Source organism: Malaclemys terrapin, chromosome 21, assembly GCF_027887155.1.
Source record: "Malaclemys terrapin pileata isolate rMalTer1 chromosome 21, rMalTer1.hap1, whole genome shotgun sequence".
NCBI classification, from domain to species: domain Eukaryota; kingdom Metazoa; phylum Chordata; order Testudines; family Emydidae; genus Malaclemys; species Malaclemys terrapin.
The window spans coordinates 3234122-3374386 of NC_071525.1; the positions used below are offsets into that span (position 1 = coordinate 3234122).

At 56.4% G+C, this 140265-nt stretch overlaps 2 protein-coding genes across 2 annotated transcripts in view; both read left to right on the forward strand.

The window, feature by feature from the left end:
* Positions 1–32549: 32549 nt before the first annotated feature.
* Positions 32550–117667, forward strand: KIRREL1 (kirre like nephrin family adhesion molecule 1). The gene is made up of 15 exons (XM_054010725.1): positions 32550–32619; positions 89881–90030; positions 92973–93122; positions 97738–97895; positions 99422–99572; positions 101232–101337; positions 101625–101773; positions 103227–103354; positions 103480–103606; positions 104269–104369; positions 108521–108719; positions 109495–109602; positions 110207–110346; positions 110833–110910; positions 111331–117667. Exons 1-15 carry the CDS (start codon positions 32559–32561, stop codon positions 111799–111801), a joined length of 2277 nt encoding a protein of 758 aa, XP_053866700.1. The 5' UTR covers positions 32550–32558; the 3' UTR covers positions 111802–117667.
* Positions 117668–137928: 20261 nt separating this feature from the next.
* The window catches only part of LOC128827047 (SLAM family member 8-like), a 3871-nt gene continuing 1534 nt past the window's right edge, over positions 137929–140265 (forward strand). The window contains exons 1-2 of the mRNA XM_054010745.1: positions 137929–138300; positions 139119–139460. Coding sequence (XP_053866720.1) covers positions 138237–138300; positions 139119–139460 — 406 coding nt within the window. The 5' untranslated portion in view covers positions 137929–138236. The remainder of the gene's footprint in view (positions 138301–139118; positions 139461–140265) is intronic.

The following is a 140265-nucleotide window of genomic DNA, read 5'->3' on the forward strand; positions in this document are numbered from 1 at the left end:
CTACGGTTTATTTATTTCCGAGGGAACCTTGGTGATATAAATGGGAACCGACGTGCCCAATGTGGAAAACTGATTTTGTTTTATCCACGGGCCGATGCCGGCATCTAAAAATACACAGGCCATAAATATCCCGGCCTCACGCTGTGCTGTCTCGGGCTGTGACCGAGGCCTGTCCGGAGCCTGGCTGGGGTTCAAACCCCCAGCTGCTGAAGGAAGTGGGGCTGATGATTCAGATTTCCTTACCCCAGCAAGAGGCTGGATGGGCTGGGGAGGGGCGTTTGCTCTCTTCATAACCCGCCGGAGGCCCCTGTGGAACCTGGCATGACTGGCAGCATCTTCACAGAGGACAAGAGGATCCCAAAAGCAGAGAAGAAGGAGCCGAGGCAGGCCCAGGGACAATCAGAGAAGGGGCTGTAGGTGGGCACTGAGGGGCACTGGCAGAGCTGGGGGGGGAGCCCGGGGCTGGAATAGCTGGGGGCGCTGCAGGTGGGGCACTGGCGGAGCTGGGGGGGAGCCCGGGGCTGGAATAGCTGGGGGAGCTGCAGGTGGGGCACTGGCGAAGCTGGGTGTCTCTCTCAGAGCAGCGGGAAGTTAATACACTTGACATCTGAGGCACGAGGCGGCGAAATGTTCCCACAGCCCGTCCTGCTCTGCCTGGCACAAGAAAACTCCCTTCCTCCAGCCCTCCCGTCCGGCCAGGCTCTCAGATGAGCCCAGCACCTTGGGGAAATCCGGCCCAGTGGGAGCTGCTGGGCTCTGAGCGCTGCTGGACAACCGCCGTAAATATTTAAGTCCAGCCCCCATTGTGGGCACCAAGTGCTTGGAACTGGGGCCTGGATCTCTTTGGTAAACTGAGGTCAAGATGCCCGATTTTCAGGGGCACCGAACAACTGCACCTGCCATAGGCTTCATCGCGGGCTCGGGGCGCTCAGTCCCCCTGAACGTGAGGCCCAGCAGATGTTAACTGAGCCGTGCGCAACGCGTCCCTAAGTGCAGCATACCGGAGCGGCTCTGCGCTCTGACCAGCAGCCGCTCCTCTCCTGCCCAGCTGGGGACTGGAACCGCCCTCACACCCTGCGTTCCCCTGCCACTGCCCGATGCAATCCCTCACTGTGCCAAGGCCTCTCGGAGTGAGGAATGCTTCGAATACCAGAGGCAATGGAGCGGTGCCAGGAATGCCCTGCCTGGATCTCATTTTTCATGGCTTCAATTCTTTCCTTTTATTCTCTGCCGAGTCTCTTTGCCCGACACATCTTAGTCAGGGGGAAAGAGCCTGTCAGTTTCCTGCCTGGCACTTTGTTAGACGAATGGTGTCGTGCATGACGGTGCAAACTTTGCATTTTCTCTCTTTTGGGGGAGACCGGGGCATCAGAGGGGCTGCATGCTTGGCTGGGGCAGCCCCATAACAGGCATTACTGACTAATCATGCCCAGATCCCAAAGGGCTTTGCAAAGGCCTGTGGTGTTTGCAGGCCAAATGTTGCAGTATCCTTCTAGGCGGCGGTTCTCAATCTTTTGTACTGGATTAGAGAAGGACTCCGCTGGGGTGCTCAGATTCACACCAGCAGAGGATCTGGCCCGTTACGTTGATCTTTGCATTAGAACATCGTCGCTGGCTCCACAGGGCGGTGTCAGGGCATCTGTTGATCCACCGCTGTGGTCAGTCAGGAATTTCGCCCATCGGTTGTCTAGAGTCATGTAATGCAAGACCAGAGAAAGAAGCTGTGAATATTGTGAAGGGATTAATCCTGCTCTGGCCGGGCAGGGAGGGTCAGAGCAGCAAAGATCAGCGGCCTCTTCCCTCTCGAATTTCTGCCCCCTCTGATTCCCAGCCATCGATCGGCAAGCGTTCCGGGGCGGCTGGGCAGGGAGCAGACATGCGGCTCGGCCTCTGTCCTGCCCTGCGGGTCCTGGGGGAGCCAGTTCTTGGAGTAAACATACGGGACAACCCTCAATGGCTCCATGGCACTAGCAGGAGCGTCTGAAAGTTTCATCGACTAGACGTGATTAAAGGCACTTGTCGGATATCAAGTGGGCATCAGTGGCTTGGGATCAGGCCTGGGTCAGCATCGCATTTAGACCCATGTAAAAGCACCACTGGAGTCGCTGGCCCTGGTTCTTAAGGCTCCTTCCCACCCCTCTAGGAATATTCGTCCCCCCTCGCTTGCAGGCCCCTTCACGCCGTCGCAGCCTCAACCACGAATTGGGCCGGGCGGGGCTAACGCAAACCGTTCGAGTTCCGCCTGCAGAACTGGGGCAGCGGGGCTCCGGCAAAGCCCTGGCAGCGCCCTCGGTATTAAAGCGCAGTCGTGGGGTCCATAGTTACGGTCCCGAACCGGGCGCGAGAGAATAACTCACCGTATCATGAAGCATTCCAGAGTTTATCATAAGTGAATTATTTACCGGTGACCCTGGCGAAATGCTGCGCGTATAAATTATTGAATGGCCGATCTGTCAAAAAGTTCTCATAAATAAGTAATTTGGTGCTGTCTTAATGTTCCCAATAAATTACTCATTCAATCTCCCGTCTAAATGCTCTCCTGGGGAAATTACTCACGCCTGCTGATTTATGAATTAGGACTGGGCAAATACGGCAGATTACAAATTCTAGTCCATTAGGAGGCCCACAGCGTTGCTTATTCATGACGTCTCGCTCGACACGTGCAGCCTTGTGTGGCGGTCGTGGGATGTGCTAAGCCACTCATGGACACAGGGTGGAGCCTACATACACCCCAGCTCTGTTTATTGGCTCGACACGCCGCCATTGATATTTGTTTTGCAGTAGCACCTAGAGGCCTCAAGGAGATATGGGTCCTATTGCATTGGGTGCTGCCCAGACACCTAGTAAGAGAGAGTCCCTTCCCCAAAGAAGCTTCCAACCTAAATAGACAAAGGGCTGCAGAGGAAACTGAGGCACGGAGATGCAGTGACTTGTCCAAGATTACCCGGTAATTCCAGCGGAGCCAGGAATACAACCAAGTTCTGAGTCCCAAGGCAGCACTCTAACCATTGGACCATGCTGTCCTTGCAATTCTGGTTAGGGTAAGCATCATAGAGCTGTTCTGTGGATTAAAAATAATGTGATCTATAATAGAGATCTACTAATAAATTATAATGGGTTATATGATGGAATATTGAATGGGCCCGGGGAAAATTTTCCTCAAACTAGGCTTGTTTGGTAGATCACACACTAAGATTTAAAAATCAAGCCAAGTTTAAGGACTATGGCCCGACTGCCAGTTAAAGCTGAGGCCTTTTTACACCATCCTGGCACTCTTAAAGCAGATGGAAACAGGCCCCAGAGGGAACTATTGAAATTAAACTTTTCAATGAGGTCATTTCGGTGTCTCGGAAATGAACTGTTCCAGAATTCCCATTCCATGGTAAATGTCAGAATGTTAACTTTTCATGCCTGCACTAGGGTGGCTGCCTGCAGAGCCCCCCTCACCCTCCCCCCCCCCATGTCCTGGGACAGTGGCCCTGCCTCAGTTGCTCTTCAGTGACATGCTGCCGTGATTCCACCCACCGGCTAAATCCTTAACCAACACCCACCCCTTCTGGGGAGACAGAGTTCCTTAGCCCAGGTCCAAAGCAAACCCAACACAAAGTCTTTGCCCCAGTCTCAAGCCAGGTCCAGATCCACCTTCCCAACAGGTCTGTCCTCTCCCCAGTAAGTCTTCTGCCCACCCTCTGGGCTCAGCTTTCACCCTGTCTCCCAAGCCTCTTAATAGGTCTATTCCATTTACAATTGCTTTGATATCATGGAAGACATAAACAAACATTGCAACAAAGAGGCTAGTACATGTGAGCATGTGTCTCTGTGTGACCACCCTCTGCTGGATGCAACCAGAACTGCTCCTCTGTGGCTCATAAGCACTATACTGTTTGCAGCTCATGGGGATTTTCCTTTAGCTTCACTGTTTTGGGAAGGGGAGGGTTTGAGTTCTCTCCCCACTGCCACCTGAGAAGTCCCAAGTGGCCATGATGTGAGGCACACTGACAGCCACAAAGCACTAGGGGGCCACAAGTTTGTGACAATATTTTGTACACCATCATATATTACACACTGTGCTTGCTGTAGGTTTTAGCGGCTATATAACGGTCACCCTCCACGTTGGCATGTCCGTCTGCCCTCCATAGCGGAATCCTTACTGCCAAGTGCCTTTGCGTGCCGTGTTTCCATCGTGTGCAGATGGAATTTTCCCGGCTCTCATCACAATTAAACAGCGTGATCCGAGCGCTGTAGTAAATGACGGCCCTGATACCAAGGCAAAGTTACGCTCCCTTCGTACATTAACTCCTAAAGCCCACTGGCCCGCTCAGGAGGAAACTATTTTTGATTTTATATCCTCCCACATTTCACCTGCAAATCTCCACCCGGGAAAGGCAGCCAGCGCAACACGAGGCAGATGAATCTCCATTTTAAACAGGAAAGGTTGCCTGCATCCTCTGTGCTCTCGGAGCTGTCTCGCCTAGGAGAAGGGCGGCGTTCTTATCTTGTGTGGGCGCACACACTCCTTCCTAGGTTACAATGGGACCAACTAGCGTATGGTTGTGCTGAAAGGTGCTAGATCTGCTAGTTAAGCACATGGATCCATAAACAACTGCAGATCCCATTAAAGACGATGGGAGCCAAGCACCCTCTTTCACGCTCAGCAGAAGGAACAACCAAGCGCCTTTGGGCACTAAAACCAGCTGCAAACAACAGAGGGGCTGCCCAAGGCACTAGGCCAGCTGAACCAGTTGCAATAAATGCAGGGGGTAGGGGGCAGGCTGCAGCCTGCTTGTGTTGGAAGCCGGAGGAGGAGGAGGAGTTAGTTGTGAGCATGATGCTAAGAGGAAGAAGAGAGACGGAGCTCCTTGAGTACAGAACTCATTGGAGGAGCAGACCAGGGATTTCTGAAGAAGGAAGCTGCTTGCCGTTGTTTGCTTCTACATGTGTTCAAGGAAACAGGACTTTGTGGGCATTTATTTGTAAAGAAACGAGATTACCCCAAGACTCGACCTGTCTCCTCTCGCTAATTTCTCATCCTTATGGAAGCGACCCTGCAAGGCCCCCAACGTGGTCCAAGGGGCATCAAGACTGTTACACTTTGTCTGCTCAAGGTGCTGTTATGAGAGAGGTCCAGAGAAAAGCAGGATCTGTGGATCACGGGAGGGTTCTTTGTGATTGCATCGGTAAGGTCAAGTTCTGGTTTAGTCTCATGGCTTGTCTGCACAGGGACGCGGCGGAGCATTAATCTGAATTAACAAAAGGTGTTTCATTTTGCTGGGCTTCCCTCCAAGACCTTTTCCCTTGGCTTATATCCAGAGCACCTCGTGCAGGACACTTCAGCCAGCTGTCTGGGCTCCAGAAACTCAGTTTGACTCCAGCACCTCACTCCAGTCACGTGATTGGGCACGTAACAGCTCTATGCCCCCAGTGACTGGGCCCAGCCGCAGGGAGTTTAGGCACAAGGAGATGCCATAATTCCAAATCATGTCACGCTACACCATTCATCTACATTTTTCATAGCTACTAACACCTCTATTTCTGGAATCTAATTGGTCTGGGCATCGTATGGAGTGCGTAAGGACCAATCGCTTTGCAGATTGTGTAAGGACCAATTGCTTATGTCCTCAGCTTCCCCGTTCAGGGTGTTTCCACTCATCTCACCTCGCCCGAAAACATTGTCTCCAGCACACAGCCCGTCACACCCTTGTTTACAGGGTAACTTTGTACTCAAAGCAAGCCATATGCAGGTTTGTTCATGCCCAGCAGCAAGCGCGAGACCTACACATTGAAAGTGGATTGTTTAACCCCCGGTGTGGCTGTCTCTAATTGTTGGGGTGATGTAGGCTACAGCCGGACTCAGATCAACAGTGGAGATGGGGCCATTGGGGTAGATCGATCACTCCCCACCTCTCCCCTACAGCACATTTGCATGCGACAATTCTATTGGTTGTAATGACTCAGTGGCATCAGAGGTCTCAAGAGTTCTCATTGGTGAATAATCCCGCCCAGCTGTCCCTCCTCTTTAAGCGTTTCATGGCAGTGCTTGAAAGGGAAACTGAGGAAGCATACTCTCTTCGCTCCCTCACGTCCATTAGCAAGCGGGTTCGGTTACAAATCTTGGCTCTTCTCCGCAGTGGAAGCCCATTTCCAAAAAAGCTGCCACCCTGGAGAGACGGACCCAGGCCAGAACCTCCGAGAACCACAACGATCTGTGGCTCTGACATCTATGGCTTTAATCCGGGCTTCCACTTTAAAAAGGGCTGCTGGACCCAACCCAGACCCCGGGGTTCTCCCGCTACCAATCTGTGCTACCTAGTTTTCCCACTAGGGGTCTCCTGATGTCCTGGCCTGGATAGCGCAATGAGAAGCATTCTGGTGTCAGTGTCATGGTAGCCTCAGACCTCCGGAAACAGCTCCCTCTAGAGGTCGCCCTAAGCAGAGTCCGGCGGGAATCCAGGAAACTGCCGGAAACCTAGTTATCTGCTCAGGGCTCTGAGCAGCCTGCAGTGTCGTGGAGTTTAATAGCCACAAATGGCGGGTGGTTGGCTACGGAGCAGGGGCTTCCATAGCTGAGGCTTTAACTTTCAATCCTCCTGTTTCGTTGCTGATTTAGTTTTATTTCCCGAAGCACCTCGGCCAGGGGACGTGCCGAGCAAATTCCTGAGTACGTACCTCTGAGCCTCTGCTGTTCATCAGACACTCCCCAGAGCACTAGGAAATATCCTGCTTTGGCTTTGGCTGGAGGTTAAGAGCCGACGCAGACGTGGCCAATAGGTTTCACTAGCTCTGGTGGGTCCGGCTCAGAGGCAGGCGTGTGGGGCAATTGCTTTCAAACAGCTGGGGAATGACGCGGGTCCAGCGGAGGGGAAATCGTCCAAAATACGAAACCTAGTGGAACTTGTCTGTATTTGCAGCAAGAAAAGCTGGTTTTGTGGTTAAGGCACCGGCTTGGGCGTTAAAAGTAACAACTCCTAGTGCTTCTCTAGGGCTTTGCACCAGGAGATCTCCAAGCACAGAACAAAGGAGGTCGGTATCATTACCTTCATTTTACCATGAGGGAAACTGAGGCAAATAGGAGGTCAAACTAGATGATCACAAAGGTCCATGCTGACTATGAATCTATAAATAATAACAAGAAACAGGTGGATTGGCCCCAGAAGGGCCGGGAAGTTGAAAGCATCCCGCCTGTGTGAGAATCAGCCTGCTGAGTTAGACCAAAATAGAGGCCATTTACCAGAAAGCTGCAGGGAAGGGGGACTCATCGATTGACTCATTGGGGTGTGGGAGACTGGCAGGCACCCCCTGCAACTGAGGTCAAAGGAGCTGCAGGTTCTCATCACCCGGGGTCTCAAATTGAGATACCCAAGGCCTGATCCTCAGTCACACGCAGGCAGCATAAGGAGGCTTTAAAGCGGTGAGAGGGTGTTGGAAATATTGCCCCCTCCACACAGACGCCTCCCCAGCTGGTAGGAGGGCTCTGCACAGCCAGCCCTGCTCCCAGCCCTTGGCACAGAGGGCACGGCTGATGTGCACCATGCCATGACTATGCTCTGCATGCCAGAAGGAGCAGGAGCGTCAGTTAGAACAGCCCTGAGACTACGGGGCCCAATCAACAGGTCACGGGGCCCAATTTGTGCCCCAGCATCCCTTGCACACGCAGCTGTTCCAAGCGGAGCAGTGTTCTGCCCGCCCCTTTTCAATGAATCTCTGTCTGTCTCTCCCTTTCCCTGGAGCAGAGCTGATTAAAATAATACATTCACCGTGCCACAAACGCGTGTAACAGTATCAGCTGAAAAAGAGCGTTCCTGCAATGAGACGTGGACGGCGAAGGAGGCAATTCAATCACTCCTGGAGGAGGGCAGGCTGGGAAAAGACCTAAATGAGACGACGGCTGCAGGTTTAACAGGAGGAGATCAGGGCGGCTTCGCCGACGTTAAAACAGAGTTATCCTCGGCTCGGCTGGCACGAGAAATTGTCAGGAGGGGTCCTAGCCGCTTGGCCGCCCTGGGCAAAAAACGGTTTCGGTGCCCACACGGCTGCCAACCAGCGCCAAGCTAACGTAACTGGCCAATCAGAGCGGAGCCCAAAAAGGTCCCACCCACACAGCGGGGTGGCAGTGCCCCCTGGATGCTGGTGTCCCAACCAGGCGCCCTGCTCGCCTGCCCCTAGTACCAGCCCTGCTCCTGGCGATCACAGAAAGGCCTTTGGACTGGTGCTGGAGGGGATATCAGGCAGGCTGTCTTCCTGGGACCCCCGGGCTTGCAGGGGGGTGCCAGGGGCAGACATGTCAGGGTGGGGCTGCAGTATCCAACACTGTCACCCAGTGGGCAGCCCGGGGAGGCAGCTGTAACTCAGGCTAAGCCAGCACGTCAATCGCTGCAGTCGCGTTGACACTCGCTGTGATTAATCCACCTCCCCGAGAGGCGATAGCGGGGCTCTGTCGACCCAGCGCTGTCTACACCAGGGCTAGGGGGGTTTAACTACAGCGAGGGATTTTTCACACCCCTGCGAGCCGTAGCTCCGCCGCTGTCACTTTTCACTCTCGAGCGTCCTTTGGACGGGGACCCAGGGCTGCAGGTGGGGGCAGCAACCATCTGCCGAAAAACACCTGGCATTGTTGCAATCAGCTCTAGGGATGCGCTAGCATAAGATCAGTGCCCTTGAGAGCAGGATTGGGCCCTTCGGAGGTTTGCAGGCCATCGCTCCAGGTCTTTGTGCAGCCTGGCTATTGTTTTTCCCCTTTGGGCCCACAGCCGAGGTGCCGGAGGGACGAGGTAGCAGCATTTGATCTGTGACAGCTGCTGGGTGTAATCTCGTGTGCCCTCCGCAAAAGGCCCACGATACACGGTCCGGAATCAAGTTTTCTCCGCAGTGCTGCCAGCCGGGTTGAAACAAAGATGGGAACCTCAACCCGTATGGCACGCAGCTGCTTTTCTCCAGCCCGGGAGACGGCAGCACATCCAGGTCAGTACGACAGCCCCAGGGAACTGACTCCCTAACATCACTTCTTACAGCACCTTGGGGGGTGCTGCAGGTCTCTCTGCCTCGCTCCAGGACGTCTGATGAGAGAACAACCCATGGTGGTAAAGCCTGGTGGACCTGCCCCACGTTCCCCGGGAGAGACTCCGAATGAACAAAAGTGGGGAGGGAGTTTCTTGCGGGATAAAGGACTTTGATTTCCCTTTTGCCTTGTCTTGGGGATGCTGCTCAGGCTCTTCTGCGAGGTGTGTCTGTCTGACTGGCCTGCAGACAGAAAGTTAACCAGGTGGCTTAAAACACTTACTCAGGTCCTAAATGAAAATGATCTTTCCATCTCTTTCTCATTATCCTGTCATTTCTAGTCAGTCTCTCCTAATCCAAGAACAAAGGGACTTTCAATTAATTGGAAAGGCAGCATATTTAAAACCAGTCCAAAGTAAAACTCCCCCCTCACCCACAATGCCTGGTTTAACCTGTGGAACTCATTGCCACATGATATCCCCACGGGCGAGAGCTTAGCAGGGTTTATAGGAAAGGGACTGGATGTTGTGATGGGGGGCGTGCCCCTTCGTTAATTATATCCTAGGCAGCGCAAGTAGCAGACCTTCCTCGTCTAATGATTCTCCTGCTGCATGCAAAGCAAAGGGCAGCGGGGGTGGGGTGGATATGACCCCATCAAACAGATCCTGGTGCAGAAGAAGAAACTACCTTCCCAGATGGAGGACGAACCCCACAAGGTTGATGAACGTGGCCGCTAACAAACAACGGTCCAGCCACTGAGACGCTAGCCCCAGCATCCTTTGGGACATTACCTTTGATGGCTTAGAGCCCAGAACTCCCGGGACGGATTGTTTTGGGGGCTGGGGGTGGCCGATTAGCTAGCAGGATCTCTCCAGAGACAAAGGCGGCATTGGGCAATGACTTCATAGCTTCTCAGCTGGGGTAACCAGAGGTCTGTGCTACCTAATGGAGACCCAGATCCAGACCCAAGCTCTTTGCCAGCTCGATCACATAAGAACTTAACACGTGGCCCATCTTCTCCTGTGGCTAAAGCGGCAATGACCTGTCCCGGTTTACTGGTAGTACCGTGCAAAATCTAGATGAGATAGGAAAAGGGCTAATTTTTAACATCTCCCCTCCCCCTTTTCTGTTTTCAAAGAAATCCACTGCCTGGAAACATTCTCCTCACTCTCCCTTCTCTTAGGAGAGAAGCTGCAGGTCACCTTGCACGCAGGGCGCTGCTGGGTAAACAGGCCTGGGAGCCTACCCTTGTCACTGTTTAGTGGGCAGGAGGCAAGGGCGAGCTCCCCTAGACTGAGAGTTGTAGAAGGCGAACGTAGGTAACTCACGAGGGGAGATGCAGAGAGGCAAAGGAGGGGTGAGAGGTACAGGTGATCCGGAGTTCAGACATTTTTGTCAATAACAAGAACATCCGGAATAGTAAGGGTTCAAAATAAACAGGGTTCAGAAGCAAACACGGGTCACAAAAAGCCAACCCCCCTGGCTGGCAGCCTGAGCAAAGAGGCCCAAGACTGCATGGGTTACGAGAACAGAACTTAGCGTTGGTCTGCGTCTCTCACGTTGGCTTAGCTGTGTGTTGGGAGGTTTGCCTTGCTGTTGCTCACCTCCGAGAGGCAAGTAAACATTGCAGTGAACTGGCTTGTGAGAGTGAGTCACCACCGCCCTCTGTGGGATGGAATCACAACGGCCCAACTCAATGTCATAGGCCCTATACTGCCAGCAGCTAGTGGGGATTCTCCGTTGACTCTGGGGATTGGGGCCTGTGCTGACAGAACTCTGAATTCTACCCCTGCAACTGCCCAGAAGTTCCAAATAGCCACAGTGCAGCAGGGCGATACCCATGAAATTCCCAGCTCATCACATCTTTGATGCATGTAAAAAAAACACCGTGACAGTGTTTCCCGATTCCAAGCAGAAGTGCCAGAATGCAGCAAGCCCTGTTCGCCCAAGTCTTTCAGCTCAGCGATCTGGGCTGGGGAGGTGTTGGTAACATGGAGATCCTGAGCCAAGAGGAGACTTCGAACCCAAGGCCGTGACCTCAGGATTCCCAAAGGCTGAAAGAAAGTCGTGTAGCCGCTGGGAAAAAGAAACCCAGAAGTCCTCCTGCAGCTTCATCGCCGGAACAAGAGGATTAGACCAGTGTTTTGTTTAATAATTGAATGCAAGTTTGGGGACAATTATTTATTTAAAGAAAACAGCGTGTTAACACGAACATGATCTAATCCCACATGACGGCCCGTCTGCTTTATTAGCACCTCTGTCCGAGAGCCGAGCCCGCCAGGCAAACAAGCAAACAAACGCCAAATAAAAGCAGCGATAGACGATGTAAGCGCCTTCCAGAAGTTCGCACGTGAAAGCCAATAGCACATGGCGCCTGAGCAAATGGCACTAGCCCATGGGGCTGCAAGCATTTGTCATAGAATTGGAGTGCACTAGCAAAACACCCCTTCGTCTGCGCCACGCAGAGGATAACAGCCTACTACTGCTGCCAATTAACAGAGTTACTCCTTCAGCTCAAGTAGTAGAGGCCTGTATTTTAGTGCTGAAATTTCCAGGTTCAAATCTCCCTGGTAGGGAGGGGTCAATCTATAAACACAGCTCTTTTACCTCAGGGCAGACCTCCGATGTTGCGAGCTAAGTAGGGTTGAGCCTGGTAACTACCATGGAAGGGAGACTTTTCAGGGTATGGTACAGGGGGATGGTGCTGTAATTCCATAGGTGGCACTTCTCCCACTGAATGCATCCTGCAGCAATGCCCTGGCACAACACTGGAGGGGCCATCTTCCGAGTAAAATATCCTGCCGTTAGTGTCTGGACTCGTACCCCCATGCCAATCCGGCCTGGCTCTCCGTCTCCCTCTAGTGGAAAGATAATGAGTCTCTTATTGCCTCTGAGTTCACAGAGCTGGTTGGGGGTCAGGGTTTTTAGGTCCCAGAGCCAATCCCCGCTAAACAAGACCCCCCCAGAACTGTAGTATTTGTCAGGGTACCACACAACTGTCAATGCATCTATCCTGACAACACCCCTTGAGGCAGGGCATTGCTATCGTCCCCATAGTAGAGAAGGGGAACTGAGGCACGCAGGATGTGTCTACACTGCATTGTAAACCCGGATCTGTGGGCCCCGGGCTTGTGGACTTGGTGTTCCCAAGCCTGCGTTGAGCGTCCTCACTGCATTGTAAACGTGGGTTTCCAGCTGCTGGGCCCGGGTCTCACAGGCGGGCTAAGGCGTCCAAATCCTGTCGTTTTGCAGGGCGGACGCAGCTCAAGCCACAAACCCGAGTCAGAAGTTCGGCGCACTGCAGTGTGGATGCATTAGCCCGGGCGTGAGACCTGGCTCCAGCAGTGGGAAACTCAGGTTTACATCGAGTCCACAAGCCCGTGTCCCACAGACCTGGGCTTAGCATGTAGTGTAGACGTACCCATAGGGGGTAGGGGTTGCACTGCCTTTCACAATCTGGGCCTGCCCAAAGCCTGCAGTCGATCGGTGTCCCAAACCTTAGCCCAGTGTCTGAACCTCCTCCGACGCGGCCAGCCACCCCATGGCTTTGGATCCCGCGGGGCTCAGATCTCACCCAAGAGGCTAAGAACCAGGCCTGTGGTACCTCCGGAGGGGAGCAGATGCTCCTTCACGGCAGGTTAGCCATTCTTCCTGCCGCTTTCCCAAATCCCACAGCTCAACGGAGGTGGCGTTCCCCAGGTGCCGTCAATCTCCTCGGCCTTCCCTGGCGCTAATTAGGAGAAAAGCAGGTAATGAGGGAAGAAGAAAAGCTCCCCCACTCAGAGGGAGCGCCCGTCACCAGGGGATCTTCGCTCCCCTCTCAAAGCGCTGCCCGACGGGCTCAGATCCAGCGCACCGGCCTCCCCGCATGGCAGCACATCCCCGCTGCGGGAGGAGGGGATTCCCCTCGGGCGGGTTGTTATGGAAATGGATTGGATTGGATTTTCTTATTTTTTTGCCATGCAAATGAGGAGCCTGCGCTTGTGAGGGGAGGCAGACGCCTTGACAGGAACACGGAGCGCCCGGGGCCTTTCCTTTCATGGTGGCACAATTCCGTGATGAGCCCTTTTGTGGGGGAAACTTTGATAATCCCCGTCACGGTGACGGATCGATCGGCTGATGACAGGCCCCGTTTCCCTGTGCCGCTGAGCGGGGGGACTGGGGGATTCAGGAGACATCGGAGACCCGTTAAAGGGACAGGTAGCTTCGCAAGCAACACGGGATCGGACACGAGAACAAGACATGGGCCCCCGACCGTCCCCTTGCCAGGATAATTCAGGGATGACCCCCTTTGTGTCATGAGAGGTAGTCTGGCCCAGTGATTAGAGCGCTAGCCTGGCATTCTAGAGACTAGGGTTCAGATCCTCGCCCCATTGATTTCTAGGGGAGTTAGGACCCTAAATACCTTGGAGGATACAGACTTTTGGCTCTTTCTGCCTCGGTTCTCCACCCGCCCTACTTCCTAGCAGTGTCGCGAGGATAAACGGGAGATTGTCAGGTGCCCAGAGACTTCAGTAATGGGGCCAGGTGCGTATAATAGCGGGGTTAGCGATACAGTAGCAGTTAGATCCAAGCCCCACGGCGCTAGGTGCTGTACGAATACACAGGAGGACACAGTCCCTGCCCCCCAAGAGTTTACAATCAAAGACATGGGGGGAAGTTTGCTCCCAGCGAAACCCAGGAGAGTTTTGGTCACCCACCTCCAGGGGCCCAGAACCAGCCCTTAGACGAAGGCGCAGTCCATCTTACGGACATAGGGCCAGATCCTCAGTGGGTTTTAGGTGTGGCGTAGTGCCTCTCGCCTCCTGGCGCCCCCACGGCTCTGCTCACAGCACTGCACAGGGGGCCTGTTCCTGGCGCCCCTACTGGGCTCTCCTGGGTTGGCCCCTCACAATCGCCTGTCTCAGCTGGCGTCTTCCCCCTGGTCCCACTCCGGAAAGTCTAAACCTGCCCCAGGGCCACATAAACACATGCCTGGGAAAGTCCAAACAAGGCTTCAAACTGCGCCTAGCCCTTCTGCCCACCCCAGGCTCCCCCAGATCTCCCTTCCCGGCCCTGCCTCGGGGCTTCCCACGCAGGACTCTAACCTTCTCCTGGCGAGTTCTTCCTCCCTTGCTCCCTGTTCGAGTTTCTCTCCACCAAAGACCATCTCCCCTACAACCTTCCAGCCAGCCGAGCTCCCTCAGACTAATTACACCACCAGGCTCCGCCTCTTCTGGCCGGGGGCAATTCGTTAATCAGCCCCAGGTGCACAGCATGTCTAACCGGGTTCTTAACTTCTTCCCCTGGCCTGCAGATGAGCGGGGGTAGCTCCTATCACAAGGCGCTGAACTGCCATTGAAATCAACCGGACTTAGGTGCCAACATACCTGGGGCGCTGGGCAGTCAGGCCTGCTTCACTTGTACACGGAATCCCCTTTGCACCATTCGGGCAGCATCCGGGGTGTGGGCTCCGGGAGGGAGTTTGGCTGCGGGAGGGGACTCCGGGCTGGGGCAGGAGGTTGGGGTGCGGGAGGGATTTGGGGGTGCAGGGTCCCGGCGGTGCTTACCGTGGCTCCCATGCGGCCGCCAGGTCCTTGCGGCCCCTAGGCGCATGGGTAGCCAGGGACGCTCCACGCACTGCCCTCGCACCCACAGGCGCCGCCCCTGCAGCTCCCATTGGTCGTGGTTCCCGGACAATGGGAGCTGCGGAGCCAGCACTAGGGGCGGGGGCAGCGCGTGGCGCCTCCCTTGCCACACATGTGCCTAGAGATTGCAAGGACCTGGTGGCTGCTTCCAGAAGCCGCGTGGAGTTGAGGCAGGCAGGGAGCCTGCCTTAGCCCTGGGCCCCCCCGCTGAGCCACCAACCGGACTTTTAACGGCCCAGTCGGCGGTGCCGAACGGAGCCGCCAGGTTCCCTTTCCGACTGGGCGTTCCAGTCGAAAACCAGACACCTGGCAACCCTAATCCGGGGCTCTGCCGGTCGCTGAGTGCCCACCCGGTGCAGCCAGAGTGGGGTAAAGGGGCCTTGGCGTAACAGAGAATCTGGCTGTGAGGTTCCCACCAGGAATTTTCCTTCTGGAGCCAAAGGCATGCAGAGTTTGGGAGGGTTTGGCTCTGCTGGTCCAGGGCAGGACGAGCTTTGTCCCCTGGGCTTTAGCTACCCAAATGCCTGCTGGTCACTAGGCAAAACGCCAGGGAGGAGGGTAGCCACAGGAGCTGGGGGATAAGGTCCCCCGTGCTCCGAACAATGGCTCCCTGGAGAAAGGCAGGGCTGTTATTTTCCCACTCGGGAGAGGGACAGCAACACAGCAGGTAACAGGGACTGACACGCTGATAAACACACTTCAGGGGGCAGCCGCGCTGCTAATGCATCTCAGAGCGGGGCTCGGCACACAGCGCCACGTCCCTCTCAGACGTATTCATAGCTCGCCCCAGAGAACCGCCCTGGGGTCGCTCACCCAGCGCAAGCGACCGAGTCCCAGCCCCCGAGCAGTGCGGGGCCAATCGGGCCCTTTTAGTGTCATACCTGAATCTGACTAGGGATGGGACCGGGGAATCCACCCACAGCACTGAAATGCAGCCACCTCTGGGGGGACACGCAGCAGCCGCTTACATGCCGCAGACCAGTCTAGGAGAGGAAGGGGTGGAGGATGCTGTGCGTCCTTTCATTGCAGGGGAGATGGAGGGAGGTAGAACTGGGTCAGGGCACCGGGCTCAAGGACTGCCTCGCCAACCGTGCCGTGGGGTGCAGCCTGGCCCGGGAACGCTCTGAGCATTGATCACGTCTAACCCCACCGGAGACCCTGTGGTGAGTCAGCGCCGCCCTTGGCAGGCAGATGAACGCCAGCCCCTTCCCCTGTGTCGCTCAAAGCCCCCCATGCTGAGCTGAGCGAGCGCACCCCGTCCTGGCTCCCCCACGCCTCTCCCTGCAGCACACACCGAGCTGGGGTCACTCCTAATTCTAGCAGAGCTCCCGGAGCTGCAGGGGCTCCATGGTGAGTGTCGCTCACAGGGAGTGTGTCGCTTTACCGACCGCAGCTCTCTGAGGGTCTCCCACCCATGCCCTGACCCAGCCCAGCTTAGAAGATCTGACACCCGCACAGGCCAAGGGAGGAGGGCTGCAAGTTACCCACCCTCTACTCTCTCTCCTCCTGGAGCGCCCGCCAGCACTGGGCCGCAAGAACATCTCCCTTGGCTGCCTCTGTCCGTCACACGCACCCCAGGAGGTTCGGCTCTTGGAGAAATGAGCCAGGCGGCTGGGCAGGGGTTCGCCAGGCTCGCAAAGGCGCCAATACCCCTGTGGCGGGAGTTCCTGCCAGCTCACGTCTGCCACGGCCACGGGCAATTGGCTAACGTCGCCCCGCTGCGCTCGGCGTCGGCCTGTTCCTCTGCACGCCAGCACGGGGAGGGTGGGAGGCTACAGGGAACATCTTTCTGTGCACGCCTTGGCTTCTAGGGGCCCCCCACTCCTTTCCCTTGCCTGGGATCCCCAGGCAGATTAGCCCCCAGGGGCCTGGCGCTTGGCATGGATCCCAAGCAAACAAGGCAGATTCCCCCCCACCACCACCATGCTCTGGAAGGAGAGTGCAACTGGCCCCCGAGAGGGATGCTCCCCTTGGAACAGAGCCCAGGGTTTGAACCCTGCACAGTCAGGGCTGGCGCTCAGGAGAGCAAGGCTTCAGTCCCAGCGCTGCCTCAGCTTCCCTGTCCCAGCTTTGTGCCTCAGTTTCCCTGTCTATAGAGTGGAGTTAAAACCTCTTCCCCCACTAGGTGGTGGGGTGCTCAGGTCCCACGGTGATGGGATGCTACGGAGCCAAGCCCAAGCTCTTCCTGATCCCACAAGAAGGCAGTGTCCTCCCCCCACACACACCTTTTCCCTCTCTGCTCCCCTTCGCTCACACATTTCCCTCGGCCCCTTTCCCGCCCTCCTGATCCCTTTCTCTATCTTTCTTCCTCCTTCCTTCCATGCTTCCCTTCCACAGATTTTTCTTTCCTTCTTTCCATGTCTCTTTCTTTCTCTTCCCCTCTGTAGCTCGCTTGCTTTCTTTTTCTTTCTTTCTTCCTTTCTCCAACCTTCAGCACCTACCCAACGTGCTGCTTCTCCTTCATTTGCAGCTGGCTTTCACTCCCCACTCAGGCCCTCTCCTCTTTCCCTGTCCCCGCAAGGCCTTCTGCAACTCGGATCCACTCCCCCTGCCCGGCCCCTCTATCCGTCCCAGCCTGGTTACCGCCAGCCCGTGACATCAGTCCTGGTGGAAGAAGGGGGAAATTCCCTGGGCTGCCTCTGAGGATGGTCATGGTTGAGTCACCGATGGGTGCGGCGCCGCTTGGCTCATGGGCCCTGGTGGCGTCTCACCGGCTCCCCCTCTGTTTGGCTTCCGTTTAGAAAACGCCTGCTGGAACACCACCGGGGTGCCAGCACTCGGAGGCACTGTGGGTCTGGCCTAGCCTCAGCCATGCTGCAAGGGAGCTGCCGAGTGTCTACAGCACCAAACACCAAACGTGGGGGAATACAAATCAATCATCGCTCCTGTGTCTAGAAGGGTGGATACTAGGGACAGGGGCAGCGAGGGGGCATCAGGACTCCTGGGTTCTATTCCTGGCTCTGGGAGGGGCGTGGGGTCTAGTGGTTAGAGCAAGGGGTGCTGGGAGCCTGGACTCCTGGGTTCTATCTCCAGCACTGGAAGGGGCGTGGGGTCTAGTGGTTAGAGCAAGGGGTGCTGGGAGCCTGGACTCCTGGGTTCTATCTCCAGCACTGGAAGGGGAGTGGAGTCTAGCGGTTAGAGCAGGGGGGTTTGGGAGCCAGGACTCCTGGGTTCTATTCCTGGCTCTGGGAGGGGTGTGGGGTTTAGAGCTTGGGGACTGGAAATGAGAACGTCTAGTCCCAGTTCTGGGACATTTGGCCCTGATATAAATGACTGCACAAGGTGCACAACAAAGGAAAATCAAGCGCAAGTGAGTCGTCCTGGGATTACAGCTGGGAAGAGGGAAGTCAGGATGCTTGGGTCCTTTTCCCAACTCAGCCACTATGTGACCTTTGGTGAGTCACCTCCCCCTCTGTGCCTCAGTTTCCCCATGGGGAATAATGACCCTGATCCCCTTTGAGATCCTCAGGCAAAATCCCAAGTAGCAAACGTTATAACTGCTGCTGCTAATAAATCCATTCCCCTCTGCCTGGCCCCGAATCGCTCATCGGCAGGCCCTCAATTAATTCCCTCTGTCCATGGGTCTGAATCCATAGCCCAAAAAAGCCAATGACTTGCGATTCTTAGCAAACCGCCCTCCGCAAAGCAGGCAGGGTCTGGGCCAGCGGTGCTGAGCGCCTCTCCTCCTGGCTCGCAGTCAATTACCAGGGAATAGAGGTCACTCCGGCAGGAGCGGAGCAAAGGCGCTTCCCAGTAATTGCTTACCAAGAAATGTTAATAATCCAGAGCCCTGCCGTGGCGCTGAAGTGCTGGGGTGGAACCCTCCAGCCTGCCCCGTTATTAATCAGGGAAGGAGGGCCCTGGCCAGGTATTTTTCATAAACTTGCAAGTTATTTTTCTGCTCCCTGGTGTCCCTCCGCAGCAAGTGGAAAGTGAATTCCTTTCCCCTCATCACTTCCCACCGGCCGGTTTGCTGCAGCAGGGCTGCGTGAGTGGGGGAACACATGCTGGGTGGTTATTAGAGGGCTCCCCGGGAACGGAAGGAGGCAAGGGCCTTAGGTGCGTGTTTAAGAGACCTGCGGGCACACCTCTGCTCTGCTACGAATCCACTGTGGGCGCCTGAGGTACGTCTACACCGCCCGGGCAAACCTGGGGGTTGAGTCTCAGAGCTCGGATCAGCGGAGAGGGGCTCGGGCTGCGGGGCTCACAATAGCGTAGACGTTCGGGCTGGGGCCCCGAGTCTCAAAACCCAGCAAGGGGGGGGTGGGGCTCGGAGCTCAGGTGCGTCTACATTGCTATTTTTAGCCCCACGAGCCCGAGCTCTGAGACTCAGCACCAGGGGTGGTCTTTGCAGTGTAGACGCGCCGTCAGTCTCTGTGTAGCCCCCGCACCCTGCCATCTGTCTCAGGCACTTCTATACCCCAGGCACCAATGCCCACGACAAATGCCTTGCCGGTCTAGCGGCCCCAGCAGAACCCCCTAGTGCAGACAGCGGATGCGACAGGAGGACCTTTCCTGCCCGTTCAGCTCTGTCCCCTCCCCTCACGACAGGCGACACAGCTGCGGCCACACCGGGGGCAGGAGGGGGGGTTGCTGGCAGAGTTACCTCACGGGGGGGGGGTTCACACCCCCACCCGACAGCTGGCTGACTGAACATTGGCGCTCAGGGATTTGCCACGTTGGTGGACTCTGAGCCCTCTCCTCCCTAAGATAGCGGCTCACTGGCCCAGGGCTTCCTATATGAGAACCGAGCTCTGGTTTAGCGAAAGGGGGGATTTGCATTGCAACCCATTCAGTTCTGCTCAACTCACCGCGTTTGGCCCGGCTTAGCTCTGCCGGTCAGGGGCTGTGATTTTTTACCAACATACTTGCACCCGTCCAGCCCCTAGTGTGGACGCAGTTTCACTAGGATAAAGGTGCCTTCGAGCAGTATCGCTTAGTCCCCACCCCTGTCCCAGGGCTCGACTCCGCTCGCTGGACCCACGCTGTGAAAAAGCCACATCCCTGCCTGACATCGTTAAGCCGACCTAGTCCCTGGGGCAGACGGAGCCCTGGATTAGCTACAGCCAGGGCAGGACCCCTCCCGTCGGGACCGTTTGCCCTGACGCGCGGCTGCTGTGTCGCTGATGCGTTTTAAGTGTAGACGTCCCACTGCAGCTGCACTCGCGCTAGAGTTATGCCTCCTGAACGCTCCCGGAATAACTCGAGTGGTGCCACTTTCTAGAACAGCAAATCGATTGGGCCCAGGTGTGAGCAAGACCAAAATGAGAATCCACGCCTGGGTTTGCATTAGTGCAAAGAACCTCATCTAAAGACACTTCCCCTGGAGCTCCGGTGCCAGCCGTCTGGGCGGAGAGCAGGAGGACGTGAGCTCGGCCGCCGCTGTGGTGCCGTTCCAAGAGGCGACACAGGGCTGCAGGTTCATTATGCGATTAATCAATTGCAATTTATTATACAATAACATGCCCCTTAAATGTATTTGGGCTCCAACCTGCAATTATTGCTGTTGGATGAATTATCGACCAGTGGGAATAACAAAATGTCTTATATTTATAGAGCCACTTGCAGCCTAAAGGGCTTTATAAACTTGACATGGATTGGAATGGGTCCCCCCCCCCAGCATTGGAATCCCTTCTGGGCTTCCCCCGCTGCTGAAATGCAGTCTCCTCTGGGGTGTAGCGGAGCAACTGCTTAACAGCCACACAGCACAGTGCACAGGGGTCACTCCACGCTAAAATGCAGCCATTTCTGGGGTGGAGCAGGAAGTAAACATTAGGGGCAGGAGAGGAGAGAACCCCTGGTGGAACCTGCTCGAACCCTGTGGCTCACTTCCTCACTGTGACCAAAAGAGTGGTGGGGATCTTCAGTGACCACCAGCGGGCAGGTTTGTACATCCCATGGCCCCTCCGGCAGCACAGACACCTCTAGAGCCCTCCTGGGGCACTGGCGTCAGCACAGAGGCAGAGGGGAGAGCGCCCCCTCCTGAGCCACCCACCCCACTCCTTGCAGCTCAGCGCCTCCTACTGCCATCGAGGGGAATCTGTTCAGAGACGAGCCCCACAGCTGTATCATCACGATTGAGACTAAAATGCCTCTCTCTGGGTGTCCCTAGCCAGAAGCTGGAACTGGACGACAGGGGATGGAGCAGCCGATAATTGCCCTGTTCTGTTCATTTCCTCTGAAGTCTCTGGCACTGGTCACTGTCGGCAGACAGGCTACAGGGCTAGATGGACCTTTGGCCTGAGCCGGTCGGGCCGTTCTTATGCCCACGGGCGATCCTGGCTCCGTACACACTGCGCCCACCTCGGCCCGAAGAGGCAGCACCCGCACCGCAGCCGGCTAATGAGCGGCTTCGTTAGTGATTCCATTTCAGCAGCTGCGCGCCCGACGCTGCCTCTAAATGGCTTCTGGAGGGCGCTCGCAAATGTCGGGCTCTGTACAAATATCATTAGGTTGGTTATTATTATTATTGGCGCAGATGGGCTTTCACGGAACGCCGTGCACCGCACGAGTCCCTCTCACGCCTGCGGCACTCAGGCAGTGGGAGAAAACGAACCGCTGACGCCAGCCCAGATTCAGCTCCGGAAAGGAGATCGGAGGGGTTGGTGGTTGCTTATTTTCCGTTTTCTTGCTAACGCCTTCTCCTCTGATCCACAACGTGCTGGGCTGGACAAGTCAGAGACCACGGTGATGGGCGCGGGGTGAGATGCGGGGGAGGCGTTAGTGCTTAAGACACTGCCTTGGGGATATAAAGGCTTGTGCTTTGAGGCATAACCACTGAAGCGAAGTGTTGAGGGAGGTGGTGGAATCTCAGTCCCTTGATGGCTTCAGATCCTGGCTGCCTTTCTGCAGCCTGTGGGCCCTAGTGAAAAAGAATAATTAGGAACGCAGCCCGAAGGGCAGGTTTGTTCCCGGACTGTCCTGTTAGCGGCAGCAGCTGGTGCTGGCCTGGAGGCAGGATACCCGGATCGATGGGTCCCTGGTCTGTTGCAGTCAGGGAATTCCCCATGCCTCTCTGTTATTGTAGGGTTGAAGCGCTGTCCTGTGCGCCTTGGGTTGTTATTGTGGGGTTGCTGATGGGCCGGGGGTGGGGATTTTCCGGGTCGGGTTGCAATAGCTTTGGGCTGCCCCGCTGCTGCGTTATCGTAGGAGCTCTCGGGGCGAAGCGGCCCCGCTACTGGATGGCTTCTCAGGAGCGTCCCGGATGCTCATGCTGCGTGGTTACTGCAGGGTCCCTCACCAGCGCCGGCCATCCCAGCTGCCTTGGCTGTTCGTCTCACCGTGCCCCAGGCGGGCCGGAAGCTGCCATCTCCATCACTATTTCCCTTCCTCCCTCCGTCAGGGCCTGCTCCCCTCGCTCCTGTCTGGCCAGGCCGAGAACTGCCGGTGAATTCCTGTCCGGCATCTCCTCCCCGACCTCCTGCTCCCGTCCTTTGTGCTCGGAAAACGCCTTCGTGTTCATCTCCTCTCCTGACTGATTTCTTAGGGGATCTTGTGCCGCAGAGACGGGGGCTGGACTGACACCCCAGCGAGACCAAGAGATTTCCACAGATTCCCCAGATTGGGTACAGCAAGTGCTTGGCTTCCCGCCTACACACTGCCCTGCAAAGGGGCAGCCGGAGGACCCCCTCCACAGCAGGAAGGAGATGCAGTGCGGCCCAGTGGGTAGGGCACCAGCCTAGGAATCAGGAGATCTGGCATCCAGTCTCCCAACTCTGCTGCGTGCCCTTGGGCAAATCACTGCCCTTGTCATTCTAGAGTGTAAGTTTGTGCAGCACCTAGCGCACTGGGGCGCTGATCTCATTTGGGGCTTGGGGGCGCCTCTCAGATCAAGCACCACCCGGCCTGATCCTCCAGATGGTCTGGCTGCGTGTTCAGTCTCTGTTTGTCAGTGGCCATCTTACTGCAGCACCAAAGCTCCTGGTGCCCGCGTGATCACCAGCTGTGTTTAAGTGGGTTACACTGGTGTGTCTGTCCTGGCCATCCCCTTGTGGGCAGAATCAGTCTGGGTGTGATCAGCCCTACATTGCTAACAGCACCGCCTTGGAAATTCCCAGCAGCAGCGGGGCTAGAACTCAGATCCAAACGCACAAGTCCCTCTCCCCTGCGTTAAGAGAGCAGCTCCCTCTCTCCCAACAGCAGTGGTAGGGCTGTTACCTGCCGATAGCCACTCGAGGGTCTCTCCCACACGCTGCCCTTGTGCTGTTACATTACAAATCCATCCCCCGAGGAGAGACAACGTTATTGCTTTTAATAAAACAGACTTGATATTCAGCTCTTTTTATTGCTATCATTAGTCTTCTCTGTAGCGTATCCTGGTGCTTCGGTGACAGAGGCCCCTGCTGCTCCAACAGGCCTGTCTGCAGTCAAAATCACCGGTGGCTCATTTGGCTTTGAGCCGGGAGAGGACAACCTAGGACCGGCTCATGCTCCCGTAGACTGGACCAGAACTCAGGTTCCCCTGAGCCCCCGCAGTGGATTTAGCTACAGCACTGTTAACTGTGCCTGAACAGCCCATGGGGGTCTCTAAAGACGCTGCCGTCTACGGAGATAGGCAGGTGTTGCGTGCGGAGTTCTGTGCAGACTGTTAGAAGAGACCCACCCTGTGTGCTCTCCTCGAGACTTTACCTTCGCTCTTCTTCTTGATCCAAGTGATTGCTTGTATTGCCGTAGCATCTAGCAGCCTCGGCCGTGGACCAGGACCCCTGGTGCTTGGCGCTGTACAAAGCCACCCCGGACAGACAGCCCCTGCCCCAAAGATCTAAAGCAAAGGGCCCTTCACACGGAGGATGCTGGTGCGCTCTTGTGGGTGGTGAGCACATGCTAAATGGTGTCAATGCTGCTTCCCCAGGTCTGGCGATTTCACCCTGCCGGGGATCACCCCTCCCGCTGACAGCGGCTCTTCTACGGATTTCAGCCCCTCCCAGGCCAGAAAGGGGAGGGGGGAAGATTTGCTCCCCCGAGAACCTCCAGTAAGAAAAATCCTTTGGCTTGTGTCTCTGGAGGCTGCCTCCCCCTCATCCCTCCTCTGCTTCCCTCACACCGCTCGTCCAGTGAACTCCAGGGGCCTGAGCAGCTTCCCCCACCCCCGCTGGAGGATACAACCAGCCCTGCAGCTGAGTGGCAACGACTCAGGATCCTGTGGGAAACGGGTCCCAGGACTCCTCCGACGCCATCAGAAACCGGTTTCCCCTCGCGCTTTCCACTGCCACCAGCAGGCCGGTCAATGCAGCGGCCTCTCCGCAAACCCTGCTGGAAAGGGGCTTGGTTACACTCTCCATGCAGCCTGGCCCTGGAACGGCCTGCATGCATCCTATCTCTGCCTCTCTCCCCAAGCCTTCCTTCTCCAGCCTCCGCCTTCTTCCCTCTCCCACTCCACTCCCCCAGCCCGCTGTGTCTTCCCCATCTGGGGTCAGCCGTACCCTGCCTTTCTAAGGCCAGGGCTTTATGGCCATTAGGGGCAGGGTCTCCTAGATGGTCCCTTGTCCCTTGTGGCCTGAACATCTAGCCTTTCCTGGAGCAGAACCCGTGGCCCAAAGAGACCCCCCCAGGCTCTCACCAGCTGGGGGCGCTGTGCCTCTGAGTTCCGCTTCTCACCTGGCAGCGAGTCAAAGCCTTTGAGTGTCTCCTAATGCCTCACTTGGATTGGCTGAGCAGAGCACAGGACACCTGGGTCCTATCCCCAGCTCTGCCACTGGCTTACTGTGCGGCCCCTGGGCAAATTCCTTCCCCTCTCCAAAAAGGGGAATGAGGCGGGTGAGTCAGCGTGGGGAATTTCCAGGTGCAAATCCGAAGCGAGGGGAGTTGCTCACTGTTGCTGCTTTCATGTTAGACAACAGAAGGAGCTGTTTGAGTACAGGGCTGGGAGCCAGGACTCCTGGCTTCGCTTCCTGTCTCTGCCACTAACTGATCCAGGGCAAGCCAACAAGTTGCCTCAGTTTCCCCATCAGTAGAAAGGGGATAAGAAAGTTAGCCTCTCTTACGGTGTGGGCAGTTGGGAGACATAGTTACTGTCTGTAAAGAGCATTGTAACAACACCTGCCCAAATGAATCCTGAGCTGGGTTTGAACCCAGAATCTGCCCGAGAGGCGTCTAATACTTGAGCTCCAGGAGTAGCTCCATTAGCTGGCAGCAGTAATAGGCTGTTATCCTCTAGGGTGGATCAGTCACTAGAAGAAGATGCAGCACACACTTCACAAGTGGGTTAGATTTGAATCCAGGGGCTTGTGAAGATAGATACTTTAACGACGGGGCGGCACCCGACGCTGTGGTGACAGGGGCCATTCTAAAGCACTTTAGATGGAAGTCCATTATAACCCTCTCCGTGGGGTGGATCCGTGCATCTCTGGGGAGTGCCTGGCGCGATTCTTTGACATCCGCAGACGGGGCCCAGTGAATTGCAGCATCTTAGGTATTAAAAGGCAGAAGGGAGAGGAGGAGAAGCCAAGAATCTGTCGGGGGTGGAGGGAGGTAGCCGTGAGGGGAAGGGACAGCTTGAACGGCTGCATCCGTGTGGGGATGCAGGGATGTGATGTGGCACTGACATTATGGAGCTGCCGCTCCAGGAGGGGAAAAAAAGAAGACAAGCAAATGGGTTTGTTATTCTTCTTCTTGGGAATAGCCAGCACAGCATGTCCCCTCCATCTGCCGCTCACGTGAGCAGCCAGGGCCGCTGTGGAAAGAGGGGGTGGCCCCACCACCGCTGAGGTCTGTCGCACTGACATGTTGTCTTTGTGATCTACAGATCAGAGCATTTCCCCCACCGCTGAGACCCAGCCACCTTTAGATGGTGGCAGCTAACAGCACACGACGATACCTCAGCTCACTCAGCACTGGAAGGCAACTGCCTCTGGGATGCAAGGTGGCAGCTGTTTAACTGGGTGCACAAGAATTGGAATGCAGCCACTTCTGGGGTGGCACACAGCAGCTGTTTAACAGCCACGCTGCACAACAGTCGGGGTCAGGAACCAAGGAGACTCTTGTACCTTACTGGCACAGCAAGGTGGAACGCTGGAGGCAGACTGGAGTGACCCATGTTAGAATTTGCCCCAAACCCCAGTACTGATACCTCGGCGTAGGCAAAAGGTGCAGCGTGGCCTTTAATACCCCAGCACCTCCTAATGCCCTGGTGTGCCAAAAGGATTTCTCAAATATCTCTCCCCTCACGTCCCAGCAGCCCTACCTGCACCATGCAAAAAACCCCACTGCTAGCAAGAGAGCCCAGTTGTTCTGTTGCTGTGGGCGGGGCGGGGCATTCTGGGCGGAGCTAGACCTCATCGCATTCCCCTATAAAAGTGGGACTCGCGGTCACGTCTACAGTGCACAGCAAGCCTGGGCTTTGACTCAGGTTTGAGCCCCCAGCCCCCTTTCTGTGCACACACGAATCAGTCTGATTCACATCAGCAAGCGCTCAGGACCTGGGTCCTAGAGCCCTGGTGGGGGAGTGGGTCAGAGCCCGCGGTCCAAGCCCTGCAGTGTGGACTCAGCTCAAGTCACAGACCTGGTCTGCACCATGCAGTATGGACGTGTTAGCACGGTTGTGGGACCCGGGTTTGCAATGCAGCGCGGACGCTCCAACACCGAGTGCACACGCCCAGCTCCCACGCAGACCCGGGTTTGCAATGCAGCGCGGACAGGGCTAGGCCCAGACCTCCAGCATTCCCAAGCCCAGCAAACTCAAACGGTAACAGCAGCTCCTCAAATCGATAGACACTGTCCCTGCCACATAGGAGGGGATACACCCTTCAGTGGCCTAATGGATCAGGCTTTGCTCTGTCACTGATCTGATGTGCGAATCACGGAGCCTCTGTTTCCTCTCCCTCTTTGGACTGTAAGCTCTGTGGAACAGGGACCGTCTCCCTGTGCACAACAACGTGCTGATCTCAGCTGGGACACACACTGCTACAGCACAAACAATTGTAAGCCGGGTGCATATTGAGCCCCGGGAGATAAAGCGTCCTCACAGATTGCTGCAAGGGGGTGAGGTTTCATTGCGGTGCAAGGATACAATAGAAATAATCATAGGAAGGTTGCATCACGCTTTCTCTTGCCGTAATGCTCTGAGGACCCTGATGTACCAACTGCAGGATGAACACGAGCCCCCTGCCCTAGAGAGCTTTCTCCCACATTGCAGCAGGAGTTCATGCCCGCAGCGTATAAATGCAGCGGGGGCGGGGGGTGGCTGGGGCCTTGCACTGAACTAGAGCTGGGTGGGGAAGCGTTTTCCTGTCCTCCAAGAATTTGAAATTTTCTCTATCCTGAATCAGATGGAAAAGTTGACTTCGCAAAGTTAGGAACCAAAAATGCAACGGGGTCAACCAAAAGGTTTGGAGAGGGACGGAGGGGGCCAGCAGGGACCCCCCCCACACACACACACCCCTTAGCCCTGGAAACAAAAAGTCATTTTGCCCTACAAAAGTGCAACTTTTTTCATTTCAAAACTGTGTGAAATGGGACATTGACAATTTGGAAAGGTTCTCCCCCCCACACACCCCATTTTTATGAAATGAGAAATTCCTCCAAACTGACCCTTTCCCTCCAAACACTTTTGGCTTTGACAAGTCGGGGTTTTCCGACGGAGAAACATTTCACCGAAGGATTCCTGCCCAGCTCTGTGCTGAGCCCCGCGTGGCTCCTCACGGCACAGTGCCACGTTTCTGACAGTGGAGGGCAGCAAGAAGCCACCCAAAATCCACACGCCAAGACTCCAGCCTGCTAGAGTGAAACTGCGGCGGTACACTGGGGCTCAGGGCAGGCTGGATAGGACCCTGGAGATAGCTGCTCTGGGCCCCTGGCTCCGTCCCAGCCCCGAACGCTGGCTGTTGTAAAGGCTGTTTATTATGGGCATCAGACCCATCCCGCAAGTGGGAGCTCGTCCCAGGCCGGGTCTTTCCAAAGGGGGAGAGAGGCCAACCCTCCCCCTTCCGCCCTGGGCCGCGGGATTCAGGGGGGTGGGAGAGCAGGCTCCCTCCAAACCAGTGAGAGCCGCAGCCAGATGCACACCACTGGCGGGGGCACCAAGCCATCAGCACTGAGCCCCCCCCAACGGACACGACCTGGTGCATGGGGGTGCAGAGCCGCTCAGGTGTGGCCCCCAATCCCTGCCCTCCAGACCCACATGGTGCTGTGACCGCCCATGCACCAGGTCGCAAGGCCATTTGGGTTTGGCCCCGGACCCCCCTCCAGTCATGACAGGGGCCACGGGGCCAAACCTGAACAGGCCATGGGGAGCCAGCGCTGCTCCTCCTTGCCACTGCCATGGGGCCAGCTCCTGCATTGGGGCTGCCTCCCTCCCCGCCCCTTCCAGCAGCCCTTGTGCCCTCTGCTCTGCCCACAAGCCTGGCTTAGCCACCACCTCACGAGCTGCAGAGTGCTACACGGGGGAGCTGGCCAGGAGCCCGGGGCAGCACCATGTGAAAAATCTCTGGGGTCATCCCTGGATCAAAGAGCCACAAACTTTGAGCCGTGCACCCCGATCAGACCTTCAGAGCTCGGCCTGAGGGCAAAGCACCAGTCCCCACAGCCCACGGGGTAGGGATGGATCCAGACACTGCAGCCGGAGCCCATCTTAGCTGCTTCTCACCTCCTCCCCTCCTTCGCCCCCATGCCCATCCCCAGCTTTAGGCCAGGTTCTTGGGGGATCTGCTCAGGCCTGCCCCTAAAGCCCCCCTCCCGCCTCTATCGCGCACACACCCACCACTCAGCACTGGGACCCCCAAGTCCCATGGAGGTTCCAAACTCGCCATGTCCGGCCACTCTCCCTGCTGGGCCCAGCGCTCTCGTGGGTTGGCGGCGGGAAGGGGGTTGGAGACTGGGGGCTCCCAGGGAAGGGGATGGAGAGCGGAGCCTGTGAGGAGACGCGTGGGAGGCACAGAAAGGTGCTGCTAACCGCTGATGAGTCAGCCAGGTCCCAGAAAGCTTCTGAACCCAGAGGCCCCGTCTGCCCTTCTGCAGCTGCTCCTGGGGTCAGCTCTTGATCACGTGCTGAGCATAGTTCCTCTCTGCAGGAGATGCCGCAGCCTCAGATCCCTCCCTGTCTAGGCACAGAGGTAGCTTGTGTTAGTCTGTCTAGTGGCTGCTGTTCTAGGGGGACTCTGTTTCTCCTCCCTCTGCCTTGTCTATTTAGCTTGGGAGTTCTTGAGAGAGCCGCTGTGCGTACACATAGTAAGCGACAGTCCCTGCCCCAAAGCCCTTACAATCTAAATAGCCAAAGAGAGGACAGGGAAGCAAAGGCCCAGAAAGGGGATGTAGGAATAGAACCCAGGCATCCGAGTCCCTCTCCATTGGGCAACACTGCCTCCCAAAGTGCTGGCTTGATGGCTGTAGAGGGAATGATCCCAGTGTAACCGAGAAGGCTGCTGGGAAAAACGTTACTAGAACTTTGTTGTTTTAAGCCTTCTATTTTATTAGGCAAGTGAAAGACGATCCCCAGCAACATTCCCGACCATATAAACCCACACCCGTCTGCAGCATAAAAGAGAGAACACAATCCAGCTTGTATGTCACTGACAGCTTCAAAGCACCAGCAGGTGAGCTCTGATCTGGCGCACCTGAGTGGAATTACGCAGGCTACCAATCTAAACAAACACAAACAGCTAGATCAGCAGCTCTCTGATGAACCCAAATGAGAGGAGGGCCCTGATATGTCAGTTTCACTGCTCTGTTACTGGTATTATGGGGGCAGCTTTAGGTCCCAAATTAGGTCAGGACCCCTTCATGCTAGGCACTGTACGCACATAATGAGAGTTTCCTCGGGCCTTGAAGAGCCCAGTCCATCTAAGTAGCCAAGACCAACCAAGGGAGTAACAGGATCCCCATTTTATAGATGGAGAAACTGAGGCACGGAAAGATGCCGCTTCCCCAAGGCCACCAGGAAAACCACAGAAGAGCCAAGAAACCAGTCCAGAGCTGCATTCCAGTAACCACAAAAATTCACTCCCCTTCTTTTGTAGGCTCCCCACCCGCATGGCCCCTGGAGGGGATGTGCGGCAAAGCAAATTGTCCTCATCTGGCACCCCCTGCTGGGAGATGCTCAGGCCCTGCAGGGCTTCATTTTTCTCAGCCCTCCGGCCAGGTCACTTACAGCCCCCCCCAGGGTAAAAGAGAGTCCCATAAACAAGAGTCCAGTGGCCTTACATCAGGTCTCCAGCACCTGGGTCTGGGCTCTGTGGTTTTTACATCCTGTTGTCCCAGGGCTTTCAAGGGTCCTTAGACCCTTATGCCAGGGGGCTTTGCACCCCCTTCGCTGGGTTCCAGCCCAGGGAAACTGTAGCAAGCAGGTAAGGTGCAACCAGATCTCCAGCTTCTCCTCACTCTCTCACACCCATCATATTCTCATAACAACTGTGAAACTCACCAGAGTCTGGTCTATTTCCCTTGCCACAGGGGTGGGAAGCTGCCTGCCTGCAGACTCAGGCAAATGAGGCTCCACCAGGGCACATTCGGAAAGTTTTCTTTACAACCGTAAGGGGTAGATGCACAATTTTTTTAAAAAGGCAAAAGCTGAGATTCTGCCCAAATAAAGGGGCCTCTCTAATCCCTGTGGAAAACTTCCCACTCCCCAGGATCTTACAGGCGAAACAATTTTTCAAGCCCCTGATATTCAGCACCTTTAGTTTGGGCTTCTGTAGTTTCTGGGGCGGGGGGCGGGGTAGGAGAGAAGAGGGTAAAAAAAAAAAGCTAGAAGGAAAAGTGAACAGAACTGTCTGGACAATCAGCAAAGCCTGGGCTTCGGTTTGGGAAGCCTGGGAGTGCTTTGAGTTTGATCAGACTGGTTAGTTCAGCAGTGGAGGAATCGCATGAGTGTCCCCAGGCAGGATGGGAATGGCGGTTCCCATTAATGATATAGCCCCCCGCCATGGAAGAGTTGTTGGGGGGTTATGGGGAAGTATCTGAGGACAGACACAGACTTAACTCCTGTCTCCATGTGTCTCTGCAGAGGTGTTAATGGGCCACTCTACCCTTATGCTAAACACCTTGCATGATGCTGTGAGGGGGGAGGACACCTTTCCCAGCCTGAAGAAGAGCTCTGTGTGGCTGAAAAACTTCTCTCTCTTCCCACCAGAAGTAGGTCTAATAAAAGACAGATATTAGCTCCCCCCTCCCCTTGTCTGTGTGTGTCCTGGGCACTCCCAGCCAAAGTGAAATGAGGGCAAAGGGGTATCCTGTCCCTTTAAAAACACAGAGCCAAGGCCTTCCTCCCCCTGCCCCCCCAAAGGATGCTGGGGTGGGGGTTCATACCCCATGGGCCTTAGGGAGGAAGCACTGGGCTGGAGCGGCTGGGAGAGGGGGCCTGTTTTCATGTGCAAGAAAATGGGGGTTCAGGGGACTTCCATTGCTCTGCAGGGAACAGGGTGAATGGGGGAGCGGTGCAGAGCGGGGGAGGGGCTGATGGCGCCAAGATGAAAGTCTGACACCCCCCCATCTCCTCTTCCCACCCCTCAGTGCAGAATTCCCTAGCCTCCATGTCCAGGATTCCCCCCCCACACACACACATTTCCCTTCAGTCAAGAATCCCCCCAACACACATCCAGGATCCCCTCCCCCACCCCATCAAAGTCTCCCCCCCATCAAGGATTCCTCCCCGCTGATTCGAAGATTTCCCCCCCACCCCCGTCCAGGATCCCCCACCTCCAGAATTCACCCCTCCTCTCAAAGATCCCACCTCTGCATCAGGGATCCCACTCCCTGCCCAAGTTCTGCCCACCCCATCCCTCTAGGATCCCCCCCAATCCAGGATCTTCCCTCCCCCTGCAACATCTTCTGTCTCTGTTCAGACTCTGCCCCGTGTTCAAAAAACTCCCCCCGCCACCCCCACATCTCTATGATCCCCTCCCCCATGACAAGATTTCCCTCCCACACCAAGATTCCCCCTGCCCCCCCAAAAGTCAATTATCCTCTGTCCCCGTCCAGAATCTGACCCCCATGTCAAAAATCTGCCCCCCCAACAGCTCTATGATCCCCTCTCCCATGTCAAGAATTTGCTCCCCATAGCCTGAATTTCTCCCCCCAATCAATCACCCTCTGTGCCTCTGCCCCCCCCGTAAAAAATACCCCCCACCTCTATGATCCCCTCCCCATGTCCTGGATTTCCTCCCCAAGTCAATGACCCTCTGTGCCTCTGCCCCCCCTGTAAAAAATACCCCCCACCTCTATGATCCCCTCCCCATGTCCTGGATTGCCCCCCAAGTCAATCACCCCCTGTGCCTCTGCCCCCCCTGTAAAAAATACCCCCCACCTCTATGATCCCCTCCCCATGTCCTGGATTGCCCCCCAAGTCAATCACCCTCTGTGCCTCTGCCCCCCTGTAAAAAATACCCCCCACCTCTATGATCCCCTCCCCATGTCCTGGATTGCCCCCCAAGTCAATTACCCTCTGTGCCTCTGCCCAGAATCTGCTCCCCATGTCAAAAACTCCCTGTCCATGTCCAGGACAACCCCCCCCCAGTCAATCATCCTCTGCCGAGAATCTGCCCCCCCATGTCAAAAATACCCCCCCCCCATGATTCCCTCCCCCATGTCCAGGATCTCCCCCCCGTCCATCACCCTCTGCCTCTGTCCACATCCCACCCCCCCCCTTTGGCCCAAGTTACTGGTGGGTTGTTCTGAGAGCCCCCCCCCGGCCCGGCCAGCTCCTCGGCCCCCCTCCCCCGCTCGCTCCCAGTGGTTCCCTCCCCGCCTCGCTCCATCCCCTCGCTCCATCCAGCGCCACCACTCCGGAGCGCCAGGCAGAGCGAGCCCGGAGCGAGCCAGCCGGAGGGCCCCTTGCGCCGGAGCCGTGGAAATGGTTTGGCGGCGGCGCTGAAGCCGGGCAGGGCGCGGAGAAGGCGAGAGACCCCCCACCCCCGCCGCCCCCCAGCTCCGCGCACCGGACCCCCTGATCCCCCCCTGCCCCCCACACCCCCCCCCCCCCCCAGCTCCCGGGCCAAAGGCGGGAGCATGCGGAATTTGCGGCTCTTTCTGGTCTGGGTTGTGACTCTGACTGACACGCAGTGCCAAGGTAAGGGGGGGCCCCGCGCCCCCACCTCTTTTGTGTCCCCGCGCGCGGGGGGGGGCGAGTTTGCAAGTTGTTCGTGGGAGGATGGGCGAGGGCCGAAGGAGCGCGGGAGGGGGGCCGAGATGGAAAGATCCCCCCCCCCCCGAACCCCACTCACCCCCCCCCAATTCCTTCTGCAAACGTAGCAGCCGGGCCTGATCCTGGTGTAACTTCAGTGGCTTCGCTGGAACGGCTCCTGATTCGGGGGGGGGGGGTCGGTAGCCCTCCCCCCAACCCCACTTCTTTCATGGGAAATCGGGGGGGAGGGGGAATTGCATCTTCTTGGATCTAAAGCTGGGGGGGGAGTTAAGGGGGAGCCGCTTCCAGTCCCCCCCCCCTCCCGGTGTAACACTGGTGGGTAGCCTTGGTTGTTGCCCTTTTATTGGTGTATTTGTGTTGCTCAGAGAAAAGTTTTGTGGCAAAAAGAGCGGGGAGGGGGGGCCCGGAAGGCTGAAGGGGGAAAGTGAAGGAAGAGAGGGAGGAATGGCAGAGAGGAGAGTCACACGGATGCCAAGGAAGGGGAGGAGAGAGCGGGATGGGGAATGTGGGGGGAAGGGCAGGGGAGAGGCTGCGATTTCAAGTTATAAAGGGGGGGGGGTCCGAACCGTGTTTGTACAAGTTCTGCGGGGTTAGCCCCTCGCGGGGTGCATGGGGGGGCTGCTTTCCCGGGAATCCTCCCCCCCACACACACACACACACGCTGGGGAGCGGCTCCCAGGCCAAACCGCTGGCTGGAGAACAGCTGGGGCTCTCCTGGTGGAAGGACCATTCCAGGAAAGGGGAGCCCCTGTCTGGGAAGCCTGGGAGTTGGCATTAAACCTTGCTCTGTGCCCACTTGCGGGAAGCCGGGGGTGGGGTGGGGGGCTAGCTGGACTGGAGTCCCGGGTGCCCCCTCCTCGATCCGGGTGGGGACCCTTCCTGGGATGCCTTGTGCTGATGTCGCAGCAAAGGGGAAAAAAGGGGAATTTGTGTTTGCAGCAGGGGCGTCTTGTCTGTGACTCCAAGCGAGATGTGTGGGGCAGGGGAGCTGGGGTGTGTGTGGTGGGATCTCTCCCCAGGGGCAGGGTTGTGTGTGGGGCGAGGGAGCTGGGGTGTGTGTGGTGGGATCTCTCTCCAGGGGCAGGGTTGTGTGTGGGGTAGGGGAGCTGGGGTGTGTGTGGTGGGATCTCTCTCCAGGGGCAGGGTTGTGTGTGGGGTAGGGGAGCTGGGGTGTGTGTGGTGGGATCTCTCCCCAGGGGCAGGGTTGTGTGTGGGGCAGGGGAGCTGGGGTGTGTGGTGGGATCTCTCCCCAGGGGCAGGGTTGTGTGTGGGGCAGGGGAGCTGGGGTGTGTGGTAGGATCTCTCCCCAGGGGCAGAGTTGTGTGTGGGGCAGGGGAGCTGGGGTGTGTGTGGTGGGATCTCTCCCCAGGGGCAGGGTTGTGTGTGGGGCAGGGGAGCTGGGGGTGTGCGGTGGGATCTCTCTCCAGGGGCAGGGTTGTGTGTGGGGCAGGGGAGCTGGGGGTGTGTGGTGGGATCTCTCCCCAGGGGCAGGGTTGTGTGTGGGGCGAGGGAGCTGGGGTGTGTGGTGGGATCTCTCCCCAGGGGCAGGGTTGTGTGTGGGGTAGGGGAGCTGGGGTGTGTGTGGTGAGATCTCTCTCCAGGGGCAGGGTTGTGTGTGGGGCAGGGGAGCTGGGGTGTGTGTGGTGGGATCTCTCTCCAGGGGCAGGGTTGTGTGTAGGGCAGGGGAGCTGGGGGTGTGTGGTGGGATCTCTCCCCAGGGGCAGGGTTGTGTGTGGGGCGAGGGAGCTGGGGTGTGTGGTGGGATCTCTCCCCAGGGGCAGGGTTGTGTGTGGGGCGGGGGAGCTGGGGTGTGTGGTGGGATCTCTCCCCAGGGGCAGGGTTGTGTGTGGGGTAGGGGAGCTGGGGTGTGTGTGGTGGGATCTCTCCCCAGGGGCAGGGTTGTGTGTGGGGTAGGGGAGCTGGGGTGTGTGTGGTGGGATCTCTCCCCAGGGGCAGGGTTGTGTGTGGGGTAGGGGAGCTGGGGTGTGTGTGGTGGGATCTCTCCCCAGGGGCAGGGTTGTGTGTGGGGCGAGGGAGCTGGGGTGTGTGTGGTGGGATCTCTCCCCAGGGGCAGGGTTGTGTGTGGGGTAGGGGAGCCGGGGTGTGTCTGGTGGGATCTCTCCCCAGGGGCAGAGTTGTGTGTGGGGCAGGGGAGCCGGGGTGTGTGTGGTGGGATCTCTCCCCAGGGGCAGGGTTGTGTGTGGGGTAGGGGAGCTGGGGTGTGTGTGGTGGGATCTCTCCCCAGGGGCAGGGTTGTGTGTGGGGCAGGGGAATTGGGGTGTGTGTGGTGGGATCTCTCCCCAGGGGCAGGGTTGTGTGTGGGGCAGGGGAGCCGGGGTGTGTGTGGTGGGATCTCTCCCCAGGGGCAGGGTTGTGTGTGGGGTAGGGGAGCTGGGGTGTGTGTGGTGGGATCTCTCCCCAGGGGCAGGGTTGTGTGTGGGGCGGGGGAGCTGGGGTGTGTGGTGGGATCGCTCCCCAGGGGCAGGGTTGTGTGTGGGGCGAGGGAGCTGGGGTGTGTGTGGTAGAGGCGGAAAGGGAAAGATTCCCCCGGCTAAAGGAGCAACTCAGCCTCCTTCTGCAGATGTCTCAGCTCCCCCAGGAATGCCTGAGCCTGGAGATTTCTGGCAGATAAGGCTGCTGGGGGTTGTTTATCTAGCTGGTCGCAGGGACCTGTAGAGCTAGAAGATTCAGGTCTGGTCCTTCCTTGCAGACAGAGAGCTGAGCTGCGTCTCAGAGAAATGGAGGGGCCCTGGGCTCCCACTGGAAAGTAAGAAATCCAAGCCCTGCCAGGGTGGGTGGGGGGAACACGTCCCCTCTTCTGATCTTGCCCAGAAGGTGTTATTGCTGTTTGTCGTGCGGTCCCACTCAGTGGGCCGGTTGTGCCAGGCACTGCGCAGAGGCAGGAGAGACGGTCCCTGCCCCACGCTCACAGTCCAAATAGGACAAGACCCTTAGGCCCATTTTACAGAGGGGGCAAACTGAGGCCTAGAGAGACTTGCCCAAGTTCCAGGCTAGTGCCAGGCTGCCTCCTTCCCAACTGCTGGCTGCTTGGCGGGCACATGAGTTGGCTGGTTCTGGGGGTCTGTGTTGCGGGACCACCACCTCCTCTTGGGGCGAAATAGCCTCCACCAAAGGCGGGGCTGGAGGGGGATGAAACACCTGTGGGGGCCAGTTGGCAAAGGGCTCTGGCCCTGCCAGCGTCCCCGTGCTCTGGATACAGAGGCCTCCAATGCCTGCAGGTCCCTCCTGCTACAACATTCATTTAAAAAGGGGTGGGGGGGGGAGCGTTGCTAAGATGCTGGGAAGAAAATGAGACAAACAGGGGTTTAAAGGGGGGGGGAAAAGCCTCTTACACTGAAAGATCAGGCCGGGGGGTGGGGTGGGGGGTCAGGGCAGGATAAATACGTCTCATCCTCCACCCCCAGCCCCGTTGCAAGACTCCGGGAACCACCATGGGTCTTTACTTCAATGGAAGGAACAAAAGCTACAGTTTCCCCCCCCAAACTGTGACATGTGGATTTAATTGGAGGGAAGGTGGTGGGGGTGGGGTGGGGGGAGACGGTTGCAGGAGAGAGCAGAAATATTTCCCTTTTTATAAATATAACTCTTGGAAAGCAGCGTGAGGGGGGCAAATGGGCTGAGTCTGATTTACTCCTGGGGAGGATTTGATCCAGAGGGTGGCAGGGAAGCATACCCCTTGGGGAGGCGAATGGCTAAGCAGGGCTGGCGATTTAGGAAGCAGGATTCTGGAAAGAGGAGGCTTGGGGATCTGTTTTGATTCCCTTTCGAATTAACACCCCTCCGCCCCCCGTTTTTCTCCCTGCTCCCCACGGCTCTGCATGACACCAGGGGAGCCACTTGGGTTATTTTTCCAGGGTTTGCGGGGTGTGCATGGGGATTCTTGTAAGTTTCTTTCTCTTGCCTACTACCTCCTCCTTCGGAAGCTGTTTGGATGGGTTGGTCTGGGGCAGGAGGGGGTTTCCTTCAGGGTTGTTATCGGGGAGAAACGGAGCAGGGATTGGGGGTTGCAGAGTGATTGGGAAAACTGTAATCCCCCCCCCCCCCCCCAGGAGATTTATATAAATGAGCTTGATAGATGGAGAAAGGGGGGGGAAGTGCTGGAGTATTGGGGGGGGGGAGAAAGGACGGGGGGGGAATCTGTGCCATTCATGTGGTTTGAGCTCACGCACACACACACACACAGACACACACACACACACACACAAAGATGTTGAATGGGTTTCATCATTCTTCATTTCTCACTAAATAATTTTCTGTATCTTATCTAAATGAAACCCATTATTCTTCCCCCCATTTCAATCACTCGCTGTGATTGTGCCTCAAATTGAAATATTTATTCATTTTCCGGGTGATTCTTTATCCCTTTCTCTCTGTGTGGGTCCCCCCCCCCCTTCCCTTCCTTTCAGGGAAGAACAGCAAAATTGCAATAGCAAAGACTACAGCTAATCAGGAGAAGTGTGTGTGCTTCGGGAGGTGGGGGGTGTCAACCCATGGGGGTGGGAAGTGGCTAGGGCAGAGTTTTGGCTAGGGGAGGTAGAGAGGAGGAGTGTGCTTCATATTGCTTGGAAATATTGGGGGGGGGAACGTGCTTCCCAAATCCCTCCCCCTACCAGAAACACATGCATAAAATGCTTTGATCTTGCACCCCAGATGGCAGCTAGACAGAAGGAAGAGGGAGTGCTGCCATGCAACAGGGCGAGCTATGGTAAACTGGTCACAGATCCTTTGTCATGTGTCACCGCCCGGGCACTTCACATCCTGCAAGGGGGAGGAGGAATTGGGAGTCCAGGACTCCTGGGTTCTATCCCCAGCTCTGGGAAGGGAGTGGAGTCTAGTGGGTAGTGCAGGGTGGTCTACATGTCAGGACTCTTGGGTCCCTTTTCTGGTTTGCTATGTGTCTGTCTGGCCTGCTTTCCTTGCATTTATAGGGCGGCCTCTGGGCTGTCTGTGAAATAGTGATAAACTCACCTCCGGGGGGGCTGTGAGGTCTTAGTCAAGGTTTGTGATCCCCTGCCACAGATACCCGAGAAGGGAAAGGTTACAAAGAGCTCACACTCCCATTCAGCGTGGGGTTTGCCTTCTCCTCCAGTCCCAATGAACAAACGTGTTCCTGTGCCTTTAATCCCCATCCCATCCTTCATGACCCCAGACCTGGCTTCCCAGAGCAGGGACCAGGGCGCCATCCCTGGCCTCAATTAGGACAGAATCGCTAGGACTGGAACATACCAGGGTAGATCCTTGGCCACCGAGAGTGAGAAAGAAAGAAAGAGGTGGATAAATTCTATTGATCTTGTTGTTTATTCAGGTAACTGTTTTCATCAGCTAGTGAGTACATTACTGGTGAATAATATTTTCATTATTCAGTCCGGTTAGATAGATAGATAGATAGATAGATAGATAGATAGATAGATAGAGGGGGTGTATGGGATAGATAGATAGATGGGTGGATGGGGATAGATAGATACACATGTGGGGGGGTGGATGGCTGGCTGGTTAGAAGAGGGGTATCTATGGGGTAGTGTGTATTGTGATGGATGGAGCGGGATGGCTGGCTGGTTAGATGGAGGGGTGTTCCTAGGAATGGATAATTAAAGGGGTATATATAGGGATGGATCAGATATTACAGAGCTGAGGGCAGTATAAGAATCTATATATGTTGTTAGATAGAGGGGTATTTATGGGGATGGATAGACAGTTGGACAGAGGGGTGGGAGTGCAGATGGATGGACGGATGGACAGAGGGGCGGCGGTGCAGATGGATGGACGGATGGACAGAGGGGTGGCGGTGCAGATGGATGGACGGATGGACAGAGGAGTGGGGGTGAGGATGGATGGACGGACAGAGGTGTGGGGGGACGTATGGAGGATGGATGGACAGAGGGGTGGGGGTGCGGAGGGACGGACGGACGGACAGAGGGGTGGGGGGACGTATGGGGGATGGATGGACAGAGGGGTGGGGGTGTGGAGGGACAGACGGACAGAGGGGTGGGGGTGCGGAGGGATGGACGGACGGGCAGAGGGGTGGGGGTGCGGATGGATGGATGGATGGACAGAGGGGTGGGGGTGAGGATGGATGGACGGACAGAGGGGTGGGGGGACGTATGGAGGATGGATGGACAGAGGGGTGGGGGTGCGGAGGGACGGAGGGACGGACGGACAGAGGGGTGGGAGTGTGGATGGACAGAGGGGTGGGAGTGCGGAGGGACGGATGGACAGAGGGGTGGGGGTACGGAGGGACGGACGGACGGACAGAGGGGTGGGAGTGCGGAGGGACAGAGGGGTGGGGGTGCGGAGGGACGGAGGGACGGACGGACAGAGGGGTGGGAGTGCGGAGGGACGGAGGGATGGACGGACAGAGGGGTGGGGGTACGGAGGGACGGAGGGATGGACGGACAGAGGGGTGGGAGTGCGGAGGGACAGAGGGGTGGGAGTGCGGAGGGACGGACGGACGGACGGACAGAGGGGTGGGAGTGCGGAGGGACAGAGGGGTGGGGGTGCGGAGGGATGGAGGGACGGACAGACAGAGGGGTGGGAGTGCGGAGGGACGGATGGACAGAGGGGTGGGGGTACGGAGGGACGGACGGACGGACGGACAGAGGGGTGGGAGTGCGGAGGGACAGAGGGGTGGGAGTGCGGAGGGACGGGTGGACAGAGGGGTGGGGTGTGGATGGATGGATGAATGGACGGGGTGGAGGTGCAGACAGACAGACAGCGGGCAGAAGTGCGGATAGATAGTCTCCCCCCCGGGGAAGCAAGCAAGGAGCTGGCAGGACGTGGTTTCAGACCTGAGTAGACTCCGTGCCTGCGGAGAGCTCGGCCCCCCGTGTGCGTGGCTGCTGTGTCGCCGGCTCCCTTCCCCCCTCCGTGCCAGCCGCCCCCCGGCGAGCGGCAGGTAAATATTGTCAGCGCTGCGCGGGCGGTAATAGCAGTTTGACTGCAGATTGATTAGTGCTGTGTAAAAACTCGGCGCCCGGCAGCCCCCCTCACTCGCCCACGCATGCCGGCTGCTGCCTGTGCCACTTCCCTGCCAGCCGCCCTGACCTCCAGGGGCCCCCTAAAGCCCGGCCTGCCGGCTCCACGGGGCAGTTGGGGGAGCAGCTGGCATCGGGGTGGGGGTGGCTATCGGGTAAACACTGTGCTGGGGCAAATGGCTTCTCTTACCCAGCGTGGGGGCCAGCACGGGGTTGAGGAGGGAGAGGCCCCCCCCGGATGGTTGAAGTCTTTAGGGACTGGAGGAATACAATGCGGGGTGGAGGGGTGGCCCTGTGCGTGTCCGTCTGTCTGCTCGCTCTCGCCATATCCCCCGTCGTCCTAGCCTGCTCTCAACCTGCTGGCGGTGTGAGGGTTAAAGGGGCATCTTGTCATGCCCAGAGTCAATTTCCTGGTGTGTGTAGAGGGAAAGCGATGCCCCACAGCCCAGCCCCTCTCCCTGGGGTGGCCCTCTTATGGGGCACGCAGGCTGCAAACGTTCCCATCTCTCCGTCTCCTGGCGGCTTGGCAGGGGCTGGCCAGGCTGCTCCTCGGCCCCCCTGCCACCAGGATGTCGCTGTTCAGCTCCACATCTCCCCTTTCCCCCATCCCTCTGCCCAACGCAGCAGAGAAAGAGCAGGAGGATGAAGGGTTTGGTCCCCTTGTCTTGTCCTCTATGTGTGAGCGGCCCCAGGGCTGGTTTATAGCTTCCTGCTGTCCTGTCCAGCCCCAATAACCTGAACTGACTCCTGGCCGGGGACTCCAGCCCGGTTCCGCTGGGTGCTCTGGAACGTAACCCCCGTGTCTCTGACTCCCACCCCCGGCAGCCTCTTCTCCTCCCCCTCTGTGGCTGACCCACGGCAGGCCTTTCTCCCCCCGCCCCCGCGCAAATGTGACACGCCACCCAGCTGGAACCATGGGCCCGTCTGCCTTTCCAGATCAATTCCCTCCACTGCAGGCAGTCGTTGCCATGCCCGGGCTCTGAAAGCAGCAGGAGGGAAATGGGGGGGCTGCAGGAGAGCTGGATTCCCTGGGGAGGATGTGCCGGCCCCGGGCATAGCTGGGAATAACCTAGGTTTTCTGGGAGCCAGATGAACACCTGTCCATTAGGCTGTGCTACCTTTGCAGAGGTGGCAAAGCCCAGATCCCTAGACCCTTGTGTGGGGGACGGTACAGGCAGTTGGGGGTCACGTGGGCGTGGCTGTGAAAGGGGAAGCCCCTCCAGAAACCGGGCACAAGCCGGACTCCAGGCAGGCTGGGCACCAGCAAAGCAAAGCAGGGTTAGTGGAGCCGAGGGGAGGGGAGGGGAGATCAGAGGCAGGGCTGGCCAGACAAGCACTTCTGGGAGGATCCCTCTGCCTGGGGAAATGAGTGATGGGGCCCAGCTCCCTCCGCCCTGTTCCACTCCAGTGGCTCAGGCCCATGGCTCACTGCAAATGCAAACTGTCCCTGGGGATCAATGGGCATCGGACCCATCCATGATAATATCAGTTCCTTGGACTGGGGGATCTCCCTGCACACCGCAGCTGATCAATCCTCACCTCCAGCCACGTAGGGCAGGGGCTGATACGATCAGCTGCACTTTCCAGGTGGGGAAAGTGAGGCATGCAGTCGGGGAGTGATTTGCTCCAGGTCACACGGCAGGCCAGTGGTGGAGCGAGAAATGGAACCCAGGAGTCCTGGCTCCCAGGCCCTTGCTCCGACTACTTCCCCACAGAGAGCTCAGCGGAGTGGCTGGTCCCTGAGAACCCATTGCTAGCCCTGTCTTTCGCACACTCCACCGGCCTGCCGCCGTCCGGCCGGGCCCAGCATCCTGGTTGCAAGTGACTCTTGGTTAGGAAAGCCAGCAGCTGATGGTAACAAAATCCACTTGCTGTAGAGACAGTTCTCCCCGACTCCTGGGAGGACAGGGTTAGAGCCCTCAGCCTCACAGTCCAAAAACACAGGGCTTGCCCATTTGAGTTAAGGGTGCGCTCCCTCAGCTAGCAGCGGTAGCAGGCCTCTTATCCTGTCCGTGGACAGCCACTAGAGGGCGACCTCCAAGTAGCCCCCGCTGCCTGCTGCCACCCTCTCCCCACACTCCCTCGAGCTGTGCTCCGTTCGGCTCCCCGAAGGATCGTGCTTTGCGTTTCAACAAGCCGAGTGAAAAAACCCAACCTCCTCCAAGCAAAACTGGGCTGAAAGGGGCGAGATTCCCCCTGCTCTGGGGCTGAAGACACCCGCCCATGGAACCTCTGAGCACCGCAGGGTTTCCACCCTGAAGCTGTCGCCTGCCCCCCTGCCGACAACACCCCCTTCCCCAGCTCTCTCTCCATGGGATGCTTCCCTCCCACTCCACCCCAAGCTCCAGGGCTTCTATAGATCCTATAGTTCCTTTTATAGTTCCCAGATCCTGCTGCAGATGTCTAGTCAGGACTCCCTGGGATCAGCCCTGCTCCAGCTGGTGTTAGCCCCCTGTCTTGTTCCTCAGGGCATTGGGGCCTTCAGCCCGACAGCTCTCGGCCAGCCCCAACCCTTGGGCTTTCGCACTGGCCCTCTGAACAAGCCAAGTCCAGTTAACGGGTTCTTTGGATTCCAGCAGATGTAGCCTCGTCTGATCCTCTTGCACAGTCCTATGCAGGTGGGAAACGCTGCCCCCCAGCACGTTAGGGTTTTGCATCATCTTTGCACTGTTGCAAATGAGCGATGTTGCGCCGTTAAAGCTAATGCAGATTATGCCGTTGATTTCAACGGGAGCAGGATTGAACCATTCAAAGGGTCCTCCACCCTCGCGTGTGAAGGCACAAGTTGATTGTTCGCCCTCCACCATTCTTGCGTGGCTGTGAAATCGCTGCTGCGCTCCACACCAGAGGTGGCTGCCTTTCAGCGGTGGGAGAGCAATCCCCAGGCAGCATGGCTTCATGCTTTTAAATAGCTGCTGCTCTCCACCCCAGAGGTGGCTGTCTTTCAGGGCTGGGTGATTGATCCTTGGACAGCGTTGCTTTGTGCTGTTAACCAGCTGCTGCATCTTACCCCAGAGGTGGCTGCCTTCCGGAGGTGGGGGAAGCAATCCCAGCATGCAGCGCGTACTTTGCAAAGCATGTTGGGGTCGTGAGATTGCCCTTACTCCATAGGGCACAGGAGGCTGGATACCAGCTGCAATGGCCCCCTTCTGCTACAGCAACCCTTTCGCCGGGGAACGGACTGGTGGCTTGGAAGTGGCAGGAGGGGATGGGGGGACTCGGAGCAGCCGGGATGGCTCAGTGCTGACCCTGTTCTGGAAGGGAGGATTAGAGCTAATGGACAGCGTGTCACCATGGCTGTGTGGGGGCTGACCCAGCAAATTCCATCCCCTGCCTTGAGTCCGAGATTTCTTGCTCTCCTGCCCATTTTAATATCCCAGGGAGCCTCCTTTCCCACCCACATCTCCAGCACTCAGCCCCTCCCAGCCCCTCCACTCAAAGCCACTTAGGAAATTGGGACCCTGAGTGAGACCAGCCGGGGCACGCTGGGATTAAAGGGCTTAAATCCCGGCGGGGGGGTTGGAGCCAGCCAGCACTCCGGGGTGAGGCCACTGTAGTTCCCGGCAGCAAGGGTACGCTCGGGGGCTCCGGACCTCGCTCACTCCCCTGGCCCAGTGCTCCTGCTCGCTCGCTTCCCTGGCAGGGTCCTGTCACTCGACCTCTTGTTCCCCCAGCTCTTCCTCCCTTGCACTCGCCTCCCTGGGCTGGCGCGTGTGTTTGCCTGGGCTTGCCCTCTAGCTCGCTCTCCTAGGCTATCGCTGCGGGCATTGGCTCGCTTGGGGCGCTCTTGCTCTCTCTGTCGTTAGGCCCCGTTGTCAGTCCAGTGGGTGGCTTTGCAGCCTCTCCTGCAGGGCTGTGATCTCCGCCTACGATTCCTTTTGGCTGAGAGGGCAGGGAAAGAAACGAAGTCGCCTTGGAGACCCAGTTTCATCAGTAGAAAGGGGACCGATTGTGGCGAAGTGTGTGTGTGTTGGGCGTGTGCGTGTGCCACCCTCTATTGGAAGGAATCTGAAATGTCCCCCTATGTGTCATAAGCCCTATAGTGCTACCAGCTAGGGGAGATTCCCTGCTAGCTCCAGTGCTACACCTCTTTTCAGCGTAGACTTGCTGATACCATTTCAGGGGAGTCCTTGCTAAGCAAAGGTGGGAATTGCTATAACAGCCCGCCAGGCGAAGAGCTCCAACCTCCTAAGAGACCCAGAGTCCTTGCCCCGATTCTGCAGCGAACGCAGGGGGTGGTTGCCGTTATAGCCGGCCGGAGCCCCAGAGCCGTTTGTGAGGGAAGGTCAGAACAAATGCTGGCATCTCGGGAGTTCCAGGGGCCTTGGCCGCGCAGCGGACAGGACTGGGCTGTGGTGAATACAAAGGGGATTCTTTGCTGAGGCTGCTGGAGGCAGACCGCCCCTGTGATCCTCTTTGGCTCTAGATCCCAGCCTGCAGTGCCTGTTGTCACCCAAATGGGGCCGCTAACTGCACTTTGGGTCCCGCCCCGCCTAGGATAATGGGCATCAGCAGAGGAGCCCGGATTCCTGGGTTCTGTCGCATCTCCCTTGTTCTGGAGGCTGAATCCCAACACGGAGGTGGGGGATGCAGCGAACAGAGAGCAGTGGAGTTAGCAGCTTTGGGGTCCCTTCCCTGTTCCCTCCAAATCAAGCCCTCTGTTGCTCCCTGGTTGTCCCAGCCTATTCCCTGGGTTGTGCCCGGGGAGATCAAGATTGGCGGGCAGCAAAAAGCCACCGCCGGCTCCCATGCGCCGTGCAGCCCGGCGGGGAAGGAGCTAGCAAGCCGTGGGCATCTGCAGGCCTGCTGTGCAAGGCACGGGGGCGGTGGGAAGCAGGGAGAGTAGAAGTGCCGGGCCCAGAGGCTCCTGTCGGGTTGTGAGCGGCGCTAGCAGGTTCCCCCCGGGCCGAGGCCTGGGGAAACGTGACTTTCCCAGAGTAGAAATCCATGTAGCATCAAATATCGTTATCCCCGGGCACGTCAAGGGAGGGAGCGCGGGCGAACGAGGAGGCCAGCGCAGAACGACACGCGTCGTGGGCGTGGCTGATCAGCCGGGTGCGAGGAGGTGCCACGGGAGCTAGCAGCTTGCAATCCACTTCCCCAGCTTGTGGCGAGATTCCCTGGGCTCCCCCTCCCGCCCCCCGCACATACAGCTGTGCCACACAGCACAGGAACAGGCAGAAAGCCGGCGGGGTGGATTTCTAATGCCGTTAAATATTAATAATGCTTTGCCCTTCTCTGGCGCCTGCCAGCTGGGGAGATCAAAGCCCTTTGCAACCATTAGTGAATTTACCCAGGAGCTGGGTAAATATTTACAGTTGGGGAAACTGAGGCACGGGGAGGGGAAGTGTCTTGCCCAAGGTCACCCAGGGACTCAGTGGCAGAACCAGTACTAGAACCCAGAAACCTTGCCGCTTCCTCCGGCACCCGCATGCTGTAACCACCAGCCCACATTGCCGCCTGCAGCAGGGAGTAAGACCCAGGAGCACAAGCTGGCTGGGAAACGGTTTTCCCATCCTATGAAAATGCTGGAGATTTTGAAGAATTTCCCGGGACCTTTTGGAATCGTTCATGAAAAGCCAGAGGGAGAAAAAGACCCACCCCAGGGCAGCCAAGCGCCTGGTGGTTGGATGCTGGGTGGGACCCAGGTTCAAGTTCTGCTCTTCTTGACTCAGAGGATGGACTGGAACCCAGGTGTCCTGTGTCCCACATGGGTACACAGATGCCCCCACGGGACACGCCCACCTAGGAACACACACTCGTTTGTGCCCCCTTGCACATGGATACGCACCGCTTCATGCCGTGACTGCATCCCCGTAGGAGGCGATGTCTGTCCGGCACACGGCCCCCCCACTCCCCCACTGGCTGGCGTTTGGTGCTGGTAACTCAGGGATTATAGCTAACTCTCCATAAAGATTCCCCTAATTGCTTGCCTTACCTCAGGTTTTATCATCAAAGCATCCGTTATTCCCTCTCTAGCCTCCTTTTCTTTTTATTATCTCTTAATTAATCACTCTGGCTTTCACACTTAGCAGATAATTACAGTCTCCTGGGCACACGGCTCATTTTCATAACCTCCTGCTCTGAGTGGAGAGTGGGCGGGAGAACAGAGGGAAGGCGAGAAGAAGGGATGGAGGAGAGGAAAGTGGGGGGGAAAGGGGTGAGGTGTAATAGATCGGCCTTCTCTGCTATCCTGTCTCCCTCTACAGGCTGCAGCTCACAGAAGATAAGGGCTCTACTACTGCTGCTGTAGCTAACAGGGATCCCAATCCACACACTTGATCCAAAGCCTCCCTGAAATCAGCAGATTGCCATTAGTTTGATGGGCCCTGGGCCGGGCCCTGCAGCCAGAGGCCCCTCACGTTCTAGCCTGGGTGTGTGGAGGGTGGGATGGGGGGGAAAGAGAAACGTGAGCCAAGGGAAGATGTGGGAAGGGTTGCTGGACCAGCACAGGCCAGGCAGAACTTGTTACCCAGCTGCCTAGACAAACATGTGGGTGAGCGGGAAAGAAAAAGGGGGAGAGGCCGCCTTGAGAAAGCAGCCCCCCACCTTAGCTTTGTCCCGCCACTATTCAGAGGGTCCAGTCCTCCCTGCTTCCCGAGAAGGGCAGGCAACTGCCCAGGAAAGTTCTCAGCAAGGCCAGGGTTAGAGGCAGCATGGCCTAGTGAGTAGCGACTGTCACGACCTGCTCCCGAAACTGCATTTTCTGTCAGCGTCAGCATCCCAGACACCAGACCTGGTTGGGAATTTATTTTTATTTTTAATTTTGGGCCAGAAAATGCAGATTTGTCTAAACCAAAACTTTTCACGGGAAAGGGGAGGGCCCGACACACACAGCTTGGAAGTTAGCAGAACAGTTTCAAAATGAAAAATCCGGGTTTTCCCCGTTCGAAATGGCGGTCCGCTTTGAAATGTCAGCTCCTTCCCGTCTGGTTTTTTAAATTCAAAACAGAAAATGGTTGAAAAACCCGAAACAAACATTTCAAAATGAGCTGAATGCCTTTTCAGAGCATGAACATTTTTGCGATTTCAACTTTTCGTCCCACTTCAGGATGGGAACATTTTTTGCAGGTTGGGAAAACCATCTCCCCTCCCTCCCCCCCCCCTCTCCGCCAGCTCGGCCAACTCTAACAATGCAGAACTGGTGTGTGTGGGTCAGACAGATACAACCTAGTTCTTTCAGCCTCAGACCCGGGATCTCCTACCCTCCGGCCTGCTCTGGACTAGTTCTTGCAAAGCTCGCCTTTTGTCAGGGTGTACAGCCATGCTTCATTTTGTCTCCTACGAACATAACCCTCCACTTTTCCCAGCATAGGGAATGTAAGCTCCTTGCTCAGATAACTTCTACCAGTACAGCAGCAGGGCAGATCAGAAGAAGGAGCAGTTTGCATTGACTCTACGCTGGTGTAAACGGCTAATGGGCAAGGGAGAATCCAACCCAGACTCCCCAAGCCACGTTAAGCCCCCTTTTCCTGTCTCCGGCTGAGTAAAGAGGCCTTAACGCGAGTGTGACTGTTTAAGCCCCCTTGACGCAGCCAGAGGCCTAGGTGTCAATTAGAATTCAGGCCACTGCGCCGCGCCGAATTCCGTGGTTTCGTCACCGCTGTCCACCTCCAAAGCGAACCGCCGAGCGAGAGCGGGCTGTTCTTTGTCTGTCGTCCGGCTGTCCGCCCTTCCCGGCCTGAGTCTCATTGACCACGAGGCCCCTTTGCAAGGGTAAAGGGGCCCCAAAGCGGGAAGGGGGCCGTTCTCATTCATGCCTGCTTGGTGGCAAAGAGGAGTGTCCATGGGACGCGAGCCCCTCCACGTGTATCGCGCTGGCCGGCTGTATTTGGGAAAACAAACCAACACTTTACAAAGAAAAAGCGGGGGACCCCCGTCCTTTTCTTCCACAGGCTGGAATGTAACAGGTTGCCAATGCTACCATAGCAACGGGGGGGTGGGGGGATTATAATCCAAATGGAAATCAAAATAAGGGGGGAAAGAGGGAGAGGGCGAGACAGGCTAGTAAAGGGGAAGGGGGGGGGAGAAAAAACTTTTATTTCAAATCAGAGAGCAGTTGTATGCCTTGGAGGGGTTTCCATAGAAACAGCACAGAAAAGGAGATAGGCAAAGTGTGTGTGTGTGTATGGCAGGCAGCAACCCAATCGGAGTAAATGTTTAAAGGCATGAGCAAACCCATTCAGAGATAATTAAGTAACAGACAGCAGGTTCTCTTGGCTCTGCCATTGTTAAGGGCTCCAGACCCTTTTTTTTCTCCACCCTCCCCATCCACAGCCGCCCTCCCCAAAGTAATAAAGTCCTTGAATGAGTGGAGGCTCTGTCCTCCCTCCTTTCCCCGCCCGCCCCTTGCTCCCAGCCCCCCTGGGGTATGTCAGGCAGGGGTGCTGAATGAGGAGCATGTAGACTTGGGGAGAGGGGATTAGAATCCGTGTTCTTCATGTCTGCAAAGACAGGCTCTGCCCACTTGAGCTAAAGGAGGACTCCCCCAGCAAGCTGCAGATTGCAGTAGTAGGTCTTTTATCTTTTCCAGGGACTGGACACTAGAGGACGATACAAAAGTCAGGGCCTAATCCATAGCTCCTTGAAATCAATGGAAATACGCCACACGCCATTCCTCCGATCTCCGCCCCAAAGGGAGTTCAAAGCATCTGAACCAGCAGGGGCTATTTTTCCTCCCTCTGGGAAGTCTGTGGCTGGGTGTTTTGGCATCAGAACCTCCTGGGTCGGGGTCCCCAGGTTTGCAGACTCAATGGGGTTGGCTGCTTTGAGTCCCATTGACAGACCTGGTGGGGACGGTGTCTCTGCAGGGAGATGAAATACCCTGTGACTTATCAGATTGGGGGGGATGAAACTTCCAAAGTCACAGTTAGTCAGAAGATTCCCAAGAACAAAGCAGGGCTGGTTTCCATGCCCCAGGGGAATGCATTTTCCTAACTTCCTAGCGATGAGCAACTCTGAACTCTGAACTCCCCCGCTCTGATCCTCATTAACCTTTTGAGGTGGGGAGCAGAGTTCTTCTCTCTGTTTTATTTACTTGCAAGTGAATTTCAAATGAACAGTAAAAAAAAGCTTCCAACAGCGGAAAGGGGATTTCCCAGGGGGCTGGGTGAAATTTGCCGGTCTTCAATCTCGTAAGCAGTCCCACTCGTGCGTTTCAGATCAGCTAGTCCCCTTTTTAAATGCAAATCAAATCGATGCCATTTCGGCATCTCTGGTCGAACCAGCCCCATGGAGATGGTCCCGTCCCGTGGAGCTCTGTTCCTGCTCTGGCCGTGGGTGGGGGACAGACCGAATCGGCGTGGGAGAAGCAAGCATGGCTTTTCTGGCCGAGTATAGAATGGGTGGCGTCAGGACTCTGCCACCGAGTTGCTGCATGAGCCCGGGCAAGTTGCTGCATCTCTTTGTGCCTCAGGCCTGGCCTACGCTTAAAATTTAGGTCGACGTAGCTCCAGCGCTCGCACGTGGCCGTGCAAAATCCACAGCCCGGAGCTCCGCCAACCGAACGCTCAGAAGGCTTCTGTCGAAACTCACTCCTGTCGCTCGGGGAGGCGGTTTTCCAAAACCTGGTCCGTCAGCGTAGGCTGCGTCTGCACGATATGGTTGTGCCAGCGTAGCTATGGCACCGGGGCTCTGCCACGCTAGCCCCTGTAGTGTGGACAAGCCCTCGCTTTCTCTCCCCCGCTGTGCAATAAGGGTCATTCTGTGCAGGTGAGATCGGACAGTGAGTTCAGGCAGCAGCAGGAATCGCCTGCCATCCCCCGCACCGTCCCCGTGGGTTGTGGCAGGAGATTGCTCAGGGGCCCGATCCCTGCCACCAGCTGCCAGTGCATCCAGGAGCAGAAATGCCCGGTCCACCGGCTGCCCTGGACATTCGGTGTTGCGAGCATTTGGGGAGGCAGGTTTGTTCCGGGTCCATCTCTTGATTATCTAACGTGGGTGCGGATTCAAGAGGTGGCTTGGGGCCCCTCTGTCTGGGAGACCCTGCGTCTGCCCTTACCTTGGGAGGGAGGAGAGAGAGCGCTGGTTTAGATCTTGCTTTCCCTCCCCTTTCTCTTTCAGGATCCCCAGCCCCCACTCTGTCTCCCCAGGGTCTGTCTCTAACCTCTTTCCCCCCCCACCCCGGATTTCTCCCCCATTGCCCCCCAGACACCTCACTCCTCTCCCTGTAAAGATAAAGGAGAAGCTGGGGGAGGCCCTAAACCCAGTTGGTGGGGGATGCAGCTTTGTCTAAGGGGCCTTTGGGGGCTGCTTGACTCAAATCCTGCAGATGGGAATGGAGAAGCAGGGGGCTTTGATTCCTACCTGGGAGATTACAGGGATCGGTGGAGCGCTGAGCTGTGGCAGAGGAGATGGGGTGAGGGAGTGGGCTGGGAAGTCGCCTTTGATGTTGAGTCAAGGCTTGAAACAAAATGGGTCTGTGTGTTAGCGAGGAGCCAGGGGTAGGCCGGGAACCAGGATCAGGACCACCGACTGGGATGATGGAGGCAGAGCAGAGAGGGAGGAAGAGAGCGAGATGCTCATCAGCATCCCCTGAATGGCTGGGAAAGTTTAGAAGCCCCTTCGCAGGGCACTGTGGCATTTCTATGAAAACAGGGCTGAGCAGAAAGCAGAGGAGAGACACAGGGACAGACAGACAGACGGGCTCGTCAAGCCTGGGATCGGCGGCAACCTCCGGGGTGGGTCAAATGTGGCTGCGTCCCCCGCCGGCACCCGCTTGTGCTGGGAGACCTGGTGTTACAGGGGTCTCCGAGCCGGGCTACAGACTTGGACAAGTTTGGGATTTCCTGGGGCAAGCTGTAAACAGGTTTCAATCTGCTCCTCCGAGGCCTTGGATTGGGGTGGGGGGAGATAACCGGGTTTGAGTCACCTGGTTTATAAGCATCACCGGCTCGGCCCACCCAGCCCCTGTGAGAAGCTGGCCAGCCCGAGGCTGCGGTTGAGCACAGTCACTATGTGTCATCGCTAATCTGTGATACAGCAGATGGGGCTGTGAGTTCAGAATCCCACTTCTCCCACCATGGTTCGTGAGCAAGGCTAGGCAGGGAGCGCGGGAAGAAAGAGGTCTTTACTGAGTGTGCAAAGAGGCCAGGGTGGTGTGTGCCGAGAGGTCTGCATTACTCCAGGAGCAGCCTGGCCACCAGCTTGCTCTCCTGAGCTACAGATGTTGCACCAAACGGCTTCCCTTCTGGAACCTCCCGCTCCAGGTCCACTCACTCTGCGGCGGCAGCACGTCTCCTCTTGAAAACATCTTCCGATTTTTAAGCCGATCTCCTGATTTTTTTTGGAGTCGGACTCTGGGTTGTGGAACGCTTGGCCCTGGCGATGCTGTGAAATATCCCAGCGGAGAGGCTGCACCATGGCAAAGTGTTAGGCGGAAAAGTCCAGCGTTGTTAGGGCCTGCGTCACTCCAAGTTCCTGGAGGGAGTAACTAGTTTTGTGCAGCGCCGGCTCTACTGTGGGTACTTGGATACTTCTCTGGCCTCTGTTACCGTAGTATCTGAGCAGCTCACAAGGTTTAATGTATTTATCCTCTCAACATCCCTGCGAGGCAGGGCTGTTACCCTGTGGTACAGGTAGGGAAACTGAGGCACAGTGTGGCTTGACTGAGGTCACACAGGGAGTTTGCAGCAGAGCAAGAAATTGAACCTGGTCTCCCGAGCCCTGGTCTAGCAGCCTAAACGGTCAGCGGAGGCCATTGTGTCTTGTGCGGAAGGAGCGTCAGATACTGGGATGGATACTAGTGTGGGTCTGTGTCACTATAATGTCGGGGAGGGGGAGGAGATTCCCCCACGATCAGCCCCAGATTTCCCAGAGCTCTGCTCCCAGTCAGACACCAAAATAAAGGCCCTTTATTCAAAGGGGCTCAGCACCCGCTGGGCTGGGAGCACTTTGGAAAATATATCCCTGATTGTGGGTATCCTGCTCCGAGGGGGTTGAGGCTGAGGGCCTGGCGAAGCCAGCAGGAACCGGCCTGCCCTTTGCAGGAGCCAGCTTGCAACAAAAGGCTCTGCAGAAGCAGGCAACCCCTCCCCCAAGCCCAGCTTCCGACACCCCTAAAGTTTGAACCCCGCATGAGATCCCCTGCCTCTCTCTTGTTTGGTGAGTCCGCTTGGTTTCCCCCAAGCCCCTGCAGCAGAGCGGAGGCAGGAGTGGAAAGCCGAGGGTTAATTATTAGGTTTCCTTTCCCTCTCTAGTCTTCCAGAGAGCCTTGGCAGGAAATTTCTCAAATTCCAGGCTTGTAGGATCATCCCTGGGCTTTGACCGCAAGAGCGAGGGAGAGAGAGAGAGAGCATGAGGGAAAGAGAGAGATAACTGCTCCAGCTTCATATTTTCTCTGCAGGGTTTACAAAATCCAGAGGGGAAGGAGGGGTGATGGAGGGGGATTGTGCCAAGGGAAAGATTCCCCGAGCAAATTCCCCGTGCTAAGGCCCTGCTGGGTGCAGAGGGGGGATGGACGGGGCTGGAGGAAAAGCTAGCTCGCCTTTAGAAAATGTCTCTCCAAACAGTGCCCCGAGCTCCTTTAGGGAACACTTGGGGATCCAGAAAAGGGGTGTGTGTGTGTGTGTGAGCGGCAAGAGCCGGCTTGTTCCACAGCCATGACTGCGTCGGAGTCATGATGTAGTTAGTGGCTCTTTTATTTGCATCTTCCTGTTTCCGTTCGCCCTGAGGGGCAGGCCGAGTCACCCCACAACGCACCCCCCCCCCCAGCCCTCGAGAAACCCTGAATTTGCACAATACCAGCGATAAGACATGTGCTCTCCTCCCAGAGCCGGGCGCGTTTAATGGGGGGGGGTCTCGTTATTTATGATTTGCATTGCGGGTGCACCCCGAGGGCGCTAGGCGCTGTACAATCATGTAACTAGGAGATGGTGCCTGCCCCAAAGCGCTTACCCGCCTACGTTGTCGTGAAAGGGGACTGCAGGGCAAGTAGCCCCCAGGCCGCTAGGGCATAGCATCGACTTGTGGGGCTGCAGATGTAGACTAGAGAAAGGCAGAGTTTGGGGGTCCGGGCACTGAATCAGGCTCCGTCCATCGTGTCTTTGTTAAATGTGAACATCTATCTGAGCCTCTAGTGCCTTCTGTGTCCTCGGCGCACAAAAGCCGGGGGCTAGGGAGAGAGCGGCAAACTCGTGTCATTTGTGAGCGATAGCAGGACTGGTCTCCAGTGGGGAACGGCTGCTGTAACCTGCCTGCACTTCAGTGAAAGGGCTGGGCGCTTTGGTGTCTGGCTGCAGGACAAGGTGGCTAACCCAGGTGGCTTAGCTGATGCAAAGCGTCTCCTAGAGTAATGGTGAACCAGGTGACCTGTTGGCCCAAGGTGCTGAGAGATGGGAATCAGTCTGTGGGACCCGATTCATTGTTGTCCTGCGCCTCGTGCAGTTGTTTATACCAGCGCCAAGCGGGTTTTAAAGCCACCAGGGTCAAAATGGTTGCATTTAGCACCCTCTTTGCAGGGCAGCAGGAAATCAGCTCCACCACTAAGATGCATCCACCTCTGGGGTGGAACGCAGCGGCTGATTGCAAGCACACAGCAAACACCACAGGAGAGTTTAGGACAGGAAGTGAAGAAGAATCCCACTTCCAATTAGGGGTCGGCAATTCCCTTTTTCTCCTGACTCTCCCCAAAGCTGAGTCCGCCCCCCCTCCCCTTCCCTCCCCACACACACACCCCAAGCAGCTGAACGACTTCTCTTCCCCAGCTGGAGGGTTTGGGCTTTTGGTGGTTGTTCCTGCATCTGCTGCTGTGTCTGTCTTTCCAGCAGTGCCCGTCTCTGTGCTGTCAGGTTTCCTGCCCTGGTTGTTTTAACTAGTTGCGTGCTAATGCAGACCAGCCCTCGAGGTTCTGGGTCAGGGCTGCCGGGAGAGGGCCACCCCCGCGCTGCTGATTACTCTGCAGCCAGCCACGGTTAGGGAGGAATGTACTGAAATTCCTTTTCCTTCCCATATTTTCTTTTAGCGCAGCAGATTGGCAGGGAGGGCGCAGACAGGGAGGAGGACAAAGGGAAAAGGAGAGAAGGGAGCAGTGAGGGAGGCGAGATGAAGCCGGGAGTCCTGCGAAGGAGGAGAACATGCCAGCCATGGCTAATTACCCCGCTGTCCTCTCAGGCTGGGAGAGGCTGGTGGGAGGGCCGGGCTGGCAGAGATGAGCTGTGGGGAGGGAAGGGCACGGGGCATAGGGGAAAGGAGATCCCCACACTGGCCTCTCCCGGCCTGTTAGCGGGCGCCAGGGGCGGATGTGCGGGGCCAGTCAGAGAGCAGGGAGCTCCCCCCGTTCCCACACATCCCCTGGGGGAGGGACTGGGGGTGTGTGTGTATGAGGCCTGCTCTCCCCCAGTACTGGCCACGCGGGCTGGTTTTTAATTGAATCCACTGGTTTGGGTGCCTCCCACGGCCCCGTCACACAGGGAATGTGCTCGGAGCAGACGCCAGGCCGAAGCCTGACTCCATTGAGTCTCTGGGCCAGGCTCTCAGCTGGGGTAAACCAACCCAGCTCTGTGAGTTTCCATGGAGCTTACACCAGTAGGGAATTGGGGCCTGTGGATTTACTCCGGGATGCTGGGGCGGGGCAGGATCTGGGTCACTATTTGTGGGGGGAAGGGCAGTGGAAGAGGGGTGATGCCTGATAGTAGTTTCTCCTGTGGGCATTCACCTTTAGATTTGGGGTATGTATGTGGGGGAGACTGGGGAGCAGAGGGAGGGGAGAATAGGAACCAGGATGGAGACAGGAGAAGCTGGGGATCAGAGAGAGATGAGAATGGGGGAGCTGAGCATTGGGGTGCCTGGATTCAGAACTGCCCAGTCATGTGTCCTAGTCCCTATAGTGCTTGCATGCAATGGGGATTCTCCTTTAGCTCAGGTATGAGGGGGCAGGTGCGTTAGGAGCAGGAGGCTCCGAGCTCTGCTTCTGGGCAGTCTTGGGAGTGGTGACGCAGCATGCCCACAGCCATGACGTCCATAGGTGGCTCTGAATTTGGTCACCGGATTAGTTTCGCTTTGGAGTTCTCATGCCCTCGCCAAAGTTGGTTTCCCCCAGGCTGGCAATACCACAGAGGGGTATTTACATTTTAAACGGAGGGGAGAAATCGCACACCCCGCTTTTATGGATTTGCTTTCAAATGTCATTAAAAACCATTTCTGTCCAGATTAGGTTTTATGAAAACCCGGTTGTGGGGCTCTAAAGTACCTGGCATGATCCCAGTACCGAGGCGGGGGACGGGGTGTATTTTAGCAATCCCGGCCGCGTGCTCTATCTGAGATACCGAATCGAATCAAATCTAGTTACTGACGCCACGCTTGGCCCCTGGCTCGTCGAGGTGCCATATTGGATTTATTATCCACAGTGATCAGGGCTTGTTAGAATACGTCAACTTCACTCGTGATCTTTACCTGCTGTACTGATTAGAGCGGGGCTGGAAATTATTTTTCTGCCCTCTGAATATTTTGGAGATTTCAATAATCGGTGGCTCAGGCATTCACCTCAGGCATGGAAGACCCAGGTACAACCCCCTGGTTTGAATCTAGCATTCCTGAGGCTTGAACTTGGGTCCCCTGTATCTCAGGTGGGCTTCTCTGGGGCTGCTCATGTTTACCAGAAATTCCACCCTGAATCGGAGAAACTTTTCCCAACTAAGGTGTCATCAGCGCCGAACCTGTCCTATGGAACTTTTCAGCTTTGATGAATCTGTTTGAAAATGCCCATCTAGCTCTCTGTTGATACCGTTAACGCAGGGCATGTCTCAGCAAACACACCGATTATTATTAGTGCACTTTGGGTTACAGGGGCACCCAACTGAGATCAGGATTTACTCCACTAGGTGCTGGATAGCGCAAGTCCCAGTCAGAATTGACCAGACACAGGGGAAACTGAGGCACGGGGCAGGGAAGTGGCTGTCCAAAGTCACCCATCAGGTCAATGGCAGAACTGGGAATACAACCCACGTCTCCCGAGGCCCAGCCCTATGTTCTACCCATTTGGTTAGACTGACGCCCCTAAGTGGGGCCCATTTGGCACTCAGAAATGTATGGCTCTGCAGACTCCATAGTCACCATCTAAGACACATCCCGGGATCATGGCATTAAAACTCAAGGCTTCCGGCATGTGCATGTGCATGTGCACACATGGCCACTCAGTCTCCTTTAGTTTGTGGCCTGACACACACCGTTATGCAGGTCTGATTAAATCCAGTAGAGGGCAGTGGTCTCTGTCTCTCTCATACACACAGACACACAAACGTGCTTTATGGGTACACAGATGCCCTATGCACACGCACATTAGCCATTTCATTCTCATTTTGTTTGTTGCAGTATGCAGCCTGTGACACATGGTTGTGCAGTTCTGATTGCATCCAGTAGAGGGCAGTGCTCTCTCTCGCTCTGTGTGAGAGCGAGACAGAGACCACTGCCCTCTACTGGAGGGCACACACACACACACACAGGAGCCAGCTCACTCTCCTTTTCGCCGTAGCCCTATAGGGCCTATGACACACAGATGTGCAGTTCCGTTTCTATCCAGTAGCGGACAGTGCTACAGCTGCTTCCCCTTAAAAAGGGGGGGGGGTAAATAAAACCCAGGCCAACCAGTTAATTAGCATTATTTCGGACGATAAGAAGTAGAAAGCCCTGACAAGAGAATCAGTGCAGGGCGGGAGTACGCACCGGCTCGTGCTTACATATGCTAAGCACAGAGGGCCATGGCGGAGATTTCAGCCTCACATCTGCTCGTCCCGATTCGATTTGAATGATAATCCCATTATTAAGAGATGCCTTCATTGAGACATCTGTAAGGAGAGCGCCTACCAGCCGCTTGGTGGAAGGACGCCAGCCCTACTTGAATATTTTTTCCCTCCATTAATGATTACAGATTTTTTTTTTAAACAAAAGTCTTAATTAGACATTGTTCCTAACAGGGATATTACACAAATTAATTAAACTCAAGCCAGTAAACAGCGCTGCTCCGTGATTCTGACAGCCACAGACCTGAAGTTGCCTGTGAACGAAAAGCAAACAAGGAGGATGGGGGTGCTGACAGCTAGTTCTAAAATATATCTAGCTTATACGCTCGTTGTATCTATATGAAAGGGGAGGCAGTGCAGTCTAATGGTTAGAGTGGGGAGACTGGGAGTCAGGACTCCTGGGTTCTGTCCCTGGAACTAGGAGGGAAGTGTGGGGTCTAGTGGTTAGAGCAGGGGGGCGTAGGAGTCAGGACTCCTGGGTTCTGTCCATGGCATTAGTAGGGGAGTGTGGGGTCTAGTGGTTTGAGCAGGGGGGCGTAGGAGTCAGGACTCCTGGGTTCTGTCCATGGCATTAGTAGGGGAGTATGGGGTCTAGTGGTTAGAGCAGGGGGTGTCGGAGTCAGGACTCCTGGGTTCTGTCCCTGGAGCTACGAGGGGAGTGTGGGTCTCCTGGTTTGAACAGTAGTGGAAATGGGAACCAAGACTTATGGGTTCTATTTCCGGCACTAGAAGGACTGGCCACTCTGAGAGGCAGCAGGTCTAGTGGTTTGAGCGGGTGTGAGTGGGAAACGGGACTCGTGGGTCCTTGTCCCTGCTCTAGGAGGCAGCACCGTCTAATGGTTAGAGCAGGATAGGTCTGCTGGGGGAGAAGTTTTTCCCAATTGCTGCCACTGGCAAATCTCTTCACCTCTCTTCACCTTAGTGTCCTGACCTGTAAAGCAGAGCCGCTCTTCACCTGCCTTGCAGGGGCATTGAGAATTAATGATTGCTGGAAAGCGCGGGATGAAAGGGGCTCCAGAAGTGCAAAGCAGAGCTGGCCGCACTTGCTTTTCTTCACATCTCCTGGAGCTTTGAAGTTGCGAATGCACAGACCCCAGCCTTCAGAGCTGCGGCCCCTTTGTTCTGAGCCACCCGGCCTAACCGGAGCCAGCTTCCCTCTGATATCCCCCCCGAAGCCGGGGCTTTGAAAAGCTCCGTTAAACATCCACCTTCGGTGCGGCTGAGTGGCGAGCAGCTCTTTGCAAACCTTCCCAAGTCAGCCCTTGCCACCCCGGCTCGGGCAAGAGGTCAGGAAAGTTATCCCCCCCCCTCACAAACAGGGAGCGGTGACTTTCCCCTGGGCCTCGGAACTCCAGTCACAGCCAGGAGACAGTGGATGCCCCATTGTTATTAACTGGATTGTTACTATCTTGATGCCCTATTGTTGTTATATCCCAGCGGCACTCAGAGGCCCCAGGTGAGCTCAGGGCCCCATTGTGCCAGGTGCTGCACAGAGCGAGACAGTCCCTGCCCCAAAGAGCTCACAGCCTGAGCAGACGAAGGGCAAGAAGGGAAACTGAGGCACAGAGGAAGCAACCTGCCCAGGTTAGAGCTGGGAAGTGCTTGTAGGTTGTGGTGAACTGAAAGATGTGTTAACATGACAGGTGTTCACTTTAAATCCTCAGGGGGTTCCTGGTCCTGCTTGCAGGCGAGGGGCTGTGTAGGGAAGCGTGGGAACTGGGGATTGCACAGATAGTCTGCAAAGAGCCAGGCAGCCAGCTGGGGTGATTTGTGCCTCTGTGGGGAGCAGCCTGCTTTGTCTCTCTCTGTTCTGGGTTTTAGGATTGGTGATTTTAGGAAGTACAGCCGTGTTACTCTGCAGCCTCCCCAAAGCACTATCGTATGTTTTTACACTGTCAGCTCTATTTGTACGCCAGACTAGGTCTCCCCGTCCGAGTCCCCCACCCCTACCCACCAGGCCACCCCACCCTGAATGCAGAGCAGCCGCTGCTAACCATCTCAGCTCAGGTATGTCCCAAACCAGCTGGTTGGGTTACGCACTGCCACCCCCTGATGGATGGACTCAGAATTACTCGACCATGTGTCATAAATCCTAGACAGGGAGGCTGAAGAGGTGATTCTCCCTGAGCTCAGGCAGCAGCGGGCCTGTACTTTTGGAGCAGGAGGGTCTGGGTTCTAGCCCCGTCACCACCGTCATTTGTAGTGCTGTAGCTTCTTCGCCCCCCCCTCACTTATTACCAGAAAGGAGAGGGCTGAAGGATTCTTTCTCTGGCAAATTCCTTCTCCTCTCGGGCCACATGGAGCAGCCTGGTGATTATTTCCCTCTTCTCACCATCCTGCCACTGCTGGAGGGGACCTTCCCCACCCAGCCGGTCACCCCTGGGAGCACAGACTCTCCTTTTGCCCTTTCGGCTCATCTCTAATAACGCTCAGGGCCAGCTAGATCCTCTCCGTGCACCGGATGCTGTCCACCCTGCTGTCTCTGTGGGTTACGCCGAGGCCTTTATCCCGCTTGTCAGGATGCCGGTTCATTTGTAGTTTAGAGCCTCGGCCTGGCAGGGTGACAAAGCTGCAGTCCAGCTGGGTTTGATTACGGGATTCAGACAAGTCCCGTCCTCCCCTCTCTGCCTTCGGACAGGGCTGCTAGAGGGGTCGGAACGGCGTGAAACGGATGCGATGGGTTTGGTTCTCCCGCTTACCCTGGTGCAAAGCACGTGGATCGCATCAGGTCGCATTTAGCCCTGGTGTCAACCGCTCCACGAGGGGTGGGAATCGGCCTAAAGTTGGTTAGAAAACTGGTGTAAGGGGCAGAATTTTCATGTTGGAGTCAGTGGGGGCCAGATCCCCAGCTGGTGTAAATCAGCCGTAGCTTCACTGGAGTCAGTGGGGCCAGAGCTGAGTTACACCAGCTGGGGATCTGGCCGACTGGAGTCACACTGGGGTGAAAGTTGGGGTAAGCGGGTGGTGGATCCGTCTGTGGCTGAGCAAAATCTGTGTCACTTACGTGCCATGGGACAGCAAAGGGGCCTGATTCTCCTCTCACTCACCCCGGTGTAAATCATTGCGGTCGGAAGGCCAGCTCCTTAGCTGAGGCCAGCTGATGCCCTGTGCTGACCTACACCGCCCGGTTCAGTATGCCGCTGGCGGCGAGATCACCGGGAACGAGCCTCATCCCACTCAGTTCCTCCAGGTTTACTCGCTAGCGTAACCCCACTGGAACTCCCATCGCCCCGCACCTCGCACTGGCCTTGACACCTGCGCAGAATGGTGTCAAACACGCCCAGGCGGGCGGTGTTAGCGCTGGTGTCAATGACTCCGGCTTGCGTGGTCTTACTCCAGATTTACTCCCCTTGTGCCTGAGAACAGGATCAGGGCTGTGCCCCCAAGTTACCCCCCCCCCCCCGCTCACACCCCTGCGAGGCGTCGCTCACTAACTGGGCCGCCTTGGCTTTCTGCTCGCTGCCTCCCCCCAATCCCTGCGGGCTCTGCGGGCTGCGCTTTGGGGTCCAGCGCAGATTGTCCGGGGGGAGGCGCACATGCCGCGCTCTCTCCCGTCTGCTGTGCTCTCTTGCTCTGAACTCGGGGTCATTCTGACTGGGGTGCAAAGAAAACCAAGCAGGATAGAAGTCCTACCTCGCTCCTCCTTCCCCATAGCCTTGTACCCCAGTCAGACCAGGGGGGGAGAGGGAAGAAGCCCCCTTCCTCCCCTCTCCCACTCTCAAGAACAGCCCAAGGTGCAGAGCGGTCTCCCATCAGCTCCCCACTGCTGCCCTGGGTGCCGTCTGGGGGTGTGGCCAGGGCAGAGCTATGCCCTGGTTATTTTGCCCCACTCTCCCCCCGACGCTGCCTCCTCTCCGTCCAGCCCCGCCCTTCCCTTTGCGCCTGGCAGGTGAGGAGCCGTCCCCCCCTCCCCCGGGCTGGGACTAGCCAGCGCTGAGCCTCAGGGCGCTGTCTCACCGCGCCGCTGACTCGCAGAGCACCTCGGCCCCCGCGTGGGTCGCCGGCTGGCAGCGCAGGGATTAAGCCATGATTCAGCGCAGCGAATAGGCCTGAAGGGTTCGTAACCCCTCTGGCCAGTCTAGCGCGTCTGTGGCTGTTTGCTTTGCGCCTGCCGCGCCGCAAAGCAAAGACCCGTGGACGGCTGGAGCCAGAAGATAGGGGAAAGTCACTGTGGGAGGGAAGGATGGTCTAATGGGTAGAGCAGGACTCCTGGGTTCTCTTGCTGCTTCCAGGAGAGTTGTGGGGTCTAGTGAGTTAGAGTGGGGAGGCTGAGAGCCAGGACTCTTGGGTTCTATCCCTGCTCTGGAAGGGGAGTGCGGGTTAGTGGGTTTGAATGGGGCTGGGGGAACGGGCCATCAGGACTCCTGGGTTCTGCACAGGGCTGATGGCAAGGAAAGTCCTGGCCTTGGCTCGGGGCCATTGGTCAGCTTGGGCTTCGCCTTGGCTGGAAAGGCCAGTGGGAATGAGTGTGTCAGGGCTCAGGGTGGAATCACCCCCGGCTGGGGCCAGGAGGGGACCCAGCTGTGAGGCTTACAGAGCAGTGTCCGGGAGCATCGCCCTGTGCCGGGGCTGTGGGGTTAATCAGAATAGCCAGGGAATGAAACCACAGGGGGTGAAGTCCTCGCCCTGCTGAAATCCAGGGGAGCTTTGCCACTTGTGTAAACGGGGCCAGGATTCCAGAGTGGGACCTCTTCAGGGCAGGGGCTGTGTCACCCCCTGGATGTACAGCGCCCAGCATAATGCAGCCAGCGTTACCGCAATGCAAACAATACTCAGAGGCAGAAGGCAGCAGGATCTGAGCTAGAAGCAGACGCGGCTTTCTCTTTCCCCTCTTCCCTCCCCCACTTTGCAATGGCGGGGAGACTTAATCCACCATCCAGCAGAATATTTCTTTCCTCTGAAAGTTACGGCTCATCCCTCGGCAGCTTAAATTGAGCTTGTCAGTAACACCAGGAGTGCCAGCTCCAGCGCTGTATCCATTGTCAGATTGGATCCCGCTCATGCACGAGGCCTGTCCCCTTTCAGAAAGTCAGCCCAGGTTTCGCTATCAGGCGGGGTGTTCTTGCATTGCGAATGGATGTGGTGCTATTCACGAGGCGGGGAGATGATTGTATTTTGGCTGCTGTCAGGAAGATGCTCAGAAAGCACTGGGCTGCGTGGATCTGCAGGAGAAGGAGATAATCACTGGGAACTGCACTTCTCCTATTGACACTGCAGCATCTGTCTTTCTTTCTTTCTCATCCATCCATCCATCCGTCGGCATCTTTCTTTCTTTCTTCCTTTGTGTTTCACGGTTTTTGGCCTAGAATTGCTTGCAGGCAAATCCACGGGCACGCAGGGTTCTGGGATTTATGTATTTGGTTTGTATCACACCGCACTCCTGATGCTATCAGTCCGAGCCAGACAGAGCCGGGGTGTTGGACCGACCGGGAAGCTGGGATCATTCGGAGAAGGGGCGGGGGGCACTTTGGATTTGTTCTGTGTTGGCTCCGTTCTGGACATGAGCGGAACCAGCCGGGGCTCCTACGGGAGCTTCGTGACGCCGGTGCGAAGTGACTGGGTGCCCCGAGATGTGGGGTGCAGATGAGGGGGTGGATTTTTCTGAACGTGCTCAGCAGCCCCATGGCTGGATTAAGGCAATCGGGGGGCTCCGGTCACACCCCCGTGTGTCACTCCTCCATATGTCTTAGGTCGCAGCAGGGCCATCTGGCGTTCCAGTAGCCGCCAGGTGCCCCATTGAGCTCGGCCCGTAGTGCCAGGCGCTGCACAGACAATGGTGTTCTTACCAAGGGGTCCCAGCTGCCCAGGGAGACGCAGGGACTTGCCCCAATCGAACCCTGATCTCTGGCTCACCATGGCCGCGAAGCCATGTGTCCTGTCCCCTGTGCCGCTGTCAAACCCCACCCGTGTCCGGCTCTGAATATTTGCAACCAGGCCTTTCTCTCGATCACCAGAGATCGGGCACATCGGCAGCGTGACGGCACATCTGCAGGCCGAGGCTTTGTTTGGCAGGGGTGCAAAGGGCACCGCTTGGGGCGGAAACACAAAGGCAGATCGTATTGTCACCCCCCTGTTGCCCTTCCTCATTCTTCAGACTTGCTGAGCGTCGGAGGCCCGGCTAATCCTCTCGAAGGGAGGCCAGCAAGTCCCCAACCCACTGCGCTGCCCCTATGAACCAGCAGGACAGGCCGTGGGGCTGAGACCCACCGCTGGTGGGGATCGGGGGCAGCTCAGGGATCCGCCTGGTTGGGCCTGTTCCCCGTCGCTTTGCACCTTGGCCCTGATTCCGCTTTACGCTCAGGGCCCTGGACATCCCCCCCGGCAGGGAGAAGCGAGTGTGGCTGTGTTTGATCCCCTGGTGGCCCCCCGGCACAGCCCCAGCCCTGCCCAGGCCCTTGGCGGGAGTGAGACTCAGGCCTTGGGGGATTTCGCTGGTCGCGACCCAGCCCCAGCTCGTAGGTGGCTGGACGGGCCCTGTCCCGACTGCTGCAGCGGGTGCAGGAAATGAAAACCCGCCCGGGAATTCACCTGTGCCGACAGAGCCAGGGGGCTGAGGATTGGCCTGTGCGGCATCTTCCCCGCCTCTCCACACCCGCGGGGACACACACACACAGCCAGTGCGCGGGCGCACACACACACACGCTCTCAATGCACTCTCTCTCTCTCTCTCACACACACACACAGCCAGTGCGCGGGCGCACACACACGCTCTCAATGCACTCTCTCTCACACTCACTCTCACACACACACACACACAACCAATACACACACATACATACAGCCGATGCGCGCGTACACACACACAGCCACCACACACAGCCAGTGTGTGCCCTCACACAGACACAAACACACAACCAATGCGTGCACACACACAGAGCCCCCCCACAGCCAGTGCGCGCACACATCCACACACAGCCAATGCACACATATACACATGCTCACACACACAGCGCCAAGACACACACCGAATTTCTCTCTGACACTCATCCATTCACACTCACAACCCCTCCACTGCCCCTCTCCCCTTTTCCAACTCTCCAAACCCCCTTTTATTCCCCCCCGGCCCAGCTAGCCGACGCTTTTGTCTTTCTGCCTGGCTGCTCCCTTTCACAGGGATTAAAGTGAAAAAGGAAAAAAAAAAAGTTGTTCAGAAACTCCAGCGTCCAACCGGGCCTTCCCCCAACGCGCCGGGGCAGGTGGGAGGGAGACAGACAATGAAAGGCCCCAGCCGCCCGCCGAGAGAGCCCCCGGGACAAGGGCTCAGCAGGAACCAGCCCTGGTGTTGGTGGGGGGAGAGCATGGCCTCAGCGATCCCGGGGGGAATCCCTTGTTTGGGGGGGGAGGGAGATTGGGGGAGTTAATAAATGAAGGCCGTGTCCGGAGGGGGTGGGGGGCATGGTATGAGATTTGGGGCTGGGAGCTGATTGGTTTCTTCTGTCCTTGTACCAGCAGGGGAGCTGGAAAGGGACTGAGTAAGTCTGTGTCACAGGAGGAGTGGGGGGTGGGAGGGTCGGGGATTCCCGGGGGCACACAGTCAGGAAGGGATTTTCCCAGCTTTATACTGGGAGTCAGTGAGCGAGAACCCAGGAGTCCTAGCTTGCAGGCCTCTGTTCTGGCCGCACAGCCTCATTACTCAGCTGCTGTCTTCTCTCTGTGTCTGCTCTTGAGGGTTTGGCTAAGGAAGGGAGGAGTGCACGGGTGTTAACCGCTGTCTGGGAACCTGGTCTGATCTGCAGATAATACAGAAAGCTGGGAATTGCCAGACTGGTTCAGAGCAGGGGCCCATCTAACAGGTATCCATCTCCCAACGTGGCCAGCTCCAGCTGCTTCCGAGGAAGGTGCAAGGAACCCCACAGAAGACTAGTTATGGAATTCCCTGTCCCCCCCCAGGGGTGTTCCCTCCTGACCCCATTAGTTAGCGCTTGACTCATGCCCACTCACTTGAAGCATGAGGGTCCCTATCCCTTGTTTCATTTCTAATATTTATTCTTCTAACTCTGGGTGTTCGCATTATAAATGTCTGGTCCTTTCGGGAGTCATGTTATGCTCTTGGCCTCGGCGATAAGCTGTGGAACTCATTGCCACAGGGTAACTACGAAAAAGCATTTAATCCACTTTGAATCAGCTGCCTTTCAATTTCCCGCCCTGCTCCCTGGGTCTAATGCTGTGAGCAGATGTTCCAGCACCCCACCCCACCCCCAATCCCATCCGTTACTGTGTAAGCTTGGGACAGGAAGTCAGATCGGACCTGACCCCAAAGGAACAGTGCTCCAACTTTGCCTTGACCCAGACCATTCCTTCGAGCCTCACAAAAAATGAGCCTTGCCCCAAAATGTGCTTTGCCTAAAAAGCAAAAGTGGCGAAGTAGCAAAGGAGAGAGACTCTGCCTGCAAGATCTGCGAAGTGTCTGAGGTCGAACGCTCCGGAGAGAGATTGCTGGCCTCCAGTTCCCATCCCTTCGGAGTTCGTCCCGACCAAAGGGGTTCAGAGCAGCGTGGTGTTGGTCAGCTCAGCATCTGCATGCTTATCCATAGCAAACTGACCCCCGAAACCTTTGGAGCGTCTCATCTTAATGATGACGTTGTAATGAACTGGCTAGCGTGTGTGGGTGTGTACCTGTGCACCTGCACATCACTGGCCCCTGCTCCTCAGGGTGTGTGCCTCTGTCTATCTACCGCCACATGTATGTATCTGAGCCTGGATTGGGGTTCCTACGCACTGCCATAATAATAACACCACCTACGTTTACGTGCACCACTGTCCTGTACTGGATGGAATCAGATCTGCTCAGCTGTGTGTCATAAGCCCCACGCTGCCGACACCTCTGGGGGATTCTCCTTTAGCTTAGGTGCCAGGTCCTTGGCCTTTTGGATCTGAACTCCTTCCTTGCTGCTGCCATGAAGCTCCAGACATTGTAGCAACAGCCGTGCAGTCCTCAGCAGCCAGGAATCCGTTACAGTGCCCGCGTGTGAAATGCTGAGGATGGTGCAGTCTATTAGCAAATCCACCTCTCTCTGCTGCACCTGGGATGCTGCGATCGGCCCCGGTCAGCTCATTATCAGCGAGCTGCAGAGACACGGGGGAGTTCAGAGACGAGCAGCCCAACTGGCTCGGGGATTAATTTGAGCGGGGAGATTAAACGAGCTAAATACGCAGAGCCGGGCTGCCAGTGACAAGCGCCGGGGCTAAAGCCAACGGCAAGGAGCAGCACATCGGCACCTTTGGCCCCAGCTGGCAGCTCCAGGTGCCTGCTGCGGTTGGCCCAAAGTCCCCAGGAGTGGGAGAGACTCTATGGGGCAGAAAGAGGGGGTGGGGGGTAGCACTAGCAGGAAGGGGGCTGAAGGAACAGGTGGACGAAGCCCGAATTCTCCACCATGCGCTAGGGCTGCCCCAGCAGAGCAAAGCGGTGTTAGAGTGGCTGGAAATGACCCCCTTGCAGGCAGCCCAGGAGGGGCTAAGAGCTGAGCCAGGAGGCTCAGGGCCTTTCCTTTGTCCGGACTTCCCTTGTGCTGGAAGGAGCCAAACTCCAAAGGCTGGAAGCCGCAGACCCAGGGGGCGCTGGAGCAGGAGAACCCCTGCAACGCCATGCCCCGGCTTTCCGGTGGTGAGCCCCCCACCCATTATACCCCCTCTGTGCAAAGAGGCCCCCTGGCCAGTGGGGAGCTGATGGAAGAGTCTGCACCCTCCCAGCCCCCTCGTGTAGGGGGACATGGCTAAAGTGCATCGTACAGCAGCTATTCTCTGCTTCCCCAGCGCCCCTGGGATGGGGGTGGAGCAGAGCATAAATTAGAGCAGCCTGGAGGCGACTCTAACTAACACTAGGGCCCAGAATAAGTTGGATGCCAATGGGGCTTAAAGCCATCTCCAGTCCCGCCCCAGTAACTCACTGTGTGGCCCTGTGCAACTTACCGCTCTCTGCCTCAGTTTCCCCATCACCCCAGTTTGCGGGGGGAGGCGGGGCAGTTATGTGAATCAATTAGTCAATGCTCACAGAGCTTGGCCCTCCCTTCCCCCGGGTGCCAACCGCTTGCCACCGATAGATGGAGAATGAGCTTAAGGAACCTACCGGAGGGAGCTTGCGCCCAGGCTCGGCGGCCGGGAGAATTAACTGTCACTGAAGCAAAACAAATTGAGGCATTTCAGAGGTTTTGAGAGGATTGAACTACCCAAGTGGGGGGAGGAAGAGGGGCTGGGAATCAGGGAGGGGCTGCGTGTGGGGGGCACATCCACCCCCCAGCCCAGCACTCTGTTCATTCCTCTTTCTTTTCCGTCTCTGTTTTTACTTTCCTCTTTTCATTTTTTCTATCCTTTTTTCCTTCCGTCCTTCCTTGTTTCTTTCCCTTTCTTTCTCTCCATCCCTCTTTACTTTTCCGTCTCTCTCTTTGCACAGCCCCAGTGCCTTCACTCCAGCCCAGCTCCCCTCACCCACTCCCTGTCCCAGCTCAGAGGGGTCTGGCTCCAGCCAGCCCCTGCGCCAGGCTCTGGGCTGCACACACATTCCATGTGCCCAGCGCCATGGGACACAGAAGCCCAGGCTTTGAGCTAAGCTTGGCATGTCCCACCCTGGCAGCTCCCCCAGACGATGCCACTGCTGGCTATTTTTGGACACGTTTTCCCTTCTCCTTTTGTCCATTTGCCCCATTTTGCCTGGTTACGACCAGCTGTCCTTCCTGCAAAATCAGCCCTGGAAACCGGCACCTTCGGAGCTGGCTGGACCGCGGCGTCCATCAGCCAAGAGAGAGATAAAATCTGCTGCCGTGCAAAGATCTCCAAACACCCAGGAAGGCCAGCCCGCAGCCCTCCAGGGCACTAGCAAAATGCCAGGCCCGTCAACACAGAGCCACGCCACTCACCCGAAGTCATGCAGTGAGTCCGCACGAGAACCCAGGAGTCCTGATTCCCAGTCCCCTGGGTCACCCTCCTTCCCAGTGTCAGGAGTAGAACCAAGGAGATCTGGTTCCCAGCCCCCGCTTCCGCCACTGCTAGACCACACTGCTTGTCCTGCTTCCCAGTCCCTCCTCTAACCACTAGACCATATTCCCCTGCTTCCCAGTCCCGCCTCTAACCACTAGACCATATTCCCCTGCCAGGGTCCTGCACAGAACCCAGGAGTCCTGACTGCCCATCCTGCTCTAACCATTAGACCACACTCCCCTCCCAGAGCTGGGAAGAGAAGCCAGGTGTCCTGATTACCCCACTGGATCTCTGCTCTGCTCCTCTGCCCACTGGATCTCTCTCTGCTGCCAGGGGCTGTCGCAAACCTGTCAACCCCTTGGCGAGCTGAAAGTCCTCCCTGGCCATGCGCATGTAGGGTCCCTCGTGGTTCCATGCTGCTCTGTTTTCTGCCAAAGGGTTGTTCAGAGGTGCTGGGCTGACCACGCTGACTTGTTAGGGGGCCACTGGTTGGTGCGAGGGTGCTGGGACTGGCTTATTGCTTGTGGGGTCACTTGTGGGGCTTGGGCTGGCCCCCTTGGGTTGTTATTTTGGGGTTGCTTCTGGGTGGTTATTGTAGGGTCACTGTCAGGCACTCTGCTGGCATTGTTTAGTTGTTGGGGTTTTTTTGGTCCTGAATCGAAGTGACTTTGCAAACTCTTGACCTTTATAATCACGCCCACTTCTGGTGCGTGGCAAACGTTGCCGTCTCTGTACGTCCCAGCAGCCAGCCTCCCTTCGGATACCTCACCCATGGCCTGCCTTCTAGCAGAGGCCTCCGTAGTGACGCCAACTTGCACGCGTGAAGTGGCGGAGCATTCTGGGAGCTTGTCTGCCGGTCTCATTCCTCCTACGGCACTCTTGAGTGTAGCTTATTTGCCGGGCTGCGATAAAGCAATTCATTTATATATTTTTTTTTTCTCCCCGACCCTGGTTTATATTTTATTGGCATCTTTGCGGCATTGAAAGTAATGTAATTGCGGGGGAAACGGATATGTTCTCCAAGTCTGGAGTGCCTTTGTTTTTATATATAATTATTATTAGATGGGGAATATTTAAGACTCTTCAGAAACGAAAAATAGAACCCAATTCCATTGTGTCATTTTGCTTTGTATTTATGCCTCTTCCGACGAGATTTTAATTGAAAATTGTTTTATATGTTCCCTGTGTAGCACATTTTTTGCTTGGCATCTAATTATGACTCCCTCTATACGCACGCAAGCTGGATTCTCAGCTCAGGGTATCAGCGCATCGCTAAAGACAGCGACTTGAATGGAAAATTTCTGAATTGATTGCGAAGATGAATGTGGCGACGGTTTGACGGATGCCTCTTCTCCAGCAACCTCTTTAAATCAGACTTCCCCTGTAACTGGCAGATGATCAGATAAATAGTCAGTGTTAGAGGCTAAATTCTATTTGGCAGTGCTTTGAAGACTATTATGAATCTGTTATGAGGGCCCGGCCAATCCAAATAGCGATCGGCTGGGAGCGCTGGATGGTTCAAGCGAGGACCCATGTGAAAGGAAAACAAATGTGTGAACCTCGCAGACCTTCCCCGGGATGGGAGTTTGAGAAATAGACACAATTAAAGCTCTTTGCATCTCTGTGAAATTTGCAAAGGACAAACGGTTCGTTATTCTTCATTGATTTGCATGTCGGCACCTGCTCTCTCGCTTTGAAGACTGGCGAGTGCAGCGAGATCATTTCTTTCCCACCTGCCACTGAAATGCAGCCAGCTCTGGGGTGGAGCACTGAGGCTGTTTAACAGAGCACAGAAATACAGGGCCCAGGGATAAGTTACTCAGCACCAAGATGCAGCCACCTCTGGGGAGGGACATGGCAACTGTTTAACAGAGTGCAGCAATGCCACACCGTTGTTTAGGTCAGGCAGTGAAGAAAGAGTCTTCTGCGCAGTTGGACATGCAGAGGGAATCCGGTGGGGCAGAGTGGAGTTAATCCCTGGTCAGCAGGCCAGAGTTTGTGTGAAAACGGTTACAGGAACTTTGGGGACTGCAAGAATTCACAGCTGGTTTGCTGTCCTGTCCCAAAGACAGCACCTCCTGTAGCACAGTGCCATCTAACCAGGCACTGGGGCATCATGGTCAATACCCTCTCATAGGGGAGAGTGCCCCCTGCTGAGCTCCCCCCCGCACCCTATGCCCTGCAGCACAGTGCCCCCTAGTGCCATGCTGGGGCCTGAACACTGCCCCGGGGCTTAGTGCCAGCGATCATGTCTCTTGGTAGGTGTGTTTGAAGCAGCGTGGTCCAGTCAGGACTCCCGGGTTCCTTCCCTGGCTTTGCCACTGACTTGCTGTGCGGCCTCATAAAAGTCACCCCTTTTCTGTGCCTCAGTTTCCCCATCTGTAAAATGGGGACGACTGCACTTAACCAACCTCCTAGTGATCTGCTCTGTTGCGTAATTTTCCTGTGAGTGGTCACGGCATTGTAAGGCTCGGTTCTGCCTAATCCTATTAGCATCTGCTGTTTGTTAGGGAGAGGCAGCATTGTCCAGTGGCTAGTACACTGCAGTGGGATCCGGGTTCTGTTCCTGACATCAACCTGCTGGGTGACCTTGAGCAAGTCCTTTCCCCTTTGTGTGTCTCAATTTGCCCTCCCACCTTCTGTCCCTTCAGGGCAGGGACTCATTCACTGTATGTGTACAGCTCCTAGCACCGCCAGGCCTAGATCGAGGGTGGCCTCTAGCTGCCGCTGTAATAAATAATAATGCCTCTAAATAGCAGGCTAACTAGAGACACTAATAAGTCTGCTGCGTTTCCCCAGCCCACTTTAAAAGCATATATAATGTATGGAGCGGTAGTTCTGTGTGCTCTTTTTCCAGTTGAACACACACCCATTGTTGTTTCATCGCCTGACATAATAGCTCACAAGAAGTTATTAAAAGTTTCACGGTATTATTCAGAACCTGTAATTCCCTGAGCTCCCAACACTTCCAGTGAGCGCAGCTGCTGTCGAAAGCAGCTTCCAGTCCCAAGGAACGGTGGGAGAGCAAGAGACTGAAGAGAACGTGAGATTCAGTGGGGTAGGGGTCTCTTCGCTTCTGGTCCCAACCTGTTGTGCAGTGTGTCTGTTAGACAGCTTCTGCGTTCCACCCCAGAGGTGGCTGCATTTCAGTGCTGGGCGAGTGATGCTGATGCTGTTGCTCACCAGCTGCCACGTTCCATCCCGGAAGTGACTGCATTTTCGGGCTGGAGGGATGTGTGGATAGCATGTAGTCTGTGAGTCTGCCGGGACTGACAAACAGAAGAGCGGATAGATAGTTGGCAAAGCATTCTGGGAGCTTTCAGGGGGAGCCCGGAGGAGGACAGCATTTCCCTTGGTAGCCAAAATCAGAAGAGTTAGAAGGAGGCTATTTGGTCCGTCTGTCCCTGGCTGGCAGCCCCCGGGGGGGACCACAGGTAGGGGCACCGTATCCTTGCGCACATCAGCGTGTCTCTGGGGATAGGTCAAAGTGTCACTCCCCCGCCAGCTCTGCTCATCAGAGAAACAGCCCCCGCGCCGGCATTGGCTCCGGCACATCACGCCACCACGCTGCCCGGGCTTGTGCTGATGGCATGGACCCAGGAAACCTGGCTCATCAGGTGCTGGGAAGGAGAGCGGCTGGCAGGCTCGGCCATAGGCGCCGGGCGGGGTTGGTGACGCGGGCAGGCAGGGAGCTCAGGTGCGGATCCAAGCGTCAGGGGCGTTCAGTTCCGGGCCCTGGGGCTTGCTAGCTGTAGAGATTGGCTATTTTGTGTATCACGGTAGCGCCTGAAGGGTCCCAACTGAGCTCAGGACCCCGTTACTCCGGGCGCTGCCCAGGCCCTGTCCCGAAGAGCTCCTAGCCTGCATAGACAAGGCAGGGTTATAATCCAGGGAAACTGAGGCACAGAGCAATGATGTGAATTGCCCAGTGTGTCGCTTGCAGTCTGCAGCAGAGCTGGGCCTATGAAGCAGGTCTCCTGAGTGCCAGCCCAGGGCCTTAACCACAAGATGAGGGGCCGGCTATGAAATTTGGAGCCAGATCCGAGCTTCCTTGACGTCTGAGAGTGCAGGCAAAATCCACGCAACTGGTTTAAGCTAAACCGCAATAAGGCACCAGAATAAGAAAGTCCACAAAACTGGCTTAATGAAACTGATGCAAGTTTGTGTGTAGATGGGGTGTAATACAGCTCACCACTAGGAGGTGCTGTCTAATATTCAGACAGCTGAATCACAGAGGGCTCATTATAATCAGTCAGACCACGACCTCAGCATGACTGAGAGCAGCATCTTCCCCATGGCCAGTAAAAATGCACTGAATGCCACTCGGGCATGCACGTGGACAAAACCGAGATCCTCATACTCTGAAATCTCAGGCCCTGCCACCAGAGCTGAAGGAGAATCCCCATTAGGTTTTAGCGCTATAGGGCTTATGACACATGGTTGTGCAATTCTGTTGTGTCCAGTAGAGAGCCGTGCTCTCTCATAGACTAACCAACTCATTAAACAAGTAATGGGGCTAAATATTATACTCAGCCCCGCTGGCTTCCTGTGTTGTGGCATTTGCTTCCACCGGTAACCAGGGCTCAGGTGTAAATCAGCCTGTTAATAATAATAATTTGTATTGGGTTGTCTCTAGGAGCCCCCGTCCTGGACCAGGAGCCCACGACGCTGGGTGCAATACAAACAGAACAGAAAGCCTTGTCCTTCTCTGGCTTTGCTGAAATCCACTGTTACACTGCTTTATGGCGAGAATTTCTCCCGTAGTGTTTTCGTTCAGCATAAAGGAGCAGGCAGGTCAGGTTTGGCTGGTCTCTCCCGTATACAGACCCTCTATTCCTCACCCTGACCCCAGCCACCCCCAATGTAACATCACTGCAGTTACACGCGGGATAAAATGTAGTCCCTCATTTCTGGCTCCCTGACCACAGTTGAAATGGTGTCAACCCTCTATTGCCCACACTGGAGTCACACCTAGTTTACCCCGGTTTGGAATCTGGCTGCTGGTGCCATCGGAGGCCGGCGCCCTGCACTAGTCCAGAGCGGGCGTGAGACTCTACCGGATTGAAACCAGAGTGATGGGCGTTCACTGTGTCATGGCATAAATGAACACACAAGGGGCCGAATCCTTATTCACACTAAGGCCCTTTTGCACCACTCGGGCAGGGGGATATAAATCCAGCTATGCCCGCTGTAGGGGCCCTTTGCACCGCCAGAGTGGAGTAAAGGATGTGATAGGATCAATGAAGATCAGGTCCAAGGTGCAGCAGCGTAGGTATCTCCTCTGTTTCAGTCCATTTGCCCATCCCCGGTCCATGCATGCCTCCCCCCACCCCCTTCTCTGCCCCTCCACCCACCCACTTGATCGGAAAATGAAACTGATTGAGGCTGACGTCCAGTGAAGGTGTTTTCCGCTCGTTTGGATGCGAAATGCCCCATCTCTGTGGCCAGGAGATAATCGAGGTGGAATATTTGATCGGCCGGGAAGTGAGGTGCTAAATTTGTTGTGAGATTGGTGTCACAACCAATCAAGGCGCCTCTCTCCTGGCAGGGATGGGCAGTTAAATGAGAAATCATTAGGTTATTTCAGAGCCCGAGAGGGAGGGAGGGAGCGAGGTTGGATGGGAAGTGGGGGCAGAGGAATAGGAGAGAGAGAACTGGAGAGGAGATGGAAGATAGAGAGAGGGAGCGAGGGAATGAAAGAAATCAGGAGCAAAAGCTGAGTCCCATTAACCGTTGGCAGCATCGAGGGGCCTTAAAGCCGATGTCAATTACAGCGCAAAGGGGGCTCCTTGCAAACAGAACCAGGGCCCGCTGGGCTCAGAGAACGTAAGTGGCAATGTTAAATTCTGCCTGTCTTAGCTCTGCCAGCTCCCAGACATTCAGAAACCAGGAGGCAGGCCCCACACGCACTGTGAGATTGGTTTAAGAAACCATGAGTTTGGTTTAAGAAACCGTGAGCGTTTTTTTTAACCTGACGTTGTGTGTTTTGTATTTTTTTTCCCCACCTTCTAGATGTTGAGCCTTTCTGGGGAGGGAGGAGGGCTGCCTTGTCCAGCTTTTCTCTGCAACCAGGAGGGGCTAGAGACTTGAGGGGGGTTAAAATGAAAGTGGAGAATCTCACCAAATCACATGACTCCAGGAGCTGAGGGCTTGAAGTAAAATATCAAGCTGGGGAGGCTCATGATGCAATCACAGGAGGTGGCAGGGCTGTCATCGCGTAGGATTATTTATTGTTTGTATCGTAGTATCTAGGAGCCCCAGTCATGGGCCAGCGCCCCAAGGTGCTAGGTGCTTTGCGGACCAATCATAACAGCTTCCAATCTAACGAATGCTAAGAAAGCGAAGGAGTTCTCCCTCGGGGTCGCTCAGTTTCCAGCTGTGGAGGGATCCTGACTTTTCCGTCCCAGCGCAAAGACGGGGGCACCGAAATGTTTGACTAGCTGAAGGCATTTAAACCGTGGCCAGAAGGACAAAAGCCAGGCAAGATCAGAATCCTCGTAGGCCTGTCTCACATCACCTCTCCCCTCCGATGCCATTGATTATTTAATCGTAATACTCGTCCCACCGCCCCTTTAACGGTCACTACCCTTGCCAGAGCGAGACTTCCCACAGTTTTGGGTTCACTCTCCTCCCTGCCCCCCAACTCTTCCACGCCCCCTTTCGCTGTCGCTGGGAAGATCCAGTTGGCCCCAAGGACTCTCAAAATATATAAATAATATAGAATTTCAAATAGGCAGAAATTACTTTTTGGGGGGTGGGCAGAGAGGAGGAACCAAATGGCTTTATTTGGAAGCAGCTGTAGTTAATTGTGTGTGTGTGTGTGGGGGGGGGGTTAACCCCATCTGAGTCTGAGCCCAGAATTCAGATGGACTTGTTACCGTGTAACCAATTGGCGTGGCCTGAGTTTCTGTCAATGTGTGTCATTGCTGTCCTCTGCTGGACAGACTTGGACCTGCACAGGTGTGTGTCATAGACCCTAGAGTGCCACAAACAAAAGGAGATTGAGTTGGCTCATTTCTGTGTGTGAGAGGCCACTGCCTTCTGCTGGATGGACTCAGAGCTGCACAACTGTGTGTCATAAGCCCTATACTGCTAGATGCGGATGATGATTCTGCTTTAGCCCAGGTAGGAGTGGCCTGGCTTTTTGAAGCAGGAGAATTCTGGGTTCTGCTGGGTGTCTCTGCTGTGAAATTCTGAGTGCGGCACAGGGATGGCAGCGAGATCCTAGGTAGCCACAGATTTGTTACAGTCTGTTTTCCATCACGGACCCAAAAAGAGAAGGAGGCAGAGAGGCTGGGCCATGTGTGCGAGGGCGGCCGGGGAGAAAGCACAACTGCGTGATGGTGCTGTTGTCTGCAAACCGTGGGCCAGACCCGCAGCTGCTGCAAAGCAATGAAGTCAAACAAGCCAGACAAGAGCGATTTGGGGATCTGGCCCCTTTCGTTTCCATAGGCAGTGTCCTCACTAAGCCGCCCATCCCTGCTGGGTGATTTAGCGCTGGCAGAGAGCGGCTGAGTCCTCGGGGGCCGCCGCAGTGGGTGACTCAAGTTGAAGTCAGCGGAAGCATTGCCAGAGGGTTCAGTTCGGGGGTGGGGGAGACGCTGGGGTCCCCAGTTGTCGGTGTCATGGGAATGTTCACTGGAGAATAGATATTCCCCTGCCCCTAGCTGTCTCCCTCTCATTTGTTTTTATAATTTTGCCTTTTAAAAAATGAAAACAACTGGAGCATCCTTCCCCTTGAGAGCTTTTCTATCTGACTTAAATACCAAAAACCAGCCACCCACCGTGAACTAAACAACCCCCCAACTAGTGAAAAACCAAGGGCAAAACTCCTCTGCTGATTCAGAGCTCTGCTCGGTTATTACATGTATTACGGTAACGGGAGGTCCCAACTGAGATCGGGGGGCCCCATGGTGCTGGGGGCTGCAGGGACCCAGAGTGAGACAGGCCCTGCCCCAGAGAGTTCGTAGTCTGAACAGGTGAGACGATAGGAAGGTCTGTTAACCCCATTTTACAGATGGGGAAATTGAGGCATGGGGCGGTGAAATGACTTGCCAAAGCTTGCCCAAAATTCCATTGGTAGAGCTGGGCAGAGAATCCAGGTCTCCTGAAGCGCCGCCAGTGCTCTGACCACTAGCCACCACTGCCTGATTAAGAGGGCTTCAGTCTGGGGGGAGGCAGGAGGGAGTGGGAGCTGAGACGGGGGGAACAGGGAGAAGGAAGGAGGGGGTTGCTGGGTAATGGGGAGTGATTTCTCTGTGTCGAACGGCTCCAGTTCTGAAATGCCCGGCTTAAAATGACACCAGCCCCCAGAGGTAGCCACAGTAGCTCCCTCAGGATGGGCCAGCCAGGCAAGCAGCCTGGGGTGGCCATTCCTCACTTCCCTCATCCTGCCCCGGGGCTTGCGACAGAACATGTAACCCCTCTCCCCTGGGAGGAGCCGGGGACAGCTGGAGAAGCAGCCCGGGAACCTTTAGTTCTGCCTTCCTGCCGGTGACAGACCCCCCGCTCTGTGCTCAGGCAGCCCGGCCCTGGGCTAATCCCGCAATCCATATCTTCCCTTGCCAAGGGATTTCTCTCCTTTCCTTTGGCCTAAGTGCTCAAGTCCTTAAAATGGGTCTGGGCATTAGCCCCCCTCCCTGTGGCCAGCTCTCCCCCCGCCAGTCCATCCTGGAGAGACAGATGCCTGCACTCACAGCCCGACTCCCGGCCCCCTCCCCAGCCTGCCTGGCTAATGTTCTCCTTGTGGGGAAATACCCCTGTGGGGCAGCAGGGAAACGGATGGAGTTACTGGATTTGTGTGCGTTGAGCCCCGTGAGATTCTTATCGTCTTGATCCGAAAGCACGTTCCCTGCTCTTTGTTCTCGCTCTCCATGCATGGGACATTCCCAGGTCCTGTTCTTCCCCTCCCGCCCCCCGCGCCCATCTGTGATGGAGCAAAATTGACTTGCCGCTGCGATGTTCCCGATGCCCCAGACGCACCCGGCGCCTGTCGCACCTGTTACAGCGCCACACGCTACTGCTGGGACAGGCGAGAGCCAGTTCTCTTCCGAGCCGCAGTCTCCAGCGTTACCGGGAGATATTTGCATCCCCTTGTCAGTCTGTGTTTGCCTCACGCTCCCTTTGTAGTTTGCGCTGCTTCTCGTACAGGTTTGGATTCTGGTACGTGGAAGACAGATGCTTTTTCGGGAAGGGGGGGAGGTTGAATTGAAGTGGTGATTTTTTTTTCTCTTTTTGCACGTGCAGAAATATGTAAGAGCGTGTATGAGCCTTGAGAGATGGGTTAGATTCATATACGGGACACTGCCCAGTCACAGATACCCTCTGCCGGTTGGAATCAGAAATACGCAGCTGGGTCATAGTCCCCGTACTGCTAACTGCTTGTGGCAATTTTCCTTTGGCTCTAGTGTTTTTTAGAACATAAGGAGCTGAGTTCTGTCCCTGTAGTTGCTGTGATGTTCCCAGTAGCCACAAAGTGGCAACCGTGGAGAATATTTTGGCCACAGATTTGTTATAAACTGGCATTTCCATAGTATCTTCTCTCCCAGTGCTTCACTGAGCATTTCAAACATTGACAAATGAAGACTCAGAAAGGTTCTTTCCTTTGGGAAACGTCAGACGATATATTCATGTCGTACGTTGATGGTGAAATACTTTCTATTCCAACAGTAACTGAGGAGGAGGTTAAACAGCAGCTACCATAGTTAGACATTTTGAAATCAGCAGGTCCCAATAACGTGCATTCAAGAGTTTTAAAAGAGCTGGCCGAGGATTCTTGGCCCATTGGGGACGTTCCAGAGGACTGGGAGAAAGCTAATGTGCCAATATTGAAAAAGAGTAAATGGAATGACCTGGGTAATTATAGGCCTGTCAGCCTGAGAGAGATCCCAGTTAAAATAATGGCTGATAAGGGAGCTGATTAATAAAGAATTAAAGGAGGGTGATGTAATTAAAGTCAGTCAACATGGTTTTATGGAAAATGGATCTTGTCAAACCAACATATTGTCTTTGTTTGATGAGCTTACAAGTTTGGTTGATAAAGGTAATAATGTTGATGAAATATACTTCGACTTCTGTAAGGCGCTTGGCTTGATACCACATGAGGTTTTGATTCAGAAACTAGAATGATACAAAACCAACATAGCACCCCTTAAATGGATTCGAGACCGTTTAAACGATAGGTCTCAAAATGTCACTGTAGCGGGGGGATTCTCATCAGGAGGGTGTGTTTCTGGGGGGAATCTGTTCTTGGCCCCACACTGGTTAACAATTCTGTCAATGACCCGGAGGAAAACACGAAATTCTGGCTGATGTAGTTTGCAGGAGACACAAGTTGGGGCAGTGGTAAAGAATGTTGACTGCAGAGTCTTTCCCGTTCTCTGCCCCAGTGACTGGTTAAGTATTTATCTGCAGTGGAATAGCCACTGGGCCAGTGAACGGTGAATGAATTTATAATCCGGGCATTAGGGTGCCCACCTGCCAGGTGGCAGAAGCAGAAACTTAGTTGCTCAGGGAACTTTTACCCTGAAAGTTGAGGTGCCTAGATGGTCAGAAGGGATTTTGTGGGTCGCAGCAGAGCCAAAATTGGGAGGCACCTGAACCCCAGTTTTAGCACGAAGGAGCCGAGGCCCAGAAGGATGAAGTGACCCTCCCAAGGTTGCGCGGTTGGTGAAAGACCTGGGAATAGAACCCAGGAGTCCTGATTCTGAGTCATGTGCATTAACCAAGAGACCATCCTCCTTAAACCTGGAAAACCTGCCCCCCAACACCCATCTTTCCTGCCCATTTTAGGGCATGAGACCTACTAAGATTTGACCTCCTCACGGATTTGCTTTTGCAAACCCTGCCGTCTCCTGCGCCTGGCCAGGGCTTACGTTGATCCCCCCAAAGTAATGAGTCTGTCGTTGGCTGAGGAGGGAATCTCATGAGCTCAGAGCTACATTTTGAGGGCTCTGTGGGTCTTACGGTCTAAGCTGCGCTCTCAGCCACACTGCTGTAATCCAGAGTCGCTGGGCCCGATCCCCCACGTGCAATGCACCAGTGCAAAGGGACCCTCGTGGACCTGACAGACGCGGGGCTGCTCTTACACTCTTCCCGCTATGGGGCCCGAGGAAGGCCAGGAGAGCTGCCGTCCCACGATTCGCCCCCTAGGCTGGGAGCAGGATGAGTGCAGATCGCTTGCACCCGGCCGGGAAGGCCCCCAGCACAGGGGAGATTTGCAGGGGGCCATTCGCACCCTCCCTCCTGGTTCTAAGTGCTGTCTGCTGAGTGTCCTTGAGAATCAGGCCGCGGGAGACCCCCAATGTGAGCTTTGGGGCAGTTCTGCTCAGGGACCAGATCCACCCCTGCAGCTTGGAGCTTTCGGGCACCGAACCCCGCAGGAGCCACGGTCCAGCTTCGTGTCCCCAAGCCCCAGCCCAGGGGCAGGTCTGAAAGCACCTTGGCAGGCAGGTGTTGCCCCCGCCCCTGTGGATTTAAAGGCAGGTGAGCTAGAAGACCCAGATTAGCAACCTCTTTGTGGCCCCACCACTAGAGGGGGACAAAGAGCCACGTCGTGGTTCCACTTGTATCCGGCTAGTGCTGCTAGCTGCCAATTATCAGGTCAAAAAAGCAAGAAAGAGCCAGGTGCCGTGACACAAACCAGCAGCGCCGGCGCCCCCCGCTGGCCGAACTCTCCCGTGCTCTTCAGGTCGAGGAGGGGGAATGCCGTGTTCTACCCAGCGCTGCCAAGCTGTCGCCGAGGCCTGTCTCTTTGCATCTGCCCTTCGTGAGCGTCGGACGCTTCTGCCGTTGGAAATGTCTGTGCTCAGTCGAAAGGCCCGAACGGCCGCTCTGAAAATAGCCCCTGATCTCCTGCCTAATGTAAATGGGGGATGGGTGGGGGATAAAGGGAAGTGCCACGTCCGATCGTGTCTCTGCGCCGGCAGCCCGGCTCCGACCAAACCCCACTGGCGCTCTGCTCAGCGCGATAGCCTGCCTTCTGCCAGAGAGGCGCCGGCCAGGAGCCGGTCTAACTGGGCATCCCATCTCCTGCCGTGGCAGAGCCAGCCAACTGGTCCTTGCCGCCCTGGAGCAGGGCAGTGGGCCCAGCTGGTTGGGTGTCCAGCCATCCCTCGTCAAACTTTGGTCCATCTCATCCTTTATCCCCCGGGGGGGAAGTCAAATCTTTCCCTCGTGCTCACCCTGACCCTGGTTAGCTGGCGAGATCACAGCCCGAGGTAGGCTGGAAGTGGCAGCGCACAGGGTAGAGAACTGAATTTGGACTCAGGAGACCTGGCTTCTGTTCCTGGGTCTGCTGTGTGACCGGAGACAAATCCCCTCTCCCCTCGGTTTCCCCTTTGCCAAGGGAGATCTTGGGCTCTTTGGAGCAGGGGCTGTTTGTCATGCGCCCAGTAGATCTCGCCGGGTTGGCCCCCGCGTGGGTGAGCTTGTCCTGTCGCTGTCGGCCCGTGCTGTGTCAATCTGAGGCCATGCCGGCTGGAGAGAGGTTCCCCCTGTTTCCTTCGCGCTGTTGGTTTGCAGCTCCTCGTGGGTTATTTCAGGGACCATGTCAAAGCTGTTTCGCTCCCGGGCTTTTAATTGAATCGTGCTCAGCAACAAATCACTCGCAGCTCCAGCTCTGAACTTCGGAGCTGCAGCCAGGCTGCCGTGCCTGTGACATGCCCGGTGATTAGGGGGTGGGTTTGCCGGGAGGGGAGAAATTCAAGCTGCTGCCTTGTAGAAGATGCAGTTAGAGCGCAAGGGCAGGGAGGGGCTGGGAGTCCGGAGTCCTGGGTTCCATGGCCAGGAATTGAGAACTCTTGGCTTGTGCTCCCAGCTGGGGGAGAAGGTGTGGTCCACTGGTGGTGTAGCCAGGACTCCTAGGTTCTATTTCCAGCTCTGACACAGACGTGCTGGGTATCCTTGGGCAAGTCACTGCCCTGCTCTGTGCCTCAGTTTCCCCGCCCACCTTTCTTTATCTGCTTAGAGTCTAAGCTCTTCCCAGCAGGGACTGTCTCTCACGAGGCGTCCATGCAGCGCCCGGCGCAGTGGGGCCCTGGTTTCTTTTGGGGCTGCCACGCATTGCCACAAAGAAATGATTAATATCCATGTCCTTTGTATTACAATCATCCCAGAGGCTAATAACAATACACGGAGAAAGGAAAAGAACTAGCACTGTAGGGGGAGGATGGAGGGGAATGGCGCAGCCAGGAGAGGAGAGATGGAGGGAATGGGCAGGTTGGGGAGGAGAGACTGGGATGGGCCAGGAGAGAAGATTTTACCAGAACCTCAATAGGTTGAGAAACAGGAGAGAGAACTTGGGCTCCTGACCCCCAGCCACTTAGCTCCCATGCTTGGGGCAGGCATGTGGAGGTCATGGGGGTTAGACCCCACCCCGTTCCCCTTAGCATGGCCCTCGGTGTCACTTAGAGCATCCTCAGGGCTGCTCTAACTCACTGCTCCCCATGGCCCTTGCAGAGCAGAGAATGGCTACTGCGCAGTGCATTCCACCCGTGCCCACAAGGCCCTGGCACAAAGGGGATTCTCAGGGGTCTTCCTCCTACCATCCTCTCCCTTGCTCCAGAGATTAAAGAGGGATCAGAGAGGAAGAAGGACACTCCCCGGCCGCAGGTGCAGCAGCCCTCCCGCCTGTCAATGCAGCGACGGTTCCCCCTCCTGTCTCCGTCCAGCCACTGTTCTCTGAGCGGGACCCTGCCCCATCCAGTCTCTCCAGCCCCACATCTCTCCCTAGCCCCGCTCTCCTGCTCCAATCCCTCCTTCCCCATCCAGTGTGCAAATCTCTCCCTTTCTGCTCTGCCAAGCACGGCCAGGAGAATCCAAATCCTCTTTTCTCTCCCAGAGAATAAAACCATCCAGGGGGAGGGGGATTTTTTCCCCTCTGTATTTTGTTTTATTATTTTATTTTAATATAAATAGAAGTGAAAAACTCGTGGGGGGGGTGAAAAAGGCTTAAATTTAAAAGCATCGAGAAGGGGAAGAAGGTGGGGGGGTGGAGGGATAAAATACATAGGGAAAAAAAGTCTAGCGCGGAGAGATTTAGTTCCATCTGAAAGCTGTCGGCGCGAATAAAAAGCTTTTCTTTGAACCCTGAGTTTAATAGCGAGAGGAGAGAGAGGGAGATTGGAGCGCCAGCCCCAGGGTTTAATCAGTCCTTCGTTTGATAAATAGAGGGAGACAAGGCTTGGAGTGTGCATTTCCCCCCCCCTCCCCGGCAGCCTGCGTGTCTCCTCCACAGCGCTGCTCACTCGCTCTCTTCTTTCCCCGCGCGTTACGCTCCTGTCTCCTTTTCACCTCTCTCTGCTCCTCGTCCCGTGGTCCGGCCGACCCGCCGGTTCTCCCCCGCGCACAGACAGAGGCGTGTGCGCAGATGGCAAACAGGTGCATGGACGCACAAATGGAGAGACACATGCCCAAAGAGAAACACACGCGGACATGCACAAAAGTGTGCACACGGAGCTGCAGACCCACAACCAGAAGGATACAGAGAGAGCCTCACACACACAAACATGAAGGACCAACACAAATAGGTGTGTGTGCACTCACATAAATGCACAGAAATAGACACGCACACTTGTGCAAATGCACACTCAGCTGGACACACATGCACTAGCGCTCCTGGAGATACACACACAACACAAATGGCAGCAGGACACAAGGCACCCACAGGAAGGGCAGGAGGATGGGGATTAGAGGAGGGGTAGAAAAGTCCAGCCCAGAAGGTGTGAATAATTTATCTCCTGCTGAAGTTGCTGCCGCTGTGCGGGGCCAAGATAAGGCCGAACACGGCATGCCTTTTAAGCAGCAAACCTTTTGGAAGACAACTGTCTCCTTAGCATAATGGCCAGGCCCAGCGACAAGAAAAGACTTTCAACTTGCGCTGCCGTGGCAAACAGCCAAACTGTCGTCTTCTCCGGGATCCCTCCGCCCCGCTCGACTGTCTTACCCTCCCCAGAAACCGCGCTGAGCTCAGGGTCCTTCCTTCCCAGCCATCCCCGTGCCAGGGGGTGAAATAAAGACCCTGTGGCAAAGGGCTGGTGCCGTGCCCCGGCCCCGCAGCGTATCCTGCACTGAGCCCGGTCCCCCGGGTCAGACAAAAGCGTTTCAATCCCCGTGAGCCTGGACTATCGCGTGCTGCCGGCAGGGGGCTGGAGAGGCCCAGGGACCCAGCGATGCCCGAGGCCAGCGAGTGGCAGGGACTTGGCTTGGCTGATCCAAGCTGGAGTGGAAGACGACACCCCCCCCCCCCCCCGGGTTGCCCTATGCTGCGGGGGGCACAGGGGGATGAGGACGTGTGTCCACGCGGCCCCCGCCTTTAGCTTAGGTGCCTGCCCACTGCCAGGGAGGACTTGGTGCTTTAGCGCCTGCCGGCCAGTGTTTCTTCAAACACTACGGGGGGAGGGATAGCTCAGTGGTTTGAGCATTGGCTTGCTAAACCCAGGGTTGTGAGTTCAAACCTTGAGGGGGCCACTTAGGGATCTGGGGCAAAATCAGTACTTGGTCCTGCTAGTGAAGGCAGGGGGCTGGACTCGATGATGTTTCGGGGTCCCTTCCAGCCCTATGAGATAAGTATATCTCCATATATTACAGGGTTATTGCTGCTGGGGGGTAGGGAGCAGTAACCCTGGCTCAGGGCTGCCACTAGCCCACTCTCCCTCCGCCCCGGCAGGCTCGCAGGAGCGGGGATTGGCTGGACAGTGACAGACACGGGAGCTGGAAAAGCCCCACCCGTCTCCTCTTCCCACCATGGCCCTTCTAGGATCCTGCTCTGGGATGGCTGGGGGCCGGACGGCGCGTGCTGTAGCCTCCCAGCACCCCAGACTGACAATGCCCCCGGAGCAGAGGGGCTGTAGCTGCATATCATTTACATATGCAGATCAGGCCGGGTGATCAAACAGCAGCATAGCTGGTTTGGATCCGGGGGTGGGGGTTGAGAGCACTTTTAAATTCATGTTCCCTGCGTAACACCGGCTGTCTGAGGACCGTCCCGAGAGTCGCTCATAACCCGTCAGCCTTCGCTGCATAAGGCCCCGGGACCGGGTGTTGCCACATCCTGGTGGACTGGGGTTATTCTCCCAGCTCAGATCGGATCCGTTCGCCCGGCCAGCGCTGGCTTCCCTCCTGGCTTGATCTACAAGCTCAGACGCTCGGGAGCTCAAGTGCCACAGTGCAGCGTGACTAGACAGACGCTCGGCTTGGTGCCACCGGAAAATTCACCTGCGTCGTTTCTGCCCATTATTCCGAGTGGGGTCTAGTGGGCTGAGACCGTGGCTGGCAGCCAGGATACCTGCATTCGTGTCCCAGCGCGGGCAGGTAGTGTGAGCTAGTGGTTAGAGCAGAATAGTGGGAGCCGGGACTCCTTGGTTCTTCTTCCCAACTTGCAAAAAGCGTGAGCTATGATTAGAGCAGGGAATTGTTAGTCAGGATTCCTGACTCTGCCCTGTAGCTTTCGGCCAGTCATTTCCCTTCACTGTGCCTTGATTTCCCCATCCCTTGGGCAAGCTCTGCCCCTCCCACGGAGGAGGAAATGTTCAAGCTGCCTGGGACGTTTTCCCACCCGCTCCTGGTGTGGTTCTGCAGCTCCCAGCAGGCTTTGAAGAATCACCTCTCCTGGTCTGTTTGTTGCGGTCAGACCCTGGTGGGATTCCTGCTGTGTCAGCCTGGCCCATGGTTTGTGATGTGCTGCTAAGTGGGCAGCAAACTCAGTTCGGTGCTGACTCGGCTGAGTTTTGAAGCCGGGCTGAACAACCTCAAACCAATCCCCAGAAGCTTCTCGCAAGCTTGAGTCTAACCAACGTCCTCCCGGCGCTGGCTGGATCCAGACGCACACGCTGTGGAAATGTAGAATAATCACCGATTGTCTTACAGCCATCCCTAGAGGCCCTGAAACCCCACTGCACTAGGTGCTGTACGGACACATAGTTAGAGACACTCCCGAGCTCAGGATCCAAAGACCTGAGGCAAAGGAAACAAGTCTGAGGCCCGGAGCTGACCCATAGACGGCCCCTTCCAAGGTTTCCAAATTCCTTTCCGTGCCACGTGGGCAGGAAACCGAACCCCCTCGGGACGTTTTCAGGACAGCGGAGCTGCGCTGGTCGCTCTGTGAGCCCGTGGCTAGGGGACGAATCCGGCGTGTGGGCGACGCAGACGCGAGGCACTGCCCGGCCTGGTTTGGGGTGAGGGCGGATGACAGTTCTGCTCAGAACCGGGTCTCGTATCCCCAGCCGCCCACTAACAGAGCGTCTCTCAAATCGCCTCCCGATTCCAGGAAACCCTGCACCGGGCTTTGAGGGAGGCTGGGAGAGCTCCGAGACTGGGGGCTGTAAAGCCAGCGGCAGAAGGGTGACTCTGCAATGCACAGGGAAAGTCCCTCCTTGCTCCGGTTTCCAGCCTGAAGGTGTCTGTCACTGTACCACACTTGTTGGCCCAATAAAAAGATCTCCCGTGATCTACCTCAGCCATCAGTTTCCCTCCAGGATCAATACAGCTGCAGGGGTTTCTGTTATTCTAGCCTGCCCGGCTGAGAGACCTTCATAAATAACCGTCATCTCCTTGTGCTTCTGGAAGCGTCGCAGAGCACGCGTAGCGGGATTCCTAAACAGCACCAAAATGCAGCCACCTCTGGGGGCCGCGCCACAGCTCTGAGGAGGGGAGCTGAAGGACGAGCTGTTTGGGGCAGGGGGTGTCTGGGTTTGTACAGCGCAGTGCACCCTGGGGTCCTGGCCCAGGAGTGGGGCTGCTAGGAGCTACTGCAGTGCAGACAATAGCCGATGATAGGTGTCCCGTTTGACCCGGCCGGAGCGACCAAGGGCAGGGGAAGGCCTCAACCCAGATCCGCGCGTCACCTCTGCTCTAGGAAGGGATGAGCTGGGGCTACTGCTCTGTCTCTTGCCGAGAGCCCCGGGGCACAAGCTGGGGGGGTTGGCCCGCCCCCAGGGCATTGATTCTGCCGGTGCTCAGAGGAGCAGAGCGCCTCCTGCTGGTCACCAGCACCCACCGGCCAGCCAGCCCGGAGCCTCTTCAGCTCCTGAGATCTGGGGGGGAGTCCCACGTGCTGTGACCTCCCCTCCTTGGCTTGGCTGCCTGGCTCCCTCCCATCCTGCCTCTTCAGGGCCACAGGGGCCTAGAAGGGATGAGGTTAGCAGGATGCCGAGACTGGGCAAGAACAACCAGGAGGGTAAATGGGCATCGCTCCGTAGAAACCAGCGGGGCAACAGACCTGCTTCCCAGGCACTGCGGCTCGGGCCCAGCGGGCACCTCTCTGCGGGCCCCGGCCGTGCCCCGACGAGGACAAGGGGAAGCGGGAACAGGACCCAGACATACGCCTCCCCCCTGCTGGCGTTTCTCCGAGGGGCTGGGGCTGCGTTCGGCCAGCAGAGCCGGAGCGAAAGAGACCAGCGCCTTGCTCGGGGCCGGGGGCGCCGGCGCGTTTCACTGCGGCTCTTGGGGTGGGTGCCATTTGTCTGATGATGATTTGCTGGTGGGGGAGAGGCAGCTTTTAGATGGCAAATGGAATTGGCCAGGCTGGCCAGAGCGATGGTGGGTCTAACCCAGTTTCCTCCCCCCGCCCAGGCAGGGGTGTGCGTCGCCAGCCTCTGGGCCGTGCACCTGCTTAACGCGGCTGTGAAGAGATGCTGGGGGGCTGCTCTGGGTCTCGCTGCTCCCTCCCCCTCCCCGCGCTTCCTCACTCTCTGATCCCACTCGCTTCTCCTCCCACCTGTCTCGCCCCCCCTTTCTCTCACTCTGATCTCTCTTCCTCTTTGATCTCTCTCCTCCTCACCCCCAGCCAGTCCTCTCCTCCCCTCTCTTTCTTTCCTTCCTTCTTTCCGGAATCGCTTTCCTTCCAATCCCCCCCCCCTCCTTTTTTCTCTGCCTCTCATCCCCCTCCCCCCCTCCAGAAATGCCATGCCGGGGTCTGTCAAAGATCAAAGCGCCCCCGTGAAATCTCATTGAGTCGACTGCAAGGCCCCAGATCTCCATCCGGCCTCTCAACGCAGGGCAGAGCGGCTGGGGCCTGGCCAAACCCTTCTCACTCCGCATTAAAGAGCAAGGGGGGGCGGAGGGGGCCCATTATATCTCCTTGGTCTCATCTCCATCCGGCTTGCCCTAGCGTGAACTGCCGTAGCCTTGAATGCACCCATTCCAGCCGCCCCAGCAAAGTGCCCTTAGCGCTCCCCTCCCAGACAGGGGCAGCCGAGCCCTGCGGCTGGCTGGGAGACCTCTGCAGAGCTCAGCAGGGCTGGTGAGACGGTCGGGGGGTCCCAGGACCAATCCCTAGCTCTTATCATCCGTAGAGCTTTACGAAGGAGGCCAGCCTTATTTTACAGATGGGGAAATTGAGCTCCAGAAAGGGGAAGCAATTTGCCTGAGGTCTACTCCAGTGCTCCAGGCACTAGGCCACACTCTCTGCCCCGGCCTTTCCTTGAAGAAGGGCAGCTGAGTCTCCAATGACCTGGGCTCATTACATGGTTACTAGCCATATGGAAGCACCTAAAAGCCCACGGTCAGGGCCCCATGGTGCTAGGAGCTGCGTGTGCATGTAGTGAGAGACAGCCCCCTGCCTCAAAGAGCTTGCAATCGAAATAGAGAAGACAAAAAGGGCAGAAGGGGAAACTGAGGCACAGAGCCGGGGCGTGACTTGCCCAAGGGCTCTGGGATGAGAACTCATTTTATTTGCTTTCAGTTCTTCCCTCCCCTTCTATTCCTAACCCAGCCTTTCACCTGCAGCAAGCCCCCACCCTGGGTCACAAGACAGGCTAAAACCCTGTGCTACATAGCCCAAGCCCAAGCTGCTTGCAGTAGTAGGCTGTTATCCTCTATGTACACCAGTACATGGGGCACACAATGGTCCCCTTTATTAGCAAGTCCGAGAACTCCCTGGAAGGGTCATGGGAACTAACAGGACTTAGCAATCCGTATAGCACAAGTACATCTATGCCTGTGCCAGTCACCCCTCCGATTGCAGTGTAGACACACCCTTATGGTCCTTTCCACATGCCCAGTCCAGGGCTCGCTGTGGGGGAACGGATCACTGGGGTGGTTGGAAATGTTATTTTTAATATATTCCTCCCCTTCTCTCCCCCCCCCCCAAAATAAATCAATCCTGGAATCAGCCTGGTTGCTCTTTCTCAGAGGGGACGAACAAGGAGTCCTAGACCCTAGCCTCCTGCTCTAGCCACTACCCCGCACTCCTTCCCGGGACCGGAAAGAGAACCCAGGCATCCTGATGTGTAGCCCCCTCCCCCCCCAGCTCTAACCACTAGACCCCAGGGCAGGCCGCTCTCTGGGCAGGGACCGGCTCCTTCTTCTGTGTTTGTACAGCTCCGAGCGCCCATGCCAGGGGCTCTGGGGCCTTGCAGTAGTAATAATTAAGATAGGAGCAGAGAACCCAGCCAGCTCCCCGTAGTTGCCAGGACTCTGCCGGGGTAAAGATTCGCTTGTAAAGCCAAGTGGTCTGTGTTCGTACAGCCCGAGCGGCGGGAGCCCTGCTCCGTGCCTGGGGCCCGCCACGCCCTAGGAGGCCACAGACAATAATCAGAGAGAAGCGGCAAAGAAACCGTAGCTCCCCCCCCACCCCCCGCCTCCTTCGTCCGTGCCCCCCACCCAGCTCCAGCGCGGCCCCTTGCTGCCTTTCAGAACCGCAGCTGTCTCCAGCCAGGCTGCCAAGCTGCCGGGGCCCTGCCAGCTCCTCTTCCTCTGGCGCGGGGCTCGGCCTGCTGGCTGGTGCCAGCTTGATTCACTTCAACGTGCCGCTTTCCCCCAGCCCAGCCTGGCCTGGAGGCTGGGAAGTGTTGAGATTCCCCCACCCTGAGCCTCCCCGTCCCGCTGTCGATGCCCGGTAGCCCCCGGGCCGGCTGTGAATTCGCTGCCACGTGACCAGCTGCTGTGGTGGAAAGATGCGGCTATCGATCGCCCTGGCTGGGCAGGGGGATGCCAGGGGGGCTGGGAACCCGGGGCCCCGGCTGGGTTTAGGTCCCACAAGGTGGCTGTGGACAGGGGCGGCCGGGCCCAGCCGGGGGGCGAGAGGGAAGGGGCTGGGTTGTGGATGGTGAACGCCAGCCCCAGGCAGAGCTCGAGCAAACTACACGCTCCTACACGTACACAGCGTAACGCAATCCAGATACACACACACACACGCACACACGCAGGCTGTCCACGACACACGCACTGTAGACAGCCTAATACACTCATGCACATCGACCCACACGGTACACAGCATAACACACAACCTAGCTACACGCAGACATACAGGCTCTACACAACATAACACACTCACTGGCATGTAAATAACACAACCTCATACACAGGCTGCCCACAACATACACACACACTGTACACAGCATAACACACAACTAGATACACATACAGGCGGTACAAAAGAGAACACACACGTAGACACACACTGTACCTCGGAGAACACACAACTAGGTACACACCCGCACCCTCACAGGCTGCACACAGCATAACACACGACACAGACCCTTGTAATGCACATGGCAGACACACATTCACACACGTAAACAAAACACACAGACCATACACCCCCCCCTCACACCCGCCCAATGCCCCTGGCAGAACACACAACCTCGAAACACGTTCACACATGCCTTCAGCACCTTTTACACAAAACACCCGCTGAGCCATTCTGTACACCGCACACGTTGTGGTGCAACAATCGTACACAGTACAACAGCGTCACTCCCACAGAAGGCACGCATCGTAACACCCGGCCTAGACACAACTTCACACAGGCTGTGCACAAACCACACACACACACACGGGACCAGGCTTCCAGAGTGCCCACCACCCAAAATGCACCCAGCGCACCACTCGCTCGGCATCTTTTTCCTGCTCGCCTACCCCGCTGCTGACCTCAGTGCTCCAGGGTGGCGCTAAGGGGCGCTGTGCTGCTCTGTACTGACCCCAGTGCGGTGCTAGGGGGCGCTGTGCTGCAGGGAGCTGTGGGTGGGGGCTCAGTAGGGGGCGCTCTCCCCTCTGGCTCTGTGCTGACCCCAGTGCGGTGCTAGGGGGCGCTGTGCTGCAGGGAGCTGTGGGTGGGGACTCAGTAGGGGGCGCTGTCCCCTCTGGCTCTGCTGACCCCAGTGCGGTGCTAGGGGGCGCTGTGCTGCAGGGAGCTGTGGGTGGGGGCTCAGTAGGGGGCGCTGTCCCCTCTGGCTCTGCTGACCCCAGTGCGGTGCTAGGGGGCGCTGTGCTGCAGGGAGCTGTGGGTGGGGGCTCAGTAGGGGGCGCTCTCCCTTCTGGCTCTGTGCTGACCCCAGTGCGGTGCTAGGGGGCGCTGTGCTGCAGGGAGCTGGGGGCTCAGTAGGGGGCGCTCTCCCCTCTGGCTCTGTGCTGACCCCAGTGCGGTGCTAGGGGGCGCCGTGCTGCAGGGAGCTGTGGGTGGGGACTCAGTAGGGGGCGCTCTCCCCTCTGATTCCCCAGGACCCCCCAACATTATTGGTGGGAGAAGCTGGTCCCGGTGCTCAGTGCCGTGCAGGGTCCCTCCCTCCCCAGGGCACTAACGCTCATCCTCTCTCCCTTCCCAGTTGTCCAGACTCGGTTCAGCGAGGAACCGGAGGATCAGACCGTGGTGGCCGGGCAGAGGCTTGTCCTGTCCTGCGTGGTGCTGAACTACTCCGGGATCGTGCAATGGACCAAAGATGGCCTGGCACTGGGCATGGGGCAGGGGCTGAAAGGTACTGACGCTCCGGCCAGGGCAGGGAGGGGAGGCGGCCAACCTGTGGGTCGAGTCGGGCTGATCCATCGCTTCCCTGTCGCCCTGCGCCGCTGGGGCGTAGCCTTCTCGGCGGCGATGGGGCTGGAGTCACAAGGCACGAGCAGCAAATCAGGGGGGCACGACAGATCCACCCACTGCCCTTCTCCCTGCACGCTGGGCCGGGGGAGCCCGGGCAGGCCTGATTCCTGGCTCTCCTGATGTTAATATCAATGGAATAAATGGGCCCTGAGAGTCCAAGGTGTTAACAGGACCTTGTCACTGTCCGGGGAACACCCAGGATGACTCCGACAGATTCAGGTGCCAGCTCCGGTGATTCCCAAGCCCGCTGGTGTCCCGCCTCCCAATGCCAATTTCTGGCAGCCCATTCCTTTCCCCTCTGGGCATATCTAGGTTTTGTTCCTTCGCTGCCCCACGTCTCCTCCCTCCCGCGCTCATCCGTCCCTCCTGCCCCGCCCTTCCGCGTCTCCTCCCTCCTGCGCTCATCCGTCCCTCCTCCCCCGCTCTTCCGCGTCTCCTCCCTCCCGCGCTCATCCCTCCCTCCTGCCCCGCCCTTCCCCGTCTCCTCCCTCCTGCCCCACCCGTCCGCATCTCCTCCCTCCCACGCTCATCCCTCCCTCCTGCACTGCCCGTCTGCGTCTCCTCCCTCCCGCGCTCATCCGTCCCTCCTGCCCTGCCCTTCCGCGTCTCCTCCCTCCCGCGCTCATCCCTCCCTCCTGCCCTGCCCTTACGCGTCTCCTCCCTCCCGCGCTCATGCCTCCCTCCTGCCCCGCCGTTCCGCGTCTCCTCCCTCCCGCGCTCATCCGTCCCTCCTGCCCCGCTCTTCCGCGTCTCCTCCCTCCCGCGCTCATCCCTCCCTCCTGCCCCGCCTTTCCGTGTCTCCTCTCTCCCGCGCTTATCCCTCCCTCCTGCCCCGCCCTTCTCCGTCTCCTCCCTCCTGCCCCGCCCGTCCGCATCTCCTCCCTCCCGCGCTCATCCGTCCCTCCTGCCCTGCCCTTCCGCGTCTCCTCCCTCCCGCGCTCATCCCTCCCTCCTGCCCTGTCCTTCCGCATCTCCTCCCTCCCGGGCTCATCAGTCCCTCCTGCCCTGCCCTTACGCGTCTCCTCCCTCCCGCGCTCATCCGTCCCTCCTGCTCCACCCGTCCGCGTCTCCTCCCTCCCACGCTCATCCCTCCCTCCTGCCCCGCCCTTACGCGTCTCCTCCCTCCCGCGCTCATCCGTCCCTCCTGCCCTGCCCTTCCGCGTCTCCTCCCTCCCGCGCTCATCCGTCCCTCCTGCCCTGCCCTTCCGCGTCTCCTCCCTCCCGCGCTCATCCGTCCCTCCTGCCCTGCCCTTATGCGTCTCCTCCCTCCCGCGCTCATCAGTCCCTCCTGCTCCGCCCTTCCGCGTCTCCTCCCTCCCGCGCTCATCAGTCCCTCCTGCCCTGCCCTTATGCGTCTCCTCCCTCCCGCGCTCATCAGTCCCTCCTGCCCCGCTCTTCCACGTCTCCTCCCTCCCGCGCTCATCCGTCCCTCCTGCTCCGCCCTTCCGCGTCTCCTCCCTCCCGTGCTCATCCGTCCCTCCTGCCCCGCCCTTCCTTCGCTCAGTCTTCCTTTGCCCCCCCCCCCCGCCACACACACGCTGGGTGGAGCGGAGTGCCATTACCTGGGATAACAGCACCACCTGCTGAATGAGATGGAGAGAGGGAAAGAGGCTGGCTGGCATCTAACATGTGGAAAGCAGGACAGAATGAATCCCGGACGTAACTCCGTTGATTTCCATAGAGTAACACCCGGGATTCTTTTGGCCCATTCTCTTCCTACACTCTGAATTCTCTTCCATGCTCCAGGGTTTTTATTAGCCTCTTTTTAATCACAGGACAGACTTAGCCTGTGGAACTGACTGCCACAAGATTCTACGGGGTGCTAGAGGTTAGCACGATTCAGGGTTTCTGCAGATAAGAAGACAAGCTGTCCAGAAGCCACTGGCTACCTGGTATTAGGAACAAATTAATGTGTCCTGGGGCAGGTTATTCCAGAATTAATAACAGTCCCTAGCTCTTATTATCTGTAGGTCTCAAAGTGCTTTACAAAGGAGCTCAGTGTTATTATCCCCATTGTACAGATGGGGAAACTGAGGCATAAAGAAGGGAAGTGACTTGTCCAAGGTTACACAGCAGACTAATGGCAGAACTGGGCCCAGAACACAGATCTCCTGAGTCCCCATCCAGGGCGCTAGCCACTAAGCCACACTGCCTCCTGTTATGGGGGCTCTTACACTTTCCTCTGAAGCAGCAGTTGGAAACAAGATACCAGGCTAGATGGGCCCCTGGTCTGCCGCAGCCTTTCTTATATTCCTGTGTCTTTCAGATGAGATGGAAAACTGTGGTCTCAACCACTCATGCTCGTTTAAGATCCCACAGCACCTTTATAACCTTGTTCTCCTGGCCCCATTCCAACTCTGTCAGTAACATTCTAGCTCCCAGTGTGGTTTCAGTTCCTCCCTTGCTGTCCTATACTGTTGTGCTGCGTTGCTATTAAACCACTGCCGTGCCCCACCCCAGATACGGTTGCATTTCAGTGCTTGGTGAATGATTCCCGTGTAGCTTTGCTATGTGGCGGTTAAACAGCTGCCACGCACCACCTCCGAGAGGGCTGCATTTCGGCACTGGGTAAGCAATCCCTGTGCAGTGTTGCTGAGTGGCTGTTAAACAGCTGTCATGCTCCACCCCAGAGGTGGCTGCAGCCATTCCTGACGTAGCTCGTATGTCATCGTTCACATCTGTAAAGGGGTTTGGGATCCCAGGGGATCGTCCCTTGACCCGTCTCTAGTGCCTCCTAGTGGTGCCATGTCCCTTCAGTCTGCACATACCCTGGTGCCACTCCAGGTCCCGTCGCCTCACTGTCTGTCCTGTCTCTTCCTGCAGCCTGGCCGCGCTACCGGATCATCGGCACGGCAGACTCCGGACAATACAACCTGGAGATCACCGACGCCGAGCTCTCGGATGACGCCTTGTACGAGTGCCAGGCCACAGAAGCAGCGCTGCGCTCCCGGCGGGCCAAGCTCACCGTCCTCAGTAAGGGGCTGCCTGTTCCCCAGGCCCGTCTCCTGCAGGACTCCCCCAGTCCCCGGCCCCTCTCACTGCAGCACGGCTGGGCCCAGCTTTGGACTAGGCGCTCTGCTCTGTCTCTTGTTGGGTTCTTGCAAAGTGGCTCACCAGGGTGACTCTGGGTTGGTTCTGTGACGGGAGACTGGCAGGGAGCAGTGAGGGTGACACGCAGCGGGGGGCGCTCTCCCCTTTGAGTCCATGTTGATGCCGGTGTCCCCTAGTGAACCATCCTCCCTGCTCCCCGCAGCCCAGCGCCCCCTAGCGCCATGATAGGACACTGGGGTCAGCGCTGCTCTAGAGGGGAGAGCGCCCCCTACTGAGCCGCCACCTCATCCCTGCAGCACAGCGCCCCCTAGTGCCAGGCTGGGACACTGGGGTCAGCACTGACCCATAGAGGAGAGCACCCCCTCCTGAGCCGCCACCCCATCCATGCAGCACAGCGCCCCCGAGTGCCAGGATGGGACACGGGGGTCTGCACTGACCCAGAGAGGAGAGCGCCATCTGCTGTCCATTTTCCACTGGGGACACCCACTCAACAGACCCAACTCATGGCCGCTTCTCCAGAGGAAACCTGGGCCCACAGCCCCTCCCTTGCACTAGCATGGCTGCCGGCAGCTGTTTCCTCTTGGATACCCCAACTGTGGGAGGGGATCCCCTTTTCCAGCCTGCCCCAGAGCCTGGGGGCGCGGCTTGTGCTGGGTGACCCTGATCTCCCTGAGCGCTTTCCCCAGCCTTCGAAACCAATTCGCTTGAAAATTAAATGCCAAGAACGTGGTGGCGGGCGCCGGCTCCGTGGGCAGTCGGGAATGCCGCTCCCGCAGCCGCCTCCCCGAGCCCTCGCAGGTCCTGGCTGTGCCGCTCGCTTTAATGCCTTCATCTATATGCGCGCCGTGGCTGAGTTACTGCAGCTGCGGGTGCCGTAACTTTGATTTCCCTGACTTTTGTGCCTTGTAAAAAGCCGCAATCGAAATGTTGCATGAATGGAATTTGGAGCTGATTTTTTATTTTTTTTTTCCCCCTTCTCTTGCATTGAAATTCTTATTCGAACGCCCGGAGAGAAAATTAAAGGGAAGGCGCGAGGGGGATGCGGCTGGATTAACGGAATGTGCAGCTGCAACGGCAGATTTCCTCCCGGTCGCTCGGGTTCTGGGGTGGGTGGGCCCGGGAGCAGTTAGAAAGGCTCGTGCGATGACGTGTTAAAGGGGTGGGGGGCTTAAGAGAGGGGGAGGGAGGGTTTGGGCAGGGTCTGAAGGATTCGGGGCTGTTTGGAGCTTGGCCCGCTACCCCACATGTGCATCTTCCTAGCTCCGTGCACCGGAGGCTGCAGGAGATGGTTGCGCTCCCTTCCATGACTCAGTTAAGCCGGGCGAGGGTTTCGGGAGACCGTGCAGGGGGTGAGGCCGGGCCGTGCAGGGAGGTAGAGAGCTAGAGGGAATCGTAGGGTCTGCCGGTGTCCAGCAGCCTCTGTTAGAGTGAGCCCAGCCCAGCCCATCTCTCCTCGGCAGCTGGGGCACTTCGCCGGTGGGGTGTCAGGCCAGCAGCCGGGTCTTGGCACCACCGGAGCCCAGCTCTGAGAGGGGCCGAGCGGGGATGCTGCGCAGAGGGGGCTGGGCAGGACTGACAGCTGTGGGGACGCGCTCGGGGCCCATGGCTGGGGCACGCGGAGACAGGCTGGGAGAATCGGACACAGACTAAGATTAGCAGATGCCGGCGGTGGGGGCCGTTAGGAAAGGATCCTTCCTCCCCTTGCCCACCCCGTGGCCCTGCCGCCCGGTCAGCCAGGTGCACTAGGGGAGGGCTCTGAAGCCCTGTGACAGTCAGCGGCACGGGCAGGGGTTGGATACCCTGGGCTTCTGGAGAGACAACAAGCAACCCCGTCCTTTCAGCACTGGGCCCTGATTGTGCCCTCTACCCAGGGCAGGGCGAGGTGACGGGATGACTGTCCAGACTGGCGCTCTCACCGCCAGGACAAAACCAGCCTGTAAACAAGAGCACAGAAGTCAGGGGCCAGGGTCTCAAACCAGGGTCCCGAGCGAGTTGGCTGGGGGCGGGGATGCCCTGGATCTGTGCAAAGAGGAGAAACAGAAACCGAGCAAGCTTGTTCCATCCTTTTCCGCTCTTCCCTTCCTCCTGAGCTCCCTCCTCTAGACGCCCATTATGCGTTTGCATAACTGCAGAGAACCTCCCCTGGGGCAATTTGAAACCAGCGGGGCCTTTCCGACACATTCATCTAGGCTCCCGCTCTGCGGGCGTGTCAGAAAAATCCCATCCTACCTGCAAACAAACGCATTGTCTTTCCAGCCAGTACGCCAACCCCCGCCCCGCCCGCCGCAGGTCCCGGAACTTTTACAGTGCACTCCGGGGACTGCATCTGCAGGCAAACAGAGAAGAAAGCCATACGCTGTCACTTTCGCGATGGAAGGGGCCTGTGACGGCTCCCACCCACCCTACCCGCAATCCTGCCTGCTTCATGTGTAACGGCGGAAGGTTGGGAGCTAAGATCTTTTCTTGATGGCCCAGTTTCCTTCTCTTAAGGTTTTGTTCTTAACTCCAAACAAGGCCGGCTTCTTCTTTTATTTTTATTTTTAAATTAAGCCCTAATAAATCAGTAATGGGGCTTTAGAAATCAACCACAAAGTGGCTTCGTACAAAGAAAAGCAACTTCTCCAGCTCCGCTTCCCGGTTGACAATCAGCTGTCAAAGCCCGACGTCACTTACAAAGAGCCCGCGAGCAGGCCGGTGTCTTTTTTTGTGCTGCTAATCAGTTTCCCTTTATTAGAGCATCATCAATTTTTCAGTGTCACGCGGCCTGGATTCATTAAGACGTGCGGTGGTTGAAAGAGCCACGAAAAAACCTCCGCTCGCTGTGGAGCACAACTTGGTAGGGCTTTTTTTAAAGCCCCCGTCCCCGCAGTAAGAGCTGCAGGTCCAAGACAGAGCTCCTGAGTAGATTACATAAAGCCCTCATTAAAACACAGATCTCTCTGCATATTTCATCTAACAGAATAGGCATGTAACCGCCTTTAGATAGCTGGTCTCTGGCTGGTCGTCCTGTCTTCGTGTCTGAAAACATGGGCTACTGCTGGTCAGAAATTCTTTGGCAAAATGGTTTTTTTGCTGACGTCCGCAAGACTGAAATGGCTGGTGGGGAAGGTTTGGTTTCAGCGAATGTCCCGACTTGAAAAGCAGTTTAGGAATCGTGAGCATTTTTGAAAGGAAACGTTTTGGTGTCTCAGTTCAGCGCAACTTTCCGGTTCAAAACGTCCCTTCCTTTGTATTAAGGAAAAAAGAAGCAAAGGGCTGAAACTGAAATGAAATATGAGGCGTCTTGATTGACCCAAAACAATTAATTTTTTCAGATTTGCGGTTCACAAAATATTTCGAGATTTCAACTTTGACCCCAATTTGAGCGTGGAAAAATGTTTTAAATCTCGAAAATTCGCCTGGAATGGGCAAACAGTTCCTCCCTCCCCCCCGCCTTAATATCGGGGTGTGACCCCCACTGCCCCATCCAAATGGAGAGTGGTTCGTTTCCTGGGGTCAAACGCCCGAGTTGGAGCTTTCTTGAATGGGGCCGGATTGACTGAGGCCAGTTTGTGCAGGTTTTCAGGTTATAACAAAAGGGTGGTCGCAGCTCGGGATGGAGGTGTGAGCTGCTCACCATAACGGGGTATCAGGAATGAATCCCTCCCCCAGCATTATCTGACCAGTCAGACGGGTGCATTATGGGAGCGTTCAGAAGCACCAGGTGTTGACCAGGGCTGAAGTCAGAGTACTGGGCTGATGGACTAGTGGTCTGGTCTGGTGCAGATGCTGGGGTGGATGGACCAATGGTCTGGTCCGGGGCAGCAGGAGGGGGAGATGCTGGGGTGGATGGACCAATGGTCTGGTCCGGGGCAGCAGGAGGGGGAGATGCTGGGGTGGATGGACCAATGGTCTGGTCCGGGGCAGCAGGAGGGGGAGATGCTGGGGTGGGTGCACCAGGGCTTAGCTCATTGCACCCAGTAGCTCAATGCTCTGCAACAGCACGCTGACCCCTGTGTCCCCCCCCCATGCTGACCCCTGTGTTCCCCCCACGCTAACCCGTGTGTTCCCCCCCATGCTGACCCCTGTGTTCCCCCCCATGCTGACCCCTGTGTTCCCCGCACGCTGACCCGTGTTCCCCCCCATGCTGACCCCTGTGTTCCCCCCACGCTGACCCCTGTGTTCCTCCCGTGCTGATCCCTGTGTTCCCCGCACGCTGATCCCTGTGTTCCCCGCACGCTGACCCCTGTGTTCCCCCCCACGCTTACCCCTGTGTTCCCTGCACGCTGATCCCTATGTTACCCCCTCACGGTGACCCCTGTGTTCCCCGCATTCCTTATGGTGCTTGGTGAGTGTCTTCCCCCACTTCGTCTGATCCATGATTTCTCCCCCGGTGTGCCCACTGCCCTGGGGGCCATGGTGTGTGTAGCAGGGCCGGAACTATATTGTGGGCAGCAGGGTGAGGGGTCAGCCACAGCCGGGGTGCACCGAAGCCCCAGCCGCGTGCCGGATCCGACCCAACCCAGCACTCACCTGCCTCTCTCTCCTCTGCTGCCAGTTCCCCCTGAAGACCCGGTGATCGACGGGGCCCCCGAGATCCTGCTGCGGGCAGGCACCCCGTACAACCTGACGTGCCGGGCTCACAGCGCCAAGCCTGCCGCCACCATCGTCTGGTTCCGGGACGGGCTGCAGCAGGAAGATGCCAGCACCAGCACGGTACAGAGCCCGGCCTGCCCGGCCTTTGCCGTTCCCCACGAGCTAGAAGATGCCGAGGGTGGGGAGAGAAGGCAGGTGGATCCCTCCTGCCCTGGGGAGGCGGAGCGGGGTGGCTGGCTCCGTTCGAAACCCCTGCAGGAAGGACAAGTTGGAGAGGTCTCAGTCCAGCCCAGGGGAGCGAACAGTGACCACTTGTCCCCGTTGGCCCTCATTAGCTGTTGGCCCTCGTTAGCACATGGCCTGAGGACGGAACAGGCTCCCCTCCCACCCCGGAGGTGGACGTCACACTGGGAATACTGGGGCATCTCATCCCTCCCACTGCACCTGCTCTGGGTGTGTGCGGATGGCTCACGCCCCAGGGCTGTCACCGGATCCTTGCTAATTCCCGGAAGGAAACGCCGTCCCTTCCCCTCTCCCACTGCCTCTTTAATTGATTTGATTCGTTTTCCTTTCCCCTGAGAGAGCCAGGCGCACTTTCCAAGAGCACTTGAGAGCCAAATGTCCCGCTCATTAATCCCCACACGGTTTATGGCGCGAGAACATGAATCCCGATGAATTTGTGGGGCGTTTTATGGGCATGTCACAGGCCATTCGGGGAGTGCCGTTCCAGGCGAATTTGGAAACCATTCACTGCAGCATTAGCGCTCGCCAGCCTGGCTCCGACCCCCGGGGAAGTCCGGCCCACCGAGATTCTCCCCAGCAGTGGCATCATCGGAGAGTTTGGGGTTGGTTTTTTTCAGTGAGGGAGTACAGTCTAGTGGTTACAGCAGGACACCGGGGTCCTCTCCCCAGCCTTGAGAGAGGAGTGGGGTCTAGTGGTTAGAGCGGGTGGGGACTGGGAGGCAGGACACCTCAGTTCTCTCCCCAGCTCTGGGAGGGGAGTGGGGTCTAGTGGTCAGAGCAGATGGGGACTAGGAGCCAGGATTCCTGGGTTCTGTTCTCAGATCTGGGAGAGGAGTGGGGTCTAGTGGTTAGAGCAGGTGGGGACTGGGAGGCAGGACACCTCAGTTCTCTCCCCAGCTCTGGGAGGGGAGTGGGGTCTAGTGGTCAGAGCAGGTGGGGACTAGGAGCCAGGATTCCTGGGTTCTGTTCTCAGATCTGGGAGAGGAGTGGGGTCTAGTGGTTAGAGTTGGGGGGGGACTTGGCATAGGATTTTGGGTTCTTTCACCAACTGTAGAACTGAGTGCTGTCTAGTGGTTAGAGCAGTGAACTATAACAGGATTCCTGGGTTCTCTTCCCGGCTCTGGCTGGGAATGGGGTCTAGTGGTTAGAGCAGCGAAATAGAAATTAGGGCTCCTGGTTCTTCTTCCAGGCCTGGGCTGGAGCCGAAGGCTGGTGGTCAGAGCCAGGGGAAGGGAGTCTGGGCTCGTGGACTCCATGCCTGGCTCTGCCACTGACACGCCGTGTGGTCTTGTGCATGTCCCTTGCCCTCTAAGTTTTTCCACCTGGGCAATAGGAAGGAATAGCACCAAGGGCCCCCATTCTCCAGCCCTGTGGTTTGATCTTCCCCTCTTCCCCACGGGCAGGAAGTGTTAGCAGACGGCAAGAGGGAAACCACGGTTAGCCAGCTCCTCATCAACCCCACAGACGCGGACATCGGGCGGGTCTTTGTCTGCCGGAGCACCAACGACGCCATCCCGGCCGGCAAGGAGACCTCCGTCAAGCTGAACGTGCACCGTGAGTCCAGCCCCTGCCCCGCTGCTGGGCTCCAGGGCCCAGCTGGACGGCACATGCAGGAGCAATGGGAACCGGGCCTGGTTCCCCACCTCCCCTGCCCTTGTCAGTTACACCAGCGTGCAGTGGGTGCAAAACACTTCCATTTACACCCACTGGGGTAAACGACCAGGTGAGGGGCAGCCCACAGGAGGCCGTGTCTGCACTGGGCAAGGAATCCACCCCAGGGCACTGATCACATCCAATGCTTGGCTCATAGATAGAGGGGTGTGTAGGAGGATAGATAGATATGGGGTGTCTATGGATGGATGGATAGAGGGGGGTGTCTGGAATGGTGGATGGATGGACAGATGGGGTGTCTGGGGATGGATGGACAGAGAGGGGGTGTCTGGGGATGGAGGGACAGAGAGGGGGTGTCTGGGGATGGATGGATAGAGGAGGGTGTCTGGGATGGTGGATGGATGGACAGATGGGGTATCTGGGGATGGATGGACACAGAGGGGGAGTCTGGGAATGGATGGACAGAGAGGGGGTGTCTGGGGATCAAGGCCGGCTCCAGGGTTTTGGTCGCCCCAAGCAGCCAAAAAAAAAAAAAAAAAAAAAAAGCCGCGATCGCGATCTGCGGCGGCAATGCGGCGGGAGGTCCTTCGCTCCGAGCGGGAGTAAGGGACCGTCCGCCGAATTGCCGCTGAATAGCTGGACCTGCCGCCCCTCTCCGGAGGGGCTGCCCCAAGCACCTGCTTGCCAAGCTGGTGCCTGGAGCCGGCCCTGCTGGGGATGGATAGATGGATAGAGGGGGGGTGTCTGGGGATGGATGGATGGACAGTTGGGGTATTTGGGGATGGATGGACAGACGGACAGACAGAGTGGGGGTGTCTGGAGATGGAGGATAGACGGGGTACCAGGGCGCGAGGCCACCCTACGCAAGAGGGCACAAACAGCCGTCTGGGTTCGATACCCCAGCTCCCCGAAACCAGGCAGCCCAGCGCCTGCAGAGCTCACCCCAGGGAGTGGCGTCTAGTGGATGGAGCACAAGACTGGGACTCAGGAGATGGGGATCTCCAGGTCTGCCACTGATCGGCTTGGGCAAGTCTCTGCCGGCCACCCGTGGAGCGGGGATGGCGCTGACCTGCCGTGCGGGGCTGGCTCTGGCCAGCGTTCGCCACTCAGGATTTCCCAGCTGGGTCTGTGCAGCCCGGCACTGACACCCAGTGGCTGCTGTGGGGAATCACAGCTCTCACGGGACCCGAGTGTGGCACTGACTGATCCACAAACTGTCCATTGAGTTTCTCCTGCAGCTCCCCCCGGCCCTGCTGCCCTCCAGGGAGAGGCGCTGAACTACGACCCTGCCCGCCGGCTCATGGGGTCAGCGGGGTCACGGCCAGAAAGGACCATCAGGACCGGCCAGCCTGGACCTCCTGCAGAGCTCATCCAGGGCTTCCCGGACCCAGACTGAGCGAGGCCTGGCCTGTGGCCAGAGATGCCCAGCGATGATTTAAAGACCCCCACCCCAGCCCGGGAAAATCCACCCCGTTGCTCACTGGGCTGGCAGAGCAAGCAGCTCCCTGCACCAGGCTCCACCCGGGGGCCTTTTCTGTCCCCGTGTCAGTTTCCTTCCCGGGCGTCGTGCCACTGACGGCTGTCTCCGTCTCTCCCTGGCAGATCCCCCCACGGTCACCCTCTCCATCCAGCCCCAGACGGTGCAGGAAGGCGAGCGGGTCGTCTTCACCTGCGTGGCCACTGCCAACCCGGAGATCAGAGGCTACAGGTGAGGGGCGCGGGTGGAACCAGCTGGGATATAATTAAAGGGGAGGCCCTGGGCCAACCTGCTCCTGAAGCCGGGTTCCCACTAGCATCACAGCACTCGGCTTCAGCCCCTGGTGCCTCCACTCCCCCCCGTGGATTCAAACCATTCACTGATGGGTTACACAGCTCCATAGCCCATCATCGACCCGCTGAGCCACCTCCCTCCTGGGGGGAGGAGCCTTTCTCTGTGTCTGCCCTCCCCCCCCAGCGGGAGGAGCCTCTCATTGTCTGCACTCCCTCCCCGCCCAGGTGGGCCAAAGGTGGCGTGATCATCGAAGAAGCCAAGGACAGCAAGTACGAGACGCAGGTGGATTATTCCTTCTTCACGGAGCCCGTCTCCTGCGAGGTGCACAATGACGTGGGAAGCACCAACGTCAGCACCCTGGTGGACGTGCACTGTGAGTGCCACGGGGGGGGCGATGGGCCCCACTGCTCGGCCTGGGCGGAGACGAGACAGGGCTGTGGTGGCTGGAAGGGGGGGCTCTGCAGAGAGGTGGCTGGGCACAGGCAGAGCCTGGGGTGTTCGCTGGCTCCCCGGTTACCAGCCAGCCTAGTGGGGTGTCACCTGAACACCAAGCCTGGCCCCGAGCACACAGAAAACACGGCCAGCGGCGGGACTTGAACACGGGATTGTTAGCACCAAGGGCACAAACCATCCCACTGCCTGAGCCCCTCAAGTTGTGCCTGAGCAGTCAGGGGCTGCAGGCTAGTGGGAGCCATGAGCGCACGGGGACACATGGACACGCTCACACATGAGCCTTCAGCACACAGGGACACGCACAAACAAGCCATGAACACACGTGCACATACACGGACACGCTCACACACGAGCCTTCAGCACACGGGGACACACACAAACAATGAACACACGTGCACACACACGGACACGCTCACACACAAGCCTTGAGCACACAGGGACACGCACAAACAAGCCATGAACACACGTGCACATACACGGACACGCTCACACATGAGCCTTGAGCACACGGGGACACACACAAACAAGCCATGAACACACGTGCACATACACGGACACGCTCACACACAAGCCTTGAGCACACGGGGACACACGCAGGGACACGCACAAACAAGCCATGAACACACGTGCACATACACGGACACGCTCACACACGAGCCTTGGTGCACATACACGGACACGCTCACACACAAGCCTTGAGCACGCGGGGACACACACAAACAAGCCATGAACACACGTGCACACACACGGACACGCTCACACACGAGCCTTGAGCACATGGGGACACACACAAACAAGCCATGAACACACGTGCACATACACGGACATGCTCACACACAAGCCTTGAGCACACGGGGACACACACGGGGACACGCACAAACAAGCCATGAACACACGTGCACATACACGGACACGCTCACACATGAGCCTTGAGCACACGGGAACACACGCAGGGACACGCACAAACAAGCCATGAACACACTTGCACACACACGGACACGTGCACACACACGGACACGCTCACTCACGAGCCTTGAGCACATGCATGCACACATGGGGCACGCGCACATACACAAGCCATAAGCACGTGCCCTCACACACACAAGAACACACACACATGAGCCATGCGCGTGCACGCACGCACACACACACACACACACACACGTGGACACAGACATAAGCTATGAGCACACACACGCACTCACCAGGGGACGGACACACAGATGAACCACAAGCACGGGGATGAACACCACATGGGGAGACATAGACATGGGGACTCATGGACACACAAGCCATGAGCACACCTGGACACACCCACGGGAGCCAGGAACACCCCCACGCATGCAGGGCCGCTGACGTCTCCTCTCTTGCAGTCGCCCCTCGGATCGTGGTGGACCCCAAGCCCACGACCACCGACATCGGCTCGGATGTGACGCTGACGTGCGTGTGGGCCGGCAACCCCCCGCTGACCCTCACCTGGACCAAAAAGGAATCCAACATGGTAATTCCCCACCCAGCGCCCCATGGCCCAGGGGCTCACCTGGCCCGTTCCCCACAGTGGGTGCTAGCGATGGTGGGTCTCCGCACGCGCCCCCCTCTCACACTCCGCCCTGCGTTTGTGCCCAGGTCCTGAGCAACAGCAACCAACTCTACCTGAAGTCGGTGACGCAGGCCGACGCCGGGCAGTACATCTGCAAAGCCATCGTGCCCAGGATCGGCGTGGGCGAGCGGGAGGTCGCCCTCTTTGTCAATGGTGAGGCCCTCTGCCCGTGGCATTGGGGAGCAGGCTGTGCCCCAGTGTTCATACCCACAGAACCCGGTATTCATACCTACGGCTTGGTACCATAGGCACAGTACCCCAGTTTTCATACCCACGGCTTGGTACCCTGGGCACAGTACCCCAGTTTTCATACCCACGGCTTGGTACCCTGGGCACAGTACCCCAGTATTCATACCCACGGCTTGGTACCCCGGGCACAGTACCCCAGTTTTCATACCCACGGCGTGGTACCACAGGCACGATGCCCCAGTATTCAGACTCATGACTTTGTACCTTGGGCACAGTGCCCCAGTATTCGTGCCCACGACTGGTACCCCTGGCACAGTGCCCCAGTATTCGTGCCCATGACTGGTACCCCTGGCACACTGCCCCAGTATTCGTGCCCACGACTGGTACCCCTGGCACACTGCCCCAGTATTCGTGCCCACGACTGGCACAGTGCCCCGTGCTTGGGACTCCTTGTCTCTCAGAACCCTGCAGCTTGACATCCTGTCTCCTACTCCCTCCAGAGATGCTCACCCCGGCCTGCTGCGGCTCCCCGTTCTCGTTAACTAATGAGCCTGGTGGGACACTCCACAGCCGTGGGGTGCCCGCTACGGTGCCCAGTTTAAGCCGCTGTTTCTCTCCCCCCACAGGCCCCCCAATCATCTCGAGTGAGGCTGTTCAGTACGCAGTGCGCGGCGACCGCGGGAAAGTGGAGTGTTTCATCGGGAGCACGCCACCCCCCGACCGCATTGTGAGTGCTCTCCTGGGGGGGGGAGGGGCTCTCCACGGGGGGCAGGAAGGGGGGCAACCCGGCCTGGCCTGGGGACCCTCCAACTAACACACCAGGGCAGCAGCAGCTTCCTACCTAGCCGGGCCCTCGTCACCACAGCCCCCGTGCTTCTCAACACCCCCTGTGCCTGTTGCCTGTGCCAGAGAACGGAACCGGCTAGAGCGAAGCCAGTTTATGCACCAACAGCTCCACCAGTCCACACTCGCCAGGGTTAGGAACTGCCGGACGGTTGCTCTGCCATGGGGAGTTGTCCCCTGGCTCTGCTGCCGGAAGAAGGCATGCTGGGGGGTTTGGGAAGGACAGTGGTGGCTGGGCCGAGTGGAACCTTTCCAGCTCTTGCATGTCCACCTTGGCTCTGAGCACGGTCAGCCTGGAATAGTCCTTAGCACAGATGCAAGATGCCTGGTGCATGTGGACGTGAGATGAGCCGCAGTCCTTGAGGGGCTACGAATTTAGCATGGTTAATTTCTCCAGTATGGACTAGCCTAAATTTAAGGCACTCATCATGTTGTCCTTGGAGTTTATGCTGTGACAGCCCCGGGGGTAGATCTGAAGCCAGAGTCTCTGGATTCATAAGCCTGAGTCACCACGGGTTGAGATACTGGACCAGGTGGGACCCATCTGTGGGCTCATAAACCTCGCTATACCCTCCAGCCACTAGAGGGAGATAGAGAATCGCGTTGGCATCAATAACGTGGGAGCTGGTTGGAAAACGGATTTTTTTGTTCCGTGAGATATTCTGAAATTCCCCAAATTAAGTTTTGTTCTGCATTGTAACAAAAAGTTGACATTTTGAAATTTGGCATAGAACGAAAATTCCCCCAAATTTCTCTTCGAAACCATTGAGATGTTTCATTTTGATACGGCAAAACCGTTTGGTTCCAATAATGTCAATTCTTTTCAACTTGGATATCGTATTAAAATAATAAATACAATATATAGTATCTACAATAATAAATACAATACAGTAGAGCTCCTATTTAGTGAACTAGTGGAGGGTTGAGGAATTCATAATATCGAAAACCTCATAAAATTGAACATCTCAAATTTGAGGGTGATATGGTGCATATGTTAATTTATTAATTGTTCAGTGATTGTGTACATAATGAGTGGTAACAGATGGGTTAAGTATGCTGGATTTTCCTTTATTTGAGAAAAATGCAGCTCTTTGTAGCTGCTAAATCTCTCAGACTTTTCAAACCTCTACAGTTGCTTGAACGTTAGCTGATGGATTGCAGTTGCATTCAGTAGCAGAAAGATGGTTCTTGTAAGCAATGATTCATAAGGTCGATGTTCCTAAAACCAGGGTTCTGCTGTACACAAATATAATATACTATTAACATGAATATTTCACTATAAAATACAAGTTGAACCGAAATGAATCAAAGTGATGCCTTCGAAACGGAACCTTTCGACATCATGGAAATGAGAATGTTGAAATGATTTGTCAACTCGGTTGAAATCGACAGGTTCCCGTGAAATATTTCAGTTTTGCCCAAACTGCGTTTCTGTTCCGTCGGAAATGTTCAGACCCGTTCTAGTTGCACTTGGATACGGCGGCGTTAGCTGCGTTGGAGAAGGAAGGGGAGGCTGGGAGAAAAAGGAGGGTGGAATTAGGCCGGAACGGAGGGGTAGTAAGAAGCAGACAGAGATGGACATTTGGAGTCAGGGTGTGCAGTTCCCGGACCCCCACCCCCGCTGTATGCACCCAACAAACCATCTTTTTCCCTTCACAGCTGCGTTTGTTGTTTCATTGCGGCCTTAGGCCGGCTGCATCTCTTTCCCCCTCCCCCTTGGCTGTAAACTGTTAATTGCGAGAGCAATCGTTGGGTGAGACGGGCACTCGTCGAGTTGACCTCGGCTTTGCCTTGGGATGGGTCATTAGCCAGTTCCTGGGTGGAGGGAAGGGGATGTGATGGCTCTACTCGGGCCAGGTCAGAGCTGGTGCTTTGGAATGGAGAGAGCGAAGGAATGACGTGATGCAGGAGACAAAGAAACAGCAGTTGACACCGAGGAGCAAAAGCACTAGCCATCAGCAGCCTGACGCGAGGGCCTGTTCCGGTTTCGCACGAGCGCTCCCCCTCGTGGGGACACCGTGACTTGACTTGTCGTGTGACTGCAGCGTAGCCTAAGGGAGAGGCCCTGGCTGGCAGCGTCTCTTTAAAAAAACCCAGCCTCGTTACTGCGCCATTAAAGCAGCTCGATTGATAAATAAACCCAGCGGCGGGGAAGGCTTCAAGGCAGCCTCCTAAGGTGACCGTGGCTGTACGGCGCGCCTGGGACATGCTCTGGTCCTGCTTGTGCTGGGGAAGTTACAGTGGCCCGTGGGATCGTGGGGGTGTGAAATGTTTATTACACCATGGCCCTGGGGCGAGCAGTGGGGCTGCAGTAACTGCCCGGGAGGGCTGCGTTGGGCTATTTCCTGAGCTGAATTTGTCTTGGAGCTCGGCAGTATTAACACTGCTCACATAGCGCTGTTTGCTCTCTCTGCATCGCTCTGTCAATCTCGCGTCTGTTCTTTCACAGCCCGTTGTCTCCGCTCCTGTCTCATCTGCCGGTCTTCTGTCTGTCTGTCCCCGTACGCACCCATCTACCTGCCTGTCTTCTGTCTGTCTATCCCCATAGGCACCCACCTACTCACCTGTCTTCTGTCTGTCTAGCCCCATACACACTCATCTGTCTGTCTAGCCCCATTCGCACCCATCTACCTGCCTGTCTTCTGTCTGTCTGTTCCTATACGCACCCATCTACCTGCCTGTCTTCTGTCTGTCTGTCCCCATACGCTCCCATCTACCTGCCTGTCTTCTGTCTGTCTATCCCCATAGGCACCCACCTACTCACCTGTCTTCTGTCTGTCTAGCCCCATACACACTCATCTGTCTGTCTAGCCCCATACGCGCCCATCTACCTGCCTGTCTTCTGTCTGTCTAGCCCCATACGCACCCATCTACCCGCCTGTCTTCTGTCTGTCTAGCCCCATACACACTCATCTGTCTGTCTAGCCCCATTCGCACCCATCTACCTGCCTGTCTTCTGTCTGTCTAGCCCCATACGCACCCATCTACCTGCCTGTCTTCTGTCTGTCTGTCCCCATACGCTCCCATCTACTCACCTGTCTTTTGTCTGTCTAGCCCCATACACACCCATCTACCTGCCTGTCTTCTGTCTGTCTATCCCCATACGCACCCATCTACCTGCCTGTCTTCTGTCTGTCTATCCCCATACGCACCCATCTACCTGCCTGTCTTCTGTCTGTCTAGCCCCATATGCACCCATCTACCTGCCTGTCTTCTGTCTGTCTAGCCCCATACACACTCATCTGTCTGTCTAGCCCCATACGCGCCCATCTACCTGCCTGTCTTCTGTCTGTCTAGCCCCATACGCACCCATCTACCCGCCTGTCTTCTGTCTGTCTGTCCCCATGCGCACCCATCTACTCACCTGTCTTCTGTCTATCCCCATACACACTCATCTGTCTGTCTAGCCCCATACGCGCCCATCTACCCGCCTGTCTTCTGTCTGTCCATCCCCATACGCACCCATCGACTCGCCTGTCTTCTGACTGTCTGTCCCCATAGACACCCATCTACCTGCCTGTCTTCCCCCATACGCACCCATCTACCTGCCAGTCTTCTGTCTGTCTAACCCCATATGCACCCATCTACCTGTCTGTCTTCTGTCTATCCCCATACGCACCTATCTAACTGTCTGTCTTCTGTCTGTCTATCCCTATACAGATCTATCTATCTGTCTGTCCATCTATCCCCATACACACCCATCTAGCTATCCCTGGACACACGCATCTATCTACCCATCTATCTGTTGACACAGCCCTGTGCCCGCTCCTGTGTCCTCAAGTTGCAGATGGTGGCTGAATGGAGGAATCCAACCGTGATCCTTCCACAGACCCATTCCGTTTGGGACAGGAAGTGAAGGGGACAATCATATCCTACTGGAACCGCAGGGGGCTGGTGGGCTGTAGTGACCCAGCCAGGATTTGACCCAGATGCTGGGGTTTTCCGAGGCTTAGAGGAGGTGTGATGGAGCAGGAGCTCTCGGCCCCAGGTGCTGACCAGGCCTTTCTCCCTTTCGCATGCCCCGCCCGGCGATAGGCCTGGGCCTGGAAGGAGAACATCCTGGAAGCTGGCACGCTGGAGCGCTACACGGTGGAGAGAACCAACACAGGCAGCGGGGTCCTCTCCACCCTGACCATCAACAACGTGATGGAGGCCGATTTCCAGACTCGCTACAACTGCACGGCCTGGAACAGCTTCGGGCCGGGGACGGCCATCATCCAGCTGGAGGAGAAAGGTAGGGAGGCGGCGAGGGGGTGACTCAGTCAGGGCACAGCAGGGACAGGGCTAGGGGGAGGCAGGTGCCTGGGATTAACTCCCAGCTCTGGGAGGGGAGTGGGATCTAGCGGTTAGTGCACAAGGGGCAGGACGCCTGGGTTCTAGCCCCAGTTCTGGAAGGGGAGAGGGAGGGGTCTAGTGGTTAGAGCACGGGGGAGGGGCAGGACACCTGAGTTCTATCCCCAGCTCTGGGAGGGAATTGTGCCTAGTGGTTAGAGCAGGAGCCAGGTTCTAGTCCCAGCTCTAGGAGGGGAGCGGGAACCAGGGTTTACAGCAGATGGGGAATGGGGAGCCCTGTGTTCCCTTCCCAGCTCTGGGGGACAGTGTTGTCTGATGGTTAGAGCAGGAGGCTGGGTGGGTTCCTTGGTTCTCTGCCACTGACAGTGTGAGACCTTGGGCAGCTCCCTCCCCCGTTCTGTGCCTCAGTTTCCCCCTCTGGGGAGCAGGGCTAATGACACCAGCCTGGCGGGCTGTGCAGTGACCCTGTCACAATTGCCAGGCACTTTGCCACCCCCAGCGATCGGCGCTAAGGGCCCCGGGAAACCCTCCCGTCCCTTGAAACCAAGGCCCAGAAGGGACAGACGTCACAGCCTGGGCAGCGCCACCCCGTGTTGCTGGGACCTCCGAGCCTGCTCCATCTCGGGGCTAGGGCGAGGATGGACGGGCTAGGGAGGGACAGGCAGGAAGGGGGCAGCGTGGCTCCCCCAGCTAACGCGCCCCCATGTCCCCTGCAGAAGTCCTGCCCGTGGGCATCATCGCCGGAGCCACCATCGGGGCCAGCATCCTCCTCATCTTCTTCCTCGTTGCCCTGGTCTGCTTCCTCTACCGGCGCCGCAAAGGAAGTGAGTGCGGGGGAACCCCCTTCAACTCAGCCCCGGGGGGCTAGGAGGGAGGGGAACGGCTCCAGACTGCCCCGGCCGGCACCTTCCAGCCACTCAAGGGACAGGCAGGGATGGGACCAAGCAGCCATGTGGTCCACAGGGGCCACGGCTGGATGCGTCCCCCACACACACACTGCCAGTCTGCGGGCCGATGCCCCCTTCACCCCAGGCCCAGGATGGAGCACGAGGCCCACGAGCAGCTTCATCCACCGGGGGCGCCCCTTGGAACGGCCGCACCAGCAGGCGACGGGAACGGCCACGGCTCCTTGGCGCCGGGTGCTGGGCATAGGCAGGTGCCCACGGTGCCAGGAGCAGCTTGAAGGGGGGAAGTCCTGCTACAGGTGGGCGTTTCCTCTGGGCCCATGAGGTCCCTGGCCAACGCAGGGGGGACTGGCGGCTGGGGGGGCTTCCCAGGGAGGAGGCCAGTTTCTCCAGACCAGGAGGAAGGGTGAGTCCAGGGCCCCTGACAGCCAGGACTCTGGGTTGGGGTCTCCAGCTAGGAGAGGCCGGACTGCAGCCGGCAGAGCCCCCCGTCCATCCATCCGTCCGTCCGTGTGTCTCACAGGCCGCAAGGACGTGACCCTGCGCAAGCTGGACATCAAGGTGGAGACGGTGAACCGGGAGCCCCTGACGCTGCACACGGACCGCGAGGAGGACACGGCCAGCGTCTCCACAGCAACCCGTGTCATGAAGGCCATCTACTCGGTGAGGTCCCCCCTAGGTCCCCGGAACGAGCCCAGCATCACAACAGAGCGAGACAGGGCAGGACTCCTGGGTTCTGTGCACACCCGTGGGTCCGAGAGCGTGTGTTAGTGGTTAGAGTGGTGGGGAAGGCGGCTGGGAGCCAGGACTCCTGGGTTCCCTCCCTGGGACTGGGAGTGTGGTCTGGTGATTAAAACAGGGAGGCAGGACTCCTGAGGTCTGGGGCCTCCTGGCTGCACACTTCACAAGAGGGAGACCAGCCTGGCACCTGGGTTCTCTACGGATCTGCGAGGGGAGTGTGGGCTAGTAATTAGAATAGGGAGCCCAGACTCTTGGGTCCCATTCTTGGCTGGTTACATCAGTGCCCCCGCGTGTGGGGAGGAGCCACAGCCTGGGATGACTTGGGGGCTGGAGAGCCAAGCGGCCGGTGGGCTAAAGCAGAGCCGTGGCGGGGAAGCTGACGGGCCCCTTTTTCATCTCCCTCGACAGTCGTTCAAGGATGACGTGGACCTGAAGCAGGATATGCGGTGCGACACCATCGACACGCGGGAGGAGTACGAACTCAAGGTCTGGCACTGCCCCCCCAGGGACGCCTGTCCGCTGAGGGTGCAACGGAGCGTGTGTGCGTGGGCAGGAGAAGGCAGTGTGCGGGGGAGTGATGGTGCCAAGGTGCCTGAGCGCACCAGCGAGTGTGCTTGCGTGCGAAGGGTTGTGTGATGGTGTGTGCACGTCAGTGACTGTGTGTGCGGAAGGGATTACACGTGTGACTTTGCTGGGAGTAGGAACCAGGATTCCTGGGTTCTTTGCCCAACTCGGTGGGAGTGGGTGTGGGGTCTAGTGGTGAGAGTAGGGGACTGGGAGCCAGGACTCCTGGGTTCTTTGCCCAGCTCTGCCCCTGGAATATTCCACAGGCATCCAGAGCTTTGCCCTGCCCCATGTGAGCGCCCTAGCGCTGCCTGAACCTGCCCCTCTCCTTTCCCCTTCCAGGACCCAACCAACGGTTACTACAACGTTCGTGCCCACGAGGACCGCCCGCCCTCCCGCACCGTGCTCTACGCCGACTACCGCACCCCAGGCCCCGCCCGCTACGACATGCGCCCCTCCTCCCGCCTCTCCCACTCCAGCGGCTACGCCCAGCTGAACACCTATACCCGGGGCCCCGCGTCGGAGTACAACACCGAGCCGGCCCCGGGGCCCCCGCCGGGCCCCGCCGCGGGTGAGACGGCCAGCCAGCTCTCCTACGAGAACTACGGCGGCCACACCGCCTTCCCGCCCAGCGCCGGTTACGCCACCTACCGCCTGGGCTACACCCAGCACCCCCCGCCCAGCCTGGACCGCGCCCCCTACGACGCCTATGACCCCATGGGCAAGTACGCCAGCGCCACCCGCTTCTCCTACACCTCCCAGCACTCGGACTACGGGCAGCGGTTCCAGCAGCGGATGCAGACTCACGTCTGAAGGACCTGGGGGCTGTGGGGCGACGATCCTCACCGGAGACATAAGGGGGGGGTCACAGGTACTTTGTGACTGTCCTCTGATATTCAGGGGCTTTTCCTGAACCCCCCACGTCCACCCCTCCAGCGGCAGGACTCTCAGCCTGCCCGGCAACTGCACCCCTCACTGCCTGGATTCAGGAGACCCTGGCGTCCGGCTGACTCCGGGGCCCCTCTTCCCCTATATCTGAGCTTCCATCCAGCCACCCATCATGTTGTCTTCGTTCATTCTTTTCAGCCCATGTCTCGAGGGGCCGGCGCCCTCCCCGACTGGAAGGAAAACCAATTTTGGGGGGACCGGGGAGCCTCACCCCCATCCCGGCCCTGCTCACGTGCGGCACAGCTCTCCTCCCAGCAGGCTGGAGGCTGGATCAAGCGTGCTGGTAGCTGCGGGGGGGAGATTCCCTCCCATGGCCTGGATCCTACCCGACCCTGCAACAAGCGAGACTTCGGAAACTTGCCCCCGGCCACGCGGGGGAGCCCCGATTTCTTTGCCACGCGTCGGATCTTTGAGGGGAGACGGGCCGAGCTGAACTCCGCCGGGGGTGAAAGGTTGTGACAACAAGGGGGGGTGGGTTGCGGGGCAGCGGAGGACCAAGCGGCGATGGGGGGTGGCTGAAGGAAGGCTAGGCTGTGAAGTCCCCCGGGGGCCGTGGGAACCCTGGGGTCTGCAACAGGCTCCCACACAGTTCGGCCGCTAGGAGGCAGAGTTGTGCTGTCACCGGCTCCCAGGGCATGATGGGACGCGCCGCAGCGGGCACAGGGGACACTTGCGCTCTAGATGTGAACACGCCCGAGCGGGGGGCCTGTCAGCCAGCAGGCTGACTAACCCTGCCTCCGAATGGGCAAAGGGCTCTGATCCCACCTCAGCGTCCATCGCTCAGCGTCTGGCAGGATCGGGCCCTAATGTGGAGAAATAACTTGGAGCAGCAGCTTTTGATCTATTCCATACCCGGGACCCATCCAATACCAGCACCCCCTATTCTAGACCAGGGTCCCATGTCCAATACCGGGACCCACTATACAAATCCTCCCTCTTCCATGCTGGGACCCCCCCCACACAATACAGGTACTCCCTATCCTATACCAGCACCCCTTTCCCATATTGGGATCCTTCCTGCCCCACTTAGCAATATGGGAAGGGTGAAATGCTCGCATCCCCTACGTTGCGAATCCCTGACCTAGATGGCGCTGCTGGCCCTAGGGAGAAAGGTCAGCCCCACACCCGAGTGCTTCCATTCACGACAGCACAAGCCAGACCCCGGCCAGTCCTGTATCTCTCGGGGTGGCCGGATCCCTTGCCGCTCGCACCCCAAATTGGATCCCTCCCCCGCATGGCGTTCCTCTTCAAAAGAAAGCAGGGGGCCCCGATCTCTCCCCCAGTACCCTGTCCGTCCAGAGCTAAGCTGACTCTGTCCCCCCATCCCAAGCACTTTGAATATGTTTCTTTGGGTTTATGTTGGGTTTTTTTATATATATATTTTATAAGGGGGGACGGAGGGGGTTGGTTGGTTGGTTTTTTTCCTCCGAAAGGACCAATTGGAATCCTGCCTCTTCCACCATTTCCTGTGCCTTGAACTTCAGCTTTATTTGCCCCATCGGCATTCGCTTGCGCGGTGGAACCGAGCGAAGGGGGCGGGAGCGTTGGCGGGGCGAAATGTTTTAGGGGCTGGTGAAGCTGGAGGCTCATGTCTCCCTCTAGTGCCTGGCACCAGCCACTACAACAGCCTGTCCGTGAGGCCAAGGGAGGAGCTGCCCCTTTAGCTTGAGGCATCGAGAGCTGTGTTTTTAGGGCTCAAGGTCGTGAGTTTGATCCCCAGTGGCGGACGCAGTCTCCACTGATGATAGGGGCTTTCCCGGGCTGCCCATTGAGAAATGATGGATTTCCCGGGGTTGTTATTTTGGTGGGGGTGAGGGGTATCCTTCAAGCTTCCCAGCAAAGCTGCACCCCACTCCTGGAAGGGATTGGGGGGGCTCTGTTTTTGAAGCCTGGCAGTGCTATTCCCCAGCCCGGCAGAGGGGGCGCTGCTGAGGGACACTGGGTCCCACCCTGCAGCGTGAGCCGTGCAAGTCCTAAGCGGCGCTGAGCAGGACCCCGGCCCCCACCTTCACTGCCCTTTCCGCCATCGCTCCGTTAGGGAGCAGGACTCGAACCCAGGCCCAACTTCTCCACGGTCCCGCCCGGCCCAGGCGTCGAACTCTGATCTCCCGCGTGGCTGGGCAGAGTGCAAAGCCACCAGCTCTGTCTTGCCTGTTCCCCCCTAGTACCTACCGGCGTGGCAGGACCGTAAGCATCCCGGGCCGTTCCAGCCCTGGGCTGCAGCAGTCCTGGAGCTTTTCTTGTGACCTTGCAGCGTCGGTTTCGTTTGCACAAATTGGGGCCTTGATTTTAACTACAGCTAATGCCCCCCCCCCCCATATGACGGAGCCATTCAGATATTGTACAGCCATGAGCCGCGTGGGTTATCGGCACAGCAGCAGAAAGGGTTAGCCATGGGCATGGCGGCCGGTTGGCTGGCTGGAGCCTATAACAATCCAGAACGGTGGGGTCGCCGTTTATTAAAACATCGCCTGACCCTTTATTTACCCTGTTTGGAAGCAGCTGGAATTTGATCGTGTCTCCTGATACCGGCTTTTCCTGCCCTATTTATGGGACTTTAACCTGGTGCCTGAGAACTTCACAATCTTCACTGGGCTTTTCCTCACAACCCTCTGTGAGGCTGGGCAGGGCTGGTCTCTGGGGCACCTGGCACTGTCGGAAGGCAGGATACTGGGCTAGATGCACCATTGGTCTGACCTAGGATGGCCGTTCTTAGGGGCTTAGCCCCATGGTACAGATGGGGAACTGGAGCCCAGAGACCCAGATTTTTACAGGTGTTTTGGCATAGTTGCACTCAGCATCGCAACGCCTAACTGATTTAGGAACCCAGCTCATTTTCCAAAGGGGTTTAGGCACTCCAGAGCCTAACCCTCATGGGTAACTGATGGGATTTTTGCTCCAAAGTGCCTAAATCCTTTTGGAAACTGAGTTTTAGCTCCCAAATGAGTTAGGCGTTGCAAAACTGGGTGCAACACTGCCCAATAGGTGGCTCAGTCATGCGCCCAGGGTCAGATGGCAGAACAGAGTTGACCCTGGGTCTGCCTGGTCTCAGGAGAACAACCTGATCCGGGGACCAGCTCTTAACGCACCACTTTCAGGAGTCATGTTATTTTGAACTTCAGCTTTCCCCCCCCTTAGTAATCCATTTCTAGCTCTTGTGTTTTTAAAGAAAAGAACCCGGGCTCTAACCACTAGACATCACACTCCTCCCAGCACCTGCAAACACGACCCTGAAAGGTTCAGAAGCCTGCAAGAGAATCAAAAGGACCCAGTTTTTGCCCCAGCTCGTGAGTGGTGGGCGGTCTGATTTGCAATTTGTGAACGGTTGGGATTGGCAGCCCTGGCAGCGGGATCTTAATAGAAAGTCTGAGCCAAATCTGGCGTCGTGGTCCATGTCTGGAGCCAGGGACTGCTGCAATAGAAATAATAATGACTAATAGTCATCATAAGTAACAAACCAGTGCTGGCTAATTTGCTGGCATGAGTCGGTCATGTGAGAAGGGTTGTTTTTTATATGAATGTATCTAAATATATATTTTATATAAATATCCTGCCAAGCAAATTCTTGAAAGCCAGAAGCACATGTTCTTAATGCTCAGTGGTATATAATTATAGATCAACGCCCCCCCAAAAAAGCTTCCGCTTTGAGGCAGATAGCTGGCACGGGAAATTTCAGCCCGAAGGGTTAACGTCTGCAATGTTCTACGCAACTGAAAACAGGGCCTTAGAATGGAACGTGTTGGGCAACCTTAACTCTAGGGGGTGCGCCATGCACCCTGCAGAGATCATGGGGGCTTGGCTGGGCGTGTGTAGAGGGCCATGGAAAATGAGGGCGAAGCAATAATTCCTCGAGGGAGAGGGTTGTGTCTGTGAGGGGGAGCTGGGGAAAAGCCGAAGAATGAGGCTGGTCCTAGAGTTCAAATCCGGATAGATTTGTTTTTTCGCTTGATCTCAGTCTGGCTTCGGGGTTTGAATGGCCCCTGGACGGCTGCCCTGCGCTTCCCTCTCTTGAGCATTTGTGCTCTGCGGTATAAACCTGCTTGTGGCCAACTCCGGCTCACTGGGACTGGCTCCCAGTGCATCCCAGGGGTGAGAGCCAGGACACCTGGGTTCTATTCCCAGCTCTGGGAGGGGAGGGAGGTCTAGTGGTTAGATCAGAGGACTGGGAGTCAGGATTCCTGGGTCCTATTCCTAGCTCTGGGAGGGGAGGGGAGTCTACTGGTTAGACATGGGGACTGGGAGTCAGGACTCCGGACTCCTGGGTTCTACCTGGTTTGTGTTGGTTAAACTGGTGTAACCCAACCCGTGGGGTGTTCTGTCTCCTCCTAGTGGCAGCTTGGCTACCAGATATGCTCAGGACTAGCCAAGGCTCAGGCATCAAGATTCAGAGGGTCCCACGGGCAATTCCTGCTGTCGACAGCCCACCCGAGGGTGCGGGATTACACCCACGTCCTTGAATTTGCAGGCTCAAGCAGGGGTTTGCATGAGTAACTTTAAACCATTTTAAGTCAAACCGGTGCAAGTACTGTGTGTGGAGCAGCCCGAAGGGAGTTGGGAACCCAGTTCCCGTGGAATTTCCCTGGGAGTTGGGTGCCGAGTTGCCTGCGGTTGCTTTGCCTCCCCCAACAGAGCGCCCCTTGGGCAGCTGGACGATGGGAGCAGTTCGGCCGTTACGGCGCCGGGTTAGCACAGTGCCGGAAACCAGCACAAGGTGCGGGTGGATTCCTCTCCATTCGGGACCTCGGAGATGGGTCGGGCAGAGCTCTCTGCCTGCCTTGTCCCAGAGCTCTAGAGGGGTCTCGTCAGCTCACCCCAGCACCTGGGCGGTCTTTCCTTTGCTTCTGGGCGCTGGGGCTGGGTGGCTGTGGAGAGAGACAGGACAGATCCCCCCACCCTCAACCCCCTGCAGTCAGGAACAACCCACCCCTTGGTTCGAGTCACTCCCTCTGGTGCTAATTCACAAGCCTTCACCCTTGTCAGACACCCCCACTCCCACCCCATGGCTGAGTGCAAGGGTGGGGGAGCAGGGAGTAGACCCAGCATCACCCACTTTGAAGGAGTTAACCTTGACCCCACTCCTCCCCAAAGGTACCTTTAAAACAGGCCTGATGCTGCAAGGCCCTGAACCCGAGCCCAGGAACCGCGCCCGCGGCCTGCAGCTTTAATTCAGGTGTCACCACTGTCAGGCCGTGCGGCTTTTTTTCTTCCCCAGCGGTGCCTGTGGGGATCCCCTGGGGACCCCCGTTCTCTCCCGCCCCAGTCTAGAGCCGGGGGGAAGCGGTGGGACTGGCCTTCGCCCCGACGGTGCCGGGATCCTCTTTAGCAATAGAAAACCTCACTGCCATGACATGGAACCGTGCAAAACCAGGAGCCAAGTGGCTTTCCGTGAAACTCACTGTAGCGGGATCGTCTTCAAAGTTATGCAGCCCCCCGCCCCCCCGCCACGCACACACCTTCCGGCTCATTGCTAAATTCCCAGGCTCATTGGATCCCCCATGGGAATGAGGGGGGGAGAAATGGGGGGTATTTTTCTTAGCACAGGCCCTTTTAGATTTCTAGAGACGTGTATCTGTGAGTCCCCTGCACCCCTTGCCCGGCCCCACCTTGGATTATTTTTTTCATTTTCCTTTTTTTTTTTAAATATTATGTACTATATTTTTAGTCTTAAACATGATATATTATATATATTTAATTTTTTATATATATAAAAATATAAATGTTACCATAAAAAGAGGTTGTGTATTGCCTTTGTGGCGTGAAAGCGCTGCCCGGGGAGAGGGAGCAGGAGTGTGTGTATGGATGGGGGGCGTTACGCGTTTGGGACCTGAATAATCCTGTTGGGAGCAGAGGACAATTGGAGCAGGGAATAGGGCCCTGAAGAAGGAAGGGCTCATCTCTAGTGCTGTTCATCACCAGCGCTCAACGCGTAGGGTGATCAGATTTCCCGATTTTATAGAGACAGTCCCGATTTTTGGATCTTTTTTCTTGTATAGGCTCCTGTTATCCCCCACCCCCATCCCGATTTTTCACACTTGCTGTCTGGTCACCCTATCGACGCGCTTCACAAAGGAGCTGGGTAGCGTTCTCCCCATTGGACAGAGAGGGGAAACTGAGGCAGGGGGAGGGGGAAGTTAGGAGCCTAAAGACCCTTGAGGGGCTGGGCAGAAGCGATTTACTCAAGGTCGCTGGCGATAGGCCACAGCCCCACCTGTGCCATGCTGCTTACCTCTCCAGGTGGGAGACTGAGATAGGCCATGTGACAGGAAGGTCATGTGACTAAGGCCAAGGGATATAAGGGAGCATGATAAGCCCAGAGCTTGCCTGCCAGCCAGCACCACTCCTGCCAGGTGGGACCCGGAGGGCCAGGCTGGGAAGCTGCAGGTGGGTGAGGGAACATCTGCCCAGCACAGTTAGCACTCAGGGCTTGCTCCTAACCCGACTCCCATCCGCACACCGCAATCCCTGGTCTGGCTGGGTGGGGCGGTCTCTCCAGCAGCCCCCCCGTAGTGCATGAGTCAATGGGGATTTGCTGCCTGGGAGCAGGAACACAGACCCTGGGGCTGAGGGGTGGGGGCTCTGTAGTTTGCGTTTGAAAGACTTTGCTTCCTCTCCAGGGGCAACTGGGACAGGGGCCGAAAGAGGCCAGCCGGCCGGAAGCTAAGCCCGGCTCCCAGAGGGAAGCCTCTCTTGACCGTGGGAAGGGTGAGGGCTGATGGAAATGGTGTAAAAATGTAATTAACTAGGCCCTCCCCAACCCCCAAGGCAGAGACTCCTCTTCTATCACTTGAGAATGGTCTTTGAAGAGTCCTGAGAGAAGGAGAAACTGAGGCAGGATGCTGCAGAGCCTCCCCAAGCCATGAGGGCCCCCTGGGAGGCCTCTGGGCTGTTTAGTCACCCAGTGGCAAAGCCAGGTTTCCTGTGTCTCAGGCCAGTGCTCTGCCCACTAGGCCACACTGCCTTCCCTTAGCCTAGCCCCAGGCCTTTCAGTGCCTTGAAGAGAAGGCCCCCAAGGCCTTGAACTTGACCAGCTCTACCAGCGTCTCCTGTGTGTGAAAGGCAGCAGGCTTCCAATTCACACCCGTGAGATGTGGGGGTTGCCCCTCTGAAGGCCAGGGAGACGGGATCTGGCCTTAGACGCTTGAGCGGCATTGGCAGACCTGGGAGGGGTGGGGGTGGAAGGTGCCCAAGGCTGGACTTAGCAGGGGGGCCGCAGTGGGTATTGGGGGGCCTTGGCAGAGCTGGGGGTGTTTGGGGGGAACCCGCTACAGCTCATGGTGCAGGCGTTCATTCCCTCCCATTGCTCAGGGGCTGCAGGAGGCGCTGGATTTACCCTCTTCTTGCACCGCAGCATTTGGGGCCGTTCACAAGCGGGTTTGGCTTGGGTCAGTTCCTCGCCCATAGTAATAAAAGGGGGGCGGGGGAGGCTGGCGAAGCGAGCGGCGGAATTGCTTCTAGAGCCGAAGGCTTTGCACGACGCATCGGGGGGCCCTTTCACCCAGCCCGATTCCCCTCGCTCCCTCGTTAGCGTTGCCTGTAGCTTCTCCCGCAGCCACGGTGGGCCGCCCCCTGCACCTTCCCCAGGTCCCCGCTTAATTAGCAATGTTCTTGCTGCTTCTCTCCAGCAGCCCCCCCGTAGCAGCTCTCTCCCAGGACCTTTCCACTGTAGCGGGTTGGATTTCTCCTAGGGGGCCTTTTGCACTCAGCACAGCCTAGAATCCGCTCCGGCTCACGGCTGTTGAGAGGCGGCCCCCCGAGCTGACGGGTCTGGCCCGGATCCCGAGTCCAAGAATGTGGGAGGCTGGGTGGGGTTTGGATATTCTGCCCCAGCTCCTCTCCTGCACGACACCCCCCCTTAATGTCTGATCTCCCCCTCCACGTTCTCCCTTTTCCGGACAATCGGGGCTCTCTCTGCTGCCGCCCCCCTTCCGTCAAAGGGGAATGAAGCCTCCGTTACTGTGTAAGCTCCTTGGGGCAGGAACTCTTCCTCTGTGACTTGCATCTGAAGAACTGAGGTTCTTACCCACGAAAGCTTATGCTCCCAGTACTTCTGTTAGTCTCAAAGGTGCCACAGGCCCCTCTGTTGCTTTTTACAGATTCAGACTAACACGGCTACCCCTCTGATCCTGTGTGTGTGTGCAGCTCCCGGCACGCTGGGGCCCTGATCTCAACTGGCCCCTCCCGGTGTTAACATAATCCCTGTCTCTCTAGCAGCTGGTCCATGGCTGGCAAAACCCAACCGTGCCCCCCCCCTCCCCGGGCCAGGGCCCGCCCGGGCTCCGCTGACCTATTTCGCAGAAGCTTTTAGCGGGAGCGGATGCCGGCATGGGCGAGAGCGCCGTTGTGAATTACACAGAGCCGAGGCTTTGGGTTTTGTTGTTTTGTTGTTTTCCAGGCAACCCTGCAAATGGGCTGGCTTAATGATTTGGTTTCTCGACAAAATGTAGCCTATTACTTTGTGTGTTTCCACGCCTGGTTTATTATGCATGAGCCAGGCACTTTGCCTGCGGCTCCCGGGACCCATCTGAAAAACAAAAAGGTGCTTCGTCAATCTTAATGGCTTTCGCTGGAGCAAGGGATGAGCGATAGAGAGATGGATAAATAGATGGCGGGTGTGGATGGGGATGGAGCTAGAAAGGATGAATGGACGGCTAGACAAGATCGATGCTGGTTTCTTCTCTCTGTAGCTCTGTTCCTGACTCAAACTCCCCTTCAGGAGCAAACAATCTCCCTTCTAGCGGCACTAGGAGGTGACCTAGGAAGCGTTAAAGTTGCGCCTGCCCGGAGTCTAGATAATCTCCGAAATTCACGCTCTGGAGGCTTCTCTCCATAGCGAAGCAGCATCGTTTCCCCGGGAAATCAATCTCTCCAGCCGGCTAATTTATGCCCGGCGCCTGAGACGTATTGTCATTTATTCTACCGGCTGAAACACACAGCGGCTCCTCTCGGCTGTACAGAAATCTCGCTCCTTGGGCTCCCCTCCCGTCCTCCTTCCCCGCAGACGCGACAAGGCTGCAGCCTTCAGAAGAGCCGACAAGGGGAATTGCTCTTCTCGGCGCTCTTCCTTTTGCTGCAATTCCAGCGCGTTTGTTCTCACCTTGGTGCGACGTGCCCTGGCTGAGCGCCTCGGATGAAAGGGACGTGTCTGCTCCAACCTTCAGAGGCTGCAGAAGAAAAAGACACCTGGAATACGCAGGGGAACTAGCAGCCCCAGTAAAACGCACAGTTATGGGGATAAAACACTGGGCTGGGATCCTGGAGGTCCAGGGTTTGGTTCCTGACTCTCCCATGGTTCCCCTGGGAGAGCCTGGACAAGTCACCGAAGACCCTGATATTTTCAGAGGGGTTGACCACCTGTCCTCAGCCGCTCTGACAATCAAACCTAGAATCTCCTTGCCCCTCTGCCTAGATACTGAAATGGCCCTTGTCACCAAAGTATTCACATCCCTCTGTCTTCAGCCTCACTGCTCGCCGGGAAGGCAGGCTGTTGTCCCCGTTGTACAGATGGGGAACTGAGGTCCAGAGACTTGGCCATGGTCACTCAGGCAATCTGTGGCAGAGCACCTAGGTCTCCTCGGGCAGCGGGAAGATGGCAGGAGCCAAGAAAAGCCCATGGTGCCGTGTATCAGAGCCTCGGTCAGCCCACTCGCGCTGCAGAGAGAAAACTATCAGTGTAGCCACTTGGGCTTGGCGAAGGAGGAATGTCTATGCTGTACTTTTACCCCTGCAGCCCAAAGCCAGGGAGACTGAATCAGTCGGCCTGGGCTCTGGGATTCAGTGCCGTGGGTTTTTCTTTGCACTGAAGGCCTAGCCTGTTCCCTGGTACCCCCACCACACCCCTTCCTGGACAGCACTGCCCACTTTTTGCTGGGTGCTCTTCTCCAAGGGGCCCAAATTCAACCTCCTGTCCACACAGGATAACACACGTGGAATGTTGATGTAACTCTCAGGGCGAGGGGAGCGAGTAGGGCTCAGTGGATCAGGGACTTGGAATGAAAGATGGGCCGTATTTTTCAGCTGAAACTTTTTCTTTCTCTTGTTGAAAAATGCAGCATCAGGTCGACCAAAACAATTCATGAATTCAGGTTGATTTCACTGAATTGTTGTGAAATGGGGGGGGGGGGGAGATCTCTGACACTTTTGAAACAGCAGTTTTGATTTTTCACTTTTTATTTTGAAACTGACTTCAATGTTACTTTTGAAAATGTAAAAAAAAAAAAAAAAAAAAAAAAGTTCTAACAAAACATTTCATTCAACCTGAAACTTTTTTTTCTTTTTAAACTTTTCAGTTCACTGGAAAATGTTCATTTTGAGTTAACCTGGAACGATTTCCCCCCCCCCAACCCCCTCCAATTTTTGCAGTAGTGCCAACCAACCAAAACCAAACAAAACTCCATGATTTACGCAGCTTGAGCCAGGAGACCTGGATTTGAGTCCTGACTCTGTCTCCTGCTGTGTGACCGGTTTACTCCCTGGGCATTCTTTTGTGCAGCACTTGGAGATCGATAAGCCCTGTATAATATTCTTACTATTATTAAGGCAGAGACAGTGAGCGGCAGATTAGAGCAAATTCTTTAGCTGATTATTGTTGTCAATGACAGTCCTGCCCCCTGCAGCCCACTCAGCACAGATAGGGGCCCAGGAAATTACAGGTCTGTCCTCCCACCTTGAAATCCTGACATGAGCACACTCAGCTGACGAGCTAGCAGAAGCCTTTTGTCTTTCCCCAATATTCTCGCCTGAGTGATGACTGGGGGTCTGGAGAGAAATGTAACTTTGCATCCCTCGGCCTTCTTGGAAAATAGCTCGCCGCAAGGTGCGAGCAGGCTGTGATTTAGCTCCGCACCGTCCCTGACAGTTACATCAGGTTTAAATAAAGATCCCCCTCAAGAAAACCATCATTTGTCTCTCAGCGCCTGATAATAACGTGCTGCAACCAAACACAGAGATGATTTCTGCTTCTGCTCGGGCTGCCAGGCCGGAATGGAATCCTTCAGCCCCACCGCTGTACTTCTCCCCTGCCCAGATCACTTGATTTCTCTCCTAATAAGTCAGGCAGACCTGGCAAGAAAAAGACCGGCTCAGGGTTAAGGACACTATTGCCAAAGTTTACCAAGCAACCGCACGGCTCTATGAATTCCTCCATTCTCCCCGGCAAGCATCCCAGTAACATTTACTCAGCATATTAGGAGACTCATTAAACAGCCCTAAGGGAAGAAGAAGGGGAAGATAAAACATCCATGGAAGTTATATGAGTTGGGGGTTAGGGAGACGGCATGTAGCTTGGGACGCCTGGGTTCTTTCCCCAGATCTGGGAGAGAGTGTGAGTACTGGATAGAGAGTCAGGACCCCTGGGCACTATCCCCAAGCGACTGTGTGTTGAGTAGTGCTTGAAACAGGACTGGAAAGCCAGGACTCCTGGGTTCCATTACCAGCTCTGGGAAGGACTGTTGTGTAGTAGTTAGAGCAGGGAAGCGGCGATCAGGACTCCTGGGTTCTACTTCCACTTCAGCCACTGCCCTGCTGCGTGGCCTTGAGCAAGCTGCAATTTAGCCTTTCCGTGCCTTAGTTCCCCCATCTGTAAAATGGGGGGGAAACCAAATCCCTACCGCACAGATGGAGGCGGGGGGCTGAATTAGGGTTTGCAAAGCACTCCAGGCCGCCCCTATGGAAGATGCTGCGTGTAAAGTGCTAAGTATTGTTGTTGTCGTCCCGGCCTCAAAAGGGAATATTTTATAAAAGTGAATCTCGATCGCTATGTTAGTGATAAATTATAAAACACGGCGTTTCTCTCCTGCGTGCATTCTCTCCTCTCTCTGCTCCCCACGGTGGCTGATTCTGTTGCAAGCTGCTAGGAACGGCCTATTTCACAACATGGGCTTTTACGGGGGGGTTGAAACACTTTTTTAAATTTACAGCAGTGATGCACAACGCCAGCCCTTTGTACTTTAACAGGGCAGTGTCTTTTATCTGAGGAGCTCAAAGCATTTCACAAAATGACACCTCAACCCACGTCTGCGGTGTCTCCATCCCCTACTTCCATCCAGGGGAGACAGGAAATTGGGTAAGTGCCTCTAAAAATTTAGGACCTGAGCCTGCAGCCACCCCCTCGAAGGACTTACATGGCTCCTGTCACCAGGGTATCCAGCACCTGATACGCATTAGTGAAATCAATAATCCCATTTCACAGGTAGGGAACTGAGGCACAGGGAGATGAACTGATTTGCCCCAAATCACACAGGGAGTTTCTGGCAGAGTCAAAAATTGATAGCAGGCTTTCCCAAACCCTACTCCAGTGTCTTAACCCCAAGCCCAATTCTTCCTCTCAACACCCATGGCCAGGAAACGGAGAATCTGCTGTTTTCTAGAATCAAATTCAGACCAATCCTTTGCCAGGGCTAAAATATTGGGCCAATTTTCCCCCCTCTGTTTTATATTTTGCTTTTTCTTTGGGGGATCTCTGAGATGCATTTTGGCCCAGCAGCAGTTTAATTTTAAACACTTCCAAAATTGCCTTTTATCAAAGACAACCCTCCAAAAAAAACCAACCCAGACAGGCTCTGGCAAATGCCCAAGGAGAGCGGGGCCTTTCAGCTGTTTTATCTTAGGTCCTGGCCACCATTACTGTGGTATCAGAGCACCTCACAAGCTTTACCGTATTTATCCTCGCAGCACCCTTGTGAAGCAGGGCAGTGTTGTGCTATTCTCCCCATTGTACAGATGGGGCAACCAAGGCCCAGAGAGACTTACCCAAGGAGGCTGTGGCAGAGCAAGGAACTGACCCCACATCTCCCAACTACTACACTACCCTTCCTACCACATTTTCTTCAGGAGTAGGAGACACAGGCTCTGGTGGCGCAAACAGGGGAGCGAATTCCTGATTCTACAGTTTGCCACTCACCTCGGCTGCTGTGATGGGTAACAGGGAGAGCGGCAGGTCTCTGAGAGAGCCAGGCCCACATGGGGGCTTTAAAGGCCAAAGTTAACAGCTGGCTGTGAAGAAGAAACCAGTGCAGCTGTTGCAGAATGGAGGCGATGCGACCTCTTTGGCTAACAGGTGGGCAGTGGGGTTCTGCCGCACATTGCACGTGGGCTCCTGGGGTAGCATTGCTCCAGCGGTCTGTTCTCAGGGCTGCATAGGGCTGGTTTGCTGCAACAAGCTACGACCTCAGAAGGAACAGTCACTAATGCTGCCCCTGAGAAAATCCTGTGCCGGCTGGGAGTCGGGATGTGGGAATCCCAGGGGAGCCCCTCACATTGTGAACTAAGGGGCGGGCAGGCAGGTGCCCTCCCTAACAAGCACGGAGACGAACCCTGCACTGCTCTCAAAATCCTTCCCTCGACCTGCCTGCACCGGTCGTGTCCTGGGTGGGTTGAGCTATTGCTGATGCCTTGTTAAAAGGGGAATAAATGGCTCTGACTGTCGGCGAACTGACAAACTGTCAGCCAGCAGGAAGAGCTCTGAGCTCCGTGCAGCTCCAGGAGGGCAAGCAGAGTCCAGCAGAGCAGGGGCTGCTGCCACTCCACTGAGTATCGATTCCTCGCTGTAGTGAAACGATTGACAAAGCTCCCCGATCCCCAACAACCCCTTTAGGGTACAGCAGTGAAAAGGCAACGGTACTAAGGAGCAATCGTCATTAAAGCATGCTAAAAGCCAGCCACAGGCGGCCTTAGCTGGACCAGGGGGCCACTGCTAGACATCTCAGAGGAAAGTGGTAGCAATACCATAAAGTGTCCCTCAACCTTAACTCTTGGCAGCAGGACGCCTCAAAGCACGTTGCAAAGGAAGTCTGGTATCATTATCCCCCCAGTAAAGATGGGGAAATTGAGGCACAGAGAGGGAAAGTGACTTGCTCAATGTCACGCAGCAGGTTAATGGCAGAGCTGGGAACAGAAATCAGCAACCCTGACCCCTGCCTGTCTCCCCCCACACACTTAAGTTCTCTATCCACTAGACCATACCAGCTTAGTGTATAGAAAATATGTTTCTATGGCTGGGCAGTTAGCAATGGGTTTATGGTCTAAAGAATGAGGGTTGATAACCCTATTTTTTTATCCTCTCTCACGGCATAGTGGATGGTGCTTGTGATCTTATTTGAATCCAACCAAGCCCTAGGACTCAACATCATGTGGCCATGAGTTTCACAAACTAATTGTGTCACATACATAAAGAAACAGCCAACACAGCAACATTGTTACACAGGAAGATTTGGTGACACAAGGGCCTGTTAACAGGCTCTACTATCTTTCACATCAGGGATCATAGAATATCAGGATCGGAAGGGACCTCAGGACCCCTACTCAAAGCAGGACCAAGCCCCAGACAGATTTTTGTCCCAGATCCCTAAATGGTCCCCTGAAGGATTGAACTCACAACCCTGGGTTTAGGAGGCCAATACTCAAACCACTGAGCTATCCCTTGAGCCAGGATCTTTCTGTCTGCTCCACACAGAGCTGTTTACACTGATCGTGCTATGTAATAGTGACCACCATTTATTATCCGAGGGCTGTTTGGTGGAATGCGTAAAAGGAGTCAGTGTTGTGGTTTAGGTCCTAGAGGGTCTGGGGTCCATATTCCACAGCCACCTGAGTCTGTGGAAACCCTGTTGATAGGCCAAGGATTGAGGAGTCAGCGTCATGAACCCCCTGCTGAGAACCGATGGGCTATGCAGACTGGACTCCCTTCAGGGCAGGAGGGAGATGCACAGGTGCAGGGGTAAACCGGGGAGGTCTGCTGGGCTGAACCTGTTCAGAGCCTGTCAAACGCCTGAGTTGTCAGGCTGGTACCTTTCCCCAGCACTGATATCACTTAAAACACTGCAAGGCAACAAGAAATTGAGCAGCACTAAAGGTGGAACGAGAGATGCGCTGGTATTAGGAGACCCTCCGGGCAGTGCCGGGGATTCTGCCAGCTCTTACACATCAATGGGCTGTGCCCTAAAGGGGAAGGACAAGTAGTAGCAATACCAATGCGCCAAACAGCCTCCTGCCCTCCCACCTCATGGGAACCCCGCTGCTCACCCTATGTCCCTTGGGATCCAGCCCCTGCCCCCCAACACCCCATAGGGAAATCCCATCCTGCCCTTCCCACCTCATGGGAAATCCCACCCCTCCCCTTACACCCCTTGGAGAACCCCTCTCACCCCACCTTGGGGAAATTCTCTGCTTCTCACATCATGGAGAACCCCCTTGGACTCCAGTCCCTGCCCCCCACCCCACCCCCACTGCCCCCACGGGGGAAACCCAACACCCCCTGCCTTACTCAGAGCCTCGCCCTCCCCCACTCCAACTCCCTGTGGGAGGCCTGCACTGCTCCTGCCTCCCCCTATGGGGACCCCAGCTTGAAGAACAGCCCCTCCCCCCAAACTATGGGGTCCCCCCATAGAGCACAGCCCCTCCCCCCAAACTATGGGGTCCCCCCATAGAGCACAGCCCCTCCCCCAGCCTATGGGGTCCCCCCCATGGAGCACAGCCCCTCCCCCCAGCCTATGGGGTCCCCCTTAGAGCACAGCCCCTCCCCCAACCTATGGGGTCCCCCCCCTGGGGCACAGCCCCTCCCTACAGGCTTCCCCCCCCCCCAGGAAGGTCCCAGCCCAGTTCCCCATAGGCTAGTGATCCCCGACACCCCCCTCTTTGACATCCCGCGAGATTTGGAGGCTACTTCCCAGAGTCCTCGCGAGATCAGCCTCGAGCGGGGCGGGGTGCGTCTTGAACCGAGTAGCGGGGCGGGGCCACGGCGAGGGCCCGCCCCTTCCTGGCCTGGGCTCGACCTCAGCCCCGCCTTCCTAGAGAGCCCCGCCCATGACGTCATCGGTAGGTGCCCAGGGGAGCGAAGACCCGCGCAGGGCCTCCGCGGGCGCGTCGCGCAAGGTGCTTAGGCGGCCACAGCGAGCGCCTGCGCGGCGCGTCCCCGGCGGGTCCTTCGGGCTTCCAGGGGGAGCCTCCCCCGGCTCCTTCCAGCTCGGGGTTCGCCCCCCCTCAACCCCCCCGGGGCCTCGGACCCGCCCCCACCTCCTCCCCCCATGGGCCTCAGCCCCCCCCCTCAGGGCCCCGGACCCCCCCCCCAGGGCCTTGGACCCGCCTCCTTCCCCCCATGGGGCCTCAGCCCCCCCACTGCTCCCACTTGGGTCCTCGGACCCGTCCCCTGTGAGGCCCTGGACCTGCCCCCAGACTCCCACTGTCTCCCCTTGCGGGACCTCGGATTCCCCTTTCCTCCTGTGGGACCCTTGGACACCTCCATACTCCCCTCCCCCGCATGGGGACTTGCACCCACCCCTGTCCCCAGACAAGGGGCTTGATGTCTTTCCCCTGCCACCACTCAAAGGCCTAAAGGAAATCCCTTGAACCTGAATGGTGCGGAGGGCGGACTCTGCCCAGCATCAGCCAGGGGCAGAGTTAAGGGTATTTGGTAGCCTTAACTGATGCCTTGTCAACCCCAAGTGTTCAGAATTTGGGGAAACCCACCGAAATCGTGAAACTGGCTTAAACATCAGGAGATTTTAATCAGAACGGATGGTGGGTTCTTTTGATTTGCCTCCTGGCTTTAGGTTGCACTCGGGTCATGTTTTCAAGCTTTTCTGGGTAACCGTGAGGTCTAGAAACTTTAATTTAAATAAACTAAATAGAAGCTGAGATTCTCATGTGACTCCTGGAGCTGGGGGCTCTAAGAAAAACATGAAATATTGTGAGACAAGACGAGATCAAATTGCAAGTGGTTGCAACTTTTGGCTGTGTTCTGGGCCATAGCAGGAGCTGGCCTAGTCTCCAAGGCTGCTCTCCTTCCTACGGCCCCTATTGGCTCTGGGAAGCAGAGACTAAGCACAGTGCATGGCACTATAGCCACACCCCTGATTTCCCCCTACACTGGGGGCTGGGAGCACAGCTGGTGTGGGGTCCTTGTGGCAACTCTGTACTGGTTTGTGAGGTCCCCTGGGTAGAGCATATTCCCCAGGGTCATTTTTCTCTGCTTACTGCTCATCTGCATTTGTATGCACAGAGGTGAGGTTTGGTGCATGTCAGCCAGTGTTCTCGCTAATTTTACAAGTGCCGTTCAGCAGACCCTTGGAAAATTTGTTCCTGAGGTGCTGAGAACCTACCAGGCACAGATCCCTCTGAGTACCCATGGGGAGATGAAGTCACTTAGCATCTCACAGGATCAAGCACGATGCAGTAAAGCAACCTAGAAGACATTGCCCTCCTTATGGGAAGAGCCATCGTTGGACGATCCCACAGGCCGCTTTGTGAAATCCACCCTGGGCAGCCAATCTAGTCTCTTTTTCTTTCTGCTGTGGTGATGGGAGTGGAGGGGGTGAGAGGATTAATTAGGGTTTGTAAAGTGCTCTGGGAGCCTCCTAAGGAAGATGCTGCTTGTAAAGTGCTAAGTATTGTTTTTGTCAGCCCAGCCTCAGAAGGGAATATTTTATAAAAGTGAATCTTGATCACTATCTGTTAGTGATAAATTATAAAACACGGCGTTTCTCTCCTGCATGCATTCTCTCTCTCTCAGCTCCCCACAGCGGGCTGATTCTGTTGCATGCTGGTAGGAACGGCCTATTTCTCAACATGTGCCTTTATGAGGGGGGAAAAAAGCATATTTTTTTTTGGTCTTTGCCAGAATGATGCACAATAACAACTCTTTGTACTTTAACACTGTAGCATCTTTTATCTGAGAAGCTCAACGCATCTTACAAACAGTAATGAGTTAAGCCCCCTGTGGAGGATTTTCATCCCCAGGAAAACAGGAAAATGGAAATGTAATTTGAAGTGTCTAATATTTGAGAGCCTGTGCACCAGGGCTTGACTCTCCATTACTTTGCACCTTGTGTGATCACTCACCACCGTGTAAAGTGCTTGGAGAAGGCTACCAAATCTGAGATGGGTTTTGCATCTACCTTGCAATAGGGAAAATGACCACACAAGGTCTAGAGTACTGGGGGATCCGGCCCAGTGTAGCGCCCTGGCCCCCATTGTTGTAGGATTTGAGCGCCTGACAAACACTAATGGATTCATCCTCACAGCAGTGGTGCAGAGAAGCAGGGTTATTATTCCCCTTTGGACAGATGGGAAATTGAGGTCCAGAGGGATTAGGGCAGGGGGTGGCCAACCTGTGGCTCCGGAGCCACATGCGGCTCTTCAGAAGTTAATATGCTGCTCCTTGTATAGGCACCGACTCCGGGGCTGGAGCTACAGGCGCCAACTTTCCAATGTGCTGGGGGAGTGCTCATCCCCTGGCTCTGCCACAGGCCCTGCCCCCACTCCTCCCCTTCCTGCCCCCTCCCCTGAGCCTGCAGTGCCCTCGCTCCTCCCCCTCCCCCCCAGAGCCTCCTGCATGCCACGAAACAGCTGATCGGGAAGTGCGGGGAGAGAGGGAGCAGGAGGCGCTGATCGGTGCGGCTGTCGGTGAGTGGGAGGCGGTGGGAGCTGATGGCTGGGGGGCTGCTAATGTATTACTGTGGTTCTTTGGCAATGTACATTCTGGCTCCTTCTCAGGCTCAGGTTGGCCACCCCTGGATTAGGGCCTTAGCCCTGGAAACACTGAAGCTCCTGGGCATTGGAACTGGTGGGGAGTGAGACAGGAAGTGGGGGTGCCAAAAAGGAGGAATGTCACGCTCACTGTATTATGCCTTGCAGCCGAAAGCAACACCCTGAGGCAAAGAGGAAGCCAGAGCAGCTGTTGAAGAACTGGGGTGCTTTTATCCTAACGCAGACTATTAACCGGCAGGCCGGCAGCCCTGTTCTGCACCCACTGTAGCTTTGTACATGGTCTCCAAGTGTAGCGCTATGCAGTGATCCACTCTGATGAGGTCTAGATCCAAAGGAAACTGTCACCAGTGCTTCCCTGGATGCCATGGAGAAATCAGATGCCACCTTGGATTCTAGCTTTGGGAATCCCTCACATTGAGAACCAACAGGCGGGCACATTAGGACCAGAAACCAAACCCTGTACTGCCCTTAAGATCCTTCCTGCAACCCGCCAGCATCACCTTTGTCCAGTCCACGTGGAGCTTTTGCTGCTGTCTTGCTTAAGGGGGAATAACCCAGGCCTAGTGCGCCTGAACTGACTGAAACTGCAAACTGTCGACCAGCAGGAAGAGCAGCGAGTGGCCTGCAGCTCGGGGAGGGTGAACTGAGTGCACTGCTCACAGCGGAGCAGGGGCCAGTGCCACTTCAGTGAGTATCGATTCCTCTCTGCTCTCCACCATCCATGTGAGAAATACGGCTCCGGTCAGGCTGGATGTGTACGGTGATCTGATGCACGAAGCTCTGCTGGGGGTCTCAGGGTGCAGGCAGTTAAAGTGCAATCCCAGTTATAAGTGCGCATCGTTAAAGCATCAGCAAATGCAGAAGAGCATAGGGAATTGCCACAGTGACCTAGTTCCAAGTGCTTTTATGGTGTCGTGGTTACTGTGTTTGCATTGCATACAGGAGGTCCTGGGTTCCAGTCCTGGTGATTCTAGTACAGTCACGTTAGCAGGCAGTGTGGTTTAGCGTGTGTGACTGACAGGAGAGCTGGGTTCTGTTTCTGGTCTTGTGACTTCGGGCGAGTCACATTTCCTCTGTCAGCTGCCTACCGAGGCAGGATAGTCTAGTGGTTAGGGTATGCGCCTCGGCTATGGGAGATCTGGTTTAATACTCTGCTCTGCCACAGACTTCCTGAGTGACCTTGGGAAGTCACTTAGCCTCCCCATGCCTCAGTTTCCCATCTGTACATTGAAGATGATAGCAATGCCCTGCATCCAAGGGGTGTTGAGTGGCCATATATTGTGAGGTGCTCCGATACTGCTGAGGTGGGGATTAGATAAGTACCATAGCTAGATACCGTGGGGGTTTGTGTGCCGCCTTCTGAGGCTTCTGGCCCACAATGGGGCATGGGTCTGATCCGATCCAATGTTCTCATTCTTGGGCCATTATATCAAATAAAGGATTTAAAATGAGCACGGTGCCACCACCAGGTTACAGTAGGTTGGGGGTGGCCAACCTGTGGCTCCGGAGCCACATGCGGCTCTTCAGAAATTAATATGCAGCTCCTTGTATAGGCACCGACTCTGGGGCTGGAGCTACAGGCACCAACTTTCCAATGTGCCGGGGGGTGCTCACTGCTCAACCCCTGGCTCTGCCACAGGCCCTGCCCCCACTCCACCCCTTCCCGCCCCCTCCCCTCCCCTCCCCTGAGCCTGCAGTGCCCTCGCTCGTCCCCCTCCCCCCAGAGCCTCCTGCATGCCACGAAACAGCTGATCGGGAGGGAGCGAGAGGCGCTGATTGGCGGGGCTGCCGGTGGGAGGGAGGCGCTGGGAGCGGCGGGGGAGCTGCTGACGTATTACTGTGGCTCTTTGGCAATGTACATTGGTAAATTCTGGCTCCTTCTCAGGCTCAGGTTGGCCACCCCTGCAGTAGGTAGTGCAGCTCAGAAGTTTTGGGTTTCATACCTTAGGGCCTGGTCCTGCAGTGAGCTGGTGTCTCCCACCATCAACTTCAAGGAGAGCTCTTAGTACCACTCAGGACTGTTCAGCAGTGTCTGAGGTTAATGGATTGGGGTAAAGCAGGAATCCCCATCAGTGAGCTCACGTGGTGGGGGAAGGGATTCATCCTCATGCTTCAGGGCATGAAGTGATCACCACTGGAGGAATCAGGAAGGAACGACTCCTCTGTAGGCAGGTGTATTATGGGTGGAATTTCCCCCCCACTCACAGGCCAGTACAAGAAGCAGGACTTGGCTGATGTATGTACCTTTGTTGTGGCCCTCTGCCCAGCAGATGAATTTCACCCCATGAGCAACATTTGCACCTTCAGAGGTATCATTCTAGACTGTAGGCAGGGTTCCAGGCTCCAGTCGATGCAGCAGTTGCCTGAGCGAGAGTGGTAAATCTTTGCAAAGCGACTCCTTTTATGTCACGAACAGGTGATAAATGGCCATGACTGTCACTTTGATACATTTCGGTGATGAAGGAAGCCAGGCTGTTTCATATAGCCAAGACAGCTCTATTCCTGGGGACGCACTTCCCTCTGGTGGATGACAATAAAGATGCAATTTCTTGGAGGCTCATTCCCTCCTGTTAATAGAGTCACCTAACCGGAGAGAGTCACTGAATGGGGGTGGGGAACCGGGAGAGTGTTTTTCAGTTCTCAGATTTTAACACAAGAAAGAGACAACCATGATAAAAATATAACGAGGTGACTTGATTATGGGGCATAAACGTTTTCAGGGGGAGAAAATGCTGGCTGCGGAGGGCCTGTTTAATCTAGCTCAGAGAGGCAGAGCAAGAACCAATGGCTCGAAGTTAAAGCCAGACAAATTCCAGTTAGAAACAAGGCCCACGTTTTTAACAACGAGGGTGATTAACCACTGGAACAAACTGCCGAGGAAAGGGGTGGATTCTTCATCTCTGAGGCTTTAGAGCAAGACTGGAGGCCTTTCTGCAAGGTCTGCCTTAGCCCAAGCCAAGGGTTGGGGCTCAATACAAGGATAAGGGGGTGACATTTTCTGGCCCATGTTCTACAGAAGGCCAGACTAGATCTAATGATCAGTCTGGCCTTAAAATTTGTTAATCTATGGTGGATGTTTACTAGCTCTTGGATCATTTAATACATTTTCTTACAGTTAATTGAGTGCCCAGATTCCAGTCCTGTTTAACCCCAGGACAGCTTAACTCTGTCACGGGTGCCTTGGAGAAAAATGGACTGGAGTTGGAAATTCCTGCTCCAAACTGCCCCATATTTCCTGCACATTTAGCACCAGGGTTTTGGTTGGACCCATCTCGGAGATCCTGTTGTCTGCTGTGGAGGGTCCTCTCCAGGCTCTGCTGGTGGCTAGAAGGGGGAAGTTGAAGCTGTCTGTGAGAGAAGATTATGGGCAGATGTCTAAACAGGGAAAGGGAACTTGTAATGACCTGATCAGGAGCTGCTCTGGCAGCTGGTGCTCAAAGGGCTCTTACTCTTGGCCGTTTTCACCACTGAACGAGTGAGAAAGCCTCCAAAACCTCCTGTTCCCCTGTCACATTTCTCATTGTTCTACTGCTCCCAAGACTGCCATGGGGCTGTGCTGCTCTCGGCTCAGCGTGCTGACTCTCTTGTCTCTCCCGCAGGTGTGCATGAGCAAGCGGTGAGCAAGCCAGTTAAATCTGCACAGGGACACACTGGACCCAACACACCAGAGAGAAGCTGCAAAGGATGAGGGGGTACGTGGCCGATATTTGAACCTTGTTGTTCATACTGGATACATTTTAACATGGGCCGAGTGACTGGCTAGAGTCCACCCCACAAGGGTTCAAAGAAATCATTGGCAGTTCCCTGGACGGGGATGGTACCACTGGGATTAGGTGCATTCTCCACGGTGACCAGTGTCTCTAGGACTGCGCTGTGGTGACGTACAGCACATACGAATACCTGGTTCAAGACTGACTTGATTGTCAAACCTGTGCTGGGGAGCTTCCCCCTTGGTCCAGACCTGCCCAGGTGTGTTGTTCTCAGGCCACGCTGCAATGTTCGTGTACGTTCCTGATCCCATCACTCCTGCGGTTACTCAGTGATACGATGGGTGTACTTGTAGATACAGGGTTCAGCCAGTAGGGGTCTCCATGTGCTGCGTAAAGTTCCAGGTAGGCTGTGATCCCTGGTAAACAAGAGAGACAAAGCTGGGATTGAGCCCTTGGCCTAGCTGAAAAACTCAGCTCCAACTGGCCTCCCAAAAACAGAGGCATCCAGAAATCAGTGGCCACCTTTGAAAATATGGTTGTCAGGTTTTGGGAAGCTGGAAGCGTGGCAGGGCTGATGTTTGCAGCAAGAGGGCGGCATTGATTGTCTTGGCGTCTGTCACACATGGAGGCCCGGCACAACACATTGTATCCCTGGAAGGGGCCCAGATGCCGGGCCAAGCGAAGTGATGGACACCGGATAAGAACCTGTATAGAATTGAACACAACTGGTTATTGCTTCCTGGATTTGGGCTGATGGCTCCATATAGTCACATGGCTGTACTTTTAACTGATGACAAAGACACGTTATCGGGCCAGATCCTCAGTGGGTGTAAATCCGTGGTGCATCACTGATGTCAATAGAACGACGTTGACTTACGCCAGCTGAGGATCTGGGCCCCAGAGCTTTGGATAGGTGATCTTTTGCATTCATTATAAATTCAAATAAATGGCTGTATCTCCAGGCATTTTCTAAACCATCCTCCTAGAGCACATCCCTGCTCTGCTAAAAAAGGAGCAGTTTATAGTGTTGTATTTTTATTTCTACTCTGGTTTTTCTTTGCTCTAAGTCCAGGATATCCCAGACCTGTCACAGATACATATTTCCCTCACTCTCTGGCCTTCTCCACCCCCCTCCCCACTTCCCCCCCGGTCACAGGAGCGGCTTTTGGTCCTTGTGGCTTAGAGGTGATTATTGTGGCTGTGTTACTGGCACTTGCTGCGATTGTCTTAGTGACGTGTTGGATAGAAAGCCCCAGAACAGCTGAACTGCTGGGACCCTCTGAGTCAGAGCAAAACCACATTGCAGATGTTGAAGAAGGTGAAAGGAACAGGCTAGGGAAATCCGTCTTGTTCTTAGCTCTGAAAGTTTCTCCTTCCTTATCCTCTTTTGTAATCTTGCAAGTTAAATGTTGCTGGGACCTTTACTGCCACAGACTCCCTGTGTGACCTCGGACAAGTCACTTCCCCCGCCTCTGTGCCTATTTCCCTGTCTGTAAAATGGGAATAAAAATGCTCACCAAAGTATTCAGAGCAGGCGGGCTACGGCAAATTAAGTAATTCTGGCAAAAGGATTTTGGGGTCCTTGGATGGAAGGCACCAGAGCTGGGCAGAGGGTTATTATTAGGTTAGATTGTGACTCCTTCTGAAAAAGAGCATGCTTGATGTTCATTAAACTCACAGGCCACTGTGTATCCCGTTCCCTCCCTGGCTGGGTCTCCAGCTTAACCCCAGGGAATTTCAGGATTCATTCTCTTCTTGCCTTTCCATGTTTTTATTGGGTTCTCTAAACTCTATTGCAGAGGTCGGCAGCCTTTCAGAAGTGGGGTGCCGAGTCTTCATTTATTCACTCTGATTTAAGGTTTCACGTGCCAGTCATACATTTTAATGCTTTTAGAAGGTCTCTTTCTATAAGTCTATAATATATAACTAAACTATTGTCGTATGTAAAGTAAATAAGGTTTTTAAAATGTTAAGAAGCTTCATTTAAAATTAAATTAAAATGCAGAGTCCCCCAGACCAGTGGCCAGGACCGGGCAGTGTGAGTGCCACTGAAAATCAGCTCGCGTGCTGCCTTCGGCACGCGTGCCATAGGTTGCCTACCTCTGCTCTATTGGTTAGAGAGGGGACTGAGAGCCAGGACTCCTGGGTTGTCTTCCCCACTCTAGGAAGGGAGTGTTATCTAGTGGTTAGAGAAGGGACTGGGACTCAGGACTCCTGGGTCCCATTCGTAGCTCTGGCACTGACTTGCTGTGTGATGTAAAGCAAGTCATGTCCCTACATTCAAAATGGGGATGTTTCCTTTCCTGCCAGGCTAGTGTGAAGGTCGTTAATTAATATCCATAAAGAGCTTTGAAGTCCTCTGCTGGATGCAAATTATAATGATTTCAGCTGTTGTTGTAGCTGAATGCCGCACAAGGACACTATTGGTTGCCTCTTACTTCTTTTGACTCATGTATGCTTCAACATAAGAGAGCTTCACCAGGACGGCCGTTAATCATTTGTGAAACTCACAAGCCCCCAGAGCTCAAACACAATGACACTGCAGTGTCTTGCTCGCTGGCCTTCTCTTGATGCAGTGGCATAATGAACCCTTGAATAATAAAGACAATTAACACCAAACCTCAGTGGTTTAAATGTCCCAGCTACCGGTGTCTGCTGGTGGATGGGAGGTTGGAAAAGATGCTTCTAAAATTGAAGGGTTTTTTAATTGTAGATACTTTCTATTTTAAAAAATTAACTAACTTTAGTGTAACTGTTTTAGAATACAGGTAATGCCGGGGGGTTAGCTGGCCCATATTGGTAAAGGGATTTTAAGCTTTAATTGTATTGGTTACTGGTTGACATCCAGTTTAGTTTAGGCAAGTAAAGGTCAAAAGGGGTTCCCCATTGATGGTTTTTGGGTGGCTTAGTGATAGATCTAAGCTAGCAAGAGTTGTGGCCTAGATGCTCACAGGTGCTGGCTACGTACCATTAGCGCAGAGGTTCCTGCATAAGTGAGACGAGACGTTGATAGCCTCTCTGATCATAGACGGGATTCTCTGTCCTGCCAAAACTTCTCATGACCAAAACATTCTACTGCTGTGGTGCCACAAGGTGGCAGAGCTAACCCTCTGATGATGGAGGACTCCGCCCACATAGCATGGTGATGGGGGCTTTAAAAAGGCGAGAGGAGATTGCAAAATAGCACTGTTTAAACACAAAGGTGTACAGGTGCGTGTGAGAGAGAGAAGTGGATGGGGGTGGGTGGATCGGTAGAGACCCTGGATGGATTGACGGTACACAGCCGTGTTCTCTGTAAAAGGAAATGTTTCTCCTTTCAGTTTCATTCAGTGAATGTAGAGCTGCTTGTGTTCCTCTTGTGTCTTGCAGTGATCAGTTTGCGCCATGTGGGTGGTTATTGCACATGAACTGGCTGGCGTGACAGGTGTCTGTGATGATCGGGGATCATGTGGCAGCTTAGACCGAGACAGGTCCCTAGATGGCCTTTCGGGACCCTGGAGCTGGGGATGGATCTCCGTGCAGAGATGGGGAGGAGCAGGGTGGGTGAGAGAGCCCAGCCCAGTGTGATGTGCGGGAGAGGCACAGCCCTGGGATGGGACAAAGCGAAAGGGAGCGGGGGAGGGAGAGCAGAGAGACCAGCTGGGCCCCCTCCTGGGATGTGCTGTGCTGCCAAGATGGAGGGGGAGGCTCTCGAGCTGCTGCCAAATAGACCATCCAGTTCTGAGCTACCGAAACTCACCCAGCGCAGAGGGGCCAGCACAACCCTTCCTTCACCCCCTTCTGCATGGGACATGCCTGGCGCCCTCTCCGTCAGGCTCACCCTCTGCTTAGGGGTGAATTCCACCCTCTGCTCTCCCCCTCCTCCTATCCAGGGCCTTCCCACAGGCATCTGTGGGGTTAAAGCCTGCTGCTGGTTGTAAAGGGCTGTAGTGGGTGGGAGGCGAGGTGGACTGTTGCAAACATACAATGACCAGAGGAGGAAGTAACAAGACCCGGAGCTTGTGGTCTGAAGGAGCTGGTGCTGCGTAGCTGTGACGGTTGTCTCAGCGCCTTCGCCAGTGACGGGGGAAGCAAAGCTCCCAGGAGGCAAATCCAGCCTGCTGCGAGAGCATGGGCCTGGGCCGTGCTCGGCTCCCCTTGCTTGCTGTCCTGGCCCTAGCTCTCCGAGCCCCAGGTGAGTGATGGGGGCGTTACGGATGCGAGACACGTGGCAACCTCGTGTCGAGGGGAACCTTGGAAACCACAGTCCCTGGGCCCAGGCTTATACTGGTGTAAATCCAGAGCTGCTCCACTGAGCTCAGCTCAGTGTCTCTGGATTTATATCAGTGTAACTGAAAGCGCAGTGTGTGTTGGGCTCCCTCCTTACTCTGCTAGCTGGTTCCCTGCCAGGAACAATTGCTGGGCCTAGCTCCCCCTCCCCGAGCTCTGTGCCAGGGGTAGGTGAGATGTTTCTCTTCCCCGGGGGCAGGGGGTGGCACCAGGAGGCGGTTCTGGTCCCCAGAGCTGATGGGAACAGAAATGGATATGTAGGGTATTGGGATTCCTGGGGGAAGTGGAAAAGAGCAGCAGAGAGGGAGGATTGCCTAGTGGTTAGAGCACTAGCCTAGGAGTTGGGAGTCCAGAGTGCAGTTCCCTGCTCTGCGACACACTCTGTGTGACTTTGGGTGAGTCACTTAGACGCTCTGTGCCTCAGTTTCCCCAGCCGTACAATGGGCATAATGGCACTGCCCTGCCTCACAGTGGGGATTGGGAAGATAAAGGCATGAATGATTGTGAGGTGCCCAGATGCTACGGTGGTGGCTGCCCTAGAAACACCGAGGGTAAAAGTCTCTAGGGTCAGCTCGGAGGCCAAAACCAGACCCGGCAGCTGGGGATAGGGATGGACTCCCGTCAGTTTGTTCTCTCTGGCTTGTGCTGCAGCAAGTGGGGAAATCAGTGCTCACCCCCACCCCTACCCGCCGCAACTTTCAGCTCCTGGGCTCTGTTTTTCAGATCCTGGATTAACCCAAGCACTGACTGCCCCCCGCCAGGTGAATGGGATTCTGGGAGGCTCAGTTGTGCTGTCTGTGAATCTATCCCCCGGGAGACAGGTGAAAGAGATCGAATGGAGCTTTCGTGCTGGGTCAGGTGTGACACTCCAGCTGGCTGAGTTCAGTGGGGGCAAGTTTGAGCGACCCGATCCCAACGACAGATTTAAGCAGAGGCTAGAAAGGTACAACGAGACCTCGCTGAGGATCAAGGCTCTGGAGCTGGGCGATCGCGGAGTTTATGAGGCCCGGATTAAGATAGTCCCAGCAACTGTGGAGGAACAGGCCTTTCGCCTCGCAGTCTATAGTAAGTGACTGTTTAAAACCCTGTTTAAGTGAAGTTTCAACAAGTGAAATCATCTTCCAGGGCGGTTAATAAATGCGTGTTTCTTCGGCCTCGTCCCCAGGACACAGGGCCCCGTGGATAATAACTCCTCGCTCGTGCCCTGCAGTGTCCTGCGGAGGAAATACGTGCCCTGGGGTTGAGTTTTTCCCAGCCTGCACAAGGCAGGGAGGAGAATGTGCGGGAGGAAGGTTGCAACCCAGCCCCTCAGTTCTGCACAACTGAGAACCTCCCTCCAGGAATTCGAACCTACAGCAGGTGGTTCCAGGGCCAGGCTGGTGCTGGGAGGCTAATTTCTAGGGGTGAGTCTGTGATCCCCCTTTGGCAGAGTGCGCCACAGGAACACGATGATGGCCCTGCTCGATACAGAGCTGAATGCATAGCTGCAGGGTGGATGCTGGGGGCATGCTGTGATGGCCCTGCGACCTGCATAGCTGTCGCCTGGCTCTGCTGTGCACAGGCATCCCCTCTGTTCCCGAGGCCATCCAAGCCACCCCAGTGAGGATAGTGGTGCTCCTTGCTTGTGAAACAGGCCTCCAAGCAGCTGTCAGAGGGACCCCATGTTGTGTGTTTGCTGGAGGATGGACTCCCCAGGAGAGTCCGATCTGATTCCCGTGAGGTGTCCCTGTGTCTCTTAGCCCTGCCCCAGGAATCACATCCCATCTTCCCCCAGCTCTGCCCAGCCCCCTGCAAACCATTCATAGCCTCAGCTTCTCTTGCCCTGGCCCATCGTTAGTGGCAGCCTCCCGGAGGCTCTAGTCATTTACAT

What these genes read in the sequence shown, in the direction of transcription:
- KIRREL1 (XM_054010725.1), top strand. Translation starts at nt 32,559, where the DNA reads ATGCGGAATTTGCGGCTCTTTCTGGTCTGGGTTGTGACTCTGACTGAC. An exon ending in CATGGGGCAGGGGCTGAAAG is followed by an intron (nt 90,031 to 92,972) that starts GTACTGACGCTC and finishes CTCTTCCTGCAG; the next exon opens with CCTGGCCGCGCTACCGGATC. An exon ending in CCGGAGATCAGAGGCTACAG is followed by an intron (nt 101,338 to 101,624) that starts GTGAGGGGCGCG and finishes CTCCCCGCCCAG; the next exon opens with GTGGGCCAAAGGTGGCGTGA.